Here is a 144,179-nt window from a genome sequence, read left to right as displayed (position 1 = left end):
TAGTTTATTCCCAGCTCTCTTGACTATTATTTACAGCTAAACTTGAGTATATACAGCTCTGTCTTCCTGTTGTCACTTCCAATACCAAGACAAATCCTGTCTGGTGTTCACTATCCCAGTATATTACAGTGCGGTTCAAGCCAGGATAGCAGCAGTTTAAGCTTGCTTAAGCTGCACATTTTTCTCCACTGGCAAAGGCCTTTAGTATTTCTCTCACTTTAGATCATGTCATAATGAATTCCTGTACTTTACCTCTCCTACATGCTACCACTTGCTATAAATTAGTATGAGAGCTCCTGGGTAGCGGTCAGCCTCCCTTTCCTTTTGTTTTTTCTTAAAGAGAAGATGAAAGCATTCTCCATAAACACTCCACAAAAGACATTTTGGTTATTATTTTACTTTAGTAGAAGCTCAGAAGATCAATGAAGGATGGGTGTTTTCTCTCATTAATAAGGTCTGCTCTATACTTGGAGCAGATCCTTGCATAAAATATTTGACTTCTTGATTTCAGTCCTTCTGCATGTACAATCACCTGTCTTAGATTTCCAAGCTAGAAGAAGAATTTTCTCCTTTAAAGACTGAGTTCTGAGTCTTATGTTCTTACTTTGGTTCTTATGAGGGTCTGAGCGTGCACGGCCTATCCAAAACCCTTTCCTTATCCATTAAAATCCAGCACATTTTGTGCTTGGAGGCCTCAAAGATGGAAAATGGATAAGACACATCCTGGGAGCTCTGCTTCCTCCCAGGATATCAATTTTACTTAGGGGAATTCTGCAGGAGCCTTTCTTTCACAGATCCTGGCCATCTACCTGGATAGAGCTACGGAAGGATCCTCCTGACAAAAGATACAGAACTTGGCTCGGGAAATGCTACTGAAGGGTGACTCATTACTATATTAATACCCTTTATGCTGGCCAAAATGTGTAAAAGAAATAGCTATGCATTATATGCTGACACTTAAAAACAATGAAAGGAGCTTATGAAATGCAGCATAAAAGTTGAGAAAGTAACTAGTGTTCTTGGGAGGTAACCTTTCTTAAGTATGCTATTTATCAAATGACTCAAGCCATCAAAGAAGAAAGATTATGTCAATTCCAAGGAAATTGTGCCTAAGCAAAAATGCAAATACGACATAGGCCTTCATGACTAACAGAGGCATATACTTCAAAGACTTTCAGAAGTACAAACCAGGAATGGAAAAAAGAGGAAAGGGTTGGGTGATATCATATACTGGCTCACAGGTGGGCTTAATGTACTGCAGAGAGACAGACTGACTTTGATTTCAGAAGATACTAAGAATGTAAACTCTTTTGTTCTCTGAACTGACTCAACCACTCTTGAGAGGCAAACCTTTTTTTGTTTTTTTTTTTGATTGTAGGCAGGAACTGGGTCTTTCAGGTCTTCCTGTATATCTGCCTACTATGAACAAATAATAAGTAAAAAACAGCTTATATGTTGATACAGTTCATTTTTAATTGCAATTCATTGAATCATCTCAGTTCTACTACTTACACAGCCAAACACCCAAAGGTCAGACCAAAATAGGAGGTGGGTATAGCTACAGTTGAGAGAAGATGACGTAGTTCTTGCCCCAGTTACAGTATGGAACTGGACTACAGTGATTTCAGTCCTCTGCATCCACTCAGAATCCACTGGCATCCCCTGCACAGAGATAAGAATTGCAGAGCGTGGCCTCAGAGAGATTCCAATGAATCTTGTTTGAACTGAGATAATGTAGGACTGACTGATTTTGGAAACTTGTTATGCACTTTCTTGGAGAGATAGCAACATTTTATTCTCTCTACAGAGGAACAAGACGGTATTAAGAACTGTAAATCTGCAACTCAGGTAGGCTGTTTACAGACCATAGTGCTGAAAAGAGTGAGCACACAAACTGAGGGCAATAGCGTTGGCTATAAGCAGCAGACTATAAAAAAGCACATCAGTTGCAATTAAATAAGAGCAGATCCACCTCACTGTGTCAAATTTAAGTGTATAGTCACATGTTCTAGTTTGGGTGTTTTGCTTTTTAAAATTTCTTCTGTGATGATTGGTAATTACAGCTTTGGTAGATGCAATGGCAGCTGGAATTCTGCTCAGGCTTGTTGAGTCTGAAAGGTAGTTTACTCCAGCTGCATATTAACATATGATCTCTCATTAAATTATACGAAAAAGGATAAACACTGATCAAAAACATCTGCCAACACTTAAAAGGTCCTATCTTTCCAACTTCATTTAGTATTCACTGTAATAACAGTAATCAAAATAAATTTGTGTGGTATTCATCATCTTTTATATAGGTGCTGCATTGTAATTTAGTGTTAATTAATGGACATGTTATTATAGAAATTCCATATTGCACTGAGATTCTATATGCTACAAACAGCTATGGGACAGTTGGTCTTCAGAGCTGGTTACTTATTACAGGAGCTATTGTAATATAAATAAATTCTTTAGGGGTCATAAAAAAAACCCTGAGTGCATGAATATGAATAACAGATGATTCAAATACCACAGCTTTCAGAATACAGCTGGAGAATGTGAATACACTACTTGTTTGACTCAGATGAGTTTTACCTAGGGAACGCAGAAACTTGTGGCTTTGGGACTGATGTAAGTGAATCAAGACAGCCGATAAGAAGAAATGGGAAAGATCCTAGGAGGATTTTGGAAGGATTCTCAGACTTATGGCACAGTTTATAGTGTTCATTTTGGAAGAAAAAGGAAAACTGTTTGGATTTCAAGGAAAGAAAAATGAATGAGATATTGCACACTGACATGTTCTACTGAAGTATGTTAGGCAGGAAGGTGAGTGTCTGATGTGTTAGAGCTTCTAAAGTCCAAATAAGACTACTCTAATCATTGTACTGGACTGAGTTAATTTTATTCAGTGTCATACAAGTGTCTGACTGGCTTTGAATTGCTGCTGGGAGCTGTGAAAATTGTTTTTAGGAGAAAGAGAAAATAAAAACAGGGTAATGGGAAAAGAAAAAATGCTCTAGGGTACTCCTTAGGTGGTGTGGCCTGACATGATGCCCATCCAATGGCTGCACATGTCAATGAACTAAACCTGAGGCACAATTTTTCTGTAGTCAGTAGGAAGTGGCATTTCCCAAATTCCAGGGTTTGTGCAACATTAGCTAAAGCCTCATGCTATAGTATCTTCCCTTCTCCTTTTTCAGGTTCATTAAATGTTTGCTGTTGCTTTTACAAGTTTAATGTTTCCAAATACAAATAAATATAATACATATGGGGACAGAGTTTCTGACTTCCCTTGCTGCCACTGAAAAATCTCTGCGTGAAAATGACTGTTGGAGGCACAGGCATATGTCTAGCAGAGAACTGAACCTGACATCAGAAGCTGATTTTCAGTAAATCTACAATACATAGGAGATCTTCAAGTAGCTTGGGGCTCAGCAGTTAGCTTTCTGAAGCTGTGGCGGATTATTAAGTAATAAAAGGACGCAAGTTTTCCAATCTAATGGAAGTCTTTTTTTTTTTCCAGTGAGTTCCTACAGCATTTTAGATATTGTCTCTGTTGTGATTCAGACAAAATCCTCTTTGTCCACCTACTCCCTTCTTTATTGAGCAAATAAGACTTTATTAACTTTTCAGCTCTTATCAGTACTTACCAAGTGCTCCTGCTTCATTCAGCCAGCACGCAGTGAGACATAACTGATGGTGTATTTGCAGATTATTATATAAATACAGAATAAACTGGATGCTTTTTTATCTTTTTCAACAAATAAATAGCAATTCCCATGCAAAATCATACATATGGTCAGCAGTTTTCAAACTATTACTACAGGCAGAAAGATTAGATAGTACAATCTTAATTTAATTCAATAACTGAGATCTACTGCCATTTAGCAATTGGCCAAGTTGGACTTCCCTGGTTTGTGGTATTTATTCAGTCTTTAAACTGAATTACAACCCCTTATTCCACTGAGAGCTATGTACTGAGTAAAAAAGTTGTCATTATTCCTGGGGAATAACAAAAAAAAAACCCTGGTTATATATCCAAATTTATTAAAACTTTGTTTCAAATAACATAGCATTTACAACCAAATAAAAATCTACAACAGATTGCATGTTTTATGGATCTGTAAAATGGTATTGTATGGCTCACAGAGAAATGTTGTGGAGTTCAGCTGGAAGCTTCACTTTTTCTGACCAACTCCCTTTCCTGAACCTTTTCTTCCCACATAATTACACCATCATCCATAACTGTGCTCATAAAGCATTATAATAACAACAGGACAGAAGAGTAGGCTCTCATAATCAGAATGATCTATTCAGATGATTAAAATAAAAACTTCTTGGACTGGAAGAAGGTTTATCATTGAAAATAATTTTGACAAAAATGAGATTCTCAGCAGACTTTTTTTTGGCATACAATACTTGCTTACTGTAAGAATTTGTATTTTTGTCAATTAGCTGGAAAATTTTACGTGAAATCCCTCAATGAATCTGATTTTTTAATGAAAAAAAAAAGAAGCTTCACATTAAGAGAAAAATACAACTGTATGACAGCCACAAAACACCCAGTTCTGCCTAGATATTCCAAATTTTGTACCTTGAGAAAGTCTCCAGTTCAAGCATCGCAAATGAGTACAGCCTGAGATACATAACTCAATGTGAGAGCTGATCTATCACTTTTGTGGATCCCGTGGCAGGTAGGGTTTATTAGCATGAAGACTAATGCTCTGTTGTGTTTCTCTGGGGCTAGGTCTTACAATGCTTTGGGAAGAATTTTCTGTATGATTTAGAGATTTTTTGGACACTGGGCTGGATGCTTATCCTGCATGCAGGGATTGTGGGCAAAGCTTGAACTGAAGAAGTGGGATAGGGAGACTGTAAAGTGTTGGACTTGCCAAAAGTAATCGTAATCTTTGCAGGAAGGCTTTTGGGCCACTGTAGAAACTTGTGAACAACAAAAATAAAGCTTTCCTGTGAACACAAGAGCCAAATTTAAACCTGGTATCAGACTGCAATTCTTTCTTTTGATATTACAAGCACTTATACTAGGTCTAAATTTCACCTGAAGTATTTGCACGTCATCCTGGTCACATCTTCCATATGCATTCATGGAAATGTATCTTCTTATTCTTTATATTTTTACTTGACTCTTTTACTTCTGGGAAATTAGACTTTATTTTCCTGACAGGTACAACAGACATATTGCAAACAGGGTGCATTTTTAGCTTTGTCTGTCTCTGTCTGAAATTGCTGAGATGGTGCTTTTGGTATATACTTCTCTCCAGAAGCTCTAATTTCAGGATGTCTGGCTGGACAGTTAACCTACTGTAAGACCAGACTGTGAGTTTGCAACATGTGAAATTTTAAGTTTGTGTCACTACAGTCTTGCTCTACAAATGACTTGCTTTTTTGTGTACACTGTACTTGTGAGAAAGATTTTTGCTAGATCTCAAAACTGTCACCAAGGAACAGTATTTTAAAACATCAATATTATATCAGAGGAAGCAGCTGTTTGTATTTGCCACAGTGTAGCAGCTAAGAGCTTTGGATTGTCATGGCTAATTTGTGAGTTCCACTGTATGAGATATAAGACTTATAGTGTCTTCTGGTATACATCAGTAGATATAATGGCTTTGTAACATATGTAGTGCTTCATGTAAGAGTTCAAAAGTGTTATGGTTCAGTGAGCTGCTGACCAGATGTACCAGTGTCATTATCTTTGGGATAATGTTATAACATAGCAGCTCCAATTTTGTTTTTCCATTAAAATGTCACAAATGTCATAGTTCTTCATAGTTTGGGGAACTCCATAGATATAAAGGGGGGATCTAGCAACAGCAGAAAGTAACTTCTTTCTTTCTGTAATTTCCAATTTTTGTGATGATTATTGCACCCCTATTTCATCCCTTTTCTCCTAGTTAATTACCAGTCTGATCCCCCCTCAAAACTTTATTGTTTTTGTTCACTGAGAGCCAGTGTCTTTGTTATTAAAATCCAGTATGTCTGTAGCTGAAATAAGTAAGAAAGTCATTTATCGATGGCATATAAACATTAAAAATGCTAAAACAATTGTTTTAAAATTTAAAGGAGTAATGATTCACTGAGATGCATTATTAATAAGCATAAATTATTGAGTTGGCTCAGTAGTGCAGCTACAGTTTAGAGACGGACTCATGGTCCCTTGAGAGTCTGTGGTCCCATGTAAAAGTGTACTCTGCCAGCTGGTCAAGCAGCAATATTGTGCCAGATGCAAGAGCAAATTTGCCTATGCCAGACTGTAGAATAGTTAGCAGGAGAAGGTAGACTGTGTGCTTGCAATGCTTGATGTACATGAGGAACAAAACAAATGGACAATGATGCTTATTTTTGAGAAACTGGAAGAAGAAAACCCAGTGACAGCAACTCCTTGGTAATGGAATGGACATAAAACAATTTTTCCTGTGTCTGGGCCTTTGTCTTTGCTTTGGTTCCCATATGTCTGTGTTTCCCCTCCTTTCTGTTCTCCAAATAGCTTTTGTATTATCTACTTACCTAACTCTGCTCATTTTGTTGATATAATTAGACACACTGAGAAATGTATTTTCTTATGTTTTTACATTGTTCTATGCATGAAACAAATGTAAACTGTGCTCCCCTCAGGCTGTTTCTCCTAAGAAATAGTTTAAGCTCTAAGGATGAAACTCTGCTCCAAATAAAGTCATTTGAATTGCTTGTTTTAACTGTGATGGTGCTGAGACTTCACCAAGAATTACTTCCTTCCAGTAGCAACAGTTGTTGAAATGGAATTTACAGATCATGATTTGTGAGATGAATGGGCCTGGTTTATATGTCATATTTAGACATAAACCCTTTAGAAGGCAATGGAAAATATGCTCAGCTAAGAATGAGATGGTCATTCAGAATTTAGAGCCATATCTTTGAAATTTCACTTGTACAAAGGTTACCATGCATTTTAGACCAAAGGTACATAGTATTCCTGACAAAAATTTGGACTCCTTTTGCTTTTAAAGAGAGAGAAAAAAAAGAAAAATTATGTAACTGAAGTGTACTTTCATTGATGCACCTAGAACGACTCCTGCAAAGTGTGCAGTTCTTTGAATGCAGTCCTTCATTTTGCCCGGTTGCCTATCACAGCATCTAAGAGCTGATCCCTGGAATGCAGAAAAAGTTGACTTTATCCATATCTCAAGTTCCATTGACTTTTCTGGAACTACTGGTATGAGTACAGTTTTACAACTGTTAATGAAAATGAACCAGCCTCATACTGTGAGGAAAATTCCATTCTCACTTGCAACAGCTTAAAGTTAACTTCCACTAACTTCTACTTAATCCTTCTTTTCATTGATGCAACTGAATTTGGCCTAAAAATTCACATCAGGTTTGTTGTAGTAAAACAGACATATCTTTTTTTTTCTTTTGAAAGGTTGCCTAAGAAGCTGGTACAGTTTTGATGATGGAAAGATTATTGTAATGATGCATTTTGCTACATCTTCTACACATTAAAGCAGAATATAACATGCAATAGACTATAAACCCATTCTTCGTATCGCTTAGCTATGCATCTAGTTGTATTGAAAGCAGAAAATATTGATTATAGGTTAAAGGCAATTAAAATAATGGACCTGTAGCTGGCAGAAACTGCCAAAGGGTTCTTGGCACTGACAGCATTTACCACATAAGCAATGACTGTCAAATTTAATGAGCAAACATATTTTCCAGGAATAAGCATTTAATATTCATTCAACTATATTTTACAGAATACAGGCTTTATTAAATTTGTGAGTGGATTATTTTTTAAAGGGGAAAAAGAAAGGATAACAAGAACTTTAATTACAGCTGCAAGTGGTTCACAGTGTAAAGGAATCACATAACCACTAAATTACAACATAGCATGAAAGAAGAGAGACAGTCTTAGGCTACCTGCAATGGAAAGTCCTTGCTTTCTGCAGAAGTCTCAGGATATTAGTGTACACAGCCGAGACAGCCTTTTTATTTTTGTTGTGTCTGTACTTAGACTAGCCCTATCAAACCCATGCCAAGGCTTTTAGCTGAGCTTGCTGCAAGCACAGCTAATTGCACAGTTAAAAGTGGCTTTGTCACAATCCTTTGTCTGGGTGGCACATAACTGAACTGCCTTGGCACAAGCTGGAAAGAAAGTTTCAGTTCCAAGAACCACAGTTTCTTCCCATTTTTCTTCTGATGCAAGGATGAACCCTCTGCCAGAGGTGTGCATTACTCAGCCTGCGTCCCCAGGTGTCAGTGAGGCCACACTGTCTATGCTAGCTGAAAAGTGAAATCAAGTCTTCGGTCCTTTTCAGTCTTCCTCCCTCTCCATTGAAGGTACATGGAGCAGGGGAAATTTGTGCTGTCCTCGATGGCTCTTTTTTACCCTGTATTGCAGTCAGACTATTGCCAGTCAGGAGCGAGAAGGAAAGGAATGGACTGCACATCATTGCACCTCCTGTACATCGTTGCAAGTGCCCAGAATAGGCCACCACTGGGTCTTTATGGGACTGGCCTACTTAAGTGATGACTTACAGTCATGACCCAAAAGCAGGTTCAAAGAGAGATAGGCAGATAGTCACACAATCTTGATTTTCCTCCTTTGATGACATGACCAATGACAAAGGGAAAATAGAAAGAACAACAGTTTGTGAGAAAGCATGTCATTGGCACAGAAGAAGGAAAACTGAGTGACTGTGAAAGACATGCACTCTTTTGGAGTCATATTTAAATGCATATACCTGCATAATTAATTCTGCTCTAGTAGTGTGGAGGGTCATACAGTCTTGTCCATTTCCCCTGTATTGTGTGAATACATGCGTGGTATCAGTTTAGACAATTGTTGGAGCCCTGCTTGAGGCTCAGTACAGCCCCAAGGTTTTACAACTTCCACTCAGGTACCCTAGAGGATACATCATGTTTCACCAGGATGCCATCTTTTCCCAGCCCCTCTCTCCATGTTTGCTTGCAAGACTAGTATCTCACTTTCAGACTCCTCTTGAAGACTGACAGCAGCAATGCTTCCTATAATGAAGCTAGTTAACACATGCATAATTCCTATTTGTCTGCCTGTAGAATTAGAAGAATTAGTAGAATTCTTCAGCCCCTCTTGAATGTCTGGAATGTATCTACTTCAGAATGGTGCCTACTCTGAGAAAACATTAAAAGATAATATTTTCCATTTGCTTTAAAGGAATATGATTTTACTGATGACACAATAACTGATGTTACCGTAGCTTTCTGAGCTGACTCCTGAGATTAGATTTAATAACAAATTCATTCAAGTCTTACTCCATAACTGGCCACGCAAAGCTACACAGGCTCTTTGCACAAAAGTACCTTTGGTTCTTGGGGACAAAAACAGGAGACTTTTTACTGAATCAGGCAAAAAAATGTTTCTATTTGCTATTCATTATTGTTTCATTTATTTATGTGAGAAACACTAAAAATGAGTTCATCTCTGCAGGAGCCAACAAAAATAAAATAAGATTATTGTCTAAAAAAACAGAAAGATGGAGATAGTTTATTCTGAATTCATAGCCATAAATGTTGATAAGAAGACTGTCTAAGGCAACATCATGGAAACCTATTTAAGCAGTCCTCCTCACGGTTTATTTTCATGCAAAAATATATTCATATGAGAGGTATATGTATTATAAAATGCCTTCTCAAACTGAAAGAAGTCCTGAAACATGATCTATTAATAAAGTGAACAGACTGATTATTTCCATTTAGTTTGAGCATATGGGAAGACCTTTCATACAAAATAAATAATTTTATTCAAAATACTACTGTCTCATAAAACCGTAGCTTCCTTGAATTACACTCTAAATAATAAGTTTGAATGGAACAAACAAGTTCTGGATTAAAACTCCATTGACCTCAATAGCTTTACCCTAAGGATACATTTTGACTGACATGTTTAGGAGATATTTGTTATATAGATACCAAAACATGAATGAGAGACTAATCTTTCTTACAGTGCTGTGATGAAATGTAAAAGGAATATTGTAATGAACCTTGCCATAACAAATATGTCTAGCATTATTAATAAAATATTGTTCATCTCATTTTTCTTTACTGTGCTGTTTAGACTTTATTTAAACAATAATTTTGTGTGTCTATGAAATGCAAATTATTAAATTATAAGATGCCTCATGAGCATTACAGTTGACAGGTAAAAGAAAGCAAAGAAAAGCTAAGCATACTAAATCAGATAATTTATAATTCAATTATAAATATCTTCAGGAACCATATACAGTATTCACAGTTTAATAAAAGATTTTATAAAAGGTTTTATTTTAAAGTAAAAATGCATTTGGTTCTCTGTGATATGGACACCAGAACTGGCATAATGTACCTTAAATTTTATGCTGCTTTATAAATGTGGGCAGCTCTACTAGGCTGATCTAGTAGAGAACAGCAGACAGTAGCCAACTGTTTTACTCCTGTAAGCTCAAGTTCCAGCAGCCACTCACAAGCAGTTCTAATTTAAGCAGTTGGATAAAGTAATCACTCTAATTGCCTGCTTTCCAGTCTTCATTACATTATCACAGATCTTTAGTATTTGGTGCTATCTTAAAGCCCCAGCTCCTGATTTTATTTGATCATCCAAGAATTTTAGCCTTCATCTGAAACTGCAAGGTAAGCTCCTGGCCTGCATGCTTTGATATAAAACTTTGAAAAGTATGAAGAGTTTGACCAATTAAGATGAATGTCTGACTGTATATCTTTTTAACCATGATTTTATTAACCCACTTCTATTTTTAAGCCAGACACCTGATTTCTGGTGACAGCAAAATAGGACCTTGTTATACTGTGTAAGATGCTATTGTAAATGATGCTGATCATTCATCTGGTGACACTTTTCAACCAACTCACTATCTTTAAAAGGGGACTAAGATTTTTAACCACAGCTGGTGGTTCATGTCATTTTACAAAGATGAAAAATTTCCACCTAGAAAGCCTACAAAAGGTAAACAAGTAATAAAGAATTCAAAATTCAATCACACGGAGGTACTATCAAGAGCAGTATGAATAGAGGAAAAAAGCAGAAAGAAGTTTAGATGAAAAAAAAATGATCAAACAGTATGCATTACTTGCTAGTCCACTGTAATGTGATCTATTTTTTTCCTCAACTCTTCTTGAGTCAATAATTCTGTGAGAAAATCAAGTTTTGTTTTGTTTTGTTTTTATTGAGAAAGACTGCTTAATGAAGAACCAACTGGTTTGCAAGATTTTGTAGTCTAATCACTGGTACAGTCCCATCCCTGATGTGAACATGTGCATCTTCTTATCAACATGTGTCAAGTTCCCCTTGCCCCCCTACTTCCAGTCTGATCATGACCAACACTGACAAGAGGGGTTCTGGCAATATTCCTGTTCCTAAAGTGGGGATGGGGCTATGGCTGGGAAATGTGTGATTTGGAGGCAGATGAGAATCACAGAATCACAGAATGGTTGAGGTTGGAAGGGACCTCTGGAGATCATCTAGTCCAACCCCCCTGCTCAAGCAGGGTCACCTAGAGCACATTGCACAGGATTGCATCCAGGCGCGTTTTGAATATCTCCAGAGAAGGAGACTCCACCACCTCTCTGGGCAACCTGTTCCAGTGCTCTGTCACCCTCACAGTGAAGAAGTTTTTTCTCACGTTCAGATGGAACTGCCTGTGTTTCAGTTTGTGCCCGTTGCCTCGCGTCCTGTTGCTGGGCACCACTGAAAAGAGTCTGGCTCCATCCTCTTGACGCCCCCCCTTAAGATACTTGTACACATTAATAAGATCCCCTCTCAGTCTTCTCCAGGCTAAACAGGCCCAGCTCTCTCCCAATAGATGAGAAGCTAAGTCCCTGGTAGTGTCCTAATAAATCCATGTCTTTTAAGTAACCTGTGGAAAAGTTGGAGAGAGACTAACCTGCTATTAGAAGTGAAGAACTTGAAGAAAGTGTCAGAAAGGTAAGTAAGTTCCGTCTAACACAGACTCCATGGCAGCTATCACTGCCTCAGGACATCTCAGCTGGATTTTCCCCAACACCTTCAATTTGGGCCGTGAATTTTCTCTCCCTGAAGGGCAAACTATCCATTAAGATCCTGTAATCTCATGTATGTTTTGAAATGCATTACAAAAATATTTTGTGTGTGTTGAAGAGGGAAAAGAATATTCTACTCATGTAACTTTTGCATGATTTCAAAGACACGAGGCTTTACCAGGGATCATTGAAGTGTCTTAGCATTTCTGTTACCGTCAGACCCTGTTAAATTAGCTGAAATATATTTAGCAACAAATTTCTGTCAAGATTCTTATTTAATTTGACACAGCCTGAAGAAACCTCTCTCAGATTATAGTTTACAAGAAGTAAATCTACTGAAATCATATGCAGGTGAGTCCTGCATATGATGACAGGATTTACTCTCTGCTCTAACACTATATGAGGGGGATTAGGGTAATATTACTCTATAGCTAGGACTTCCAAAATCTCATTTTATCTTAAAGAAAATATCCTTCATGCACAGCAAAATTTCCAGGACAGGCAAGTGTCATCTCTTATCTATGTTTCTTATTGTATGGACTGAGTATACTACTCTCTCTGCCAGTCTCACAAGTTTCTGGTTTTAATATCTTCCTGTATTAATGGAAGCAAATAGATATTTTACCTGTGATTTTAGCAGTTATTGAATTTGGCAATTAGTTCTCAACTGCTTACAAACTGGATGCTGATCTCACCTGTACAATTTATAGCACTGTAACTCCTAAAGTAAACAAATTTGCTTCAGATGTACGCTGGTGTAAATCAAATGTGAAATATGGCAAATTGCTGTGATCTATTGTTACATTTGTCCGCATTATAGTTCAGGGGTAGAAGTTAGAAGTATTTGTTTTAATGGCCTGGGGCATGTGGTATTTAGAATCATGCATTAATAAAAGCATGTGTATAATATGTTAAAATACAGTAACTAAAAGTGGGCTTGCACTGCTGTGAACAGGTGTTCTTCACCAACAACATCTCCAAACTTTTCCTTTATAGGCCTGCTTTTTACCTTTATTGTATGCTCAGACTCACTCTCTGATTGTAGAGGGATTTGGGAAAACATTATAGATGGCAAAATTTGCCTTGTTGCATTTTACTGAGACATTAAGCAATGCAGAATGTCCAGTGATGGGGCACATAGGGGCATACTAGAAGTATCAGGAGCAGGGCTGTCAGGTTTCCTACCTGGATGCCACACTGCTAGAGGACTGAAGGTATGGGGCAGGGGAGCTTCAGTATGTATGATCTGCAACCCACAGACTCTCAAGCCTAATGTTGGATTATATTGACTAAGAAAGAAAAATGCCCATTGTCCCAGAAATGGTGATGGTTTCAATCTATTGTACACATTTGAAATGGTGAGCTAGACATTACACAGCTGTAAGATGTACTGTACTCTCTCTAAGATTCAGGCAACTTTGCACCTCTGTCAGGAGTTGACTCTGTGGGTTTGTAGGAAGATCCTCCCTACTTTGGACTTCTTTGATTGCCAGGCAATGGGTGTAGGAAGAAGAACAAAAATAACCTTTCTAAAGGTTTTGATTTATATTCATGAACAATCCACTTTTTACCATAGATTTTCTTGGTAAAATCTTATATGGGGAGTAATATTGTTTTTTAAGGCCATATCTTGAGGCTCCCATTGACCTTCAGTAATATTTTAATACCCAAGTAGACCCAGTGAGTTTATTTGGCCAGAATATTACATACCTAGGTTGTAAAGTTACAGAAATTGTAGAATCATGGAAAAGTCTAGGTTGGAAGGGACCTCTGGATATCATCTGGTCCGACCTTTTATTGAAGACAGGGCCTTAGATGAGATTACCCAAGGCCCTATCAAGCTGTGTCCTGAATATTTCCAGTAAGGCAGATTCTACCTTTTCTTTGGGCAACCTATTCCAATGTTTTTTGTTCTCATAGTAAAGAAGGTTTTTTTCTTATATCCAGATGAAATTTTTTCCTGAAGCAACTTGTGCTTGTTGCCTCTCACCCTGTGTGACGGTGTGCTCCTTTCCCCCCTTGATGTGTTCTCTCCCCCTCAACCTGACCTCCCTGTAAACAGCACGTATGCAGGGGCTAATTGAGCATGTGCCAACTAAGGCCCATCTAGCATGCAAATATGACTATGAGTCAATAATCTCTCCCCCCATAAATAGGGGGCAGCCCAGAGCCCATTGAGCTCTCCTGCACGGCAGTGGGCTGCACTGCAGAACCTCCTCTTGAGCAGGGACGCCTCTCAAGGTTACTCCTCAAGGTTGAGAGATTCCTTACCTGCCACAGATCCTCGGTAAGTGATTAAAGCATGCCGAACTTTTGCGAACTTCAGGAAACTTTGCTGAGTCATATCTCTGACTGATTGTTCACATAATCCCTTAGGCATAAACTGTTGACCAAGTCTGGGACTAGGACTGGATCCAGCTGCACCCAGGCTCCTCTGAGGGGGAGTTTAGAAAGCAAGGGGGTCCTTTCCAAAACTCGTGACTCAACAGGAGGGTTCCCTTTGCACACACCCCTTTAGATACAAACCGTTGACCAAGTCTGGGACTAAGATTGGATCCAGCCACACCCAGGCTCCTCTCAGAAGGAGTTGAGAAAGCAAGGGGGTCCAGTCTGAACCTCATGACTCAACGGGAGGGTCTCCGTTGCACCCGCATCTGACTCTGTCCTTCATGCAGTAAATAACTGAGTGAACCTTGCCAATTGAACCTTGTTAAATCATTCTTATTTATGACTGAACTTTGTTAAGTCGCTATCTTACCGCAATAAACATAGTGCTGCTTCCCTCTTACGAGTGAAGTGCATCACTCCTCTGCGACACCCTGTCACCATGCAGCCTTGTGAAGAGAGTACCTCAGTCTTCTCTGTAACTACTTTTTAGGTGTTGGAAGACTGTGACTAGGTCCCACTTGAGACTTCTCTTCTCCAGACTGAACAAACCCAATTTCTTCAGCCTTTCTTCATATGCCAGGTTCTCCAACCCTCTAATTATCTTGGTGGCCCTCTGCTAGATCTTCTCCAACTTTTCAGTTTCTCTCTTGAACTGGCAGATCAAAACTGGACAGAGTATTCCAACTGTTGCCTAGCAATTGCCAATTAATGTGGAATAATCACATCACATCCTTTGATCTGCTGGCTCAGCTGTCTTGCCGATACAGCCCAGGGCATGGTTTGCCTTCACTGATGAAAGTTTCCTAAAGTCCTTATAGAGCTTTGATTCCATGACACCTGTGGAGCCCATGATGAATTTCTGGGCATACTGTACTGCAGATTGACATAGGTACATGGAATTACTTTGTTTAATTTGGTGCCAGGAAATTAAACTGAGACTCTATATCCAACCAATACATCTTAAAATAGCCTAAGTTTTTCAGAACTTACTTCTTTTGTTAAGGCCAGGTAACCCTGAAACAAAAAAATCTATCATATTTTTCATGGTCTAATATTTCCTAAATTTGCCTTTCTCTCACTTTTTCGTACATGCTACAGCTTGCTGACTAATTCACAGTTTCAGCACTCTTTCCTTATCTCCCGCTTGGTGATGAAGTGTTAGCTCTTCCAACAGGCTGTGAAAAACAATATCATGAGCATTATCTAAAAAGAAAACAGAATTAAGTACCTACAAATGTTTGTGCATGTCTGTGTCTGAGTGGTATTTGTGAATAATCACAAACAACTGACAGATCTGATTTGAATTATGTAGCTTGCATATTTGTAGGAGGACTTTGTGTTCAATCACAGAGCAAAACCAGAATGGAAAACAATTGACTGAATCAATTCAAATAATGAATACTTTTAAGAAAATACTGACCTGCTTAGAACTGTACTGAGAGCAGAAAAAGTGATTAAATATACTGAGTAAATTAATCACGTAAAACTATTTACTCAGCTTTAAAAGTCTCATTTTCAAAAGTCATGAAGGCTCTTAAAGGCATAAATCTGCTCACTTTCTTTGAGACATGGCTCCCAGAGCATATCCACAGCATAATACAATCTGCATTTCTATAGAGGGAAAGGGACTGAAACAAGCCAGGATATGAATTTACATGGCACTAGCTGTTCTGTCCTAACTTCCCATGAGGACACTCTTAGCAAGTGCAAAGTAGCCTACCCCATTCCAGAAGCTTCTCTGGTGTCTTCAGAGTGAATTTAACTAATTGTAGAACTGGAATGACCAAGAATGCACCCACAGGGGTTGTTAGCTATAAATAATGCACTCGTCTCATTCACTGTCATCTCTTGATCCAGGCAAGCTGATGTGTGATTGCTTCCTCTTCTCAGTAGGATGTTATTGCTATGAATTGTTTTCCTTTACAGTTTGTTTTGATTTTTCTTTGACCTAAAAGATGCCTGTGACCTTCAAATCTATTGTTTCTACCTCTGTGCAGCCTAAAGGCATCAGGCCTTCATTCTTTTACAGACTCACAGAATGCTTGAGGTTGGAAGGGACCTCTGGAGATCATTTAAGTCTAACCAAGAGCAGTTTCCTCCATGCTGCTTGGTGTATGGTGCCTTTAGGCTCTTCAAGAACTGGAAGGCCTCAGGCCTGCATCACCAGTCACCAACACGTTTATAGAAGATTCATCTACCATTCGGATGCAGCAATCCTCATCATCTCAAAGCTTCCTGTAAACTCACTAGCAAGCAGTCATATTCACCGTTTTCCTAATGCACAGCTGCTCAGCCCACCTGTTACAATATGGTTGGCCTTCCAGGGGAATGTCAGGGAATTACTACTCAAAAATCTACTCACTCTGCCAAGAGTAAGAGGCAGCATATAAAAATGTTAAAAGTCTTATGAGGAAATGCCAAAGTCATGATTTTCAAGCAAATGTTAACCACAATGCATTCCAACCATCTGTATGGTAAAAACCTTTACATGTTAATGTAAACAAACATTTTTGCACAACAATTTCTGTACTATGGTCTGTACAATATTTTCAAGGAAAAAAGTCCATTGATTTTTTTCCCCCCAATATTTTGTAGCAACACAGTTTTTATATGTTGAGAATACCTCCAGTGCATGAGGAAATTAGTTATTTTTGTTAGTAAAAGATCCTCAGAAAAGAAATCAATAGGCTGAGTTCATAATCTAAAGTGTTAATGATATTTCAGACACTAAACAGAAACTGATGCACCTTGAAGAACAAATCACTCACATCAGTCATATTAACTCTGCTAAATAAAGAGATGGTCGACAGAAATGAAGGCAGGTAAAATCGATGAGAAGATGAAGCTGAATCTGCAAAGAAGGATCTTAACTTACACTGTTCCAGGATCCCTGAAACAATTTCAGTCCTTTTTCCCATGCCCAGCATATGCAATTTTCCCTTAATTCCCATCTCTTCTTTCAGTCAAACCCAGGTCATTTTCCTAATTTCTCATCTCATAGCTCTCTCTTCCCTATCCCTGACCTCTTATGCCCCACTCATATTCTTGCCACGGTAGATTCTTCACCCAAATCTGCTTTTTCTCTTTGTGAGGTCTCAATATACAACTTCGCTCCTGCTCCTAGTGTCTTTTTTTTTTTTTTTCAGTGAGTCTCAGTTACCTTTTGAAAGCCTCAGTCTTTCTTCAGCCTCCAGAACTACTTGTCTACCCTTCACTAGGCTTCTTGTTCTGCCCCTGAACCCTAAATCTCACTCTTATTTCCTCTGTGTAGGAAACTGGGCCCATAACACATGGGTGCAAGGTCACTGAGGCCTCAGGAAGGAAGGTGCTTTACCATCACTCATCAGTTGTGAGAAAGGGAAGGCTTTGTCTTTCTCTGTACATTTATACTAGCAGTGGATTTGGCCCTCAGTATACATGTATTCACAGCGCTGGAAAACAGGACTCTCCGTCCCTCCAGAATCAGCTAATTTACATAGTTACTTTATTTTACCAGGAAAAAATCAGCATCTGAAGGATGGGGATGTGTTAATTCATCTTTGACATAATTTGTCCCTGTGTTATTTGTGAAAAACATGAATGCGCAGTGATTCTCTTAGGTACTCTAGGAACTTGGATATTTTGGAAAATGATGTTCTGAAAATACCCACAGGAGCCATGAATACTCTGTGCCCTTTCAGAGCAGGTTGCTGTGTCTGCATAAGCTGGTGGAAATGCCAACATTAACGTCTCTATACATCAGCGTTTGTCCATTTTGAAAATCAACATAATAAAAAATACCTCCCAAGGGGGTGGGGAGAATGGGTTCATACATGCAGAATAAATTATGATAAAAAAGAATAAAAGTAACAGTAAAAGCAAAACAAACTTTGTATAATGAATTTCACCTACAACTCCTCTGCGTTTTATAAATAAATCTTGTATTACCTGTATTTTAGATACAGGAGAACTTAGACATAAAGAAAATATCTGACATGTCATAAACCTAGCAGAAGAGTCAAGAACTGAACCCTGAGACTAAAGCCAACCCATAGGCTAGACAAAGTATTATTCTTGTACAGGCTTGTTTTACTGTGTTTACGTCAGAAATCTTCAACAGTAATTAAAGTAGAATAGTGGCTAGAGCAAAAGCTGCTGAGTTCCTGCTGTCTCCATTAGGGTGGTGGTAGTGCTGGTGTGGTAAATATGTTAATTAACATCAAAGACTGAAGCTAGTTCCACTTTAAATTTCTAGTACAATCATACTCTTATAAATTTAAAGATGGAATCCAATATGACTTTATCAAAGTTAGTGACAAACTGTAAAGCTGTTATGGGGAAGGATCAACATTTTCTTGTTTTATCTCTGACAAAAAAAAATGACTATTGTTCTGACAGAGTTTCTACATAAATATCAAATGAATTCTGCTTTCTGACCATGTTTTTGTGTTTGTGCTATTCGTTACCTCTGAACTGATTTTACAGCTTCTAAGCTGGATTCAGCCATGTAACAGGCAGCATAATGCAGTTAATTATCATGATTCAAAATTGAATGTAATTATTTGCTTTTCCTTCTGTGCAAATATATTAAACATAACAGTTTCAGCATAAAACAGATGAAGAAGTTCTGATGTTTCCAAGAGATAAGACTGCATATTTTTAAATATTCAAATGATAATATGATTTTCTTAATTCCTATTGTATTAGGATGTCTGTGCTTGTGGTAAGAAAAATATTCAGAATAGTAAAAATATTTTAGTGCCATAGAAAGTAGGAGGAGCATGTTAGCACACTACTGTATGAGGAAAGCTTTCTCATAGTAACACAGAAGTCATACAATACTAATGTGAAGAAAAGAAAGTCAATTTTAAATCCTCATTTTATAATAATAATAATTCAGTGCCCTGCTGCATGAAGTTATACAGAATTATACAAGAGAAAACTGAAGAATTATTTTGGAGGATGAGATTCAGGGGTATGAAAATACAGCTTCTTTTGCAGTGAGGAGTTTCAGTCTCTTCAGCAATAATTATTCCTGGACTTGCTCTGACTTGGGGTTGGTAACACTTGATAGAATGCAGTGTAATTCTCTTTCATGACTCACAGCAATAGTTGATGAGGTGATGAGGAAAAGTCCCTTCTTCATTTCTTTATTTCTCCTACTTGTCAAAGAAAGCTTCCCTCATAAGCATTTACTGTTTTTTAACTCAGTTTAATCAGGCTAAGAGCATTTTAGGGAATTTTATTATTCTCAAATATAAAACATTTCCCCTGCGTATCAGATTGCTGCTGCTTTTTAAAACTCCACCATAATTTGAATGATCTGGGAAAAACAAACAAACAAACAAACAAACAAACAAACAAACCCTTGATTTGTTAATTTGGTGGCAGACTTATGAGAAATACAGTGAGAGTTGCTCAATGGGTAAAATGTCAGATATAGTATCTTTCAGGATAACACTGATGGGAGCCACACTTCCTAAGTGTTCTCTTTACTCATCACTATAAACCATCACCTTCCAGATTTCTCCCTGAATACAGTGGAAATGAGATGAAACCTTGCAGAGGTACTGAGTAGAACATGCCTCTTAATAGACATAGTACTACCCCAGAATACTTATGGTGAGCCTATGACTACTTCTTCTAATGCTTAGTGAGGTGTACTTGTGGTGCATACAAAATGAAGCAAATCAAATATGTCTATCAAAATGTAACATTTTTTCTCAGTTTCAAAGATGGAGTGAAAATTATGATAATAAGGCTGGTTCGTAAATTCTCACAGGGATATATTGTCCCTGAAATTTGCTCTCTTGGCAAATCAAATATTACACAGAAATAGAATCATAAAATCACAGAATTACAGGATGATTTGGTTTGGAGGAGACCTCTAGAGGTCATCTAGTCCAACCTCACTCTCAAAGCAGGGTCTTCAGTCTGATCAGGTTGCTCAAGGCCATATCCAGATGAGTTCTGAAAATCTCTAAGGATGGAGACTCCACAGCCTCTCTGGGCAACCTGTTTCAGCCTTTCCCTTATATTCAGTTGGAGTTTTCCTCGTTGCGACTTGTGTTTGTCCTGTTGTCCTATTGCTGTACGCCTCTGACAAGTGTCTGGCTCTACTCTCTACAAACCCTCTCTAAGTAGCGGAAGACTGCAATTATGTTTCTCCTTAGCTTCCTCTTCTCCAGGCTGAATAAACTCACTCCCTGTGGCCTCTCCTCAAATGTCATAGGCTCCAGCTCCCTAATGATCTTAGTGGCCCTCCTCTGGATGCTCTCTAGTTCATTGATATAACTCTTGCATGAGGACACACACAAAATTAGACACATTATTCCATCTGTGGCCCCACGAGGGCTGAGCTAAGACTAATAATTGTTTCTCTTGATCTGCTGCCTATGCTTTCACTAATGTAGCCCAGTATACAGCACTGCTAGTATAAGCATGCTCTTTTGACTCATGCTTAACTTCCTGTCTGCTAGGACCTTCAGGTCTTTTTCTGTACAGATGCTTTCTAGCCATTCAGTCCCTCAGAGAGTCCCCCCAAGAGTGACCTCAGAGTCTTGTGCTTCTCTGCTTCCTGGGACTTCTAGATCTTGAGACAGCAAACTCACAAGCTGGTTCACTCCTACCTCTCAAAGAATTCACATAAAGTATCATTACTACTTTATTCCATTTGTGTTTGAAAGATGCATTTCTGAAAAACAAGAAGGATATAGAGAACTGAAATATATACAGAACATATAAAACAGATGTCAGAGCAAGTCATTATTACTCTATGTAGAATGCTTTTATGTGCTCTGGAAGGACATTATCAAGTAATTTTCCAAAATATACTTCACGTTTTACTGTTATTTTAGGCAACATAAAAAATTAACATAGAGCCACACAAAAGCTCTTAGATTCTAAACTGCAAGCATTACATTGCAAATGATAAATGAAAGATCTTTCCTTTCTTTTAAATTGCCTGTTATATTCTCTTAAAGCCTGAACTTCACTATCAACTCAACTCTCTTTGTCCCTGGTGAGCCTTGCCTTTATTTTTTTTTTTCACCTGGTAAATATTTGTTATCTAGTTTGTAATAAATCTTCTTCTTTTATGGCACTCACTATTCAGTACCAGCAACTTTTACAGCCTTTTACTTTAACACTCAAGTTATTCTACAGTTCATTGTCTAATTGACCTCTAAGGGGTCCACAATATCCTGTTTCATGCGCTGCTTCTTTGGTCAGCCTCTTATGACTGTAAAATCAATATGCAGTTAAAGCACTCATTTTTCTGAAGAATATGCATGCAGTGGTGTTGCCCACCCTCCTGAAACATGTTGTCGATTAGAGCAACTATGTTAGAGATCTCACTTTTTCATTTCTTTTCTTATCATAGAACATTTAAATATACAACCATCTAATTATATTCATTGCTGTGATGGATAGCACATTGACTCACTTGCTTGTGATTTACCAGCTCTCCATTCAATGTGTTAAGATATTGGCATATTTTTATTCCAGAAGATTGATGTTTACTTCTTAACTTGTTGTTCAAGGCCAAAAAGCCTTGAAGAGAAGTGTCGTCATCTCCATTTATTGATCCAAGGTATTTAAATTTCTTCAGTCTTCTAAACTCCCTTCAAATGGTCACTTCTGTGATGAACTGGCTCTCTTAATTATTATGGCCTTAGCCTTACAAAGATACCAAATAAAAGAGAATCAATAAGCAAGTTTGAGAACTGAAACTTGAATGTGCCACATTGCTTAATTCCTCAATGCTCTCACTGGATGTATTTTGAACCAGTCTTGCTACCTCTCTCTAAAACAAGCCCTAGGAATGGTCCTGGAGACAGTTAATTCCAGGAAGATGGTGCATGGATGAAACTGCACCAAGCTTGGGCCTCCTCACTGTGCACAGTCCTCCAACACAATCTCAGCAAGCTTTCTACCTTCAAGCACCCCAACAGACCTCCAGGCCATGCTCTGGGGTATGTTTTGCATACCTTCAGTTTCATATTATCAAATCAGTACTCTGGTGGGTTGCAACTCAGCTGTCAACTATGTCAGGTACTTTGGACTAAAAATCCCTTGAAATAATAATTATGTTTTAGTGGTACAGGACGTCCCATGAAGAGGACACCCAGAGCTAAATGCTACCTAATGTGGACATAGCTAGTCTGCTATCGTGGGGGTTAGCCCTTAGCAGCATGGACATGAGATAGGCTGTGCCATATGAATTGAGGCCAAAATCTCTTCCCTACTTTCTTTTATCTCATAGTCTAGATGCACAATCTAAGTACATTCTGTACATCCTCAGGGTTCATAGATGACTTACAGGTTATCACAGTCTTCCTCACATATCACAAAATCACTGTAGCAATAACAGTTTCAGCAATATTCTGGTTTATTACATCTGTGACAACTGCCTATAGAAACAGATTTTTTCCAAGACAGTTTATGGTAACTCACCTACCAAAGCCACATTTTGCTTAAGTTGTGGAGATGGATTCATTGTATATAACCTGATTTAGAAATATCTTTTTAGCATGTCTTTTCAAAGCAAACTTTAGCAAATTACTGTTTCATGCAGTTGTATGCCTGTTTCTGGGTCTTAACTTCTAAGTCCACTTCCCTTTTTTGCCTTTTTTCTTTGGTAAGATGGTTAGAGAAGCAAATAGTACAAGGTGTTCTGCTTCATGGCACGGAACTATATTGATCCTTCAAACCTCAGCAGTTCTGCAGATACTTTTCAGTGCTCTTATCTTGAAATTTTGGGGCATATTGTATCATGTTAATGGAACGTAACTGGTAATCACTGTGAAGTATATCCTTTTTTTTTTTTGAAGTTTAGAACAAGCTATCACAAGATGTCATTTATCTGGCATAACACTGAACAGAGTCAGACAGTATTATCTTTTTATATTCTACTAGTGTTCTGCAACCTCTTTCATCTATAGGTAATCAAATCAATCATGTTATTAATCAGTTCTCCATTTCCTGTCTAATACTAAGCTGTTCATATTCAAAATAAGTTGTTCTTTTTCCTTGGAGAGTCTGTAGATCTTCTCATTCTCTTGTCTTCTAAGTCAGTTATGAAGTTCGTTTGTCCTTGACTATCCTTTAGCCATGCACTACTTTTGACTTTCTTTTTTGTCTGCTTGTTTAACATTTGCTACTCTAATAGTTGCTGGTCTGATATTTCTTAATATTAGATAATAACAGCTGATTATTTCAGCTGAGAATGCCACTACCAGTTTCCGTTGTCATCTAACTGAGCACTCATTTGATTACTCCTAGGATGTGATACATCATTGTCAGAATAATTTATTTAAAAATTCTAATTGTTTTTATTGGGTACCTCCATACATCACATATTCAGAGGTTATATATTCAGAACCTGTGAATTGCTTCATGTTTGAGGGTTTCATCATAAACTCCTCTAAGTTTTTATTATTAACACTCTTCCTAATTATCAAGTTACTTAACAAATCTAAACCCCTTTGGTGGCTTTCAGATTCACAGATTTCATTCTGGTTACATAGAAACAAGGAAAAGGTCAAGAGAACTAGTGATATACTGTAAATGCAATGCCAATAAGCAGATTAATATACACTAAATTTATTATGGAGTACCTAATCAATTATAAATGCTTATTAAAAATTATTTAACAATTATATATATATAAATATTTAACAGCATATTATTATATGCTTATATCACTCCTCTGTCCAAAGTCCAAATACTCATTCATTATAGAAAAGAATAGATTTTAGGTAGGCCTTTTGAAAGTATAACTAGCTTCTGCTTGTAAACTTGTTATTGTAAAAAGTCTTAGTATAAACAAAAATACAAAGATAGAGTCAGAGGTCACTTAGTTCTAGAAGATCAGAAGTAGGCTTGGACCTGTAGCCACTGATTCTGACACAACTGGTGACTCTTGTTTGGATCCTGTAGCACAAACCTGCTTCCACTGATGACTCTTGCATCTCTGCTTCACAGTATTAGAAGTTTTTCTTCACCCTGCCATTCCTGAAAAGATGCAATTATGCAAGAACATCTTACTTTTATTTTTACATTCAGCCATAGAATACATCTCACTAAATCAGTAGGGTCAAAACCCTACTGAGCAATCTGCAAATAAATTCATGTTATTCTGATATATCTTGTGATTTCTATACCATTATCATTTTTGAGGCCTAATTCATGACTTAAATGCTCAGATTTGCCACACTAAGAACTGTCAGAGGTAACAGCAATAGCACATTCTTACTCTGGTTTAGCATTAAAATACTAAATAGTTGTTTTTATTATTTTTTTTTTTGGGGGGGGGGCGACGACACTCATGAGCACTGCAAGAAAAATATATCTAGTAGGGAAACCTATCAGGCAAGTGAAAACCTAGACCAAACATTAACTTTTTACTCCAAAATTTTTCTGTGAATACTCAGTAACAGGGAGTTTTAAAACATTATTTCCATTTTCAAAAGTTTTTGAACTTTCTGGTACCATCTGAAAAGACAGTTTAATTATCAAAGTAGGACTATGTAAACTTTCACAGCAATAGCTGAAGTTACTGAAGTTTGCTCATGCCATATTAGAATCCAGGTCAGGACTAGATCATTCCTCAATATTTGGCCTAACTTAAAGCTGGAAACATTCTGACAGTCAACAGTTTCTGAGCAGCAGCGGCAAGAGTGGTTTTTCTATTCAGATTTAACAATCCCTTAAAAAGGTTTTATTCTTCTCTTCTCTCAAGGAACATGTCTATGTGCAGATGATACAAGAGCTTAGTAACAAGGTCGTTTGGGAGTGGGGGTTGGGTAAAAAAAATGCAGGACTTTATATGGAATGTTTGCTGTCTCTGCAGCATGTTCGTATTTCCAATCTGTCAGTGAATCTTTTAAATAAAATTTTAAAAATTATCTGACTTTTTAAAACATTGAACTTTGCCTTGACTATAGTCTCTGATACTTATATATAATTCTTTTTTGGCCTTATGCAATGCTATTTTAAATCAGTGGACGTATTTCAGCATATGACAGTGGGAATTCCTTCAGGTCCATGTGGAAAATAATACACTTTTTCTTTTTCTTTTTCTTTTTCTTTTTCTTTTTCTTTTTCTTTTTCTTTTTCTTTTTTTTAATTTAGTGAGCTATATTGCTATTACCATGGACGAAACTTCTAGAATTGAATACTGTTTCTTAATGTTCCTTGGTCTACTTAAATGAAAAACATATTTAATAACTAAACTAGGATGCTGTCCACTAAGCCAGATCCGTATCACACAGAAGTCCAAGGACATTAATCATTAACTTAAATCAAGAGGTTTCAGCATGGGGATCTTTCAAAGAACACTGAAAAAACAGTATTGCATAATGCCACCTTGTGGATACTTCATATACCTATTAAGAAGGGGATAGAATAAGATTCAGAGAGAGCAGCAGCCTCCAGGTTGTTCAATTTGCAGGTCCCTTAAGGGTTTCCAAAGGATAAGAATAGCAAGTTTAAACAAATTTAAGCTTGATTTTGCCAAGACAGATCTCTCAAATAGTTCATCAGCTCTGTGGAGGTGCTGAAGATTGAGGAACAGAAAGTGAAAATTGTTAGTGTTTTCATATTCTTCAAAAAAGTTTGCAGTGTGTTTCAGTATTTCAGTATGAATGCTTGATAATAGCATTAAAAAAAAAACCTTGAAACCATTAAAATTCAAAACTTGCAGATTCTATAAGTTTGCTGCAAAGGGTTTGCCAAAAGCTACAGTTATAATGTTTTTGAAAGCACATTCAGTGAAGTCCTTGAGTTACCTCTATATGGAACAAGAGTCTCATTTTCAAAGGTCAGAGAGGACGCAACTGCAGAAGACAGCATGAACACAGTCTCTGAGTGTTTGGGAGACATGTAAACTAAAACAATTCCTTTCAAATATATTATTGAAAGGGAAAATGCTTTTACTTGAAAATAAATTTGTTTAAGCTTTTTGTGTGTTTGTGCACAGAAAAGCATCACTCACAAAAAATGTACATTTTTAACCAAAAAGGCTGTATTAAGGTACTGACAAAATACCTCCACTTATACAATATTTTCTGAATAAAATGTTCATTTTTTCCAATAAACTATTTTGTTTTGAAATGTAATTAACTGAACTGAAATTGAATTCACCCCAAAATTAGAGAAAAATAAATAGAAAAATTAAAGTGAAACAGGTGTTTTAAAATTACTAAGATTAAACATTTTAGCTAACCTAAAACAAATGCTAATTTCCTCTGTTTTTCCCATTTGCAGAAACTGTTGCTATGTGGGTTTTTGAATTTTTTTTGATCAGGAAGATCATTTCTCACTGACCTGTACGCTGTGACAACACTGTCAAGCTTGCAGTCTGTCTAAGCAGTCTAGACTAACTCACTGACCTGTGAATTCTTGGAGGATGTGTCTAGGCTACTTGATACAAAACTGCTCTCCTCTATACTGCCTTGGGTTGGAAGCAGATCTTGAAGCAAGGTCCCTCATCTTTACCTGGATTTTCTTACCAGGGAATGATTTGGTTCATCTGAGATTGAAATCTGCACATGAGGCAACTTGCATTCTCTGTTGATGACAGAGATCCCAGGGTTCTAGAGCTAAACAAGAAATCACTCAATCTCACAGCATAGATCCACCCTCACATTCTGCTGTATGGATTTTCTGTGGACTGTTTGGGGGTAGTTACAGTTGGATTCCTCTTACCAATTAGATCTAAAATCTAAATCTATCCGCTAAAATCAGATAATTACTGCTCAGCTTAATTTCTTATTTGAATATTTATAGAATTTAAACACAATAATATTTTAGAACTAAGCAGAAAAGCAAGGTTGATCCACTCAAGCAAACTCTCAGTCATGACAAAACATACAGAATAAATCTGAATCATAAATTAAATTGTGTACGAGGTTTTGTTGACAGTTACAACAGTGATGTCTTTTTGACTTTAATAAGTTACCGAGCATAAAAGGAGCAAGCAACTGGCCATATGCTTTAAGTAAGTCTGAAAATGAGAAAATGAACAAAAGTTAATTTCATTGAAAACTAAGATTAGAGACAATGTCTGTAACATTTTAAAGGATCTTTTTTAAGGATCTTTTAAGCATCTCCTAAGACAAATAAAAGAGTTTCCAGGCACCGTTAACTATCAGGTGTGAAAGTCTGTGGTCAACTCAGGGTTTTATAGAGTGGAGAATGTGCAACCTGATCACAGGACTGAAACAGGTATACATCCCTGACATACGGATGCAATACTGTATCTCAGAATGCTGTAGAAACCCTGATTTCTATTTGTGTTGGGACAATTTTAATCTAAGCAGAAAGCTATCTCATCAAATAAAACAATGTGTGCATATATTTATAAGGTAAAAGAAATACTGTGTATGAGTTACAGTGTATTTGAAAAGCGTACATGAGGTCAAGCATCTGGGGTACCTTACAGGAATTCAGGGAACAGATTCATTTGTGATCTGTACTGTAAAACCATATGGTGCCTTCGAGAAGTAGTTTATACTCTCAGCAACTCAGCTTCACATCTATAAAATGGGAATATTGGTCAAAGTGTATTGTGTTTGGAGATCTGCAGATGCAAAATATTATTTCAGTAACAAAAAATGTAAATGATACGTAATACTTAGGTATTGGGATTCTTCTAGTGGCCTATTAATTACTAGAAGTGTTACCTAACATAGTAGTAAAATAAATAATGTCTTTAACAATAAACAGATCTGATTCTTTAGGAAGTTATGTTGTTTCTTCAAAGCTTGAGTGTCATTTTTACATATAAGGACATAAGAGGAGCATTGCAGGAGGTGAAAGGTATCTCTTACAGATAAAAAACCTGAATTCATGTTTTGTTTACCTTATGTATTTGACTTAGAGGAAAAACAATGCTATCTTCTTCTCAGATGAGTGTCATGAAATTGTGTTAGACCTACACAGAGCAGGAAAAGAGATTCTCAGTTAGAATAGACACACACATTTTGTTCACAATAGACGTGAACAAAAAAAAATATGATAAATATACATGTGGCCTTAGAGATGTTGCGTTTAGAAAATGGCCCTATAAATTACCTAACTTTTCTGAATCATCCTTTATAGCAGGACTGAATTTAATACTGGTATTCGGGTCATGAAGGTTTGGGATTTTTGTAGTATACTTTATTATGTGGCATATGTTTAATCAGGTACCCATGAAATACCACATATATTTTTTCAGATTCCTAAATAGAAAAGGTAAGAAATTAACATTCATGGGTTAGGTTTGATCTTACTAGGAAGAAGCAAATGCACTAATGACCTTCTTCTTGGATAACATAACCTCTGTGGCTGAAGGCTTTCTTTTTATGAATGATGTTTCTGATATAATTATGCTGTAAAATTATATGTATTCATCAATAAGATTCTGTCCTTCATTTTCAGATAAATGGCTTGTCATTTGTGCCTGTCAGGGATTCTCAAGGCAAGGCTATTTAAGCTGTCAGCACCAGTGACATGATAAAATTATCATATCACATATAGGCAATCTTCCCATATGGATCTAGAAGAATAGTTTTCAAGTGTGTTAAAGGCTGAAAGGTTTCTATCATTTTCGATATTTTTTCATGTGCTCCTTCATCCATAACTGGTCACAAGGAATGCAACATTGGCTCCATTCTCAAAAAAATGGCATTGATGTGAACAGTTGACTTCAAAGTGCAGTGACATGTTCTACAACTGCAGATGTTGCTCTTTTAAGGCTGCTTATTTTTCAAGCACTCAGCCATGCCTTTCACTTTTCTCATTAAATTAAGTGACCTATATGGTGACTTATACATGATGGAGAGATTGGTAGTGTTCTGTTGCATATATCCACAAAGATTCAGAGAACTGTGAACTTTGGGGTGACTGTCTGACAAATGTGAGACTGCTACTACTCTGTTATTTGCTATGTTACAATATTCACTCATGAGGAAATGCTAACAGTCATTTATTGTACTGATCACTGCTTCCAGAAGAGCCATAATCTTAGTCTTGGTACTACTGGAAATGATTTTTCAATCCATGAAATACAGATTTTGACAATGCTGAAGCATCTTCCAGAAACAGTGCCTGTCAATGATAAAGGTTAACAGTTAACAAAATAACAAGTGTTGTACACGTAAATATAGCATTCTTATCTTTAGAAGTTCTCAAACTGCATTATAGACTATTCAACTTCACAACCATCTTCTAAGACAGACACCACAAATATTATTATATTCATCTTAAAGAGAAGAAGCATGAAGTACCTAGAGAATAAGGAAAATTGCCTCTGATCAAAAAGTACTTGAAATGAAAAGACAGAAATAGCATCTGAATATTGATATTTCAGCTTTCCACTTCAAGGACTTAACACTGCCGTCTATGAAAATGCTAAACTTTTGAGGAATCACTCCAGATTGTATACCTACTTGCAAACATTATTGTAACTATGCAAGGTGAGTATTACACAATTGTAAACCTAATGATGTGGAAACATAAAAAGGAGCTCAAAAAAAATTGTTTGAAATCAGTGTGAAAAAGTGGTCCTACAGTTTTTATGTAGTCTCTGTAACATTTGTCCTGGGAAACTGCTCGTCTGCATGAGATAAGTGAATGTGGTTGGAGCTGTCCAAACACACTTGATTCAGGAATTTTACTTAGTTTATTCCATGGATCACAGATAAGTATCTCTGCAAAGGAATAAACATCTCATGTATGTCAACAGAATAATTCAGTGTAATCTGGAAAATTTCAGAAGCTTTTCAAACACTGATTTTGATTACTATTTTTCTTTTGAAATGGAGACTTTTGACTTCTGGGGCAATTAAATTTGTGTTTCTTTCAGAGCAGCAGTACTACTGAAGGCAGCTGAACTAGACTCCATGTATATGGAGCAGCACATATAAAAAACTCACGTGGTTAGTGCTGCTCTTCTTTTTTTCATCCATTGTTGCACTTGTTTTCATTTTGAACCTTCCTTTTGTATAAGAGAGTTATGGAGTCAATTCAATGAACTAGGCTAGAAAAGCAGCATAGTCAGGCAATTCGTCCCTAAAAACACAGAACAATAAGCCTGAGAGTGAACTTACACAGATGACAGCCCTGGTTCAATTACTCTCATGTCAGTCCTGAATTCCTGTTCCTTCTTTGTCATTATAGTTAGACTGTTTTTTCTAACATCTGATTTAAGCATTTCCTGCTTTACATTTTTTTTCTCCTATCTTTCATGGATAAAGAGAACAGATTATTGCATTTGTAACATATTCTCCTACTGTCCTTTTTTTTGTAAATCAAATGACCCTAACTCTTTCATACTGCCCTGATGTATCACATCTTCTAAATGTCTTCTCTTACTTGTTACTTTCCTCCAGAGTCACTGGCTGATCTTCAACTTTCTTGAAGTTCAGTTTCTAAACAAATGAGGTTTTACTGGGGTTGTCCACAGCAACAGGACTAACCCACCTATCTTTTCACACAAAGTATTGGACATGAGCAGTCAAAATGAATTGTTGGCTTAGCTTCTGCTGGGCAAATAAAAAGAAAAAAGAAATTTCACAGCAAACAGAAGAGCAGCTCTTGGGCTACCATCTTGTGGAATTGGTACCGTCTAGTGGCCAAACTTTATCACTTCCTATTTATAGGAAATTTTGGAGCAGAGGAACAGATCTGAGACAAAAAAAATACATTTTTATAGAAGAATGGGAAAAACATACGGAGAAAAGATATATAAGAGCTCTTCCATACAAACAACAAAGAAAGAGATCTCTCCTCTTCCATGCACCAGAAGTGTTGATGCTTTCCATTATGGAGAAAAATTTGTAAAAAAACAAACTTAATGCACAGAGGGATCAATGATACTGCATAGAAGAATTCAGAAGGATTAGTTGCTTGTATAAGACAGATGAATCTAAGAATTATTAAAAATATGAATTCTTTCCTATTCCCTAGAACATTTTATATGACTCTCTAAAAATATTTAGGCTCAATTTTACAGCATTAAACAATATTGTGACATTAAATAAATCACATTGCTACTCCCTTACTCTGTCATGCTCAGAATTCATTTTAATGGCTCTCTAAAGCCTTCCTTCCCTGTAGCAACAGCAGAGAAAGTTGGAGCCTTTGAAAAGTTCTCAAAAACAAAAGATTTTGCTGTCTCCCACGTACCAAAGATTCTCTCTTTTTGGCAGTCAATAGCTTCAATTTCTGACCACTCAGTCCAAAGGGAAAAAAATGGATTAGTTAGAGGGCATGTCTTATTTGACCCTTCCTCTTACCATAATATCTATATAATGGCTTCTTTTAATTAAAAGAATCACCAACTTTCTTCCTTCTATTTTAAGGACTTAATGTATGTGGTAGAGGAAGTTATCTTAGAACATATTCTTAAACAGGGAGATTTCCAGTATTTGTGATTTGCATTTTTTCTTGAACTTTATTGATTTAGTTTACAGAGCTAACTTTTCACCCCACTCCCCTACCACCCAAGGATTCTGTGTATAGGGGCTATTTCAGTTTTGTTGTAGGTTTCCATGGGACTGGAAGATGAGCAGGCAGTAAAAATATATTTCTCAATTTTCAGTAACCAGAAGAAAAAAGGCAAAATGCAAAAAGATATTATACCAAATTATTTTTTTCTCATACATTTATAATAAGTTTAAAGAAGAATAATTGGGCTGGAATATTCTACAAGAAGGGAATGTGTGAATGGACTCAGAACAGAACCACATTCTGTACACTTAAACAAACCATAATGTTAAGACTAAGACAGTATTAAGAAAGAACCAGTATTAAAGCAATAAATTTATGCTTTTTATATGAACAAAATATATGACATTGAATTCCCTGGGAACTCTTACGGTTGGTGATGAAGTATTATTTCCCACAGCAAGAAGCTTTTGCTTTAGCTCATTAACATAGGTAAGGCAATATGTAGCAATCATATATATCAAAATTAAATTAACCTTTTATCTATTAAAATATCTTAAAATATACTTTAATCTTAACTAAAAATATCCACTTTTCTGTATCTTTTAGAAACCTTTTTAGAACACATAGCAGTGTATGATGATTTGCCATGAAAAGTCTTCATTGACTACTGCCTTCAAGATCTAATTTCTATTCCCTCAGGCTAGAGGAACAGAAAGAAGCACTTCCTAAAACACTTGTAAAAATAAGGGAAATGCCCATCACATTTCTGCTTGATCTGGATATCTGGGATGGCTGATTCATATGCAAACAATACACAAAGGGAAATTTTGCTTCAGAGAGCTCTCAGATATCATGGAACCAAAATTTGATGATCTGTGAAGCTAGTATTCACTGACTTTGGTTTTCTAAGTATGAGAAATTCCTGATCTGTTTCATCTAAAGGGTAATAAAGGTGTAGGGGATACTCTGAGAAATACTATTTGTATATTATTTTCTGCAATTTATTCACTGGGATTTTAGTTAAAATCTTTGAAAACATCCTAATTATGGTGTTTTGCTAGTTATCCAGAGTGAGCAAAATGAGACCTGACAGTGTATCATCCTTAACTAGATCCTCAGCCCCAAAAATTTAATCAATAGAATCCTTCCAATGTTGTTTTTAATCTCTGTTCCAAAATATAAGACACCTTTTTAAGTGGGATGCAGGGGGCTGCAAGTTTATTGTAAATAGGTATATTTTTTGATACAGAAAACCAGAAAGTTCAGAGAAATCTCCATTTGGGAATATGGAAACATTCTGATGTTCTTTCAATCTAAAATGTTGAGTAGCTGAATACACCATGTCCCTGGGAAATCTGAGGCACTTCAATTGATGAAAAATGGGAAAAGTACCTCAGCCGCAGAACCCAGTGAATAGGGAAGAAGGAAACAATACTTAAATCATCACATTTTTGATGCACAAATTAGGTAGTACCAAACTGGCCCAAAGTCACTCAAGCTGCCATACAAATCTATTTAGTTTTGTTATCAATATTGACTAGATCCTTTACAACTAAAAAGTCATCTTTTGAGGTACCACCACATGGGAACTGTTGCAGCACATACTGATTCTCTGAGGAGTCTTATTAGTTCTGCAAATGGTTGCATTAAGTAGCATTTGTTTCCCAGGAACTGAAAGGTATTATTATATTCTTACAGATGGCATTCAGAAACACAATTTGGCCCCCATTTTGAAGGTATTAGAAGTTATTGCAGGGGGTAACAAAAGAGACAGAATGCCTCTCACAGGTCTTCCATGCAAGGACCTAAATTCTTTAAGAAATAAAGCATCCTCACTAATCCACGTTCAACAGCATATGCTGTGCTAAATGTAGGTGCAGGAGTTTGAGGGAGGATGTTACACATTCATATCTTTGCTTGCATTCTTTTAAAACTGATCATTTGAGCTAACATGATGGATAGCTGGTTCCAGTGCCATTAAAGTAGCAGATATTTGTGGTAAAAATAGGCTTTGCAGGGCAGCTAGAATTAAAGTACTGTAAAACTGACCAAACCAAGAGAATAGCATTTGTAAGAAATTAACTTTTTCTTTTTTTAAAAAAAGGATAAGCCCATGAAACCAACGAAAAAGAAGGTCCCAGGTACATGTTGCATTGACTGGACAAAATCTTGTGAAAATATGAACAGTAAAATCCCAACCAATATTATATCTCTGTGGCTTGAAATGCACTTACTGCTCATTATTCACAGAGACCAGACAGACTTTATTAAAAACCAAAGCTCAGTCAGTGTCTGCAGATAAATTAGTTAATTTGCTTTGCTCTGAAATATAAAAATCTTACACTAATACTAACAGTGAATGCCAAGAAAACTTTTCATTTGATTGAGATTTAATGATTCCGTGTCTGAAGGTGTATGGTTTGAAAATGTTTTTTTATCAAAATGAGTGGGTTTTAGAACTATATATGTGGATTGTATAGATTTCAGACATCTATTTAAGGCCTGAAGCCCTGATTTTCATGAATTGCCTGACATTTTTTAGATCCTACTTTGCACTAAAGTTAGGCTTCCGATAAGGCTGGCTGATTTTGCTTCTTTGTCTAATCCCATAAGTGAATTTCTCACTGGAGGGGAAGAGCTGCCTGTCTCACTGTATGATTGTATGGGAAGACGTAATACTTGTTCCTCTGCATAGCTGGGGTATTACTGAGCCTTTCAAAGGTCATTTCCGCAGGAACATTGGTGACTGCCCTCTCTAGACCAGTGCCTGGGTGACCGTGGGTCATACACATTAAAATGAGTCATTTTTGCCTGTGACATTTCATTTTTTTTCAAAGAAAACAGACACGTATTGTACGAGCCCCACTTCCTGTGTGGTTTTAACTCAAAATTGCTCAGCTGATTTCCAATGTAATCTCCGAAAAGAAAAACGCTGAAGTCTGCAGCGATGCACGTCAGCGCAGATGCACGTCAGCGCAGTGCTGTCCCCTGCCTGTCCCTCCCCGCAGCTCCATGTCCAAGTGGCTGGTCCCTGCTGAGCAGCTCACTTCACTTCATTATTCGCTGCCACCACACCCACAGCCTCCTCTCTTCGCGTGGATGAATTGCTCACTAGTTTCTTGGGTCCATGAAACTTCTCTTCCTTAAGCCTTGTTACACACAGGAATATTTCAGACTGAATTTAAGTATAGCTTAAGAAAACCAGTGATATAACTAAAACACTGTGCTATCTTATGATGTAGAGGGATTTAAGTGCATAACAAGTCTTAAAGATTAGGAGCTTAAGTAGGAGGGAAGCTAACAGAGAATATAGACGGAAAGCAGAAAGCCAAGGTCAAAGTCCTGGGAAGCTGGCTGGACAGAAACTGAGTGGGAGTTTCCTGTAGGGTTATGGTAATTAACAGGGGACAGACTATTGCCTGCTCTCATTCTTATCCAGACATCCCATTTCAGATACTATTCCTCCATCAGGCAGAGTTCAGACTGTAAAATTTTCTGAAGATCCCTTGACTCAGATTGCTTTCTAGTAAACCACAAACTTAATTAGAAGAAGCAGCTACCTTTGTAATGGAATATCAATGTGCAGCTTGGTTTAATCTGCAACATTTCCCTCCTCTTCCCTCACCAAATGCAACCTATTTCTTTCTCCTCTTGACAGGGAAGGGGGAAAATGGATCTCTGCTTAACATTGCCCCCAAAAGCAAAGGTTATTAAAGTATCTCTGCTATAAAGATATCATCCTGTCTGGCTGGTGAGAGCATAAATATTCATCCAGTGGGTTTGGAATTCTACTTGAAATTTTTTACATTATGTGAAAATTGTGACAGACCCTTGTTGACTGGAGTGAGCAGGATGCTTGCAAGTCCTTCTTCTGGGCAACAGGATAGTGCGGGACAGAGTGAAAGCACAAAGAGTTAATTAAGAAAAAAAAATCAGTCCCAAAATGCCAGGAGCAGTTTAGTAATTCCACTGCTGTAGCTTTGTTGAACTGATATAATGACAAATAAGAAGAAATGACTCACTGGCGTTCAGGAGAAAACTTTTAAATTTGAGGTGCATGTGAAATGTTTTGAAACATGACATGTATGCATGCATTTACACGAGTTTGTAGTTTAGATTTTATGGCGTGCTTATGTTGAGGAACTCAAAAATATCTTAGAGAAAACTTATAAAAACATATAAGACATTAAGGGTTATTATAAGGCCGCTGCCTCTGGCAGGCTCCAGGACAGGGGCATCCTTCCTGTCTGGCCACTGGAGCCTCCGGTGCACCCAGAGACCCGGGGTCTCCCTGATCCAGGCCCACCGACACAGCTGCTGCTGTCCCGTTTGCAGGCTCAGCCAGGAGGGAGGCTGCGTGTGTACTCCAGACATACACACCAAATTAGGGGAAAATACCCACACCTCAGCCCCTGGTAGCTGAGCACTGCGGGCACTACGACCCCTGGTCCCGCTCCAGTGGCCAGCGCTGAGTCTCCCCAGTTGCGTCCCAATTGCTGGCACCACGGACACAGGGGCCACCATTGCCCAATGTCTGGCTCCCACTGCTGGCCCCAAACTCACTCGCCCATGTCTCTCCAGCTGCTGGCACCTAGTCCTTACAGCACTTACACACAGGATAGAGAGTGAGATTACACAGAAAGAGCATTAAGAGAGGACTTAATGAGAAGACAGGATGGACCACGGTGATGAGGCACAGGGCTCAGTCGGACGAGTGTACTGGCTGGCAGCTCCTCACAGGCAACTGGACCTTTTTACTCCCCTCCTCTGATTCCTCCCTCATCCCCTTCCCCCAACCATTCCTTAATAGATTTTGCATAGTCCCATAGGCCTCCCTCCAATATATGAAATCATCAAGTTTGCCTTCTTATCAGTTACAAAGTGCAGGTTGGCCCTCTGCAAAGCTGTGCCTGTAGTTCCTTAATGGCCCATCAACTGAGTTTTGCTCTTTGTCATCATCTCTGTTATCCCTTGTCTACCAGGTCTGTGACTCTGTGTGTTTTGTTTCTTGCTTCCCCCTTTACTTATTATGCCTTTTGAACTGAAAAGAGCCTTGATTAGCTAACCTTAATGAAGCAGATGCTCTCTTATTCTACATACCCTTACACATAATCCTTAGCTGTTTCCTCTTCAGTAAATATTTCACTGCATATCTATTATGGACAATCACTTGTCCACCAAAAAATCACTGCATGAAATTTGAAGTCTATATTCCATCATTAAGGTGTGAAATAGAAATAAACAGAATAAACTACATTTTATGCAATTCTAAACACAACTCTAACAGTGGAATTGCTACAGACACCTCTATAATTACTAAGTCATACAGCTACAATCTGCTTTGTTCATTTAAATAAGTGAAAAAAAGCTAAAAAGAGAATTTATTTTGTTAAATGTCTAGATTTAACTATCTCTTCATTCCATCCAGTAATCTCCCAATAGGTATTTAAAAACTGTAAGGGATGAAAAATCATTGTAAAAGCCTTGGTGGTCACATTCTAAAGTCAACTTTGTGAGGTAATCATCATTTCCAAAAAGGTTAAGTAAATCTGTTCCTGAAACCTGGGCACAGAAGCAAAATTGAGTGTTTGGCTTTCTTCACAACATAGGCAGTTGTCTGTATCCAGCTTTTCAGAGCACTTATGCATAAAGCTATTCATATCTGCAATGCGAGTTAGACAGTTCATCACTGAAACTTTGTTTAACAAACTAAATTCTCTCAGGCATAGTGTAACCATCTGGAATTATTCTCAATGTGAAAACTGCATACAACAATTAAATTAGTAGCTTTCTCTGTAATTTCATCGGCTTGCAAGAGGAAACTGGCAATTTTCCAATACCACAGGCTTAATAAGAGCTATTTCCATTTTGATATCACAGGAAGTACAGGGACAAATACTGGATAATAGTTTTAATAGTTTTTTATATATCTCTTTACTTCTATCTAATGTTTCAATCAATTCCCAGGTTTTTGAAGTTTGACAAACCTGTGTGTCAGCACAAGAAGATTGTGTTTGTATCACCTTTGTGGCTCTGTCACAAAGATACAGAGACCTTTCCCTGTGGTGTTTGGTTAAGATATAGCTTTTGAATCTGTATTATGGCTATAGATTAAGGTTATTCATCCATAGTCAGAGCTCCCAGCAATATCTTCTGTTCATTGTATTTCATTAGCTATACTGATGAAGGAGTTTGAATTAATGGAAATTTCTAGGAAGAAGTAACCATTGAATCATTGAAGTTTTCACTTCTTAGCTCTCAAGTCCTGCCATTGCTGAACATTTAGAAGTTAGGAGAAGTTAAAAAAGGGGCATATAGATTGCAGTGTTTTCTCTTTGCTTTCCTCCTCTAGAAACTGGCTGGGCTACCAAGACTCTGAAAAAGATGAGCAGAAACTGTGAAAGCTGCAGAATGGCCCTCAGAGAGGTCCTCTGAAGTTTCCTATTTGTTTGCCTTGAATTTAATATAAGACCTTTTGGGGAAACACAGCAGATTTCTCTCAATTCTAAATTATTTTATGTTTCAGGGATCATCCACGTAGGAATGATTTTGATTACAAGGAGAGTAAGTCTTACTGTCTTTTTCAAATAGTTCCTGCATATTCTCATTCACTGAAATTTAATAAGCAATTCTGTTCTCAGGAAGACTGGAAAAACAATTCTTTAAACAGAAACTGGACTACTGCCCTGCCAAACTACACCTCAAATTGAGGGGAGCAGGTCAAGGGGATATTAATCTGAGAACTAAGAGATCTCCCAGTAACTGCCTCATGTATTTCTGCGATGGGAATATTCTGAGGGCAAGTCACAGACACTTCTCTTTGTGTTTAAATTTGCCCCAGATCACCTAGCAGGGCTTAGCCCTGGGTTTATCGTTACATTTCTCAATACAGGAAAATTCTGTTGGATTATGAGATCATTATTTAATGATTCAAAAGAGTAGGATTCTCAACGGAGGAGGAAGTTAAGGATTGGCTGACCATTTTTTTTGTCAGTCGAAATGTTTACCATCTGCACTAGTTTATCTAGGCAGCCAGATTTGCAGCTGTTTTTACTTGGATAGTAAAGGTTTTTATCTTTTACTATCCAAGTAAAGGTTGGCAGGATTTTTATATAAAAAAATTTAAAATAATGTTGTAGAGTATAAAGCCTTCTTCTACATGCTGCCATCCTCTCCTGAACAATTTATTTTATTCCACAGGTTCTCTATTCACATTACTCTTATGCCATTAGGTTTAAATGTAAAATATATTCAGAATATTTTATTTTTTGTATTAATGTTGACCTATAGCTAAAACATCTATAAAATATAAATTTTAATTGATTTCCTTATTTTGTTCCCCAAAGCAAGTTAATTTTCCTGAATTTTTTCACTTGCTTTTTTAAAATTACCTTTTAACACACACATTCTCTTTCAAGGCATTTACTTGTGGCCAAGTATTTGCTGTAATAACAAGGTATACAACATTGAAAGTCATTAACAATCAGGATTCAGGTAAGTTGGAAGGAAGTAAGAAATGGAAATATCACTTTACACATTTGGAAGACTAAGCAGAAGGAAGCACTGTACTGTAACTTATTTGCAATATCATTTTAAAGCTTTTTTTTTTCCTCCTGAGAAGTAAGTGCGAGAAGGCCAGCATGTTCTACAAGTCATTGGAATTGTTCCCTGAAAACCAGTTTGCTGTCTTAATGAGTTCACAAGAGACCTAAGAGAAAGTGGGGCATCTCATTTTAGGACCAACAGTGATTTAGACCACTCATTATAAAGCTATCCAACACAAAATTATCTTTCATATATTTTAGGCTACTATATTTTAGACAAAAATTATATTTAGCTTGTCATCATTGAAGCCTTCTTCTGTCATTGTTTTACCCCGGGAAAAGGTGAAGAAGCCAGAAAAAAAGTGACTAGTATTTGAATGGTTGCCTATTTGAAATAGTTTTTTAGAAAAATCTTCATTATACCAAGAGAAGGCTGAGTTTCCTGTTTGAAGGGAAATCTGTCTTTTTAACATTTGTTAATTTCTGAGTTAATCAAAAAAATCTGTGCATTTCCAGTATGTTCAGTATACTAGTATATTGTAGGAGTATATATTATATACTCTTGGCGACAATTCTCCGAGTCTTTCACAAGAAGTAAATATTCAGACAAGGAGATATTTGTTTATTCAAAGGAAGAGATCTCCCAGCCGGAATTTTTGTTTCCAGGGGGATCCCAACAATGGCAACTTCTGTAAAACAAAGACAGCCAAGAGGGTTTCGCTGTTCTCAAGCCCTTTTCCACATCTGTCAGTGGTTAGCAACCAAGGAAAGTTCTCCTACAGAATTATTATTATTATTGCAGCTTTTTCATTAATGTTGCAGGACCAGATGTGTGCTTCCTCTTTATGTAACTGAAAAAGCACAAAGTGTAAGTTTATTCCACGGTTTGCTCCACACAGAGCTCTTGGTGAGGAGACAGCTCTTGGCCTCAGTGCTGCAAAGACCCAGATATCCCTCGCGCGTGGTTTCAGAAGCTACGACTGCTCTCACAACCGAAGAGCAGGGAAGAGCCAGGCTGAAGAGAGGTATCATACTCACAAGATAATGAAGCTGCAAAGACACATGTAGAACATATTTTCCCTTATTTTTCATATAAAAATGGCATAGCTGTCTTCTTTTTTGTAGCTGAACTGTGTTTTGAGATGGGATTTGACTGAGGATAGCTACAATCTGTGGCCTGGCTGGCTGACATCACTCTGTTGTAATCTCATTATGAAGGTGCTTTTACAAATTTTCTAGCCAATGTAATAAATTTACCAGTTCTGCTATAATCTGGACACTTCTAAAGGCTCAGCTCCTGACAAGCCCTTGGTTTCTTTTCCTGAGCCAGGTTATCTCACTGACAGAGGGAATGGACATCTCACCAATGACAAAAAACATCCCTTTACTTGCCACAGTGCTTATGGTGCATGCACAGCCAACAGACACCAAAGATGTTCCTCAGGAAAATGTAAACTGCTGCTGTGGTCAGGCAGAGACACCTCACCTATAGAAAGGTCTACATTCATGCCATGGATTTGCCTGGGCCAACTACGCTTATGTTAACAGTATTTACAGTATAGTAGTCTGGTAACAGAATCCAGAAGACTAATTTGACAAACGGAGAACTTGTAAGAAAGAAAACTTATAAAAAAAGAAAAAGCTGGAAGGTAGCTGAGGAGGAAAACCAAGGACAGAGAAGGTCTGACTTTTGGTACTATGCATATCAGAAAAATATTAGGCCTGTTAGGGTGGAATCACTTTGCACAGACGTGAGGTAGTGGCTCTCTCAAGACCTCATCTGGGACAGTCTTTGGGTTGATTGTCTCTGCTGGGTCCCATCCCAATGTCATATTTCTTCTGGAACCACCAGAAAAAAACATTTTATGAGAGTGCTTAAAACCTTGAGGAAGTGAAGGTGGGTGTAAAAGGTCAGGCTAACAGAGGTTTTGCATAGTGCAGCTGACCTGTTAGAAGAGCTGACTGAGAAAGATCACTTTAAAAGTTAACATTTTGTGGTGGGAGAGGGCTGTGAAGCCCAGGCACCAAAAAGGAAAAGATACATATGTGAAGGGACAGGGGTTTGGTTGTGAGACCACTGAGGAAAAAGAAATCTTGGCAGAATGAGAAATGATGAGATGAAGAGATAGGAAGAGATGGGATGCTGCAAAGGGTAAAAAAATAACACTTATATAAAAAGACTGAAGTGAGATTGCCAGATTAACCAGCACTGGTCCAGGGATGCCTGGTGTATTGCACTCACAAAGACAAGCATTAAGAATTACCAGAAATAAGGGTCTCAAACTTTCCTAACAAATGTCAAAATAAATTCTTGCTCAAGGCAGTGTGGTTCATGCTAAAATCAAGACCCCTGATTAATAATTTTTAATCTGGTATAATCTGAGGAACAATATGCTACACCGGTTTAACCCAGCTGAACAACTAGGAAAGTCCAGGGTCAGGGCAGTGATGTTCTAGTTGTTTGCACTTTTTATTTTAGGACTTATATCCAGTACTCTCTTATCTTCATTGAATCAAGCTTCGCACATTTGCCTCTGATTGGGAAACAGCTCTGCCCTGGCATTTAAATGGCAGACAATTTAGCTGGGAAGAAACAAAACTGTATTTCAGCTGAAGGCATAACTCTTCTCTGCTTTCTCCCCGCCACACCACCACTTAAAATTCCTTGATGCTCATTAATGTTCTCTGCTTTGAAGTAAGCTACTTGAAAATATACTAAATAATATATATTTTTTATATTAAGTAATTTACATTCACAATTTCCAGTAGGGCTGTAATGCCATGGTATTTTTCAAAAAAACTGAAGATACAAAATTCTGAAGTATTTGCAGAAAGTGATCTGAAGTAAATCATACCGTTCCTCAGTTTCTCTGCTTAATGTCAGAGAATGCCATTACCCAGAAAGGCAAGTTTTCTCAGTAGGGGATATGACAGAAACCCCAGATTTAAATCCATGCCATAGAATAGTCAGGGAACACTTTATCCAAACTAAAGCAATCCTTCGTATATACATCACATGTATAAAACATGACGATATGAAAAAAGTTGCTTATACTATGAATGGAAAAATGTGGATGTTAGAGATATAAAAAAACTTCAATTCCACATCTGAGTCTTTTAATATTTTAATAAAATTTTATGATGTCATTTTCTGATATCAGTCTTTGTCTTACATGATTTTTTTGTACCCATTTTCACAAGCTGACTTTTTTTTCCAGTAAAGTTTCATGTGTTTTTTCATGGACTGACTTCTGGGTTTGTCCAGATATTTTCTGCCTTTCCTGCCCTGGATACCTGGATATCTCGGGTAATATCTGCCAGGATACACAAACTAAGCAGTTCTTTATCTTTCACACCTACAGGACCAATCTGGCAGGGATGCTCAGCAGATAACAGTAATATTGGGACCCTCAACAAACAGTGCCAGAGAAAAAGGCTGTTTTTGTGCCCTTCCCCACATTCTCTGCCTTTTCTTTCCTAGCTTTATCACTTAACTAAGAAGTTAGGTATTTCTCCAAGATGTAAAAAAAATGCAGATTCAAATATTTCCAGTGTCATTGACTTCAGCAGGGGAAGGGCCCTAAAATCATTTAAATAAACAAACAAAAACACTTTAATATACTTCTTCTTTAATAAATCTAGTCAATAATACAAACCTTGGCACCTTATATGTGTTATTGTAATGTTCTTTTTGCCTTTCTTCCTGCATTTCTGTCCATTCTGTATTTTGTATGCCCAACCGTGAAAAATCATTTCTAAATTTGTTTGATCTGTATTAAGACTTCGTAAGGTCATGCTTGATTTAACACAATTTATTGTGACTCTTCCTGCTGACTTTAATCATAGCAAGATGCAGATTCCTTTCTGCTAGTGGTAAAATCCAGCTCCAGCACGATCAGATTTGTCCCAGGCTCTGCACATCTGCTTTGCTAACCTATATTCTGCAGAGTGACAAACTATGTTTGTCATACTTTTTGTTAGCGCCAATGAATATATGTGGTACACCGGAAGTATTGCATGACAGACAAAAGTGAAAGGAATTTTATAGTCTGAGATGGTGTTGGTTCTCTAATTATTTGTGTGCTAATGATCGCGACCTTCAGAAAACTTGAAAGGAATTGGAGAGATTTATCCAGATCCCTATGGGGCTAGACACAGAAAGCCAGATCCTCACTCTGGTTGTTTTATGTTAATCTGGCAGCAGTAAGAGGCAGAAAGGCTGTTAAACCAGACCTGTCAAGATTTGGTGGATGATGGCCCTGGGAACCAAAGCTGCTCAATAACATTTTGCAAAACTGTGGGACTTTGTTTAGATGCTGATGTTCATCAGACTAACATAGAGCCAGCCGCAGGAATCACACAGCGGCGGGGTGTTCAGATCGCAATGGGCATTGTTCAGAGCCTGAGCCAAATAGGCCACATTTCTTTTCAATTTTCTCCCTGGATTTGTTTCATGTCTGGTAAACTTTCTAGTTGGTAACATTCAGAGATATAGATGTCTTTCAGCTTCACATTGAATGAAATATTAAGAAGGGGTAAATTAGGTGTACTTTATCATGTGAACCATGAAAAATATCTGAGCTGGAAGCAAAAAAGTAAAAAGCACTCCATTTTTTTTCATCCAAATATGCAAAACTCTTTAGTAAATATAGCATTTATTTTTCTTTCTTAATTTTTTTTCTTGCTTGCTTACTTGTTTGCTTCATTATTATTCTTTAGGAGATTTGAATATTCATTTGACAATGTCAGTTTTATCAGGATGTCAGTCATCAGGAATGCAACCCTTATTAAAACATAAAAGACTTGTAATGTGGGATCCTTTTTAAGAATGATTTCAAAGTATACATCTGTCCCATTTCCTCAATAAACAGATAGTCACAAAGGATAACAAGGGTAGAATTATCACTGAAGCCTTTTTTATAGTTTGAGATGTCTCTTGTTACTATCATGGATCATACTAATATATGCAGCAGTACTGGCTAAATAAAACTGAATTATTTAGTTTAATTTATGAAATATCTGCACACTTTATAATCTTAATGAACACTGAGGACAGCTTACACATCCTTCTTGATTCCATCTACCTCTTTATTAATCCTCTTTACTTCCTGAACAGGTCTTATGGGCCTGAGGGTTTGTCAGATTAAAGATTAGCGGGTGTGTTTTATCTACAGGTTTTCTGTCAATGAATAATTAAAAGCAATATACTCTCATGAACACAGCTTTCAATTATTCCTTCATGCACACTATTCTTTCTTCTGGTTACTCCATGCAATCTCTCTTATCAGTTTTATGTGTAAGCCTAAGGGTAGTAAGTAACAATTTGTGTTTTTTCTCTTGTATTACCATCACCCATTAATTATCTACACACTTGCTGTTACACACAGTGTTCTCTCCTCCCACATATGCACAGAGATACTTGCTAAACTTCTTAAAACATCTTATTTCAACATTTCAATGACAGATGACTTTCATGTAATGCCCTCTGATCAGTGTCTTCCTCACAGCTACAAAACTGTTGTTTTTTTGGTTGAAAATTCTTATATAATACCTGCATTGTAGAATATGTTTCTTTAAAATACTAATCCTTTTAGTATAAAGGTAAATGGAACTAAAATGCCAGACATGGAAATATGTCCACAAAAGTATAATGAATAGTATATGTTTGTGAATAGGTAAAGGAAGATGCTGAGAGCATAACATGGACCAGCTGAAAAATGACAAATGACAAAAGAAAAATTTATCCATTTTTTTAAATATATATTAGCTAAACTGGTAAGGAAATTTTCCACCAATATTGCTTAAAGAGAATATGCACTTTCCATAGAGCTCAAAATTACCCCTGGTAACTCACGATTTTGCCAACATTGTTCTCTGTCATAAAATGAAAATACCGCATTTGAGGGGGTTCACACCCAAACAAAACAGCTTCATTTTCTTAAGTCAAATCACAACATCTCCTGTGAGTTCAGATGTAATTTGTTCTCAATTAATTAACTGCAGATCGCTAGTAGTTTGAGTGGCTCTCCCTGCTTGTAGCAGGTCTGGCCACATCGTTTACAATGTGGTTCATTATTCCCTTGCATTCAGCTGCTGTGATGCCACGAGTGATGCAGTTTTGCTGAAAAGCCTAGCCCAGGTGTCGCATCAAATGCTATGGACTTGATGGGAGAACAAATGCTGGGGAAACAGAAGAATTTAATGCCAAGCGAAGTTAAAACTATTTTGCTTAAATTCAGCCAACAAACTGAACAACCAAAATGATCATTTCAGTTCAGAAACAGCTGTGGTGAAAGAGTTAGTTTATACTGGAACTGTCAAAGTGAAATATTTCAGAGAATAATTTTTGGGAAACTTCCACATTTTTCATCATGATTTAGAATGAAAACAAATGTCAAAATATAAGAAATTTCCATGCAGTAAGGATTCCCATTTTCAGTATTCCCTGATGTTAATTGTTCCAACTATTTTGATCAGACATGTAAAAAGGAAAATATGAAATAGATCTATTTCTAAAATAAATTTTATTTGCTACCATTAATATGAAATATATTTATTTCACCAAAATATTTTGTGGCAATTTTTAAGAAAAAAGAAAAATTGGGACATATTTTTTAAGGAAAAACTTCTTTCCCATGAGGGTGACTGAGCACTGGAACAGGTTGCCCAGAGAGGTTGTGGAGTCTCCTTCCTTGGAGATGTTCAAAAGCCGTCTGGACACGATCCCAGGCAACGTGCTCTAGGTGACCCTGCTTGAGCAGGGGGTTTGGACTAGATGATCTCCAGAGGCCCCTTCCAGCCTCAACCTTTCTGTGATTCTGTGATTCTATTCTTTATCTTTGTGTAACATTTACAGTTAGGTGTGGAATATTTTTTTTTTGTATGTAAAATAGTACCTTTGAACCTGAAATGAAGGAAAATGAAAACAAATCTCTAAGAGAGCCCTGATGTAGATTTAGAATCTGCAGTATTATAATCATCTTGTATTTATTGCAAATATTCAGTTAATATTATTGATATTGAAAAAAAGAAAGAAAAGTTCAATACTGACTTCTCTCAGCTAATATAACCTATGTTAAAGTTTGCTTAAATGATTCTGAATGGAAATGCTGTCATAATTAGTCATTGCAAAACCTTATGTGGTCTATGGTTTAGTTCCATTTGACTCAACATCTAATTAATTTGCACTTACCAAAAAAAAAAGTCAGTAAGAAAGTCTTGCAAGGAATGTGTTTTTTTTTTTTTTCTGAAAGAGTTTGGATTGTTCTTAATTTTGTCTCTTTCAGAAATACCACAATAATCTTCTTAATCTGTGATAAAAACAAAAACAAAACAAAAAGAAACCATTAGTGAAGTTTCACATCTCTTTCAAATTTGGGGGAGGGAGATCCTTATTTGTTTGTTTGTTAGTTTGCTTGAAGTTGACCACATTCTTGTGAACCTGAAAAAAACTTTGAAGTTTATTTCAAGTTTATGTTTTGGGTACTGCTTTTAATCATTTTTATTTTCTTCCAAACCAGTCAATTTGCTGTTAGGAAATACTGTAGAAGATGCAAGACATTTGACTCCAGTTCAGTTTATCATAAATTGGAGAAAAACTTCTTTGTTTTAGCATTGAAATAGTGCTTTGTGCTTGCGACAGTAATATCTAGATTTATGGATTCACACTGAATAGAAGTATAATGAATTCTCACCAGCTCAAATGTACAAGCTATGAAACTCACACACTTAATTATACGAGTTTATTATATTTGGACAGTACATTTTTGAGCATTTCCATATGATAAGAATATTAGTCTTTCTCCCAGCAAATGTGTAACATACTCATTAAATTTTTTAATGTTAAGAAATTTTACACCTGAAGTCCACAAGTGTCATGTTGTCAAGGGAATAAGTTTCATCCATCCCATCTACCCCACATTTGAACAGAATTGTGCTCACCATTCGTAGCAGGTTCCTACAGAAACCATGGGAGTAAGGAGGCAGAGACTGAATTTGGTTCTAACTAGGTAAAATAAAATCTCTTCTGTCACGTGTATCTCTGGATATGACGTGGGAAATGAAATTCAGAGCTGGACAATCTTTTCAGAGGATTTGCTTCTGTGAATGGTATTCCTGTAACTACAGATATTTGTCATAACTACACTTTTTTGGAATTTCAGAATTTGTTGGGCATCCAGCTGCTCTCCTTGCTTCTAGCCCGACATCTTATGAATCTCAAGGAGCCCATAAAATGTGAGTTAGGCCATATAATCTCACACATATGTGAGCAATGCAAAACCCTCTGATCTAGATGGATCAAACTTGATGAAATTCCATGAGACATTTGTATCTAAGTGTCAGTTCTATATTAGAGGGGATCCAGATTTTCTTATACATAATGGAAAGAGCAGGTGGAGTATTGGGACCCACTGATAATAATGTACAAAGAAAGAACCTCAGCTGCTGTGAATTGACATAGATTTGTGGGAAGTGATTTACACGGCCACAGACTTTTCCTGGTGCTCTTGTTCAAGTAGTGTGCCCAATGCAAGTCTATGAGCCAGCCCTGATAAACATATTAATTGACATATTAAACATATAAACATATTAATTGAAATTAATTGACAAATAAAATCACCATAATTTCTTAGGTTTGTAGTGTAGAGAAAATGCAATGGAAATATGGACAGCAGCTCACTAGTGATCAGGAACACTGGACATAAGAAATTTGCTTGAAGCTAGAAGTTGTTTCACGACATGATACTGATTAGTGTTGTTGCATGCTCATATTTTGCTGTTTGACATTAAAACTGACTTCTGTTCTTGCAGTAGTAATGAGCCATGTTTCTACAAATCAATTTTGTTGCAGAACCTGTGAGATATGACTGAAAGAAAAAGTAGTATTTCACTACCAGAAAAAGTAGGAAAATATTTTTTTTGCTCTACAGTGATGTTTTAAAGCATGAAACATACATATTTGAAGAATAGGCTTTTACTGAATTAAGTTCATAAAGCAGTTTGTGTGACTTTGGTGACTATTTATCTGACATAAATTAATAATTTATCACAGACAAAAAAAGAGCAGCTGGCAAAGGCTGATATACCAATAGAAAATAAAATGGCCAGCTAAGTTATTAGTGGTATGAAGGTATTTTGTCCAATTCTGTGACCGCCTTGACCACTAACCAATAGAGTATTATATGTGCTGTTACAATGATATCACTTGTATAGGATGAAACTGAGAGATTTGTTAAGAAGCTGAACTGAAAATGTGTTGTTTAATGTTACCTGATACTTTTTTAATATCCACTGAAGAGCATAAATCCTCAATGGATTTCCTAAGTATTATAAGTGACACTTCATCCAACAAGGCAAAAAACCGTATTTGGCCTCATCTTGACTGAAACAGAGCAAGTGATCAGAAAGCTGAAAAAATAGTGTTAAGTTTGAGAGAGTCTTGCTTGCATTTCATATCTAGGGAGAGAAACAAATGTACTTTGTAAGGGTCCAGCGGGGGCGACGCCTGGACTCCCGGCAGGGACAGACACACAAACACAAGGCACACTAAGGTCGATGCTGAGCGTTTATGACCTCTGCGTCTGAGCGGGGGTTCCCGGCGATTTCCCGATCGAGGCAGTAATGGAGCGGGAGAGTCCCTGGCACTGCTGAGCATCGGTCCATGGCGAGGAACGCCGGGGGGGCACTATACGTGTTTTTTGTGTACTACACACATGCGCAGTGGGCACATGGAGCTCATCGCTAATCTCGAGTCAAAGCCCAGGTGCACACCACACTGGCACAGGCTCAGCCACGTGACTATGGGTCCACATGCCCCGTTGATGCTCCTTTCCCCATGGAACGGTCTGGCTAGCTTCCATTGCCTGTCTCCTCGACATTCTTCCACATTTTCCCGTACATACATACCTATTTATTCTTCACAGGAACATGCACATATTTGGTGTTTAAAAACATCAGTTTCACAAAACTGAAAACATTATGAGAAAGAGCATGGACGTAAAACAAGACTGGGCTAAAGTTCTATTTGACAGTGTGTGTTACATGTTTAGCTTCAATCCTGAATTGGAGAAGAAAAACCTCCACTGCTTAGAAAATATCGTTCCTTTGACAGGATGTTATAATAACTGTAGTAAAAACTAAACTAAATATAATAAATGGTGAAAAGTGAAAATTCATGTCATAAGAAGAAGCTGGTAAGAAAAAATCTATTTTGAAAATTAAGCATGATATGGAATAATTTTTGAAGTTCTGAAAAAAGTCCTAACAATTATATTTTTTCACTATAAAACCCAAATGATAGAAACATTAGAGGACTCAGCAGAATTACAGTATTTTCACATATGTATCTGATAACCGAGCCTATCCAAAAAAATTCTGCTTTGCAAACAAAAGTTCACATACCTGCAGCTCATTTGTGCATGTGAATTCTTATAGGGAGGAGGTTATACACCTGAATATATAGCTCAGGGCAGTAAGGAAAGTGCCAGCTTAGATGTATCTGGGGAAGGTTTCTCCTCATATTACCTATATGTACTTATAACATCTGTTTGGCAGCACAGTTTTGTTTTGTTTTGTTTTTTTTATATATAACTCTTAGTTAAATGTGCTAGTTTGCCAAAGACGAAGCTAAGGGGTGACTCAGACTCTGAAAGTACCTACTCAGGGAAGAAATATTTGACCACTAAAAGTTCCTCAGTCATTCAGAAAAAATACAGGCTCTGGTGGCTGGAAGGTGAAGAAAGACAAATTCAGAAACAAGGTACCCACTGTTGTTCTTTTTTTTAAGCAAAGTAATTAACCACTGGAACAACTCTCTGAAGCAATGCAGTGGGTGACCAAGTAGTAAAAACTTTTAAGCAAAACTGAATGCTTTTCCAAAGTGCATCTCATGTCAAGTGAGAATTAATTCAAATATGTGGTATGGTTTGCATTATACAGGAACTCAAAACAACAGTTCTTCCTGACTTTATAATCTCTGAATCTGTCCTGCCTTGCACATACCAGGGCAAACCTTTTCATCATCAATTTAGTATTTTCTACTTCTTCGTTGTCTTATCTTGTGTATTACAAAATAACAACAGCAAAAAGCAAATAATCTGAAAATAGGATGTCTTGTCATTTGTCAAGAGACATAATCTGATAATATAGCTATTTAGCACCTTTTGTTTCATTTTAAGATTTCAAACAGTAATGTAGCAATTCTTACAAAATAAAAGGTATGAAGCAGTATAGTTGCTGGTTAATTTGAAATATGTCATATGCATTATTCCAATTCATTCATGCAACGTGCTGTATTGTATGCAAGTTGGTGTATATTGTTTTGCTGTTATTATTCCTGTAATTTGTTTTGAAAATGAAGAATGTGTAAGTCTGCAGGGATTCATATTAAATTCCTATATAGCCAAACAAATGTCCAGCTCTAACACATTTCTCCTTTTTTTCCTAGGTTTGCCCAAGCTAAAAATTGAACAACAGCGGGTGGCTGGCTGTGAAATTAGATGAAACCTGGAATTGAATATGCTTTTATGAGGAGTACTGCAGAAGCAGAATACAATAGAGATTGCTTTGGTCAGTGTTTCTGCTCGGGTTAAATCTTGTTATCACAGCTTTTTCTCTTTTTAATCCATAGAATATCCTTCCCTAAGCAATGCAGACAGTAGGTTTTCTTGGTGATACCTCCTTTCCATGGTGGCAGACGCTCAACAATGACACCCATCATGGGACGCATTCTGGCTCCTCTTCCTGAAGGAACCATTTCCAAACATGGTCCAGACGTCAAATTTTGCAGGTGTCTGTTAACATATTTGCTCTTTTTTTCTGCAAAATACCCTCTGTCTAAAGGACTCAGCACCTTGAATTCAGCTACAGAGTTTGCTAATAACTCCCAACTCTATCAGATGTAGAAAGACTTTTGTATCTGGCTTGTCCATACCCAGAAGGACCTGTTAGCTTGGTGTGACACACTTGTTTTAAGGTCCACTGCAGACAGAATGTCTGCTCTTGCAGAGCTAACATACTTTTTATTACATTACATTTAAGCAGATTTTCTCTGCAGAGGAACTAAATACCTCCATGAATTCCTCCTGAAGAATATCTTCCTTTACACAGGAAGCAAAGGCATGTGTCTATTCCTTAGAAAGGACAGCTGCTTTCACCATTTCAAACTGTTCAGATGGTGAGGGACCGAGATTTTTTTTAGTTCTCTGCATATATGGAAAAATACAGAAATTAGAGATAACAGTCATTATGTAGGTATCTGTACTGTTGTTATTGCTGAGCAGGGTATTAAAAGCAGGAGGAAGCATGATGCAGAAAGCAGTAAAACCTTAATTTCTCACCCTTCTCACAGTCCTGCTCCCAGAGCCTTGATCTTCCAGGACTCACTGTGGTATCTAGAAACTAGGGAAAAACTATGGTAGATTTTTGCGTTCTCCAATACTTTTACTTTCTGTTGTTGTCCTTCAAGCAGCGTTAACTGACACATCAAGGCCAGTTTAAAGCATCAGTACACAGAGCAAGAATCTGTGATGGCATCTTAAAATGACTGAGATAGCCAGTTGCTACAGTGAAGCAGGTTTGGGTTTGGCTTTCTGTTCAACCTTGTGTAGTATTCTTGCACATAAGAAGTTGATTTTGTTATGTGACCATGCTGTGCCTGAGGCTCCCCAGGGAGTTAAGTTTGTAACACATGATGAAATTACAATCAACCAATGACGCATTGTCTGGGCAGTCTCCTTTCATGAAAACAATACTACAAATAGCATTATCATCTCAGCAGCAGGTCACAAGGGGCCTATTATTTTTTCCAAAAGACTTTAATTTTTAGGCAGTTAAAGAAAGACGTTTCAGCAGGAGGTTTGTTTCGGTTTTGGTTTTGAGTTGGGCTTTTTTCTTTTGGTGAGAAAAACAAGTTGATCTCATTTGTTTTGCTTAAATCATAATTTTTAGAAAAGAAAAAACAGAAGTCATATGGCTTTTCAAGGAGAATAACATTTTATTTTACTTGGAAATTATTAATGTAAATTTTCCATCTTGTCCTAAATAACCTCCTTTAAGATTATGAAGTTGGTTAACAATCTATCCAATGTAACCAAATTTTACAAGAAAGAAAAATAGATATGAACTGTACATTTTCAAAACTTTTTCTCCTAACAGATGTGAAGCAAACCCTTACAGAAGTCTGCTTTCTGTTCTTTTATTGCCTTTCCTTATTCACCTTGCTACGCCATAGCTCTCTTTTCTTGGCTAGTCTGACATCATTCCAGTCACCCCAAAAAGCCTGGCGAAAAAATCTGTGGGGAAGACTGGCATAGGCGTCTTCAAGAAAAGAAGCAAAATGCAATCAAAAAAAGAAATTAAATGAAGAGAGCAAAAGAGAAATGGTGCTGAGTAGATTAGGCACAAAAGTGGGTGGTGCACTCTATTTCCACCAGTAAATTATGAGTGAAATCCAGGAAGATGTGGCTGGAGATCAGAGGCTATATTTTCAGTTCTTTGTCAGTATCAGTGAGTGAAAGTACTGGAGAATAAATTCATGAATACAGCACCTTCTGTTTCTGATCTTTTCTGCCTTAAAATGAACTTAGGCACTATCATACATGAAACTTCTTTAATCTCAATTGACAGAGCTTCATGCTGGGCTGTTGCAGGGATGAGCCCTTTGAAAAATCTCTTTGTCTCTGGAGAACCATCACTGGAAGCCTTTTTTTCCACTTCATTTTTGCGCTGTGGTGTGAGGAGGAAATTATAGGAAAGTATGGTGAAATGCAGAGTGACTTTTCCTTATTGGCAGTTTTGCCATGCCATGACAAATAGGCAGCTGAAGAAAAAGAGATTTTTTTGGCGGTGTTCAGCCTCAAGCTGGTAAAAAAATTTTACTGTGTTAAAATCTTGAACCAAAAAAAATGTTTCTGAAATACTGTCCTGTTGTTACTAATAGTAATAACCTTGCTATTAGAAAAAATATCTTCCACATACAATTAGTTCAAAGTCATTTTTCTGATTCAGAAGTTAAACATACTAGTCCAATCCCATATTTGAATATATTCAGCCATCACCCATCTTTATTTGACAGGCCTTGCTAAACATGATTTTACGGTGGTATTGTATCATGATGATGAGAAATGAGCTCTCAAACACAGAAAAAAGTGTATAGCTAATATCCCAAGAGTTTTCTGGGGGTGGCAGAGAGAGGGATTGCTGGTCTGCCATGTACCACACACGGGCAACGACAATGTCCAAAAGTAGAAAAAAACTTGCAGAAAAATTCCAACTAAAAAAAGCCTTCAAGTATAAGCATCTTATATGTGTCCCTTGATGGCTAGAATGAAATTCATCCAAGATGAGGTAGGTGAAAAGGAAGTTATATTATCACTGCTGTGGGAAATAAACAGCTAGAGTAAATCTTTTTTTTAAAAATATATTTTGATATTTCCTAGCAAAAGGATAAAACAGCATGTAGAATATCAAAAATTCTCATGCAACAAGACTCTCCTGATTCTCAGGTGAGGTTAAGAAATCCAAAAGCAATGGGGAATTATGGCTACTTGCCTTGTTGCTTCTATCAAGCTGTATCACATGGCCATTAGAGGAGTAGTCTCTTAAAGCTGTCTTTGAAGGAGCAATGCATAAAACCCATTAAGGTCTACCAAGATCTGAGTTTGTACTCTACACTGTATTAAAAATGTTTTACTAAATGACTACAAATCCACACTGTGTCCATTGGGCCCAACATATGAAGTCAATACAATACTATGAAAGTAATAATGGTTTAATTCAAGGTGTATTGGTACAGTATATATTCCACTTGTTTAAACAGCTGATTATAATATAGTCTGTTTCATTTGAGCCAAACCTATAAAATACTAGGAAAGGTGTTAGACTGTAGCCTGGTCTTCAGTGTACAGATTTTGCTCTTACAGCTGTTCTTAAACACAATGAGACACACTGCTTCTCACCATACCTTTTTTCCATTTGCCCTCAACCAGGCTTTATTCATGGCAGTCCTTCAAAATAGGTCCAGCACTATAGAGAAATAATTGAAAATCTGTTTCAGAAAAAGAATCCATGATGTCAATCATCCTTATTTTAATAAGAAGTTAGTTTCCGAAGAGTGCAAAATAATGGTATATATGATCATTTGGTATAAACCAGCTGCCTTGAGTGAGTTAAATTCAGGTAAAAACTTTTTAGTTTTTTTGTACATTCCTAAATTGGGTTACAGTCAAATCACAATCTCAAATGAGTAGCAATGTCCCATTGACTCCTCCCTCCAAGACAAATACGGATTTTTAAAAAAATGTCATTTTGAATGATAGGAATTAAAGAAAGAAAATGAAAAAGAGTAACATTTGTCACAATATTATGTAATACCAATAACATGCCATAGGCCTAATTCATCTTTCATTTACTCCAATTTTATGTCAAAATAACTTAATTGAAGGACAAGCAAGATGTCTGGAGAGCCCTGTTTTTAAGGGCAAAGACTTTACTGAAACATTAAGCTGAAATATAAAGCTAATGGCAGACATACTCTATTGGTTTAGCTCAGATAAGATGTTGCCAAAGTCTCAGAAATGTCTAGGGTCAGACATTTGTGATTGAAATAGTTATTCAGGTTCATCCTGATGCACAGAATCAGTGAGGAGCTGAGGAAGACACTTTTAAAGGCAGATCCTACTGCAAGCTGCAGGGCTGAGATGGTCCTACCCACACACACATGTAAAATGCTACAGGCTGTCTCTCAGGAAATGAATAATTAAAATGGAAAACTTTTCTAAGTTCACCACATCAAGAGACAGGATTGTTAAATAACTATATTTGCTTTCAGTTCTTCAGAAGAGAAGGACTGGCAATACAGCTCATTTTTTAGACTAATCAGCTGTTAATTGCAGGGTAGTTAATATATCTTCATATACAGTAAATGACACTGTATAATTAACAGATCCTGAAGCAAATAAAGCACTCAGAATGGCAATTCCATTATTTTCTTGTCTATAATCAGTGGCTATTGTGGTTACTATTTTTGAAAAAAAACCCAGCATTTACTAACAATTACTTTACCACAGTATCTGTGATACCACAGTTATTTCCTATTCTAAGGATAGGGAAACATTATAGTATTTCAAATACCATGATTTAGTAAATGTTTCCAATGGCTGAGTTTTTGATAGCAATCACTATAATTCTCCCTTCTTCTTAAAAATACAAATAGCTATTAGAATTAAAAATTCAAACAATATAACGAATTGGGGGTAGCAAAATGAATCAGTTTAATCTTTTCCGGCTTGGAAGGCAGACTCAAACCCGCTGCAGATGCTGGCCCTTTGGAGGCTGTCCCTTTTGAACTCCTTCAGCTGACTGACTTGAGGCTGGAACTGCTCTTCTGAGTTATTCACCACAAGCTGCCAAAGACTTTTTTTTTGGCCTACACTGCCACTTTGCTTCCCAGGCTCGAAAAAGCCACTTCCATCAACTCTGACCAAGGTCTAGAAATACATACTCAAGCCAGTCTTTCAGACAACTTATTTCATATAACTGTTTTCTTCAATAGTCTTCCTCTTTTCACCCTTCCCTGTGCACCCGAATAACTGAGGATGTAGAGACTTGCCCTTAGCTAATGACTCTCAGCAAAGAGTAAAAATTGCTTGAAGGGATTTAACATAAGGCTGAAATGAATCAGAACTTGAGAACTTGGTCTGTGAAATGCAGTTTCTGAACTGGTTAGTTACACTTTAAAAGACAGACATTAATCATTGCTAATGGGTCTTTATAATCTCAATAGTCCATCTCTTAGAGGATTTCTCAACCTTTTTAAATTCAAGGGCCACTTAACCTTTCTGCAAAAAATCTGAGCACTGCTTTTTAGAGTGCTGCCACAACCATATATTCATTTACAACCTGTTAAATCATGTCCATTTATTCTTGTATTTATTTTTATCCTTTCCTTGCTTGTTTGCTAGTCTTTCTGTTTAGATTGCTGGTTTATGGCTTTTCTATGATTTTTTAAAATATTTTGCAATTATTTTGTAGGTCACCTTTTGCTAACATAAAGATCAAGAGTGGATCTCACGCTTAAAGTTCTCTGTCCTACAGAATATGGCCAATTCCCAATTAAAAGGGGAACTAATCTTGTTTAATTCTATTTTTGAATTTCACTCAAGAAATTAAACTATTTTGCAGAAAAAAAGCCAACATTTTCTATAGAAAAAAAAATTTGGCTGGTTTTATAAAAGGATAAAAATGTTTACATTTTACAAGTCCCACAGTGTACTGGAGAAAGATGGAAGCTAGTGCAAAAGAATATTTTTGGTACAGAATATACTCTATGAATGATGTTACGAAGTTTAGTTTCTAAGCAGATAAGTCAGCCCATCTGGATTTACAGATAACCTCTGCTACTCCAAACAGCTGATCTAAACTAGCTCTGTTACCTGTATACTGCACTGCAGTGTGGTATCCAGCTGTATATGAGGAGGTGTTTGCTTATATAGCAACTGCTGCTACCATCAAGCTATTAAAAAACAAGGAGCCAAAAGACTACAAAAACTGTGAATTGTTCCAAAATAGTTCCAAAAAAAAAAAAGACTGACAGACAATTGGCAGAAGCTGTGTTCATTATCTTTTTATAATTACAATTATAGTCTTCTACTAATGAATGAAATGTATTATCTCATTCAAGAGTCTTATCAGGCCTTGTCAGACAAGGACCTGGAAACACAAGCTTCGAAAGTTGAGGGGAAGATATATCTGTGCCCCATAAAACTGCCAACAGCTCTGTGGAAGAGTCAGTTACAAATGCAAATCAGCACCTGTATGGACCATACTGTAAACAACAGTATGTTACTAATATCCATTAATTTGTCACATTAGTACACAGACAAGGTTAGGGCCCCACCGAGCAAAATTTGTAGATACATACTGCAGGAAATATTCCTGCTCTGGCAGAGATTCAGTTCTAACCCCATGCAATGGACAAATATTCTGCTAGAACAGAGGTGTTATAACCATGGTTTTACAGAGGAATTAAAGAGCTTTCCCAACATTTTTAAAGATTTATCAGGACAGTTTGGGGGCGGCAGGAGCAGATGTCATGTGACTGGGCCAGTGCTCCCAGGGATGAGAGATGCTGGAGCCCTGCCTGTTTGCAGCAAGCCGCCCCTGTGCCAGGGGGCCAAAGCCCCTGTGCCAGTGACAAACCCATTCTCTGGCCCTGAGGCACGTGGCACATTTCAAATAGCTAAATGCTTCCTCCCAAAAAGGACAACGTATTTGGACCAACCTGGAGACCATGCTGTCCCCCAAACCATGTCCACTCATTGTGTGGGACCCACTTAGCTGGCCTGGGCCCAAACCCCAGCAAGAGCCACGCTAATGCTTGCACACTAAGGTTGCCCTTGTTCTGTCTAGTTTGCAAAGACATAGCCACAAAATTCGTGGCAGAGGTTGGAAATGAAGCAGCTCTCCTAAGGTCTCTAGACTCACATTTGCTTATGTCCATACAGTGGTGACTCATGTACACATCTACTGCGTGAACCGTGACTATTGCTATGGCTAGTGAGGTTCAGATCAACTGGTGGTCATATACAGACTGACGAGTTCATCCCAAATATTGAGTTACTGGATTGTGTCCAGCTCACCCTATTTAGAGGAGTCTCGTAAAGAAATAACTCTGATCCCAGACTGAGGAATCCAACAACCTCTTTGTGCAACAGGCATGAAATGGAGGACAGGATTAGTTTAGTTCTAAACAACAATAAATAAAAGTATGGGAAACAGCATGGGGATCTCAGGAAATCACTGTAGTTACAGAGAACTGTATCGAACAATATATTGAACTATTCCAATCACATTTCCACAGAATCAGAAGGTAAGATTTTCAAGTGTCCCATTTCACAAGTCCCATGGGAAAATTAACTGCAGGGTGAAATGATCTGCTCAAAACAATTATTTTGCATTTAATCCCTAGAAATCTTTTTGGGACTCAGAATAATGATTACCAAGTCATCTGACATGTGGCCAAAATCCATGAAAATATAACTCTAGAAAAGGAGTGTTTCCCCCTCATTATCCATCTTCAAAAGCTGTCAGAAACTTTTTGAAATCCCATTTCCAGAGCACAAACCATTTGCAGAAAGGACCTTCCAGACAGAAATTCTTTTTGCAGACATGAAAAGAAATGACACCCCTATGTGTCTTATGTCTGTTTTTCATATTTATATCTGCAAAGAAAAAGAAATGCTTCTGGCAGGGTTTCCTGACAAATAACAGATACATTATTGGGTAGCTGACATCCAAGTCCAGATTTTGGTGGGTAATTGAAGGATTGATTGTTCTAGAGAATAAGTAATTTCTATTACCTTCAGATGGTTCAGTGCAGCTCACTTTACAACCTGTGCATCCCTAATTGTGGCAGGTTTCATCCTGATGTGTATTTGTCAAATAATTTAAAATGAGGTTGGTGTGGGATTTTTCTCCCTAGTGTCTTCAAGTAGAAAGCCAGACTTAAAAATAGGTTAGCTCAGAGTGATATATGTTCAGGTTACATCCAGTGAAAGCTAATGAAGAATTAAATATTCTGGGCCTGATTCTTGTTTTATTAAATTGGTGTGAGTTTTTATGTATTGAAGTCAATTAAAATGACAATTCAAAACAGTGAAAGTTTGCTTTAAATATAAAACAGGAGTGAAGTAATTTATAAGAAGAACAAGAAGAAAGTATTACTGATAAAAAAAAAAATCTACTTTCCATCTCTCTGAGATCCACTGTTTGCCTTCCAGACAGATCTGACATGCTTTTTGATTAACATTCATAGTATACTTTTATTGAGTGTGATGAAAAGCTGATTTCCAAAATAGAGATTTTGGTGGATGTCAGAAATAGACATTTAGAACTAAATGCATATTTTTAAATGCTGTAATATTCTGCCTAACTGAAACCAGAAAATTTTAATTCCATCCTCACATACAAGTTGGAGCTGAGCCTATTTCTAACACTGACTGTAATTTACTAACAGGAGATCCTCCATCTTAAAGTAAAACAGCACAAAGACTGAAACAATTAAACTGAACTACCCTGAATGGCAATATCAATACTAAAGTAGCTTTTGGGTCATACAATATTTCTCCACATAAGAATTTTTCCATTGGAGATGAAATTGTGGCCTTAGTGAAATTAAGGTTGCAATGCCATTGATTCCAGCAGAGCTGCAGCTGTGGTTTCCATGAAAGACAAGGAATGTATTTTCTTTTTCTGTAAAAACTATGGCATGTTTTTACATTAAATGAAAGGGGCTAATTAGCAGTCTTGCAAATTAAAGTACTTTTCAAAAACACTAATTTTCTCAGTCTTTTGTTTTTACTTAGTCTCATTACAGAAAGATAAGTCCTACTCCCCAAAATGTAGGTGGCATTTTTGGATTTGCTCTCTGCTGAGTCTGCCAACAAGGATGAATGCTGTAACCAATAACTTGCAGCCTACAAACACCTTCTGTGCCAGTCACTGGCCTAATCAATGTTTGTTATTTAGTTTTTAAAGTTCATCATGGCACAGCTATCACAAAAGGGAATAAGAATGTCCTGCTGCAGAAGGGCCTGTAATAGAGACTAGGAGACAGGATTCCTGTCCCCAACCTGTGCCGGAAGGAAGGGAGCTTCAATTTCCCCCTTTCTGACCACTGATGTATTGGATTAAAAATAAAATAAATCAAAGGGCTTAACGGGGATGACAAAGATTTCTGCCTTTTGAAGCCTGCTCTGAGAGTGTGGCAGCATTGGGTGTGCTGGTGTGTAGGACTGACTCCTTGCCACGGGTACAAACACTTTCTCTGCAGGAGAGTGGCAGACCTGGGGCCAGCTCTCAGCATTGCGCTTTATTCTCAGTGAAGAAAAGGTTACTGCTGTAACACTGTGTTCTGGAGGAACGAGGAAATGTGAACTCATTTTTAAATTTCTCAACTTTTAAAAGTCTTTTTTAACATATTTTAAAATAACTTAAATACGCAAATTAGAAGATTTTTAAATACAGCAACATAGCCTTTTTTGAACACCCCCAAAAACATCTACCAATTATTTAATACACTGTTTCAGCAATGACTGTCAGTTGAAAGTAAATAAAATAATGCTAAACTTTGAACAGTCACATATTGCCTTCATTTCCACACTCAGCCACCTGCATTTGTTTTGTTTACACATATAGGACTATGTCTAAATGTAGGGAAAATGACTATGTCTAAATCTGCAGGGAAGGCATTACAGTCACTCACCAGTCTCATGACTGTGAGCGGTTTGCAGAATCCACAGGTTAATAAATACTGGTTTAGCAAATCAGACTTGCAGGCAAAGTGTGTGGAATATAGACACTTGAATCACAGAGAAACACTGGCACGCTCAGTGCAGGAAAGGTGGTAAAGATTGGCCCAGAACTGAACTGTAGCTGTCTGGAGGACTGTAATGTCAAAAACATAGGTGTCTCCTTTAGGACTTGGATGCAACTGAAAGGGGCTTTTCAAGATCTGAAATTTGCACACGTTACTCATGTGGCAGTTTGATGATTAAATCCTACTTGTGTACAGCATTTGAGCTGGTGATTTCCATTACGTACTAGCAATTCCTTTCTTATGGGAAAACAAGCAAATAGAAAACGTGGTGTAGCAATTATACATTCAAGTGGAGCATGAGCTGAATTCGTGTGCCTATGGGACAATTTGGATGTGATGCTCAAATCTCATTCCCTCTATATGAAAAGCAAACTAATTGAAGAAAAGTTGACATAAGGGTATGTTTTATACATGACAAATCTATCAAATTCACTGGTTTCACATTAAATATGAATTATCTGAAGAATCCTGCTTAATCGTTCAAGTTGCCATTGTTAAAGCGTGAGTTTATTACATTCTTACTGGGTTGCCTGCGTAGTTCTTTCCACGGGTTATTGTCTATAGTAAGGAAAAAAACAGAAAACATTCAGTTAGCATGGGAATTGTTACCAGTAACTTGCTTTGAAGGCATGAGAAATTTTACAATAGTCCTATTTTACTCTGCAGATAAAACAGCTCTATTGTGAAATATCAGCATGCAGAGGGAGGGTTTGAGCAGAATTTTATATAAAGAGAATTATTTTTTCTATTTCAGCATTTGCTGAAGTAAGGCTTCTGCATTTTGTCCCACATAATGTTAAGTTGGGATGTGGTATTATACCCTGATGTCCTCTGTTGCATCAATTTCCTTTTTCCTAGAGCTACTATGTCAAATCATATCTCTAACCACATGCACAAAACTTTCCTTAATATAAATGTTGACCTGTGCTATTAATATTTCATAAATCCTGCATACAGTTGCAGGTAAAATGTTGAAATTATTCTCCAGGAGAAGTGATAGGTTGAGCTGTGAGTAAAGAGGATGTAAATGATAATGTGTAAAATATATACAAAAGGAAACATTGCCTTACTGAGATGACCAAGATTCTTATCAGGCAAATGGATTTGAAAGGCACATTTCAAGGTGATTCACCTGGGAATCAGTCATTGCCATAGTACAGACCAGCTAACAGAGACTGTCCACTGATGGAACTTTATCTCTCTGAATTTTTCCTGGCCTCTTACAAGGTTAAAACGCTCTCTATTATTCATCAAACTGTGGAAAAATAGTCATTTGGAGCATGGATCCAAGCAAGGCTTATTAATAATGTTTTATTGCAGCTAAACACACAATGTTCATTTGGGTGTGTGCAGGGGGGAATGTTATTCAATCAAAACCACATCCAAACCCTGTTAAATTCAGTCACGAGATTCTCACTGATTTAAATGGACTTTGGAGTGGGCTCTTGCTGAGCTCTATAACAGTGTTTTCCCCTTTCTCAGGCTCAATTTAAGGAGGCCTTCCTTGCTGTGTATGCATCTGTGTTGGGATAATGCCATTTTTCATCTGTATCTATCTTCCAAACCACAATTACAGGATCAGTCACCAATCTCAATGTCAAGATATATCAACTGTTTCTTGTCTTTAATGTCCCCCTTCTTTCTTGCCCTTTATTTTTGTTTTAATCAGTCCACGTCTAGGGATTGATGGCTAATTAGTTTATTAGAATCTCAGCGTTATTGGCAGGAAAGCAAAACATAGCACACAGTAAGAACAAACGCTTGCCATCAGTTTTACTCAGTCTTCACTTCATTTTATTTTAATTTTCAAAATTCCAATGGCAGAATTAACTAAAAACCATAGAGAGGAATATCGCCTTTGAAACAAATTGAAAACTGTCTCCTTCAGCATTAAAATCTCTCTAGAAAATATCTTTTTCAGTAATGATCCACTAAGAAAGACCTATACCTAATATGATGGTTTTAGGTTATGCCAAGAATGAAATTGTTCCTTTAAATAGAAACAGAACATTGTTGTGTTCAATCCTAGAAATCTAAAGACAATGTATATTTAAAAAAATATAGTCTGATATTTTAGTAAGCCTGAACACTACAGAACTTATTCAGAAAAGCTAGTACATTATCAGCCTAAATTTCTACCTATTTGTACTGTTTTGCATTCTGAATTTAGACATTAATGCCAATTCTTTGGTTAGTTATACTAATATGTTAGCAGACTGGCTCTACAAAGAAACAGGCCAGCCCATGTCAAAATGAATGGGATAGCGTTCAGCTCCTTGGGAACTTGACATGGTGACTATATAGATGCTTTCCAGTTCTCTGCTCTCTGATATATGAATGTAATTTCTTTCCTTATAATAAGGGCTATAGGATAGAGCAAAGATGATACCTTGGTTCCACTAAGATCAATTAATTTTGCCAGTGATTTCAGTGGAGCCTGGTTTTGAAAGTATAATATCTTAGTGATTGCCCAGCTGGAATGTACTTTCCTCCAGTTCCACGCTAACTTTTGATACTGGATTAATCTTGTAAAACTTTTGCTTTAAAGACAATTTGAGATTTGCAGCCTGTGGAAGAATGGTTAAGTGAAAAGGGGCATGATCTCTTAGAAGTGAGCAATCCTGTCTTCACGATGGAAGAAGGGCCCCACATCTATGCGAGCAGTCCTTGAAGTGGCCTTGAGCACTACAAAAGAAGGCATTCACAAACTGTTAAACAAGTCAAAGCTGAACCAGCTTCCATAAATGTCGACAGACTTCTCCGCGTGAACAGCAATCCTGCACCAATCGTATATCCGCTTTAGGCGCGTGAACGGAGACTGTGAGCCAATCATATAGCTATCGCTAGCACATGTTCTTATTTCCTGTCTATATATACTCTGTAAGAACTTGAATAAAGAGAGAACAATCATACTCACATTGAGACTCATCGTTACTCCAGGTCCGTCTCCCACTCCGACAGCAGCCTATTTCAAAATGAACAGAATTTCACTAGCCTAGTTTGTAGACCACTTCTGGAACAAACATAGTTTTCTTCAGTGCTGGTTGTTGCTGTGTGTCATTTATAAAAATATATATTTTTGGAAGTTGCTTTTTTTTTAATTTAAATGTAAAAACAGATGTGTCCAAAAGTTCTCCTAAAGCTGAACTGAGATAACTTAAAAAAATCTGAATGACTTATAGCAATCCCACACACTAATAGGATACAGAATACATGACCTCCGTCTGAATTTCTCTGCTGGCATATTGAATTCATAATCACTCTTCTCTGGACTTGGAAATGGAGCTTCCTTCTTCCAAGTGTTGCAGGCTGATGGTATCAACAGATGCAGAAGAAATGCCAAGGCTGTGAGAAATCAAATGTATTTTAGCTTGTAAAGAATCACCTTTAGAAGACACTTAAACAGTGAGTAAACCCTAGGTATATATTGAGTGACTGAAATTTTAAGTATTCTTATTTTAAAAAGCGTTATGCATTTCATATTACCACATAGAAATTTTTAGATTTCTCAGAAGAAAAACTGACATTCATGCATAAGTAAAAATATTCAGGTACATCCGGCTACTAGTTTCTAAGTAATATCTTCTTTTTTCAATTTTATTTTAAAATGTTTTAAAGTCTTCTGAGAGTTAAGATCATTTCAGAAGGCTTTTTCATTTCCTTAATGGTTGTACATTTAGATTTAATTTGTAGAAGAAACTTCTAGGATAGCATCCAAAAGTTATCTGATATTTTCATAGCGTATCTGGAAAATTACTTACGTTTCTATTGTTACCTTTTAAATTACCTTTTTTTGGCAACTAATGTATTAATCCTGTATATGCCATCAAAGACCTATAGTTTCTAGAGAGTTTAAACTTGGAAAACAATAAATCTATTTAAGAACTTGAAGTTTCTGGAATTCTCATCAAGGTTACTTCCTGTACAATAAATAGCAGAAAATAAGGAATACAAAGTTGAAATATGAGATGAAAAAAAAAATCAGTCGAACTAAAAAATACTACAACCTTTAAATAAAGATTAACGAAGAACTCCTTTGCAAAAAGAGTCTTTATGACCTGAGAGATGTTCATCCTGTAAAGAAGTTTTGTTGGTTTGTTAAAGTAGATACTTTTAACCTTTATATATATAGTCTACAAGAAGCAGTTTAAATTGAGAGTAGTATGTAATTTAACTTAACTGCAGATTTTTAAAGATATATGGATGAGAGATAATAAGCAGAATTTGTTCATTCATCCTCCAGTCATTCATCCTTTTCTCACTATCATAAGATACCTCAAATATACCAGCAGAGGTCCAAACTCCAATGTTACACTACAAATCCTTATTCGGCCTTATACCTATGCTTCTCAATATCTCACGTGATGACATTAAAAATCAGTTTATGAAGGTCCAAGTTCACAATAATATAGAACAGGTACCAGAAAGGCTACAATGTAAATTGTACGTAATTTAAAAATTCTGCAGAGGCAGCTAAATGTAACATCAGAAATAGCAGCTGTGATTTCCAGGGTCCCCTTGTTTCCTGTGATTTTTTATTTTGATCAAAAGGCAGACTGAGAATTTATCCCTAAACCTGAGGGTTCAGTGCCACCATCTGCATGCTGACCTATATGCGTGTTCTTCTTCTCAGTGAAAATATTTATGCCCATATTCACCCATCTTTGGTATTTAAAAAAGCTGTAATGAACATTAAGTCTCTGAGGACAATGCATTCCACCCACTCAGAGCTCACACTAAACCCTGCAAGCACCTAAAGCTGTCGGACATCTATAATTACAAGTCCAAAAGTCTGTGCATCTGGGCTCTCGTGCATGTGTAGGAGGGCATCAACTGCTGTCTTCTGCCTTGTTTTCTCCTTTCCAGTTTACCTTGTTCCTTTTCAGTTTACCTTGTGAAGTAAGGTTTCCAAAGGCAGCTGGTAACATAATTAGGCTCATATCAGGATGAACTTTACCACCTAACTCAGAATTGAGGCTCCCAAACACATATAGAGGTGTGTCAAGCACTGTAAAAATTAGGATTCCTTTTCTGACCCTCCTGACCACTTTGTCAGAAAGGAAGAGGGCAAAAACAAGGGAAAAGCATGACAGAAAACAGGAGTATAGTCCAGACAAAAAAGACAGATTTGATAAGGAGAAGTTTAGATTATTGTTATGGCTTTGGGGAATGATTAAAGAGAAGAGAGGACTGCAGATAAAAGGAGCTGAGATAGCCAAGTATAGTGGCATCAGGGCTGAGAAGCTGGAGAGGATAATGATGAATGATGCTGGGTAGAGTCAGAAAGCGAAGCCAGAGGACTTGGTGGACACGCTACACTTGGAAATAGTTTCATGCGGATACTCTGTATTTGATAAAAGCTAAGGAAAGGGGCAAGGAGTAAGTAAAACAATATTATGAGTCCTGCACTTGTGTTCATGTGCTCCATTATGGTCTCAGTTTACTGCATGACCCACCACTGTCTCAATGTTTGGAATAATTGCTTATTTTATTACCCTTCCCCCAAATACTAAAAAAATGCTTTTTAGTTTTGTTTTTTTTTCCTTGGGAATGATCTCTCTGTTTCAATATTAACTAACCAGCAAGGCAGAGCAAGGGTATGTTAAATCCAAGTAGTCCCACAGTAGATCGACACATATCTGTCATGACTCCAAGTGCACCAAGAGACACTGCAGCCTCTTCCTCCTGCTCCCGAGGGGTTTGGCTGCCTGTGTTCGAGTCAGTGCTGAAACAGTGCGGCTGTGACACCCTTGGTCAGACTGCTGCGGGAAGAGCAGTGTGAGAAGGAGCTGTGAGGAACCTCCCCTGGTGCCTCCACCCCAGGAGCATCAGCTTTTTGACTAGAGCTGCATCTGAGCTCACCCCTCGCCCTGGGTCCCTCCTGAGCTGCTCGCAGGTTGCCTGTGCCTGACCCTGCACCTCCCTGGCCCTGATCCCGCATGGCTGGCTGGCTTCCTGGCTTGACCTCAAACCTGCCTCGCCACTGCAGATTTCTCTGGGGATTCCCAGGCTTCTGGTTACCACCACTGGACCTGCTCTGCTCTCCTTGTTTGAGTACTGGGGGACTCTGCTCTGTCAGTGGGAACACCATCCAGACAGCCTTGCCATCACCCTTGGCTCGTGGCTCCCCTTCCCTCGCAGAGCAGCCCACTCCTGCTGCTCCCTGATGGTATCAGCCAGCCCAGTGAAAGCAAGGAAATGAGCCACACAGGTACAAGAAGGGAAAGAAAGAGTGGAAAGAAATGTGTGAGTGAAAGGAAAGTCAACAACAGCCAGGCTGAATTGATGCAGGGGTACATGTGCATCAATATGGTACATAGACTTTAAATTCTTCTTCTTTTTTTTTTTTTGACAGTGCATGTTGGTTGGTTCTGGTATAGCAGAGTCATACTTTAAATGCAACTTTAAACACAATATAAGCACATATGTAGAATATTCAGGGCATGTACTGTAAAATATAGGTTCAAGATACTGTATTACAGTATAGCATAATTTCAGGACATATAATGGTTTACAGATGTTAAGTATTTCATTGCATAATAATAATAATAGCAGTAATAACAAACATAATAGTAACCACAGTATAACAACAGTGATGATTATTGTAGCACTTAATATTTATAAAGTATGTTGCAGAGAAGCCCCTGGCTACTATTTTGCTCAGCGTTATACAAACACAGGGAATGATGGGCCCTGCCATAAAGAGTTTGTGGTATAAAACAGTGGACAAACATGCGGGTCACATAAGGTGGCAGTGAAGATGTGGCAATATGTCATGAAGCTTGTGTAAGAGGCTTATTAGCAAGCTGGAGCTGGTAGTGAAACTTATATGGTAGGTGATAATACTTGGCAGTCATAGCTGTAGCTTTAAAAATCCCTCTGCAATATCTGCCAAATTAAGCTCCAAGCCTCCTAGTGAAGAAGATGTTACTTCCACAGTTTAAAAAGAAAGTGGAGCAAAATACTCAAAGGGGCAGCTCAGTAAAATACTTACAGAGACAAGTCAGAGTCTGAAACTAATTTTAGGCTTCGTCCTTCTTGGACCTAAGTAAATTTTGCAGCTATTTATTCTTCCCTTCCATGTTTATCGTAGGGCGTTTCTACTGGCTCAGGTAAGAGCCACCTTAACAACAGTCAAATCAGAGGAACAGGTTTAAATATTTGCCTATGTGCCACTTGTGTAGCATGCCTTTTCTCCAAGACAGGACATAAAGGGAATGACCTTCCCGCAGAAGCCTGTAGAGCTCACTGCTTAGGAAAAAAGCAAGTAAAAAGGGGAAAGTTTTGTACTGTGCTCTCAGTGTCAATGAACTGGGATTTCTGTTGGACTGAGCTGAGGAAAATACCACTCTGGGCAGTAATGTCTGCCTGACCATCAGGTGCATATTTCATGGTGAAATTCACACTCTTGTTCCAGATGGTCCTGGCTGCTAGTCTGAAGCAGGTCCAAAGCATAACAGGCTTTACAAAGTAAAGTTGATTCCTCGAACTTCATTTGGAAGCGAACTGGAAGCCAATTGAAGTGAACTGGAAACCAGAATAAGTGGATTCATTCTTATCACACCATAATATTAGCTACTTCCTGGATCCAAATTGTATTCTTGAGTAGATAACTGGAAAATATATAGCATTGCAATATGCAGTCATTGTACTGTATGGGGAATATTGGCACAGAATACTCTTCAGTCTTGACAGCAAGCACAAATAAATATATTTCTCTCTTTCCTCACATAGATATGCATGTGTTTGTTCTGTTACCTTCTCATATTTCTCCATCACTCCTGCTCTTTCCTATCAGTCCATTTCAGTAGCCATACAATCCTATTTTGGTCACAGTTTTCTCTGATTTTTCCTTTTGACTATTATTTTATTTGAGGCAGCCTGTCAGGTAAATCTTTATTGTCCACATGTTTCCACAAGACCTATGTCCAGTAGGTCATATAGGGGAACAGCTCATGTAAGGGATAAATGTGTAAACATCATTTATTTGTCTACTGCATTTGAAAAATAAACTATTAATGTGTCCACCACAACCCACCCCGCTCTTAGTTGAACAGCCACGTGAACAAATTTTTACAGTCAGTGTTCAATCTCCTACATGTGACTCTTTCTTTTATTACCCATTCATTACTCCTCATCAGAACTTAGTTTGTAAGTACTTTCAAAAGAGAATCACAATTTTTCCTTATCTTGCTCTCAGAAACTCACATGCACACAGGACTGACTTAAATCTTGAATCAAAATGAAATAATTAGTAGGTCACAGTAACATGGCACACCAGGAAATGATAAATAACATATGCAATTGAAACTGTACACAAAAATGTAAGTAGGCAGAATGCAATTATTTAGGCAAATTGAGAAGTGTCCAGGACACTAGAGCCAACAGGCAAACTAGTAGAAACCTTGCACAAAGGATAAGCCCATGAGTTATTGTGCTTAGTGTCCCTATCATATTTTCACCTTCAAAACACAAAGTAAATGAACTAGTCATTACAACTTTTCCTCAACTGTTCAATGCAATGATTTAATAACTGATCGCTTCCCAAAAGCTCTTTGAGCCCCCATCACTTCCCTCAAAAATTGATTGAATTCTGAAGCTTGTTAGATTTTATTTAAATCTTGCTGGAAACTGGAATTTTGTCTTTCAAATATCCTGAAATAGTCTGTGCTAGAATGAAAAACAGATATCTCAAATTCTCAAGCAAATTTTTCAGAAATTTTTCTTTCAAAATTATAATAATATTCCTTTCAGAACTAAAATTCCAGTTAGAAGCCCAAGTTCAAAAGTTCCTGGTTCAGTCTTTTTTCTCAGAATTTCTGAAATCGAGGAATGGACAAATTCTGGCAGTCACAGTTGAGACCAAAGTCCAGGTGACAAAAATATGTCACTAATACTGTTTATAATTCTGCTGAAACTCACCTCACCTTGAATTCTCTGTGCCAGCTGGTTCTGACTAAGGCGTAGTGCTTGGGCACAAGTGACTCTATCCCCCATCCTTTACGTCCAGAGTTCCCTATCGGAAGATCTAGCTGACTTACTCTAGATTCAAAAGCCAGATCGTGAGTCAGTCTGCAGGCAGTGTCAACAATCAGGGACAAAGGCCTCAAGGATGCACTTAGGGACCAAGCTAAAATAAAAGTATAAAATGCTCGGAGAATCAAGGGTTTGCAGATTTCTGGTTCCATGCTGAGAAACTTGGAAAGGTGTCTTTCCAGGCCCGGTCTTGGGCCAAGAGAAAGTTTGTTACATTTCAGGCTGTCCAGAGACCTATATACTGGGCAATCCAAAAGCCAGGAGCCCTGGATGCCCTTGAGCTCTGTCTCAAGGCTTTCTGTCCTCAGAGAATCTCAGCAGGAGAGCTGGATTGCACATCCAAAAATCTTCATTTCTGAGAGAGTAAACCACCCCGAAAATTTCTGACCAATTCTAGTTTTACTTGAGTTTCAGTACCATTGACACTTAACTCACAATACCATAAAAGTTGCATAGTCATGAGACGCCTCCTTCTAAGAGCTCTTGTCTAACTTCTACAGTAGAAGCTGTTTAAGGAGGAGTTTGTAAAGTGTATTATGCCTGTATGCACCTTTTTTAGCTGTAGAAATTGATCTCTAGAGCTTACCATAATCTGCTCAAATCAAAAAGACTAGAAGCATGAAAGAGTATATGGAGAATAAATAATATTAGTATCACTGTGATCTCTTTCAGTATCATGAAATAGTAAAGGAATAATATCAGTTTGTATTAGTTAGTTAATATTTATACAGTTCTTTGAATATAGAACATGCTGGAGCATAAGGATTAAATTATTACTAATAGTCTGTTGAATGTCTCTGGGTTGCACTGCTCCTGCCTGTTGGGTATTATGAAAATGAATGCATACCTGAGAGGATGAACACTAGATCAATCAAGACTACACGTTAATGAGCCTTTGCTGAATCTGTTTTGCAGATGGCAGTAATGCTTGTGGACCTGCTGCTAAAATACTCACTGAAATTCCTCCTTCCTGTTTCAGATTTTTTTTTTCCTTTAGTATGAATGGATCAGGACTGAGCTCATTACTTTTGTATATATACTGGTGCCATGCTACTATGTTGATGACATTATTATCTATTTGCACCCATATTTGCATTCTTTACCAACTCCTTCTTATTATTTCAAGTGCTGATTTTGTTGGAATGATAAGAGACCTTCATTCTAGCAGTAATTAAATGAGTATTAACAATTCATAGCTACTTAAAATTTGTGCTGATGTCCTGATTATACAGACTATGGTTGACCTTTTTCATACCAGCATCATATGAAAATAACATGGATTTGCCTTTTTATTGCATCTTTAAAGATTTACAAATACTGACTATAGGATCATTGAGTTAAATTTTATGTAGTATATAAAGTGCATATTGATAGATATAGTATACATATCAGTATAATGCTGATAATTCAGTATAATTACATTTTCAAAGTGATGTGATTACAGTCTTGCAGAATCAAGTGAGGCTCCTGTTGTAAAGCAATTAGTTAAAACAGTGTGAGACCCTATACAAATCACAGGGGCACAGGCAATGCCCTTTTCAGGCAGGCTGTTATTTCAGTATAGGTAAGTATATGAAAGAGAAAAAAAGTGAGACAAATCACAGCAACAGATACATAGAAGAAGGAGGAAGCCAGAAAAAAAGAGCCAATAAAAGCTCTTTTGAAAGAGCTGAGAGAGAATTTGAGTGGGAGCATTTTGAGCTGTGTTGACTGAAAAGACTAAAATGCTGGCAAAGAAACCATATTCTGTTGTTTGATTTCTTCTAGTACAGTGGGAAGCAATGTTTCCCATGCCTCATGTAAAAGAATAGGATCGTATCAAAGTAATCTGGCTTCATCATTAATTTTTCCTCCTAACTAAGATAACTCACAGGGCCACAAAATTTTACTGCCCAGTCAGGTTGAAAGAAATAACTGTATGTTTCTGCTTCTTTGAATTCTTACTTTTTTCTTGCAGAGTTCAGACTGCTACAATCATTTCCTCTATTTGGTCTCATTGAAGACTGCCAGAATAAAAGGTTATTTTTAGGTGGATGAGCTATTGGAAAAACTCAGTTTTGTTTTGCTCCCAGTAATGAAACATCTAGTAATTTAGAAAACAGTTGAGCTTCCTGGTTATTGTTAAGCAATAATATTTAGCAATAATATTTAGGGTTACAGTGCAACAGGAAAGCTGAAAGAAATCCAGTTGCTAAGGAAAAGCTCAAGCTTATCTCTACTGACTTCCTACCAGTGACAGACAAGGTTGACACCTTTACTCTTCACAAATGAATGAAATATTTCAGACTCCTCAGCAGCTAATGCCGTAGAAATGGATTCACATGCCCTGAGGGTATGAATCTACAGGATTAATTGTGTTACTTTTACAAAGCATAGACTTTTGCAAATAAGCCTAATTTTTAGAGTTTGTTCATTCCCTAAACTTGAAATTTCTGAGAAGTATCAGACCAGGAGCCTAGTGTCATGGAAGATTTTCTGATTTCCTTTTATTTATTTATTTATTTCTTCTGTTTACTGTCATCAAAGACAGAAACACCTGAACAGAACAAACACCTGCTGGTGTTGCTTTGAGCCTGCTTAGGCGAGACCTGCATCCAAGGAACAAGTGTTCATTGTCCCTGTCCCTGAAGTCTGTGGCCTGCCTGCCCTGACCAGGGCTGGCGGGAAACAGTGCTGTGGGCAATGATGGTTACACAGATGACTTTGTCTGATACAGTCTGATACAGACTGGACTTGGAACAGCTGTTGTGTAATTAATTTAAAAAAGATTTTTTGTTGAGGCCAGTGTACTCAGAGAAACATACACTCTATTCTTATCACTAGTAAACTAGTTCCTATGTATCATATGTATCATAACATTATTTTATATAGATTTATTAATTCTTTTTTGCCCTGATGATTATGGAACTCTCTATCGGCTTTCTGAGGATATTTTATAGCAGCAGATTCCAAATTCATGGCATTCATTTGCAGATGTCTGTTAACTATGTGAATCCATATCTGTATTCTATGATCACTGAAGAATCATTGAAACTTAAAAATTAGAAAAAGATTTTTTTTGCAGCTGGACTTACAATTTAGTTTTCCACTAGTCTTTAAAATATGTGGTATTCATGTTAAAATTAACTTCATGGTAAAATTAGACTGAAATTCCCAAACATCCATCTCCAACGGTTAGAAGAAACCAAGGAAACTAACTTGCTCAGATTCAGCACCTTATTTTTAGACAGTTACATTTGGGAGAGGTTAATCTCTCCTTCGGTCCATATTTGAATATCTGATGAAAGACAAAAACTCCACAGCATATTATAAACCTAGTCTTATTCCTATCTACCAGAATCTAAGAATCCTTCATGTAGCTCTTGAAACTTATTTCCTCTGGGCTTAAAGAGATTAAGAGCTGGCCTCATGTGACCTCTCAATAGCTAGAAAAATTTCAGTAATGCTGTATATACATTTTACTTATTGAAAGGAAAGGATATTAGCACTTGGTACTAATACTCTTTTAGAAGGACTGCAGCTGAGAGAATGCTGTAATGAGATTGGTGCTTTACATGAGAAATTGGTACTACTTTCCTAAAATGCACCAGTGGTCTTCAAGTTATATTTGTGCTTGAGAGATAAGCCAAATGCCATTACTCTGTCCTGCAGTAGTCTGTATTTTTAGAAAAGATGAAATAACCAACACTTGCATTTTTTACATCTGTGATATGAACCAATAACCCCATGAAATTGGATGAGCACTAACCTTCTGTGAAAAATGATTAGCCCTATGTTCTAAGATAAAAATAATAAAATATGAAAAATTTTTGAAGGACAAAAATTGCTCCTCCTGAGCTGGGAATTAGATTTCTTTGTGAAACTGTTTACATTGTCACATTTTTTTCCAGAAATGTACAGAGTAGCAAGTAACATTATTTATTAAGATTTAATGAAATACATTGAGAAGCTTGAACATAGGATACATTTCTCAAAAACAATGTGCTAGCTGAGATTGCTATTCATGCTTTTCATCTTGATATGGAAAAAATACTTTGAATGCATACAAGGCAGAATTTGCCAGTCGTGCTATCAGGGAGACATTAAGCATGAAAGTACCTGTACTGGGCTTAATGCTTTACCAGGTGTATGAGTTAGTTCATTTCAAGTCTTGTTGAACCCCAATTTAAAAGCTTGTTTTTAATACATTTTCAGTTATATTTTGGGCACAATGGAAAGTCTTTTTTTTTCCCCCAAAGAACAATAATACATATAGACTTCATTTGAATTTTCTAAGTAGAAGCTTGAAACATATCTTCAAATTCATCTTCTTGCTTATATTTTTTCAATTCTTTTTGATTCTTTATGGCATAAGTTCCTTGTTTTGCCATGTGTACTTCTAAAAATCAAAGAGAAAAACATTGATGCCTTGATTCTATTAATTTAGTTAGACTTAAATATACCCTCTTAAAGAAACTAAGGAATATACTTACAAGGAAAGTGGCTAGAAAGATACAAGGTAACATTTTAAAAAATAGATAATCATCTTTTTGACACGTCTTTTTGACCTTTTCAAAAATAATGTAGGAATTTGGATATTTACATCTCACTGAAAGTCAATGTAATTTAGGAATTAAGTGCTTATGCCACTTTTGATAATTTCACGTATGCTTTAAGAGAAAGAATAAATGACAGTATAAGAAAGATTCACTGATGTAGATTCATCAGATAATTGTTAGACTGACTTTTTGACTATTTTCAGGCATAAGGTTGCTGAATAACTTACAGGTTTTTAATATTTTGGAATATATGCATAGGGGATGTGGAAAGAAGAAACAGTAGTCAACCATCTTATAAATTACAAAAAATTTAAGCCTTGGGAGTAGAACTGATGTAAGGGGGAACGGCAAGACAGGAAGCCCCTCCTGGATCTTGCTAGTGCCATAAATCCAGAGAGCAACTCTGCAGCCCCCTGGGGGAGGACCTGACTTCCTTTGCTAGGAGCTCTCCCAGCAAAGCGCTCTCTCCCCTGCAGGGACCCAGGGTAGACAGGCACTGCCTGGTAGACCCCCTGAGCTTTTCCCTGTCTTGCCCTTATGAGGGAAAGTTTTCCTACATGCCTTTTGTTTTGAGTCAAGGGGAAAAAAAAATGACAGTATTCATCCCATCAGGATCTTTACAGAAGTGTGTGTTTGCATATGGTCCCAAATCCAAGATACTCCAGCATTCAGCTATCTCACTCTTTCCTTCAGCTGCACAGAATTCTTATCTCTACCTGAATACTTTTCTGATAAGCAAATTTTTTCCATATAGCCAATATTACCGGTACCATGACCCTGGAGAGAGTACTTGGAAATACCAATAAGATTAAATGCTAATTACAGAAGCTGGGGAATGAAAGAAAAAGGCTGCCATCCATCTACAAAACATAAAATTGTCTGAGGCTGGCAAAAGGGGAGTGCTTTGATAACAACCATCCATTAGGAATTTATTCAGATGTTTCCAATAGGGCTCTGTTTGCCCTTGAGTTTCAATTCTCTCAGGCTAGAAATAGGATAGAGAATACATTGCAGTGTTCCAAACTGAAGAAGATAATAGATGTTTTCATTCACATGGAGGATACAGATATAGGGAATGGGATAAAGTTCTTACACAGCTCCACAGGGTTCACCTTTAGAGCGAGTACAACTTTGTTTAATGACTGGTGTCTTTATATTCTCAAATGAAGTCAGGGATTTAACTCCCCCCAGGTCCAGATGGGAAAACTCTAAGTAACCTTAAGGTAGTAAAGGGAACCTACTTATTCATAGTTTACTTACTGGTAAAGAGATAATTTTCTCATGTTGTATTTCACAGTCTGCTTTGATTTGCTGCATGGCCTTTCTAAGTGCATAGGCTGTATAGTTGATCTATCTAGTGAACCTATGATTGCGTGGAACCGCGAAGAACCTACCAAGGCATCCAAGCCAACTGCCTCCGAGTCAACTTGGATTCCAGAGGAGGATAGTTTTGTTATTGCCATCCATACTCTGTCCATGGCAGTATACTATGTTCCTCTCATTAACTTCAATGGTGTCGTGCCCTAATGAAGCTGGACAGATTCTGGTATCTAAATGAGTATGCACATTCAGAGCTAGTTGGATGTGATGGGACACAGACATGGCCAAAGCTTTGAAGTGGATGTGCCTAGAACTCACCCATTTAGTGAGCTCCTCTAGAAGAGCTGTAAAACTGTCTTTTAAACTGGAAAAGTCATAAAATTTAAAAGAGAGAAATTTTGAAATGACTATGACTGTACAGCAATACAAAGTTTATAAGAAATTCTTCCTTGGATGAATGTCCTCGCTTACCGTCTTGGTTTGAATGAGCTCAGAGACTTTTTGGGCTGCAGCAAATTTTGCTTAGCTCTCTGTGGTCTGCCTGTCACCTTTGTGATCTGCCCCTTGTTCCATTCTGCCATCCCTCTCTCTCTCTCTCTACTCGCTGAAGGCTCTCAGGCCTTTGCTGTGATCCCCTTCTTGTTTTTTTCTCCCTTGTGTACCCTGCAGCCTGGAAAACTCTCCCTCAAACATGTGTGAAATAAGTCTCCTCTTCATCCTTGCAGGCAGGTCAACACTGGGGACATGAAATACAAACATCCATTGCACTTGTTTATACAAATAGTGTGGGGCACCCTGTTCAAGCACAACCTCTTACCTAACGCTGTCCCCTACACAGCCTCCACTTCATTTCATGAACTTGTTAGACATGCTCTGCTCCATTAATGTATGAAGCCCTCTTCAGGCTGCGCTGTCAGCAGAGAAGAAAAACTGGAGATCATTCTCCTAACTCCTCTGCCTCCCCAGTGCTGAGGTACACAGGGCCAGGCGGGACACAACGAGCCGTTACACAAGGGAAATGCAGAGCAAGGCTTAAATCTACTGTCACGAAAATCTTGTCTTTTTCTTCTTTTTCTCATCTTCTGATTGAGAAACCATTAGATCAGGCCATCAGAAGGATCGTGCTTACAGCACTGTTCTGGGTATCCTGGCACTTAACAAAGAGTATGTTAAATCTTGTGGTGTCAGAGATAGCTCAAATTTATTCAAAAATGTATTTTAGTTGGCCTATTGCCTCCCAACATGTCCAGGGCATGCGAGACTGTTCTTCTACAAGGGTTGCTGCCCATCAAGGGCTTGGAGAGTAAAATGGTAGCTGCATTTTTTTAATGGTCAGGCAGTGGAAAGAATGGAACAGGGATATAAAACAATAAAGAAACAGTCAGACATGTATTAACTCTTTTGTCAAAAGACTGGCAGATCTAGGTATTTCCCTAATCCCTGAACAACTTAAAGTGCCCTTTGTAGCAGAACTGCATACCTTGACCAAGAGGAGAACAAATGTACCTGCAATAACTAGTGATGAGAAGATGTTGCTTGTATCCATCAACATATTTTGGAAGTGAAGCCAGATCTTATTTGTTTACACTAATAGCTTGAATACAGTTTTGAAAGCACCTGTTTAACCAAAAATATTTATGTTTTTAGCATTGTGTTTGACATAATGGTTATGGAAGGAAAACATATTTCAGTTGATGTGGATGAATCAGAAGAGAACAGTAGAATGTATTTATACAATTTGATTGTAAGAACAAAATAAAACAAGTAATATTGCAGCCATTAATCAGAATCAAGTCCTTGCTGTACAAGGTACATTCCAAGTTGACATAGGAAATGTTATTACTTTACCATAGGGTAAAATTCATCTCTGCATAGAAAGTTTCAGATCTATATATCACCTAAAGCCCACATAAATCCACAGGTTTTATGTGGACTTTCTAAATATGGTAACATCTTTTTTCATAAAGAAAACAAGATTACACAAGAGAAAATTTACTTCTGCCTTCAGGCTGAATTTCACTTTTATTACTTACAAGACTTAGAACAAGTTTAAGAACTTAAGTGCTGTTTATGAAGTTCAATGTGGCAACAATAACTGAAATTTTATCACCTTAGCTATACTAAGGCACTCAAGATGAACACAGGTCATTTTTCTGAAAACCTGACAGTTTGTTCTGAAATAACTGTAGGGAACCATTTATGAGCTGGGATATATCTAAATCCTGACATTTGAATGAGTACACTACGTTAGTTAAAAAGCAAAATAGTACAAACAAGCAGCTAATATTTCAGCTTCCAACACAAACGGAACAAGAGGTTTGTAAAACATCTCATTTTAGATGTTTTCCTGCCGTAAAAAGAGTTTGATCTTCTACCATTAGGTTGTAAAATCAGTCATTCTGGATCCACTGCCTTCATAAAATTCATGACTTGAAAAATGGAAGACAGAATTAGCAGTTGGAGGATTTCTTGCAATATACCATTGTTATATAACTCTTACACATGAACTGAGTCTAAGAGCTGTGCCACAAAGTAAAGTAAAATATATAGACATGACTGACAACCACAGTTAAAATTACTATTTCTATTCCCATGCATATGTAACTCATATTTATATAGATACTAACATGAAAAAAATGAAAGTAGCAAATGGGTAACTTTCAAATATGATCTATGGCAAAGCTGAGGATATATAAGTATCCTCAGTTCAACTGCTTTTAAGTTACTGGCAAAAAGGAAATGTTCCTGAAACAAGTACTGTGTGCCCCAGACCCTTGGAAAGCTTGAGTTTGGGGCTAAGTTTAGGCAGAGAATTTTCACATTTGTTCAGGAAGTAGTTTATACAACGTTCTGCTTTAAAAGACAAAAATGGTAGCTGTTTGAAGCTTGTCAGAGCTGTGAAGTATTCCAAGTTTAACCTGAGAGGGACGAACTAGCAGAATGAAAATGAGGTGAGCAAAGAGAAATGAGGAATATACGTTCCACGTGACTTAGCAATTTGTCACCTCTATCTCACTGCCTTTTACCATTCATAGCTAGAGACTACAAGATAGCACTGTATATTGTAAAAATCTTACAAGCAGGAGTTTTGGAGTGGCAAAGCTACAAGCTGAGCAAGTCTTCCAAAAAAAAAAAGTGTCAGTAAAAACTTTACAGCTCTGTGCTTGTTTTCTGGGCATGCAGAACACGTACCTTTCAAATGTTTTATACATAGATACTTTTTGTTGGAACTCTCTTTTTTTTGTATTCTTTCAACTTTCTCTGTAATTTGTTTTATTTACCATAAGCCTAACTTCTTATAGCTTCAGAGGACCTCTAAAATGACTTAAAATGCTTTTGCATTAAACAACAACAGCAACTCATGACTTTAAAATTTTGAAATCTTGGTCCCTTCAAAAAGCAGGATGTTCTAAGTCTCAGTGGGAAGATGAGAGTGCAACTTCTGATTATATAAATGTCTGGACTTTTTCCCTGCAGCTCTGGAAGAGATAAGATTTTAAAGCTAGCAGATATGTTTGAATAGAAATACTATTTAAAAGGAAATTGCTACCCCTTTTAAAAGACATTATGCTGCAGTGGAGGCTAGTGAATAGTGATTGTCATAAAATGTTGTAATTATGATACATTTTCAGTAGAGTTAGTAAATAATGTTGCAGAATTCACAAATAACTTATTTTGGAAAATGTCTCTGATAAGCTAGTCCAGGTACATTATATCTGCTGTCTTGTGATGTTCAATCAGACAGATTAACCCAGGAGTCATCTGTGATGATAAAGCATTTCTCATAACATCTTCTGGAAGATGAATATGGAATACTGTTAATCACATGTCCAGAAGTCTTAGATCAAGGAACATAAACATCACATTTTAAAATTTAGAAGTCATAAGATTTCTTTAAAAATAGAGTACATAGGTGTTGCCTTTATTTGTATTCCAGGTTGTTAAATCTTACGTTTTCAAGCTTTTCTCTGAAACTTTGTTACTAATAAGTTTTTAGCACATCTATATCACTGGCTGGTAGGACTTGAATCAAGGAATAAACATTGTGAGGAGAGCTAAGGTTCTCTTGCAGAATATTGATTTGTGTAGGTGAGATTTTTGAAAAGCAGGAAATATGAAAACATAAAATAATGAATTCTCAAAGGTTCAAACATTCCACATTTTCAGAATGCAGTATGCAATGCTTTCCAAAGCACTAAATAAGTCACTAGATGTTACAGACAGAATTTTAAAAGATATTAGCAACACTACCTAAATAATTCTTTTTTTAAAAAAAAAATATAGTTTATTTTGAAGTGCTCATAAGAAAATAGAACATAAGAAATGGTAAGACAAGAACTTCGAACTATTTTGATGAAGCAAATGGAGAGATGTTGCTGGCAATTGATTGTAATTGAATATTAGCTATTGGTATCAATATTGTATGTCATAACCAGCCATTGTAAAAGGGGAGGTAAAATCTGTATAGAAACTTTTTTATATATGCTTTAAAAGGAAGAGTACATGGCAATCAGTTATCACCAAGCTGATGTGGTTCCTGGTAGACAGATCTACAGTAGCAGACAAACGAGCCATAAAAAGGGATATGGGATTAGAGAATGACTGGTCTTCAGGGTTGCAAGTGGTCAGTAAGCATCAGAGCAACCTTTTTGTTTAACAGTTTCAAGTTGCTTTCTTTTACCCTTGCTGTATATCTAAAACAAGGAACCAAACAGATATCTTTTCTCAGCATTAGTACATATTACATATTTATTGCTGACACAGCACATCTACATCTTGGTACATCTAAGCACTCTGTATTGTATGCATATTTATACATCAGTATACATCAGTATACATCAGTACTGTCATACAAAATAAAACATAATTTGATGAGATTTGAAGTGAGATGGTAGATTAATATATTTTTGTCAGGTTTGTGAATATTATTGTTTTGTTCCAAATTCATGACTTTTGAACTTGCAAACGTTCTGCAGTATTATCTTGCTAATGCAGTTTAAAGGATGCATGATGCATTTAGTGGCAGACCTTTAGACGGAGCTATAAGCAAGTGAACATTATTCACATAAATAATCTCCTGTCCTTCCCTTCAACCTCACAGAGTTTCTAGAGATAAAGCCGTTTTCAGGATATTCTTGGGTTCCACTTTTCCTGTCTCATTAATTGTGGGTTTGACAGTGCAGTGACGTTCCTGCCCTGGAAGGCAGGGTGTGAAGATGCTCCTGACATGCAGGAGGATGTGGCTACAGAGTCGAGGATAGATGGTTGTATAATCCAACTGCCCTCCACCATCCCCAGCAAGACACAGTCCAGCACTGGCTCCCACACTGGGCAGCGTTTGGTGTGGGGCTCTGGCTATATATCGGGGAGTCTTGACTTACGCTTGTGCTAACTCAGCTCCTCACTGTCAGTACCGGGGGCGCCCCTTGCTTCAGCAGAGCTGGTCTTATCTCAGGCCCTTCAGGGGCTCACAGATGGAGCTAGAGGATTATTTATAAAAGCAGAAGTCAGGTGTCCCAGTCTAGTTTCCTTAGGACTGTATAGTTAGCAGAGACTGACAGGCTTTTCTGGGGAATCATTCAAAGCAGGAACCTAATTATGATTTTCTAAATTACCTCCTGGAGACACCTCCCTGTTGCATAGTAACTTGCTTCCTGTGCAGTCATTTTTCAGGTAGGTAAGCCACTGTTAGAGCCACAGTTAGTTCAAAACACGCTCTCAGTTCTGGTCTAACAACATAGTCTTGCTACGAACAAGCCTGAAGATACTGTGAAAGATTTACATATTAAACACAGCACTTATCAGCCTTTAAATATCTGAGAAATCAACTTGCAGGAGGCACTATGACTAGCAGAGAAAATCAGCACGTTGCCTCACCAAGCAAAGGATCAGCAAAGCTCCTTCTCTTTCAGCGAGGTTCAAGGCCAGTGCTTCCACATTTCAGCTCTGTCTCCTCTTAAAATAAACTATTTTCTTTTTGGTGACTTAATTCACTGATTGCCAAAGATTTTTTACCGCTGTGGAGATACTACACTTGCATAATATAGTACATAATAGTCTACAGGCAGACATGCTTGCTCTGAGCTAATCAGGAATCCTCTGAGCAAAATTAGCAGGAATGCCAGCTTGAGTTAGTGGGAGTGAACCTCACTGTTTTTATTCTGCATCCATGGCACAATTAATTCACAACTCAGATGAACTTCCCAGAGATAACTGAGAGCTGGCGTTGTTAGCTCTCTCTGCTATATGTAGGTACGATTTAGAACTACAGAAGTTCAAATCAACATCTTCAGTTGCAACCCAGCAACCTGCTGATAGTCAGTGCAAATTACAGAGCACTGGCACGCGTGAGTGCTGTGTTACACGCCACTTAATATGCAAAGAACCACATTCTGCACTACCTTCATGATTAATCTTCCCAAATCTCCAGAGAGTATTCCAACACTCACTTGGGACTGTTTAACTCAAAGAGATATCTTGAAGGTAGGCTGTAAATGTGATAATTTATTGAAATGAGGCTGAAAGCCAAAGAATTACAGATAAAATATGGTAACAGTACTATGAGCTTGTATTTTAATGACTGACAAATTTTAATTGTTGAATTTTGGACCATTTGCACTCGATATTATTTAGTAAAAACATGATTCAGGCTGTTATAGTGACACAAAGAGTTACTATATGCATTAGTCAGAATCTGCACTGGAATAATCTTACAGATATATATAAGGCCCAATTAATTCACCTTGCTGCATCTAAGGGAATTTTGTGATGCCTATTTGTCATTTACGCTGACATTAAAATAGATGTAGTCATCACTAAGTCCATCGATATATCTATGCAGAAGATAAAATAAAGACTTAAATAGTGGAATTTTGTGTATGTAAAAATGAAATTTATACCAAAGAAAAACAGCTGTGTAAGAGCTTGCCCATCCCTTCATCTGCTCTTTTGAGGGTTTACAAGAGTCTTATGTCGCTGATAGATTTCTTTGGAGATGCTCAACCCTGTCATGAATTTCATTAATAGTAAAGAAATGTTCAGTTTAGTGTTATAAAAATTTGTTACACTGTAACACAAAAGGCCAACTGCCAAAATCCTTCCACAGCACCAATCTGCAGGTAGGTATGATACTTTACAAATGGGATTTAATAGAATTTGTACACTGAGGAATTTACCATCAAATCTGGACTGTTAGAGGAACTTCTAAAGAAAGAAGCACAAAAAATGGCATGGAGATAGGTAGGAGACTTGGGACTGAAGACTAAATAAAACAAAGGCATTAGAAAACTTGACTGGAAGTCAAAAAATAGCAATAGTCCAGTTCAAAGCTACTTTGGACTTTTAATGTGAACAAAGCTATGAATTCAAGATATGAAAGAGAAATTCAAAGGAGGATAAGAAAAGAAGAATGAGGGATAAATATTTAATGATGGAAAGTTAAATATTAAAGGTAAGCAGTCTGCATGGACCAACACTTCAAAAGGTAAAACCAAAAGAAAAAGAGATGTTTTAGAGATTGTATCAATTGATAAGGCCTGATGATCTCCCTTACAAAACTGGGGTCTTTCTATTCCTTTCAGTGGACTGGAGCTAAAGAAAAAACGTGAGAGAAGTAGAGAAATATCTGCAATGGGAATAGCACTGCTTTACTTTAATTAGCTATAAGCACTTTTGGTACAGTTTGGTCTTATCACATCAAAAGGACAAGCCAGTTTGGACCTTTGACCCACTATGTAATGTCTCCTGTTATAAGGTATCGATTAACAACTCACTTGTGAAAATCCGTTCATCTGTTTAGGAGGATTTTGCCAAAAGCACACATGGACAGATTATCTTTTTATAGGTATGTAAATGGATGCTACAGACTGAAAAGTCATGGGACTAGAATAATAAAGAAAGATAGATGCCAAGTTATATATGTCAGATATGAAGCATAGTAGAGAATAATAACAAGCAATGATTTATCCTAGACTGAGAATATCAGACATACTGTAACTTCTGTGACTGCATTTCATTTTTCCTGTTGAGACTCAGGGATAAGTGAGTAAGTACATTGATTGACTTACTGATGTTTCATTTGCTGGGTAGGCTTTCAGAGACAAAATAAAGCATGCCTGACATCTAACAAATGTCATGTAGGTTGATAATTGCTGTCTTTAATACATCAAAGTATGTTTTTCCTTTTCGAAAAAGCTTGGATAATTGTAATGCAGTGGCAAATAGGATTAGGTTGCACATTAAAAAATATTTTGATTTATTCTTAAGCAAGACAAAAATTATTTTATCTCTTGAGACAAAGTAATTAATGCATTCAGTGTTTATCCCTAGATCAATTGAAAGCAAATATATAGAACTATTATTATTCCAGTAATAAATGCTGTATTAGTGTCCCTCTAAACAATTTGCAAATCATATAATTACGACTTCAATATTTGTAACTCTCATATACATTTTTGTAATTTAATATACTTGTGAATAACTTTAACAGTAATATTATGAACAGAAAGAAGGACAAGAGAGGGTAATATTAAATGAAACCACCAATTTCAACAAACAAGGACAGTCTGCCATTTCTGTCTTTCTGTGAGAACTTTAAATATTTACTGTTTTCTTTTGTTAACTATATCATTCAGCAGTCTAATATGATCTCACATAAAATAGTAAGAGAGAGTAGAAGTACATTTATTTAATATGTTGTTTTGCTGAACAATTCCTTAGCATTATACAGACAAAGAGTATCTTGCAATTGAAAATGTGGTTCTGCGTTCAGCAAACCTCCTTTTAATCTTAGTTGGAAATATCTAGATTTATTTATATTTTTAGAATGATATCTGATATTGCTGTGAATGTGAAAATACTAGCATGAATAAATGTTTTAATAAGTACATCTCAAAATCCGGTAACATCAGTTCTGAGGAATCATAAAAGCTCAGGTTAGTCATATAGCACATTTCCCTATGTAAAACCAGGATTGTTTATAGCTATGCCATTTCTGAAAGATATTTTCGTACTCTATTCTTAAACGTATCCCAATAATAGGTATTCTACAACCCTCCAGGCCAATTTATTTCAGTATTCAACTATCTGTACTGTTAGAAATTATGTCTTGAACTGCAGTAAGAAAGATTTAAGTCCATGACATCATAACCTATCTATCATGGAAAACAGAACAGATTAGTCCTTTCTTCTTTCCACATCTTGAGAAGACTTTTTGCAAGACTCTTGTTAATATTCTTTTATTTTTTATTTTTAATTAACTACATACACTGCTTCATTTTTTTGTTGTGGTCATGTTTTCTGCACCCCAGTAATTTTCATTTATTCCTTCTATTCTTTCTCTATTTGGGTCACATCTTTCTTGAAATGCAGGGGCCAAAATTGACATACTTTCCTTAAATCTTGGTTTGCAGAACTGCGACCTAGCTAGGTATTACCGCATCTATTCTTTCTCCTGCCCAAGTGTTCTTCAGATGACTGAAGCAATGGGGGGAAAAAATAAACACCCCTATTTTGGAGGCTTAATTTTCTCTGAGTTCAACCCCTGAACTAACTCATCTTGCAACTCCATAATTTCTACATCTGATGCAAGGGAAGCGGTGGGAGCTGTAAGAGCACTCAGCCAAGGGCTGGAGAGGAAGATGCAGAGGAATAAGACTCAAATTGCTCCTTTAGGAGTAGCTTGTCGTTAGACCAACCTAGCAGCATTTATATCTGTTCTTCTGCTATTCTAGCTTGACATCTTACTCCTTCCATCTTGTTACTGATCTTAATTGTCAGCCATGTAACTGCAGCTGAGTTTTCAGTGAAGGATGGAGCAGAAATTTTGGATTCTGGGTGTTACTTGTTGACAGCTTTTCCATTTTTTTGAATAACTCACCAGCCCTTTCCTTAGTCATCCTCTAACAAATGCTTATTAATAGGATGATTTCTTGCTAAGTTTCTGGTTATCCCTATCTTGTTTGGGTTCATAGTCTGTGACTTTATGCATAAATGCTCATCTATTCTTTTATGCTAATCTGTAGTAATGTGCCCTGGTTTCTACTTTTTGCAGGTGGTACCTTTTGTAAAAGATAAAAATACTATTAAAATGAGCTGCAGAAAGACAGTCATTTTTAGTTGGAGGCTGTTATAGAGGGTTACCTAAACTGTAGGCATATATAGCTTCTCAGTCTTTGCAGAGATGACATAGAGAAGTCATCAATCCAATTACTTTGTAAACAAAAAGGTAGAGTGAAGACCTCGAAATAAGTTTGGCCTTAAAGTTTGGAGAGAACAATAAATTAGAGGTTTAAGTTAACTGGAACGTAACAATTTGTGCCCCAATCCATACATATGCCTACGTGCATCTATGTCTGCATGTGGGCAAGTATGTCCATGTTTCGGGAGGTAACTATGCCAGTAATATGGCATACTCTGTATTCACCAGCAGTCTATTTCCTGTTCCAAATTTCTCCCATTTTCTTCATCCCTTTTGCTCAGTGCCAGCTAGTGTGCAACTTCTTCAAGGTCCTGTGTTACCTAACATGTCCTTTAGTCCCCATTTTGTATCTGACCATTTTTTTCCCCCCACCTCCGTATTTATTCCCTTCTCTGTATATCATTGGTACCTATTCACTATATTTGTTTTTCTTTTTTACCTCCCTAATTCACCTCTGCTTCTACTCTTTCCTCATCTGGAACAATTGCAACTCTGCTGGCCTTCTGCCACTGTTATAGGTGACTGCTCTTCCCCAAGTGATGTGCAGGTCAGTGATGAAGCCAGTCAGAAAATGGGATTTTCTCTAGGCTGGACTGAAATTTTAGAAGAAACAGAGCTACTGTCATCATGTAAACTGGCTCTAGCTCTGCTTGGCATCTGTGGCTTCCAAAGGCCCATGCCACAAGGATCATGCATCCTTCCTTGAACCACCTTCACCCTTGCTGTTTTCTGTATTCCTAAGAATCTTATTTCCTTTGGTTCTCCATCTAACTCCTTCTCTCTTGCTTCCTCCCATAAATTTTAAAGCCCAATTTCCCACCCTGCCCAGTAATGTCTCCCTTCTAACAATATTTTCCTCTGGTTTTGTTCCTCTGTTTTTAGCTCTCCTGCCCAAGGAAGTGCTATTCATGACTCAGGTGGACTTTGGTGTACCTTCTCCTATTTCGTATTACTCAACAAGTGAGTTTGGAGCATCTATTGTTTTTAGCAAAGCTATAAGAACAGACCAAGCTGATGATAAATGGGTGCTTGTCATAGGAAAACCATTTTGGTGGTGGTTACAGACAAGTGGTAGAGAGCGGATTGCTGAGATCCCTGCAGCTTGTCATTCTAAAAACTGTATAACATAGAAACAGCTAGAAAAAAACAGCCATGTTGGTAATAAAACACAAGATTCTAAAGAGGAAAATGTTGGTCTTTCAGGTATTGATAAGCCATTCTTCCTTTGGCAAACAAAAATTTCTGATGATGCCAGTTGTTAAACTGAAAAAACTGCAAGATCCATTCCAACAGATACAAATATGCAAGGTAATATAATATAGGACACTATCTTTTTCACGGAGGATCTGTCATGGCTGAAGTCCTCACTGGCTGCTACAAGAGAGGTGGACTGCAAAAAAAATCAGGAATTATTCGTAAGCCTCATTTCAGTCATCGACACCCTGCTACTTCTCTGTGTCAGGGTTATCACAAGAATGCACTGTTCAAGTTGTGTTGACTTTAGTGGCATCAATACTACAGAATAGCTGTGTTACTGTACACTTTACAGTGAGAGAAGGAGAAATTCAAGATCACAGACTGTGACTCCAGACTGTGACAATGAAGTTTCATGCTTCCACTACTTCCACTATAGCAATTACTTTCTTATTATATGACAAATGCAGTTACCAGTTTCTGTTCTGTTCTCAGAAACTTAAGACATCTTTACACAGGAAATTACAGAGTAAGTAATCAAGACTTCCTAATCTTATACTAAAATATATTTTAATATTACATATTACAAATGTTGAGAAGCATTACATTAAGATAATTTTACAAATAGACTGTTGATGCTGGTGTTTAGCAGCTTCGATTTCTTTCAAAGTCACTGTTTCACCTTTGTATGTTGATTTTCCAACCTGTCCTTAATATAAAACAAACATAAAACCAAAGGCCTGCTGACTGCATCTGGTCCCCCTGCTGTTCTAAGCAACTATATGATATGAAGTTTTTTCTACCACTTATTTAACTCCATCTTGAAACTAGTGAAGTTTCTTACATGCACAATTCCTGTTGTAAGATTATTTTAGAATGTCATTCCTTTGATAGTTCTAGTTTTTAACTTACATCTAGTCTTGACTAGCTCATATCCGTGTTTACTGTTTTTTCCATTCTTGTAAATGAAGCATATTCCTTCTCAGCCTTCTTTTACTAAAGCGAACTTGTCAAATTCTTTTGGTCTTTTACTATAAGATAGGCTTGCTATCCACCCAGTTCCCTCCATTAGACCAGTTTAAATTGAGCTTTATTGAACATAAGTGACTTAGTTACACATGATATTCCAGGTAAGACCTTTCTTTCCTCTCTCAGAAATACCCCATGCTCTGTTTCCTAAAATTCTGTTTATTTTTTCACAGATACATTGTATAGTTGCTGGTAGTCTTTCTGTTCTTGATTAATCTAGCTACTTTTTTCTTTCTGCGTCATTCTCAACTGATAAGCCGCAATTCATAGGGCAGTCTTTTATCATTAGTCTGTAAGTGAATTACTTTGCACTTTGTACTACCATACTTTATCCCATTACTATTGCTCCAGCTTTCAAGGTCATCCAAGTCCTTTGTATCTCCCAAATTCTTCAAGCTCACCTTTGCGTCGACAAAGTCTAATAACTTTGTGTCATCAGAAAATTGTGTTAAAATGTTTGTGTGTGCCAAGATAATAAATGAAAATATTAAATCAGACCAGTCTCAAGATTGATCCATGAGGATCTCCTGTAGTAATCTTTCTCCAGCTTGGTAATTCCTCTTTAAATGTAACCCAATGTCTTTTCTCCACTTTTACCAATTTCTTGTACACCTTATATGCCTGCTCTAGCATAATAAATAAATTCCCATGCAGTATTATATCAAAGGCCTCTTGAAGTCCAGATAGATTAGTTCTGGTGCATGATCACTCTCTAAAAACAGAAAAATCCAGTATTTCACATACACAAAAAAAAAAGAAAGAAAGAAAAAAGAAAAAAAGAAAAGAAATCTAGCAACTATCATAACTAACTTTCAAAAAATTCATATTGTACTATATTCCTTTGTCCTTTTAATTCTATGCCTTTATTATCATCTCCAAAACCTGTTCCAAAGCCCTGAATATTACTGTGATAAGAGAAATGAGTCTTTAGTTTACTTGAACACATTTTTCTCTTTCCTAAACAAAAATATCACATTTGTTTTTGTCCAGTCAAGTGGTGTTGGTTTTGATTTGACAGATTGAAAAACTCTGTCAGTGGACTGGTAATTCTATCAGTAATCCAGAACAGCAGTAATCTCTGTTTTCCTCACTTTTGTTTAGATGTGCTAAGGTCCTCCTGACAGAGAACTGAGGAAACCAGATTTAAGTTATCCTTAATTATCTTTAATTACTATCCCATTCTCAATGTATAAATTCTCTATGACTTCTTTTCTTGCTCTCATGTGTTTTCATTTCCTTTTCAAGATCTAACTCAGAGTTTTGGCAGTTCTCACTTTACCCCTGCATTTTTGAACAAAATATAACTTTCTTTGCTGATCAGTGTCTGTTTCAGTTCATTCCAAGCTGTCTGTTTAGTTTTCTATGGAAATCATTCATACAAGGGTTTGTTGCTATTGTTGTTGTTTTTTTTAATTATAATTTTGGCTAAAGATGCAAATTCTGAATGATTTACACCTTTTATATAAATGATTTCTGAGCCTTCTGCACATTTTTTAAGCTTTAGTCCTTCCAGTGTCATAGACTAGCCCTTTTAACTGATATAATTAAGAACTGAATCTCAGTCTTAGATACTGCAGTCCTGCAATCCACTGTAACGTTCTGTTGGCTGAATCCTCCTGGCTTCTCCTTGTTATTCAGCCAGTGACTGCGCATGCTTCCTATGATTTAGGAAGTTTGTTGTGACTCAACTTACATTTAGCTTCCAGCTTGAGTGGTTGGAAAATTAAGATCTCCAAAGATCACTGAATGTAGAGGAGAGATGTTTCAGGGCCTTAGATAAAACACTGATACTGTGACATTATGTATATATGTGACGAAGTATCATTGTCATAATAAAAATCAGGGTGCTCTCTAGTCTCTCAAAACAGAAAGTATAGATCAATCTCCTTTTTCACCCCTAGATAGCTCTGCTGAGGAAGTGATATAAATACATTGCTCCATCTGACACATCTCCATGATCATTTTGCAGTTTTTAATCTTGTCTCCCTCTGCTCACTTTTCTCTCACCCCACAGCAACCTCTGGCTTCCCATCTGAAGCTACTGAGAACTTATGGCTTGCATACTGTTCACGATTCATTATATCCTAGGGGACATTTCTTTGAAACAGGAGACCCTTACAGCCTTAGCTTGCTACAGTTTTTTGTGTTGTAGCAGTAGAATTTTGAAGTGAGGTGTTCATGCTGTTCTTGGCACATTTTCTGTGCCCTTAAACGTGTGGGGGGGGCATTTTCCTGCCTCCTGTTTAGGACAGAATGTTCAGTTTGGGACAACAAACACGGTGCTCTCTCTGTCGTGTGAAGCTTGCGTATTTCTGTCTTATTTTCATGTTTTCCTTAATCTAAATGGAAGGGCATTCAGCTTAACAGAACATAGTATGCTGTGTTTATGGAAATCATAATACTTTCACAACCTGCAAAAATAATTTAGGTAAAAGTGGTAACTGTGGGGGTTTTGAAACAAGATAGGAGCTGAAATTATCTAAGGGCAGGGGGAGGTGGAAAGAAAAGTTAGGGGATAGGGAGTTAGGGGGATATGTATTGTCTTTTCTGTGAACCTACTTGTCTTTGATATTGCAGCATATTGTTACGATATACCTCCTGAACTACAGAATTTCAAAGTCAATCTATCTCATGTGTCACCACCAATTTGTATTTTCTTCTGAGTACATTTTTCACCAGCAGTTAGAGACATTTGGCTTGCTAAACTCCATGAAGTTTTGCTCCTATATGCTCTCCTCTAGATCCTACAGAGGACTAGCAGGGGCACACTCATGTTGAATGTCATTTAAATATGCACACACAGTATGTGTGCACTAATATCACATTTGGTCCAAAATCCTAAAACTTTGTTTTCTTGCTGCTCATCAGTGAGTCCTGTGGAGAACTGGAAATGAACATTGCTTCCTGTAGTCTACCATCTGTAGGCAAAGCAACTCTTGTTTCCATTGCTGTGGAGTTCGATCCCTGGCCAGCTGGAATTCATCCAGAACAGTTTGCTTGCATATCATTGGTATCAGCATTAATTGCTATTTTATTTGCTGTCCAGCCACATATATATGTGGAGGTTTCTTGCAGCAGCTGAAGAGACTCTGTAAGGGTCCGGTGGGGGCGACGCCTGGACTCCCGGCAGGGACAGACACACAAACACAAGGCACACTAAGGTCGATGCTGAGCGTTTATGACCTCTGCGTCTGAGCGGGGGTTCCCCAGCGATTTCCCGATCGAGGCAATAAAGGAGCGGGAGAGTCCCTGGCACCGCTGAGCGTCGGTCCATGGCGAGGAACGCCGGGGGGGCACTATACGTGTTTTTTGTGTACTACACACATGCGCAGTGGGCACATTGAGCTCATCGCTAATCTCGAGTAAAAGCCCAGGTGCAGCGCCACACTGGCACAGGCCCAGCTACATGGCTATGGGTCCACACGCCCTGTTGATGCTCCTTTTCCCACGGAACAGCCTGGCTAGCTTCCATCGGCTGTCTCCTCGACATTCTTCCACACTTTCCCATACAGACTCTAAATCTTGAAAGTGGCACAATATTTCATTGGGAGAGGCCAGGTTAAGTGAGACTCCAAAGCATGTTGTTGTGTACAACGTATTTAATTGGCTAATTGTAAATAACAGTAACTATCAGTTTGGAAAACAGCCGGAGTTCACCTAAATTGCTGCATTGACAACAGATTGCCCATGAAGGAATAGAGACATGTCTCACATGATGGAGCTATTTTGGGGTATCGAGTTATCATGTGCCAGCTGTTCCACAGCAGCTTCTGTGTCAGCTGGAGCTAGTGAAAATCCTCTGAATGCGTGTTTGAGAAATTCATCTGTCTTTAGAAAAGTTCGTCTATTTCATAAAATATGGCAAGTGATACCTGATGAGTGAGATTTTAGATCACATTTTTTGTGATAGCTGAAAAAAGTATTTTTAAAAATAAATTGTTAAATGTTAAATAGGCCATTTCATAACACAAAAATTTTCATATTTGACCTTCTGTACCCTTTCACACTGCTGATTGATGGTCACGTGCTTTTACTGCTTCACTAAATGTCAGAAATGGTCTGAAAATATTTTCAAGACAACTGCTCTGTTTAAGGTCCTGTTATTTACATTTAGAACTTGGTAGTCACAAAGAGAATGAAATAATCAAAGTTTCATAAAAGTTATTAATATGAAAACACTGCTATTGATATTCTGATATTCGTATTTCCTAATTATTCAAAGTACTTTCAAAAAAAATCACAAAGTTCAATGGACTTTAGATATTTGTCTACTGAAAGTTGAAAAGGGCATCAGTATTTGCATCCCCTTTCAAATTATATTTCTGAGGTACCATTTATTTTTATGTAGTATAATTGAAAAAAATATATAACAATATTATATCCAGAGTGAGTCATAAACTAGAAAAAGTGGAAGTCTTGAAGGCACAATCTAAAAGGAAGAAACAGCTAAGTATTTCAGAGAGAAATAGAAATTCAGATCCATGTCTGAAATGGAAGGGTGGAGGACTGGAGGCAGAAGAAGTGGAAGGTCAACCAGGAGATGGTTTGGAAGAGTGAAGTAAGTTTAAGACAGGGGACCAACTCTGCAAAATCTTGGTTGCTATTTTTTGGTTTAGGCAGGAAGAAGTTAAAATTGAGGATGAGAAAGTTAAAATAGTTCTGAAAGGGATAAATGAATGAATGAAGGTGGATTCATGTCATCAGCGAGTGTGGGATACTGGTCTATATGATTTGATCATCCCTGCCAGGGGTAAGCAGCAGGTGCAAAGGGTGATTTGCGGTCTAGTGTCCATGTTGGTGAGGCAATGCCCAGGGCAAGGCAGAGGTCTCACCACTTGACACTGCTCAACCCAAAACAACGCCTGGGGCAAGGCAGGAGACTTGCAGCTTGGTGTTGTTACTAAGGGCAAAAAAGGCCAGCAGCCAGTGATGCCCTCCACTGAGCTCGACAAGGACCAGTCATCCCACAGTGTTTGGCTCAGCCCCACCTCGCCAAGAGTATAAATTCAGCTCATGAACATTCCTCCATCTGGAGGACGAGAACACCAACCTACAGACGGGTCGGCAGGCCTGGACCTCTCTCCTCCCCAAACAGGGACGCCTCTTTGGTAAGATTTGCGCCTCCGACAATGTCAGACGTTACCCAGGAAAAATGCCATTGTTGAAAGCGTTTAATTATCAGTTTGAGCTCAAAAAAGTAGAACTTCTGCAGCAAGTGCATTTATCATCAGCAATCCTGAACCTGTTGGATCTGTCGCTTTAATAAATTGTTGACTCTTTTCTGCTTTGCAAAACTGACTCAGGGAAAGTCCTTTTGAGGAGGGCTTTGGCAGGCAAATGTTGATTACCAAATAGGAAGGCCCTTTCCACCTAATCATACCCTTTTCCTCCCTTCACGTGACAGCATGTCAAGAAAAAGAGGTCACAAAGACATCTTATATAACAGTCTTCATGAGTAAAACCTAACCAGAGCCTACCTGAGGGCAGGCAAAATATGCTGTCCCAGCAGCTGTGCATAACAGGTGTCCTCTGCAGACTTCACAGTTAGTTGCCTTGGCGGACACCAGGCGAGACAGACGTGTGATAGATTGTTTTCAGCCAAATTACTGTGGGCTTAAGAGGGGCTATACTGAATGTATTTTCATGTAGTGGTGGCTAAACAGATCCACTGAGCAATCAAAAACAGCTTTTATATCTAGAACATCTAACTGAGTGCACGTTTTCATTACAGAGAAAACTGGGGAGTGCTGCTGAAGAGGCAAATTATAGTAAAAATATTAAGTTAGGAGAAAGGGCCTCGGTAACTTGAGTGTAAAATCTTCACTAACTTGAAAAGTACTATGTCTAGCAGTATCTATTGTAACTGTGTGTACGATTAGCTAATATTCTGAATAAATAAAGACTATGCTGTCTGGAAAAGTATTAAATGTTAGTAGCCAGAATTGTACTTTTTCTCCAGCAAATAGTCACTTCCTGAAAGATATAAATTTGGGAGGGCATAGGAAAGTGACACAGACAAATCACAGGCTTGTGTTTCATGTGGAAAGCAGTTTTAGTCCAGAAAAAAGATGACTCCCCCCCCCCTTATTGTTTCCTTTGAGCATTTTTTAAACATAAGTTTTTGCTTAGCCTTGGAACCAAAAAACTCATTATTCTTGTAACTGTGCAGTTATGGTCAAATCTCCTTTATTTGACAGTACACAGTCCCATTAGTCAGTCAGGTGATGAGTATTCCTGGTTTCCTCATGCAGCAATAACCTCAATCAACATTTGCTGGTGAAGTCTAGCTTCATTTGGCAAATGAAGACCCGAAGTCAGTGATTCATGCTTTTGTGCCCTCATAGTTATACAAAGCAATACACAACACCATCAACAAAAGCTTTCAGAGCTTTAGGAGATCCTTAGTGATATATCAGTAGCATCAATTGCAGCAAATAAAAGAGGAACTTTTTTTCCCACTTCCAGTGCGTTTTGTTACAAGCAGTGACTGGCTAGAGCTGGAAATTTTCAGTCTCTAAACTCTGTAAGATTAGGGCTTTTTTAAAATACTTTCACTCCTTCCTAGAGAACTGGCTCTGCTAGCAGACATTTAAAATGCAGGGGTGATCAAGTGAGCTTTTCATGTTTGAAACATGTAACGGTTATGAAATAAATATATCAAGAAAATACCATACTAGCCTACTTTTTAAAATTTATTTTTAAATATCATGTATTTATTTCTCTGACAGCTGAAATTAAAAAAAAGTAAAATTGGATTTTTGTTTTACAAGCATTTACCTTTACTTCTATTAATTTCTTCATTTTGTGCTCATAACTGTATTCCAAAATGTCAATAGTCTGGTGACTCATTCATATATGATCTATATCATTTTTACCTTTCTGGTAATGGTATCAGTTCAGCAGACACAAGAAACACAGTGAAATCTGTCCATAAGCAAGTAGCTGGTAGCTTTTTTAACAGTCTCAACAAAGATCAAAAGATGAACAGCCTGTAGACTCAGTTATGCTTTTCTTAGAGGTGATTCAGAATATGCAAAAGGACATTGCTGCACAAATTTGCAATACTATTATAACAAGCAGTCTGATTCCTCCATAAATAGCAAAATTTTCTTTTACTCTGAGAACATTCAGATGGGAGAGAGGACTAGAGATTGTTCACCTGATTTATATCAGTGAATTGAGTTAAATCCATAAATTCAGGCTCTATCATTAAAAGTAATTGCTTACCTAAAGTTACTACGCTAGAGTCTATCATTTTAATCTAATCTTCAATTTTAATAATAATGTGTTTTATTTGTCAATAGAGGGTTTTGTGCTGAATCACATCATTCACATATCAGCATCTCAGTGGCTGCTGCATGCAAAACTGTTGTTAAAAGCTGCCTTTAACTGGAAACACTACTAAATTACAATTGTGTGTTTATTGTGTCCATTTTGTCTTTGACACTGACTATATAGTCAAAAAGGGAGCAAAGCATTTAAAGAACTGAAACATTACTCCCATTGCTTTTGCTTTTAAAAGCAGAAACACTTGCTGAAATGTATATGAAGCATATGTTATTGATCTAAGCTTTCGGAGGCCCAAATAAGGGATCAATGCCTAGATGCACTGGATGCACTTAGCGGAGGCCTGTTCCCAGAGCACTGCAGCCATGTGGAACCATATTGCTCAATATTTTGCCAAGAAGTGTATTGTGTCATCATTTCTGCAGCTACTTTTTCATGGAAGACAAAAGGAACGTTTTTCATATGTAAGAAAACTTGACTGTCACCTGATATTTTAGCACTGGAAAGAGTTGGATGCAGTGACAAATGCTTACTTTAAAGCCTTTAAGGCTGTCATACTGAACCATGGAGTAAGTTTATAACAGCTGATATCAGGGAACAGCTCTCCTCAGATTGCCAGGGCTTTGCATACCCATGGCAATATTGCAATGACATAATAGGGTGGATCACTAGATTCACAGCTGCAGCTTTAATTTTCTAAAAATATACAAGACATTCCTGTAGGTAAAAGAATAACACTGAAATGTGGTTAGACTGACGAAAATCAGGTGTCTCTTACCATATATTCTAGGCTTTGACTGTTACTCTATCATATTTGTTGTATGCTTACCTACAGTAAAACAGAAAAATAAAGTTACTTTAGGTAACATTTTTTATTAAATTTCTATAAGATTTACCCTCTAATGATACTAATGTTTCCCTATGACATATTGCAGAAATGAAACCTTATTGAAGATAAATAAAGGAAAATACTTAAAAGAACACTAGTACTGAGATGCAATGCAGATTTATTCAATCTTTCTAAAAGCAGGACTACAGGAATTTAAGTAGATTGTTCATTCTCACTAGACTATTATCTAAATTCTATAATTAACACTCGTCCTACCATGACTAAATCATAGAGAAAAACACAAAGGAACACCAGAAAAGCTCTTACTCAGAAAAAATAATGATGTCAGCTGTTATTTACTGCTTTATAATGAAATATCTTTAGTTCTTTCCGGTGTTCATTAACATGTCTTTGCACAGGCAATAGTAGTGTGTACCTGGATTACCTTTGCAAAGATGATTGTTGCTATTCAGGTAAGTAATGTATATTATACACAACTGTAAAAGCATAATTTTCAGGTATCTCAGAAACTTTTAACCATTAGTACTCAAGACACTTTATAAGGCAGATGTCTCTGACACTATCTGTAATTCTAGTACACAGAGAGGGGTAGTGCAAGACTTCAAAATATCACACATGATTTTTCCTTTTTTTTTTTTTTTTGAGCAAGCAAAATCTTCAGAAGATAATAATGAAAAAAAGAAAGAAAAAGAAAAAGGACCCAACTGATTTAGAGAAATAAGAAAGAGAACAAGTATGGTTGATGGAATTACTTTGCATTGTATTTTTGTATCCCAAACACCCACATTTGTTCATACGTACAAGGACTCTGCCTTTCAGGCTGCCCTTGCGAGTTTGTGGAGCTGCCCCATGAAGTTCTAACACGGGAGTTATTTGCTCAGACTAAGTTTGCTGCCATGGTTGTCTGCAAAGAGGACAAGCTGTTAGAGTAGCTCATCACACCTGAACTTAGCTCCATACCAAACATCCAAACTTTAACAGCCAGATCAGTCAGGCACAGGGGCCAGCTGCTCACTTGGTACAAAACAATGCGACTCCATTGATTCTAAAGGAGCTACATTCATTTATTCTAGCTAAATAATATGCCAGAAGGTGTTATATACTTCAGTTCTTCAGAAAGAGCCAACTGTGCTAGGAGAAGTCTTCGGTTGTACAAAATAAATGACAAGGTCAGTTTATTACCTGTCTCAGTTTTTCTGTGTAAAATGATTCTTCCAGGCAACGTTAACTCTCCCTCTTGACCACTCCAAACCCCTTAGAAATCTCTAGCAAAATAGTTCTTTAATGTATCTCATTCTCAATTTATACACCAAAAATAAAGATGAATGCCTGTTGTCTGTTCTCCCTGAAGTATTGAATAGGGCTGGACAGAAAACAAGATTTCCATCTCATGATAAATGTCAGAGTTCTAGCATTCGTTTTCAGTTCCTGATGTGGAACAGAACAGGCTTTCAAGCATTTTTGTGAAGAAAAGGGAGAGAGGGCTAGTTTCAGAGGAGCCAATACTTATAGTATGCATGGAAATATAGGGTCAAATCTGTGCCTGGGGAAAAAGGGACTTAGGATATAGAAGACCAGACTTAAGCGAAAGCTCTAAGCAGCAATTTGCTCTGGAGCAATATGTCTATGGACTTTTGCTCAGAGAATTTATCCCGGGTCCAAGAAATGTTCTCAGACAAATTTTAGTAGACATCAGTATAATTTTGAGAAATGTTTTCATTTGAATGTATCTGTGTTTTTTGATGAAAACAATTAAATAAAAAGTCTTTTGCCTCGCCCATCGATTGTGAGCCCTCAGAGCAGTACAGCCCCCAGCTCCTTCCAGTCCCAATGCGGTGTGGGTGCTCTGGGGCACAGCGATGGCACCAGCGGGCTGAGGCAGTATTGACGAGGGGACCGGGACCCCATTTCCCAACCTCAAGGGGAACAGCAGCCATGCCTTCTCCCTGGTTGTGATTAGGGTCATGACCTGCAATTATTAACGAGTGAATGAAGGTGAACAGGCTAAACCCTTCCTCAGGGAGTCATCCAGGCCTTCCACCCAAGACTTCCTGTGGTGGTCTCACTGCTGTGAATTTTCCTCTCTGTTTGAGCCATAAAAGATACTTGTATGGAGTTCAAGCTATAGAAGAATCAAGCCTCATTTCTCTCCACCAAAATCCCTAGTTCTGCTCTCACATTAGTCAAATGATGCTCTCACATTAGTCAAAGGAGTGACTGTGGCACACTCTACCTCTCTAGCAGTCAATGCTAGTTCGCTTTTGTTTCCTTTTACTTGTATGTTGTATGAACAAGTGTTAATCCAAATGAGGATTTCACCTATTCTGGTTAAAGAGCAGAATAAAAAGAAGATATTTTATAGGAGGTTATCATTTTCATATAAACCTTAAGAACAGTTTCAGCAAATGGCACTGTTAAAAGAAGCAATATTTCTGTAATATTTCATTTTGCTTTATTGGCTAATTTTAGACAAACATGATACTGAAATTTGGACTAACACACAGCTACTACTAAGTGATGTGAGGAAGTGGGTAAGAAAATGATTCCTTAACCTTTTCAAAACTTAGAAATAGGACACGCTTGGCCAAATGAAAAATAAAGAAAGTGGAGTTATTCTCTGAGGCCATATCGTAATTTTGATTCATTTAGACAAAGGAAGTATTTGGACATAGCTCAGTTCCCAATTATGCTTTTTACTAAAAAGAGTGCTAACAAAGAAAACCTTGATCACTTACTCTTTCTATTTACTTTGTAGAGAGCAAACTCATACAGGCCAAACTTTCAGTTCATGCGAAACCAAGGTCCTTGATAAAATATAAGACTGGTATTTTAGGTACACAACATTGTCTTCAACAATTTGATGAAATCTAAAGAAATGCCATAAATGATTTTGTTTCACTGAACCAGTGTTACTTCTGGGAAAATCATTTAGCTGAGAAAGATTTAGAGAAGCCCAACTACATACTCCCTGTAACAGAGGAATAGTAACAGGGAACTCTCAACTTATTTTATGATGTCCAGAAGGCAACACTTCAGAATCAAATTATTTCTGGATTTGTCTGAAAACCTGAAGTGTTTTTCAGTTTTCAGATGATTCAATTTTTCAGCAAAAATACTCAGTTTTCAATAGATACTATATATTTTTCCCATAAACCATAATACATTTAAAATGTTTTAAAGAAATTCTCAGTCACATTACATAACTAAAGAAAATCTCCCAAGGTTATTTACACTTCAGTTATTTACAGACAAGACAAAAGAACCATAAAAATTTATTATGAAAAATCAATCCCAAACTACTGGTAATATTTTACTTTCTGAGAATTTGCGAGAGGCTTCAAATAGACGATTATTGTTCCCTGTGGATCTCACTGAGAGGGCAAGATTATGGCCTTAATGATAAAATTTAGATGATACTTGTTCTCCTAAAGAAGATTTATTCCTAGGTGTCCTCCACTGGAGCAAAGCTGCATTTTGGTCAGCGTATCCTGGCATATACTCTGTGGAGAAGAAAATATCCTACCCTTGAAAGTCAGAACTGTTTGCCTGGTGTATTGAGCCCTTTCTTTTCTATAATTTCACAATATGAATTTAACGCCTCGTATATGACGCTACCTCGGGCAGACTGTGGTAAGTGCCAATTACACCATCTTTAGATCTTTCTGCTTTGCCTGAATCTTTAAAACCGCAAAGTTTCTGTGCAAGCTGATTCTTCTGGATTTTCCAAAAGGAGCAGCAACATCTGTTTGTCATCCCTCAATCACAGATTCCTGAAGGGTCATGGGAACATGGCCAAAAGAAAAGACTTTTTTTTTAGCATCTATGTGGATAGATCACAGTGCAAAGGAAGGAAACAACATTCAGCGCTTATTTAGTCCTGGGGAGTGGATTAACTGCATTACAGAAGGAGAGCCGACAACTGCTTCACCAAAGAGTAGAGCACATCTCTCAGCTTCTGCTGCTGCTACTTTACAAGTTGACCTCAACCCCAGCTCTTTTCGCAGCAGCAGGTTTGACAGATGAGCGATAATGAGAGTCCAGATAGTTCACAGAGCAGTCTGCTGCTCTAACAGCACAAAAGCTAGTGATCACATAACACTTGCCAGGCAGCTCGCAGAGGAGGTCGCACTTCCAGTCCTTTGATCATTTCCTTTTAACAGAGTAAGCAGAGTAAAGCTGGGACACTTTCAAAAGCATAAACTGTGGTGTACTACACTCTTTCCTCACTCTATTGTTCTTTGCAAGACAGAGTGCATATATTACACTTTGATAGAAGACAGATAAATCTTGCTGTTCACAGAATGACTGTAGAGTTAAGTTCACCTCCACAGCAATATCAAACTGTCAGATAATTTATCAACAGCAAAGTCATTGGAAATTTCATACAAACACATATACACACACACACACATATTAAAGACACATGCACCTAATTAGACAAAAGGTATTAATGTACTGTGTCTCTTGCTTATTCTCTAATGCCTTAGAGCTTTGACCCATTCTAGGCTTTCTAGAATCAGACCACATTTCACAGCATGGATAGGAAATATTCATGTTGTGCATGATTGCTTTGCCTTCTCTGGCAGACTGAACATGCTCACTTATCTTTTCCAAAGGGTGGGATCATTTTAATGCTTGATTCATTTTATGTAGGAGTTTGCATTTTGTAGCAGTGTGCAAACTTTAATCCTCCCAGTGCCCTCATGAGAATTGCAAGGAAATGTTATCTCTGTTTTCCAGATAGGGAAACAGGTTTTTCAACACACACCAATCAACCTGCAGTGGCTTAATAAATTATTGCCCATCAGCTGATCTCTGGTATATAATGTGAGTCCTGTTGTGCCTCTCATAATAACTTAAATCTCAGTGAAAGAGACATAAATTAAGCCGTCATTACTTTAGATATGACGTAAGTTAAAAGGACGGTACATACATGCAATTGCAAAGATTCAGCTGACATGTCAGTACGTCATCTCACGCATGCATTTTAGCAGAATGAAGTGTGCAACTGCTTTTCAACAGTATCTGTATTCAACAAAATCCAGCCATTTAGCTCAGCTCAATTCCAGGAACAGTCTAAACTAGATTGTTAGACTTTGCACAGAAGCTGTGGAACAGCTATGAAACTTCATGTCAGTCCTGCTGCAAGGGAAGTGAGCTCTGAAGAGAGGTGGTAACAAAAGTCTGGAGGCTTGCAGGTATCTTAAACTACTGCAGCAATTTGAGCCTAGACTCATAGTGATTCTAGAGTGATCCAGCTTTTCCCAGCACCATAAAATTGATTACTACTGAAGACAGAATCAGAGCTGACCAGTTGTGGCTTACTATTTCGCTGCACACACATCCTCCAGATGATTCTATATGACTGGACTGCACAAAGAGACAAAATACAAGCTTACTAGTGCGTTCCAGTAAATGAATAAAACTTTCAAAAAGTATAACTGAGATTTCTTCTCTACCCATTTATCTTGTGAAGAGGAATATAAATCCCCTTCATGAAATTACTTTATAATTTACACCGCTACCTTAAAGGTATTTTAAAAGGTTGGTACAGTCTTATTTCTGGAAATGACAACGAAGATACAAGTTTGTCCTTCTACACAGCGATTTGTTACATGAAGAAAAGAAAGTGACACTCTACAGAATTTTCATCAAAACGTAATTTTATATTGTAGATTCTCCAGCTTGCAGGCCTATCAATACAGAATTTTCACAGTAAGACATTGCCACCACAGCTTACATACGATATATAAAAACAATGGAGTGATTAAATAATTAAGTAAGGCAAGGTAGTATTGTATGGGAAAGCGCGGAAGAATGTCGAGGAGACAGGCGATGGAAGCTAGCCAGACCGTTCCATGGGGAAAGGAGCATCAACGGGGCATGTGGACCCATAGTCACGTGGCTGAGCCTGTGCCAGTGTGGTGTGCACCTGGGCTTTGACTCGAGATTAGCGATGAGCTCCATGTGCCCACTGCGCATGTGTGTAGTACACAAAAAACACGTATAGTGCCCCCCCGGCGTTCCTCGCCATGGACCGATGCTCAGCAGTGCCAGGGACTCTCCCGCTCCTTTATTGCCTCGATCGGGAAATCGCTGGGGAACCCCCGCTCAGACGCAGAGGTCATAAACGCTCAGCATCGACCTTAGTGTGCCTTGTGTTTGTGTGTCTGTCCCTGCTGGGAGTCCAGGCGTTGCCCCCCTGGACTCTTACAAGTATGAAGACTATATCTTACAAATATATGTTAAAATAAGAGAACAAGTACTGTGAATTCTTGGAACAAGCTGAAAGAGGGTGAGGGAAAGTGTCATGATTGCCTCTGCAAGTATGTATATTAGAAAATCAGGGACAAAATGAAACTTAATTTCTGACTTGCACAGAAATATAAAATGAATTGATCTATATTTATTACCTTGGAAAATGTAAGTAGTGCATAGAGAGCACTAAATAATTTAACAGTATAATAAGTAAAAATATAGGAGATCCAGGTATTGCTTTGCAGTGAAAGGCATTGAGTATGGATGTCATAAGGTATTTGCAGAATACCGCGTAAGAGGCAGAACATTTTTATACAACTGAAAGTTAAATGCCATCTAAAAGGACAGGACAGCCCTTCTGCAAATTGACCCTTGGAGAACTGCAACCAAAACATTACAGCTGATGAAATCAAGCCAACAGCAGAGTCAGCAAAGAAGCCAGTCATAGAGCCCAGCCATAGGCAGAAACATGCTTATGCTTGTTAATTTTTTTCTTTTTTCTCAAAATTACTTTCAAGGAAATAAAACTATGTATGCTGCATATAGTATATGTACTCAGTGATGGATTTTAATTTTCAAGAAGGAAATCAGGTGAAAATGGAAAGGTAAATAAAAAGAATACACTTAAAGCAATTCTTGACTTCATGTTATACAGCAGGAGGAGGAAGTGACAAATAAAATTGTGTTAGGTCTCAAATAAAATTGCTAGGGTTTAAAACAGTGGGAGTTTGGGGAAAATTTTTTCCAGCATAAGAGTGTTAAAGAATTAAATAAAATCTGAATTTACAGAAGGTAGATTGTGAAAGGCTAAACCAATACTATTGTGTATATGTGTATATTAAGATCAGAACTTGAAGTAGATCTCATATATTTGGAATTCATAAAGATTCTTTGGATAGGGCCATATTAGACATTATGGATTCATACAGATGAGATGAGGATTTGTTCAAGAATTTTACTGTGAGTGAGGAACCAGCTAAAAGTAACTTCTTTTACTTATTAATGGTTTTCATGAATGACCTTTACACAAAAGAGTAAGAAAGAGTCCACAGGAGCCACTAATAATGTGAAAGAGAATAAGGATATCATAGAAGAAGAAAAGGTGAATCTCAGAGACTGAAGTAATAGAAATGAAATAGTAATGGAAATAGTAATGGAAAGAAACCTGCTTGTAAAATGTACAAAGGCATGAGTTTAGGAATTAAGAATTTCTGTTAAAAGCTGAGAATCCATCCGTTGAAAGAGGAAAAAGAGGAAATCCTGTTGTATTTGTCAATATTATCTGTGAAAACGATGAATATGATTGTAGAAAGTGGCATGTAAGGTATTTGTAGTAGATATAGTGAAGTATTAATACCATTTCAGGGGACACTGATGTCATTCAGAATACTGAATATAAATTGAAGAGAATCTTTGTTGCTTCATTCATTAAACCTGCAAGAGGGGAAACAAAATTTTACGAGGCTGGTTGGCAGATTGGAGAACCAGTTATATAAGAGAAAACTAAAGACATTTACATATGTATAGGTTCAAATAAGCATATGTTTGCTTTGCCTGTAATGCATGGTGGGTGGATGTGAGTCAACTTCAGTCTGATGATCTGGTCAGCTTTAATTCTCCCTGTGTTTACTAGCACAGATTTCAAGTTTCTGCTGCATATTGCTCTTTCCACAGAACACCTGCCTCATCCAGGGCACACAGTGAATAGTGGCACAGAATGAGCAATTACAGTATTAAAAAATGCTTTTCATCCTCAGTCAGTGTGTATTTCCATGTATTATTTACGGCTTGCCGTTCAAGCTTCTGCACTAAATACAGAATTATTCATTTCCACCTGGGCTTCTCCATTGTATATTCATTCAAAGGAATGTTCCACAAAGATCAATTAATTTATCTTTTAGAAGATCCTATCAATGGATTTCATGTGTTTCAGAGGTTGAGTTGCAGGAAAATAAGGAACACACATCCATCAAGAAAATGCTGGTGTTTAGCATCCTGTTCCCAGAATACTTCTATAATCCCCAAATCTCCTGCTTCATGGATTACGTATTTTCCAGTTTTGTAACAAACAAGGCAAGAGTCCTTTGGCCAAAAACTTTAGCAGTCCCGAAGCCATGACTCGTTCCAAGCAGCAGTCCCCATTTTGCCTGAATGAGGCAGGGCTTCTGTGAGAGATTACGATCTGATTACATCATAAAGCACTATAGCGCATATGCAAAAGGAGGTTTCATTAAAACAAACAAACAAACAAAAATTGAACAACCAATCTTGTTCTACCCTTTCCTAAGTTAAGTTTTTCCCAAAGAAATGGAAAATTCATAATATATATGTATAAAATATCTGAATCTTAAGTGGAGTTCAGGTAAGCATTTTTGCTTTTCCCCCTAAGATAGATGAGGAAATTTTGCTTCTTCAAAATTCTTCCAGGAATATTTGATATTAGCACTATACCTAGAGTTTCTTATTAGTTGAGCATTGGTGGCTACATGCAACCTAGAGAAAGCATCTGAATTTTAAGCAAGCAGCAGGCAACACATCAAATACAAGATACATTAATAGTAGTTTGTCATCAGTTAACACTCAAAGTCCATAGTAATCCTTGCAGTGAAAACTCATTTCCATGGGGAAATTAGTTGAGTTCTGAGTACTAAGGATCAGTGAGCTTCAGAGCTACATAATGATATTAGTAAAGACACCAAATTCAGATACAGCTTTTTTCTTTCCAGATGCAGTCTGGCTCTGCTAGGTGACATGCTTACTTAGCATTCAGCATGAAAGAGGGACAAATGGGACTGATCAATAATGCTCTGTCAAAACTATTTCTCTGTGGATAATTGTTTTTTGACTAAATGCATTTTTTTTCCATGAAGTGTATGTTTTTTGTGGAAATTTTGAGGATTTCTTTTCTGACTGAACAAATTAATATATGAAATACTCAGATTTGGATGCCATGATACAATATATCATGGGAATAACAATTAGGTATACCTGAGGTCAATTTTTTAGTTTTGAGTCAGAGTCCAGAGTTCAGTTGGAAATTTCTGAAATTTTGTATTTGTTGAATAGAGAAAGAATATAGTAATGACTTTATAAAAAAGTTGAGAGAGAAAACTTCATGAAATGAAAGCTGCAGATGGATATTAGTGGTGTTCTTGCAGGGTATTCTCAATCCAGTATGAGTCTGCATCATATGAATAACTTACAGAAACATTGTTTTTTGTCCACTGAGAAATGTCTTAGTTTGAATGTACTGGTACAGTTAAGAAAAGGCATTCATCCACATGTTCAGTACCTTCACTGAAGTTTTCTGTGAGCCATTCCCCAACTGCCTAGATTCGTTTCATCAGTATACAGCTCAGATGCCCTATGGATGTCTGAAAACAGCAGGATAGATGTAGAGAGGAGTTTATTGTGCAGAAAAAGAAAGCTATTTGGCATGTCTGTGTTGAGTCAAAGTGGGCATCCTTCTGGTGAGAAAAAGAACTTGTTCAGGTAGAATGAATTAGCCTGCTATTGCAAGCACACTAGTCCTAGGAATTTTTCTTGGCGCAATCACAGAAATAATTGTGGATTTAACTGATGCTGCGCTTTTTTAACTAAGTTAAGCTCCTCATACAGAAGAACTTAACAGAGAAAAAGGAGATTCCCATAGCAAAAAAAAAAAAAAAGAGGAAAAACTTTGATTACTAGTTTAGTTTGAGCATAACTAGTTGGTTTCAGTTTGGATCTAGCCAAAATTTAGGGGCTAAGGAGGAGTACATTCTTTCCTGACCTTTTCTGGCTGCCAGCTACCTCTTATCCTAATCAATTTCTTTCTCCTCATGTCCCCACTGCAATCCTGTTATTGCTTCCTCTACTGCTTCTCTCAAAGCTTGGCTTCCATCTACAATGTTTTTAAAGACCAGTCTTTTCTCTGAACTAGTTTTAAGAAATCAATCTAATAATGAGGTCTACCAGGAGTGTCAACAGAAAAAACAACAACCCCAAACAACTGACCTATGGGTATTCCTCATTAAAAAGCCTACAGTTCATAAATTAAAATCAAGTCGTTGGCTTTTGGGAGGAAGAAGCTGTTGGTCTTGCAGTTTTTACAGTTTTGAGGAAGAATAAAAAGAGATGTCTTGTTAGTAAACTTTATATAACAGTGGGATGTAGAAGTGCAAAACAAGTGAAATCCTTTTCAAATTTAATAAACTAATAGAAAGAGAAGGGAGCAGATGCGGTTGCTATCTTTTCACTTCTGAAGACAGGAGATCTGGAAAAAAGAGAGCAGTACTTAATATTAAGATTTCATATAAGGAATTGAATGTCTCAATGCTATGTCTGATTGAAAGTCAGAAATCACTAAACAAAAGTTTAATAAAAAAAACAAAACCAGGACTCTGAAACCAACAAGGCCCTTTAAACTTTAAGAGGCAAAAATAGAAAATTCAGTATTCTCCAATTAAATTGAAGTGGCTTTAAGATAAGAATTGAAACCTAAATCATTTTGGAAAAGGAAAAAAACATTTGAAAAAAAGAAGATTTCCATATATCCAGATCTGAGTTTGGAAAATTGCAACAAAAACGAGAATGTAATACATTCAAAGAAAACAACATACCACTCTGATTAAACTGTTTTATATTTAATGGAAGAGTATTTTTCAGGGTTCCACAAGAACTTCAGGATCTATCTAGGTTAGTTCAAATGTAGTCTTAACTAATAATATATTTCTGAAGTTTTGCAGTTAGCCCTTTTCTTGTCACTGGCTAGACCAATATCTTAGTTGTCTGTACTGACAGTCCCTGGAAATTTTACAGTCTGGATCCTGATTGCAGGGATGTATCTTAGACTTTTTCCATTCAGAGCACCAAATTAGTAAACATAATCCAAAACAATTTTGAAATTGCAGCATTAACATCTCCCTGTTAATAATTGGGAAGACTGGGATTCACCTAACATAGAAAAGCTGAAGTTCCTTAGTTTATCTAAAATATAAAAAAGATTAATTTTTCCTGAACTATAAATACCTGGGAAGTAGTTTTGGACATCTGCAGTGTGCTGCATCGCTGCTGTTCAATGTTCTTTTAGGAACTGAAGAGAAACAGGAAGTTGCTTCTTTTTTGTTAGCATTTTGCTTTCATAGTTAGGTAAATTGATGTATACAATAAAATTTATGTTGTGAGAGGCAGTTATTTAAAATTTAATTAGAAATATTTTGATGTTTCAGCAACCAGCCTAGGAACAAATACAGAGTTGTATCAATAAATATTCATTCTAGTGGAAAAAAAAAATGGGTCAGAGGTTCTTTCTGGCCCTTGCAAATAGAAATATGGAGCTACACAACTTTCAGAAGACCAGTGATACATTGGGGAAATTGATCTTTAAAGTCACAAGACTATTTTGTTAGCATTGTGGCATTTTTTTTTCTGACAAAGGCTAACTAGTTTCCAAATCTGAGCCTTCAAAGAATAAAAATAATTCCATGAAGTTATGATTTTCCTTAAATACTTTCAGCTTAAAAAAGGGACTGGGTTCAGTTGCCAGGTTATCGTCTGTCCTTTCTGTTAACCAGGCTTACCCTCAGAGTTTACAGTCCTTGAGCAGAAACAGATGGGTGTCTGCTCAACACTATTACTTACTTGAGCTCCTGTGTTTCTAAGATTTCTGTGCCCCCTGGAGCATCTCAGGTTACATTTGACTAGACAGGTCTCCCAACCAACATCAAGTGAGAATACAAGATACCTTTCAAGCCAGAGGCACTGGACTAGCTCAGAAATGGTCTATTTGCTGTCGCATCTCAGCAGAGAATGTTTCAGGCTGTGGAGTGGGGGGAGTGAAAGAACTAATTTATTTTCATTTGCACTGAAGCAGGAGTGAAGCAGTATTTACAAACCAGGGAACTGTGTGAGTGCGTAAATCACAAGTGTTTCAAGATAACATGCTTTCCTTTCTCCCAAACTAGAGGATGCATGCTAACATAGCCAGCCACTGGATTCAGCTGAGAGGTGGCTGTTACTATCATTACCTCTCAGCTGTTATATCTGAGGTATCTGTGGCTCTGTAGCCCTTCTTCTACACTAGAAGCGGTTGGATATCTCACTCCATGTTAACAGTCCTTATGTGTGGCCTCAGGGGAAACCAGAATAGGGACCAGAAGATCTGACAATTTGAATTTTATGCAAGTTATGGAATTAAACTCTGACTTCAACCTATGTCTGATCAACATGAGTCCAACGACAGCAAGCCCTCAGTGAGACTCCCACCCTCCACTTGCGTCTATCTGACTAGTTTCAGCTCATGGCCTTATAACTTTATCTATGACAACTCATTGCCTGCCTGTGCCTGCCCAAATGGCATGCTTGGTGTCAACAGAGGAATTGGCACACAACGATCCAAAGAAGTTATTGTTCCTGAACTGACCATGGAAGAGAACTGCTGTTACCATGTGACTTTCATTTCACCCGTCCGGGATTCCTCACCCAGCCGTCCAGGAGCACTCACTGTTGGTTACAGCAGCATTTAGCAATCTTGACTTAGACTGAATTTTGACAAAAAAGCTGCACACTACCATGTAACTGAACTCTATGCAAAGTATGGCCCTTCAATTAATTTACCTTCAGGTTCCAGGAAATGTTGGCAGAATCTCCTGCCCCTTTGGGCCTGTCCCCACCTGGAATCTCCAGCAAGGCTGGAAGTCTCTTTTCGCTTTTGGCCAACAGGTGTCAAAAGCAAACTCCGTAAGTTTTTAGGACCCAGACCACGGATTTGCAATGTACCAGTTTTCTTAAGAGCTTATGACAGCTTTAATGTGTGCCTTCTGAAAGTTCAATAAAGAGCTGATCTGTAAACACAATGGACTTTCACTGAAAGCCAGGCAGACATAGCAGTAGTTTGCATTATGTACTTGTAAAAAGAGGTATTTTATTACTTTTATGGGGAGTATTAAACAATTAGGAATCATGACTGTATAATAACGGGGTTTGGCACCACGCTGGAGGTTATCCTGCACAGATACAATCTGACTTGAGTCTGCACAGAATTTGCACTGGGAGCCCCTGGCCCATGCGGCACCCTGACATTTGTGTGGAAAATGTGGAAAAACAATATGATAAAGATTAGCTATACATAGCTAGGTTAAATGCTGATTAAGGAAATGGGAACCTCAGAATTTAAGAGTTAAACACTAAGGAGTGAAGAATTCAGTGAGAAATATGGAGGTATAGCTAGAATGGAGACAAAACTAAGAGGACAAGAATTTTGACAAACAGTAAAGAAATAGTATGGAGTAGATTCTCACAGACATGCTGGAGAGAGACCACATTGCTTGTATCTCCAATCAGTGTAGAAAAGCTGCAGAATAAATACCACAGGGAAAACCTTTTCATTGGCAGAGAGATGGAGGTGACTGATCTAATAAAATGAAGAAAGAGAGAGGTGGGAATGAAATTGTTTTTCCTCTGGTCCCAGGTCAGGAGTCTTTGATGCTAGAACGTGAGCTCGCTAAGAAACATAATCACTTCTCTAGACTGAAAAGATACCTCGTTTTGTACAAGTATCTCTAATAATAGCCAGTATAACTTATTATATTCTTCTTCCAATTCAGTTTCCACATACAGATGTGGGATAAGACTTCTTTAGCCTTCTGGTAAAGTAATATAACAAGCTTTAAGCAATAGCCAATAAAGAGAAGTCATGTGTGACTGCTGAATATGAAATAGTCAAGGGCTCAACTGGCAAATCTAGTGGCTATTTTATATAAAGATATAAGACAGAAGATTAGCTAAGTCAAAGTTTATAACAATTTGGATCATCAGCATTAGATCGCTGTCTTCTCAATGGTCTGTTGATAAATGAAGACAAACCCTTCTTAGAAATCTGGAGGTTTAAACAAAACACTTTTAAAACATTCTCAGAAACCTGAACAGACAATGGAAAGTGCAGTATGGTTCATTAAGCAGCTGAGGCCCAAGTCACTGGACTGAATCTATTTCTCTGTCTTGGCTTATACTGAAAGTTCCCTTGGGACTTTCCGGGGGAGGCCTGTGAGTCAAAATAAGAGTGCAATGAGACATATCCAGTTCTGATAACTTCCTTGTAAGAGGAGATCCTCTCTAGGTAAAACTGAGAAGCCTGCATCAACACATGTGACCTATCAAAAACTGAGTGAAAGACAGTGGTGCTCTAAAAATTAGAATTATAAACCAGTTTCAGAAAGGGGAAAGTTGTTGAAAGAACACCCAGAGAAGGAGTACTCAAAACTGAAGATGCCTGAGGCAGTGAAGAATGCAAAGCCAAACCAAGGAATTAGCTTGCTATCCAAAGTAACACTACATCAGATAAATCTGGACAGAAGAGAGTGAAGAACCTGAGGAGAGTCACACCTGAAGGAAGAAGTAAGATGCCTGCTTGCTACTATTGTGCACAAAAGAAAATTTTTGATGAGTGAAATAGTAGAAATCCTTTTCTGGAAAAAATAAAGTGGGTGTGAACTCTTGAGAGATGAGTCTGAAATTGTAAACTTGAATAAGAAGCAACACTTTGCATGAGAGACAAATTCAGAAAAAAACATGAAATTTGAGAACCAAAATGCATGGGTGGCCATCCAAGCTGGTAAGTTCCCTTGGCTGGCTAGTATCCTTTGGAGCCAGCTAGATCAAAAACAGGTCCTCTAATTAGGCAGGGAATCTTTGAAGTCCTCCAGACAGGCACCTGGTAAAATGAGTAGCATGATGAATACAATGCTCATGAGCTCTGAGATCTCTAATTCCCTGTTGGGATGTGGAAGGAAGGGAAATGGCAGTCGGGAGCCTGGGAACAATTATCAAGCCTGCACCTAGCAGACAAGCTTTGAGAAAATTGGCAGCCCAGAGAGGTGAATTGTCTCCTATGGAAGTAAGTTTCCATTCAATCAATATTAATATTAGTCATGTCGATTCTGTTAAATCAGCATTTTCCCAGAACAAACTATTCTGTCAGAAAAATTATGAACAACTCCAAGAACAACTGAGGCTCTCTCTGCAATTTTATCTTCGTGGAATTTTTCCTGAGGGTCTTGTTAAAAAGGCCTTGTCATAGAGCATGGTAGGACTTTGAAGTATTAGAGAAATAGCCTAGGCATCAGTGAAATAAATAGTAAGCAAGTAAAAAGATGGGTTATTTGGAAACTGATGGGTGGGAGTGGAAATGAAATTAAACCCCAAATCTGCAGTACTCAGATCTTTTTTTAGCCTGGAGCCTTATTGATTGACATTGTTGGAGGGCTGAGCTGTTGGCAGTATGCTGCTTTTCTTTACAGCAAAAGAATTCACAGACTTCCTAGGTACTGAGCAGATTAAAGACACAGAGAAAGAAAACAATGTTTTCTGATGGATGTTTTTCCTTGCTACAGTTTTCACTTGCAACAACACAAAGAGCAGGGTGCACAAGGTTATATGGAAATAATGTTGGCTTAGTTCATACCAAGAAAGAGTAGAAAGAAAAGTGCCCTGCTATGACCATGCAAAGTTAAAAAATTGGCATCCACATTTGCACCAGTGAATGGATGAAGACATAAAGAATGTTTAAGTGAGGAAAACAACTCTTGATCTGCAAATCCTGTCCTTTGCAGATATTCTATCAAGAAGTCCATTTTGCACCAAGTTGCTTATGCATCAAGATGCTCAACTTGCCGACATGAACTTTTGCCATCTAGTATGTTCCATCAAACAGAAAGATGAAAATTAGGCAACGTTTTCTGAACCAAGTCTACCCAATGTTCAATGAAAAACCCATCTAAGGAATTTAAAAGCAGAAGAATTGCACCTAGGTTGAAGTAAAATGTTAAATGATGCTCTTTTTTCAGTCACAAAATGCTATATGGCTATTCCTGAACCGACAGTATATTGTAGCACATAGCAAGCAGAGCACAGCAGTGTGAATAGCTATCTTTCCATTAAAATACTGCTTAAAAACCTAAATGAATGTTAAACAAAAATTTAAAAAACCCTCTGACAAATCCTCAGACACCTGTGTACTAAGGAATCACAGTTTCACTTCACGACAGTACTTGTTACTTTGATAAATTATGCCACTTTCTGGATTTAAGCTGGATACAGGCAAGATTTTATAGGAGGCAGGAGAGAAACAAAGCAGGAAGCAGAGAAGAGACAAATGTGTTAAGTCAGAATATTTTTAAGTCAGTGTTCTCATTTTTTTCATGTATCAGTAGTTTCTGTGTTTCTTAAATGCAGGATTGAAGAGTCTATCTCAAGTATATCTAAATGTTATCATATGGATGAATGCTGTAAATTGAATTCTATCATTCATTACAATTTGCTTCATAATTCCAGATCCTTATGTGCAGAGCTATGTATACATCCCTGGACCGGTGTCTACATAGGCCTGTAGCTATAGGTTTCCTTAGATATGTTCACGCTGGAAATTTCATCCAGGAAAAAAAAAAGAGGACAATGACAACGTGTTTGGACTTCCAAATGTATAGCAGTCAAGGCAGGATTGTCTCCATGTGGGATGCCTGATGCCCATATTTCCCAGACAAATGACCACAGCTTATGCTCAGATCAGTTCTAAAGTGGGCATAGTATGTGCCCAGCACATTTGGGACATGTATGATGTACTGAGCACTTACAAACTGTCTACTCAAGGTACATTTATTCTATTTGCTCTGGTATATGGGATGCCCTGCCTGTGTGCTGCTTAGCACATGCACATATTTCTGCCAGGTATCTGTTATGCTGGATTTGCATCTTATGGGGTCCCATATTCATCAGGTCCCATATTCATCAACCTCACAGGCTTGGCTGAGAAAAGAAAGAAACTTTTTTGTGAAAAAAGAGTTCTGCTTTTCATGGATATTGACAATACTTTGATATTTGAGAAAATTCTGTCTTATATACTTTAAAACAAACAAATCCCACAAAACTTCCTGAATATTTGCCACTAAAATAAATAGATAGTCTCATCAGGGTTACAATGTAATATTTGATTCAAAACATTAATAACTGCTGAAAGCCTGTCCTAAACAGTGATTTTATTTTTGCTGCCATTAGTAAGAAATGTAGGGCATAAATGTCCAGTGGAAACAAGGTTTTTTATTTAAAAATATGTTAAAGAAGCAAAATCACTGGAAAGTAAGACACCTTTCTTTCCTTTCCCTCTTTAATTCAGCTTCTTTGCTTCACAGATTTTTTCCTTCAGTTTAATTCTCTCTCCTTCAGTCTGAGTCATGTCAAAATCCTTACTGTTATTATCTTTTCCCCTTCTCTTTTCTCCAGTTAAAATCTTCTTTATCTTCCAGACCCCTGCTGCTCATTCTGTTTTCTCCCAAACTTTCCTTGAAGAACATCCCTCTGTGATACAGGTCTCCTCTCCTCATTTTTCTCCCTGCCTAAAACCCCTTTGCTATCTATGCTACTCTGCAGTACCACTGCAGGCTGAGAAATTGTTGAATGAGGCAACTGCCTTCACCATTTCTTTCATGCTTATCTGTCCCTAGCTGAGGTGGAGTGAGAGGCACTGAGAGCACAAGCCAGATCTGGTGAGGGATAAGGAGAAGATGTAGCCTGTTCAGCACAGCAGCTATTAACTACCAGTGCTGAGGAGACGGGAGAAGAAACTGCAGCAAAAAAGCATTGCTTCCTGCCTAACAGTCCTGTTTCTTCACGAGATTTCAAGCAGCACCCTGAGACAGCCTGATGAGAGAAATGTAGGAGAAAAAAAGATTCATTTCAAATATATAATATGCAGCATTTTGGAAATTATTCTTTCATAATTAGCTTGAAGTTCACTGATTTTTTTTCAGAAGACTCTTGAAAGCTTGTTTATACTCCCAGATACAACCACAATAAATGTTGCTTTGATTCTCCGCAAACCTTGCCTCTCTCATTATTTCATTCCTTTTTTGTTCTGCTATTTGAGGCTGCCACAGTATGGTTAGCTGAGAGTGAACTAAGAGTTATACAATTATTGTCACCTGCTGGACCTTAAAAAAGTAACAGATTTTGAACATATTAAATGCAAACCAGTTCATTAAAAGATCAGTGGATCAATCTAGTGGCTTAGTAGCCATCATTTAGATATAATTCATCCAGTCCCACTTCGTGGGAGTGCTGGCACAGTTTATCTCCTCGGTAGAATAGATTACTGTAATGCTGGGGTGTGACGGAGACCCAGTGAGAGTCTCTTTCAGGTGTGTAGAATGAAGAAGTGGTAAGCGCACATTAAGGTCCAGAGCTAAACACCAGTAATACAAAAGAGAAATAAGAATTTGGAAAGTGTGGAAGCTGAAGGAAAGGCTGGGAACCTGGTTGAGGTTCCAGGCTTAACAAACCCTTTTTGCAACATATGCTATAAAAATACCTTTATATGATCACCCATGATTCAAAGACTCCCTTCAATTAGATAGAAAAATAGACAAAGTAAAGAAAAAATGCAATGGAATGAGAAGCACTTTAATTTGGTTGCTCACTAGTACAATTTAAAAGGAAAATTTTATAGCCTATTAATCTGATGCCAATTAGTATAAAATAAAAAATTGCATAAGGATGATAATACCATATAACTTGAGACTGTTACTTCTAATCATTAGCTTTTAGAGTTGCAGCGATGCACATAGTGATCCAGAATGTTTAGAAGAATAAACTGATAAACTATCATATAATGTAAATTTGTAAGACAGTTTTTTTTAACTCACAAATTAGTTTGTGAAATGTAGATTTGACAAATAGACCATTACAAAGCTCTTACCATGAATTTAGAAAATCAGGCACGTAAGAGACACTTTTTATTTGTAGCTGAAAAATAGCATCTGCCCAATTAGCCTCAGGAACAAATTTGTTCTAAAAGAAGAATGCAGCCCAAGATGCAAAAGCAAACTCAGTAGCTGTCTGATTCATAAAGCATCCGAGCAAACTGTTGTTTGCTGCACATAGGACATGAGTTCATTTTTCCTTCAGTTTCAAAAAACCATTTTTTATGATCTCTGCTACTGTAGACCCCAGGAGTTCCAGTCATGGGTTGACCCACTGTGCTGGGTGCTGTACACAAAACCAAAAGACCATTCCTACACCTGATTTATGAGAAGAAACTCAGGGGTACCGACAAGGCAATACAAAGCAGCAGTTTAGCAGCAGTGTGCAGCAGGGTAAGTAGTAGGGCAGAGCACTCTGAAGCATCAGTGGTGTGAAGAGGTTCTGCAGACCTCTCAGCCTCCTGCACAGGGGCGGAGAGGAGGGCAGCGTGTACCCACCTGAGCTCAAGAGCACAGTGGGAGAAAGCAGAAAGGTACAGTTTGAAAATCAAAGAAATGAGTGATGGAGGGTGTCACTGTGGGTTACACAAGCATAGGAGTCAGCCTCTCAGGATCTCAAACTGGAAGAAGAAGTAAGGCTTAAGGTGAAGTAAGATTGTAAAGAACCTTGAAAACAAAGGCAAATAACGTTTGATGTAATAAAGAAATGAGAAGTATAGAAAGATGAGGAAAGGGGTCATGCTCACAGCAATGGCTCAGCAAAAATTGCATTGCTTGCAACAGCATTTTGGAAAAATCAGTAAAACAAGAATGTGTTGTGAGGGACAGTGAAAGAAGATATTTCAGTCATTTAATAACAAGATAAGTAGAATCTTTGTTAGTGTTTTAGGTGGGGAAAGGTTGGGACTGTCTTTTAGATAAATTGTCCAGAAAAAGTCTGCAAGACTTGGACACAACCTAGATAAAAGAACTAAAGATGGTGTCCGGATTACAGACCTAGGGAAAGCCAAGGTGATGGTGTTTTCCACAGTGAAGGAGAAAGGACTCAGTGGAAAAGCTGTGTTGCAGACGAAAATTGAGAAGATCCAGAAACTTTTCATCACTGGTCATCCTTCTACGGGCATTTAGGTTACATTAAAATCTATAGTCTCTGTACTGATGAAATAAAATCTGACTTCATGAAGGTCTTGCTCAGGTCAGCTAAGTTACTTGTAAAGGAATTAGTTGGCTTGAATAAAGTTAGAAGAATCTGGCCTATGGTCAGAGAATATTTAGACCATAAAAATTTATTTAGAAATAAAACACCACAATTTCTAAGATGCAAGTCTGAAATGCCTTCTGACACAAGTTTAATCCTTTCTAAATTTCAGATAATTTTTACTCCCTAGCAATAGCAACAACACTGCTAGTGAAATCTTATTATGAAGGTTGAAAGACTTGACCTAATAACTGTAACCGTTCTATGGTCTGAGGTCACATAATATAGTCCTTCCAAGTACTTTATGGATGAAATGATGTAAGAGAGGAAAGTTCAATTATAGTCTTACCAGATGTTCAAACAGACATTCCCTACTTAAAACCAAATTATAAACAGACAGATTAAATTCTCAGGTCTGACAAATAACATCTCTTAAAATCCAAAAAATTTTTCTTCCCACGGGTACTTTAATTCTTCTGGTGAATATATGGTTGGACTTCCAGTTTGTTAAATTAGATTTCTGAGGACCTGTAAGGTCTCTTTTGTTAGAATGGGGAGCAGGATTAACTTTGCATATATATATTTGTATGTACGTATGTATATGTATGCATATATGCATTTTTACACACACATACCTAAATATAGAGACACATATACAGCATGGATATAGATATAAAGTATTTATTATAGAGATATAACCATAATCACATATGCATATTTCTGTATGTATATTGACAGAGCATTTTAAAATAACACATTTTGTATTAAAAAGCTTAAATTTGAGTTTGAACTTAGAGCTCCTCAAAGAAAACAGATCTGAACTATTTACTTCCTCAAGATTAGGATTTGAACCTAAGTTTACACAGCATTAAAAGACAAAATGAGGTTTATCTACAGCCAAAAAATGTTGAACATAGCAAGTCACTTTTCAATAGGTCTAAACTTATGTTTTATCTGAGAAGATACTGCCTGAAACTGTAATCATAACCAGTCCCTGAAGATAAGGCATTGAGAGAGCTGCAGAGTCACTTACAGAAAGTAGCCATAGTCTTTTCTGGTGTATACGATTAAAGAGTAGAATATGTCTGTCTTTTATCCAAAGTTTCATTTAATAGTCCATAAACTGTAAGTTTGTTTGTCATTTCAATATCAAGGCAGCAAGTGTAGTAAAAATGGATTAAAGACATAACCATAATGATTGCAAGGTTATGGTTGTGCTCAGCCAATATATGGTGGGTGTATGCACAGCACATATGAGAACATGAGTCAGAGCTGTCTAGCTCAACAGTTAGAAACAATTTGGCATAATAGATTTCTTTTTCACTTGTCATTTTTCACAGGAAACCCTTTGCCAAGTTTTCAAGATGTGATTAGGACCAGAAACAAAACAAAAGAATGAAACTACTGTGTTCTTGATTACTATACCATGGTCTGCAGTTCCACATACTTGACTGCGTTAGTCAAAGTGTATCTGTTTCCACATTATGATCGCTCTGTCTGTACCCGTCTCTAAAGCACTCACAGGCCTGCCTTCTCCTCCCTTGCCTTGTACGCACGGCCGCGGCGAGCGCGGGACAGGAAGGCTGATGGGGGAATAAACTGTGGCACATTTGCCTTCGGTTTCTCCTGCTCTGCAATGTCAAGGCATCCTCTGAATTTTAGAGCTTTTCCACCACCAAAACCTGTGGTTGCATTCTTTTATCTCTAAATTGCCAGGATCCCTGTGACTGCTGGAAGATCAGAAAACAGGAAAGCTGTCCAGGAGGCTCTTTGCTGCCTCATCTGCATCCCAAGCAACCTGGCTAATATGAGTCCTCCCGATCTAGACTTGGCATCTCTCTTGGAGTCAGCGTACATTGGGCTCTACCAAGGGAAGAGGAGACACTGCATTTTTCAAAGCAGCCCAAGTGTATAAGTATTAAAGTCCTGTCAACTAAGCACTTACCTCACACAGCTGCCTTTAAAATTATTATCCCTGCACTCCAGTTACATAAAACATCTATGAGAATATCAGAGACAAAAAATAAAGAAAAAAAGTTTTGTTTCATGGTTCTGACATTACCTAAGGACAGCTGGTCTACTAAGAGCTTTTGCTCCAGTATTTGTTACAGGCTCTGCTTAAAGAGGAAGAGGAGTGTTACCAGGCTGAGTAGATCCATTGTAGCTCCTTCTCCCCATTAGGAGCTTCTATTCTGTATTGAACATCCCCAATTTACCATTAGAGCTATACATCACAGTTAAAAGCACCAGTTCACACTTCTTGTTACTATCTACTAACCTCCACAATTTCTGTTGAATTAAGGAGGCATTTTAGGAGGACTGAAGCCGTTTGATAATATCGTTTATTTAAGAATCAAAAAATGGAATAACCACTAGGCACTGTTTTCTTTAAGGTGCAAACAAATGGATTGTTTGCAATAAGCTATCTAAAATGTGTAAACATAATCTTTACAACCAGCTCTTTTTATTTATTTATTTTTCTTTCTTACATGGTATTTTGAAATTAAAAACATTTTATAAATGTATGCTTTATAGACAAGTATTTTCCTTTACCTTGAGGGATTCCAGACAAGAGCAGCTGTCTACCAAACATGTTACCTGCATATTCTACTACCACATTTCAAATGCTAATAAGCACACCCAATTAGAATACAATATGTCAGAGTAAGAAAACAATTCCAGCATTTAATATCCACTTCTATAAATCTATTCATTATCTCTTCACTTCTACTAATTTTGATGTACTTTATCACACCTGAAAAATATAGAGCAAATGAATGATAATGTGTCCCTAAATAAGGGACATTGCTTAAAAATAAAGGAAAAAAAAGTAAATGTTCCTTTTTAAAATCAAAGTAATAATTTCAGCAACTGAACTCTTGCCTGAAGTCATTACAGATCTGATTAACAGTAACAAAACTAATATGAAAATGAGGAGCCCATCATCTGTCCTTTCTCACGATGTGAATTAATACAATTCCTACAGCAACAACAAAGGAAGAAAAGATTAGAAGGTTGGTACATAAATTATAATATCTTTCTTACTACTCCTTTCTGAATGCAGCCTTCTAAAGATATAATGATTTTTTTGAAAACTTTGACTTAGTAATATCGCCAGCAGTGCTCCCTAACAAATTTCCAGGAAAACAACTAGAAACTGCCAAAGCCCATGTCCTGTCCCTTCCCATTCCTAGTCCTGCATGTCTACTAGATGGTAACAGCCTGTTTCAGACACCAGCTAGAAAACTGTAGGTCAAGAGGCAAGAAACTTCTACAGTCACTAAAGTCCTGGTTGCAAATTCTTTTTAGATGCGAACAATGGAGCCTTTATATTATCACTGGCTAGTACTACTGAGTTAATAATCATATTGAATAATGTCATCCTTAATTATTCCAATTATATGCATGTCTTTTTCTAAAATGTCTGTGAGCAATTTATGCTTTTCCTAAATATTATTTATTTTAAGTTAGCCAGAAAATGATGCCTACAAAGAGTCCTTGGACTGTAACACTTACAAATATTTGATACTGAAATGCAAATGGAGCTCATCGGCTTTAACAAAGATGTACGCATGCAGCCCATACCTTATTTTGTTTCTAGGCTGCAGGACCAGCAGAGGCTCAGATTTTTGGTCTGACTGCATACTTCCTAGAGTTTAAAACTCAATTCCAGCTAATGCTTTAAAAAAAACAATTAAGATTCACTATTTTTTCAAGCTTTCTAGTTAACAAACTCATCAGAATCTTCCCAAAAGCCCATACAGGAAAGGACAGCTGCACAGTGAAGATCAGTTTGGAATTGCCTTTCTTTATCTGAACAAATATTCGTAGTGAATGTCTGGAGACATTTTTCTAGGCATGCTAGTGAAAGTGGGATTTGTTCTCTTTTCTTTAAATTCAACCTGTCTCCTTCCACAAGATTCTTGTTAAGCTAAAACAATGGATGAAATTACCCCTCCTTTTATACCTCCTATATGCAAACATACAGTTTTCTATTGCTTCTACTCCCCCTGTCTAGTGTAACATCTTGGTAACCAAACATGCAAGTTTATACAAAAAATCCACAGGCAAGTCTTGTCATTTAACAGGTCTGATAGTTTTTCTGCCTGTCAGTCGCTAGAGGGCATCATTTTTCACGCATTGGATGAGCCGGCTGCACATTTTACCCTCACTTCCTTCCACAGTCTGCTCACACAGTCTGCAGGTGAAAGGTAATGGTTATATCAGCTTACAGGGTTCAGATAAAATGCTTAGCTGGTATTTTACATCAGTAAAGCTGGTGCTATCACTTCCAATGAAAGGTACATACTTTTGGTCAGTTTTATCTCCTTATTTCTTTTCATTGGAATCACACCCCATTTCCCGGTCACTTTTTCAGACTCTCCTGTTTTTGTCAATCAGAGAGGAAAACAAAACACTATAAAGTGTGTGTGTGTGTGTTTTTGGTTTTTTTTATTACTGTGAAAGCAAAAGGAAAATAAAGAACATAACAGGGTGATGTTCACCAACATTCTGTTTGTTTTTCCATTATCCTATTGACACCATGGTCGTCTTCTCCAAATCTTCCTCTTGGCAGGGTGACCACTGCTGATCATGTCATTAAGACTCAGAATGACTAAGAACATATGTTCCAAAAAGCTGTATTATTCATCAACCTTTTGCCTCCTTCCCTACTATGAGACAGTTTTTCTCTTAAAGCAAAAAAAAAAAAAAAAAAAAGTGCTATTTGTCAAAGAGGCGAATTCCACTGATTTTCAAAAAAAAAGCCCACAACCTATAAATGGTTCCATCTTTTCTGAAAAAACAAGCTGCAACACTTACCCGTCAAACTGACTCTTTAGGGTCTACCTGGAAATTTTCATTATTGCACTTTGAAGAAACTTATCCTCAGTGAACTCAGATAAAACAGAAGCTGATTTGTTATTGTATATAGGGTGCCTCATAATACATCAGGCAAATCTTAATTTTACATCTAAAAATAGAAGCTAGCATGTCATGAAACATTAATTTGTTTTAAAATGTATGGGTGTGATCAACAGTTTGGTGTTGACACAGATCAGCTGAAATCAGTTTTGTCACAGTAAAGCAAGCTAAGGTTCTAAGTACCTTTGTTCTGAAAAAGTGGCTATCAATCACTAACAAATACTTAACTTTTGCTATACACAAAGTCATGTCTGTTTCCTTAAGCAATCATGATATATTCATATTTTTCTTTCTTTTTTATTCTTTTTTACATGGGAGAATGCACACAGAGATTGTATTCTGATTCCCATGTCATCAATAGAAATGTAACTACAATTTCTTTTGGTGAACCTTTAACATGAGCATTGTTGGAGCCAGAAAGCAGCAGCCTCATTTACAAATTTCAAGCTGAATTTCCAGGGCTGGCAGATGAAATAGACTTTTTAATTTTTAAGCTAAACATATTTGATCCAGGAACATAGAAAACATAATAAACACTGAACTTCAAATACCATTTTTGCACAGACATTTCATAATAGGCTCATGCTTTAATGTTGTTAATGTTCGCTTTCTCCATTTAGACTAACTTGCAGCGGCTGTAAACAGCTATAACTCACATTAATGACATTAAGAATGGGCATTTCATTGACCTGTCCAAATACTTTTTAGGGTTATCTACACAGGAAAGTTAGAGTGCCAGGTTGGGAATTTAGTGCACAGTAGCTGCTCTGTACAGCTGTTCTCCTCCGCTGCGAACATCTTAGCTGCATGTTAAGTAGGATTTTTGTGTGAAGTATTTTGTTCCTCTTTAGAAGCAGAGCTATCCACCTCACATTCAATGCTCCCTGCAAAATGTTGCCTGTTCTTCATGCTGATTGATAGCAAAACTATTTATAAAAACATTAAAGTATTGAAAATTATTTCCTCCTTACCAGTTTCACCTTTTGGCTTTCACCAATACAAAACAATACAATACATGTACATGGTAGCTAGATGGAAGTCAGGAAAATCTTCTCGTCTTTGCAAAAGTTCTCTTTGGAGGGGGGAGGAATTGCTGAGTGCTCACGTACAGTTGCTGCCTCAAGGAGCACACTTGGATCCAAACAACTACAGGTTCAGAAATGCTTCAAACATACTTGTGTTTAACTTCACCAGTACAGCTGGCTTCTACACTTGTAAGTAGGTCTTTGAAGGGAGTCTGACTTCTAAAAGTAAACATAAATTCTGCTCCTGACTCTAACTTCATCATGTTAGTTCTACCCAGGGATTTTGTTGTTTGAAGGATGTCATTTTTATTTCCTTAGCTACTCTGTTCTGATTGTGTCAATTTTTCTTCTAAAAGAAAATTAAGATCTTTGAAAACATGTACAAGTAAAATTAAATTTATAACATATAACAATTCAAGCCATGAATGTATTTAGAATTGTCTTCTACCAGTTAGTTAAGGACAATACACTTTTGTTTTGTACTTGTGAAATTTAATTAATGAGAAAGGTAAGAGACCAGCTGTCAGGGAGAACATCCCCATGCACTTTGATACAGAAGGCATAGAAACACTGAAGTGACACAATTCCTTTCATTGGCACTTGTGAATATGTAAGGACTCATTCCATAAATATATCGTCTTCTTGATACAGATCTCAATTCTGGTAAAAACAAATACATCCCAACATATATAGCACTCTGCTGTTGACAGGAATGGGGAGGAGGAGCAGGGAGAGAACTGAGAAACAAAGGAGGAGGGAATCCTACTTAAAGTATGCCCTGGAAGTTCTAAAAATAAAAGGTGGTGTGTGATCGTAGATAGATGAGCAGTAATGAGATGATATGAATGAAGCACAGCTTCTCTAAAATCATGTGTGTGTGGCTCCACAAGACAGCTGAGAAGCTGAAAATGTGTTTGTCGGGCAGATACTTCCATTTCCAAACGTGAAAAGCAAAGCATTAAGAAATAATTCAGTGCAATTCACTCTGAAGTCCTCCTAGGAGTAAGGTCTGGCCTATTTTATCCATTTATCCATCTGCCAAATCTACTTCTACTCTACTTTGAACTTTTGAACCACATTTCCTGATATGCAGTTCTCTGCTACTTCTCCTCCATCCCTGAAATAGCTTTGCTGTTTCATACTACTCTTCAGGATTAGGTTCCGCCCCAGAATATTTGCTCACTGGGCTCTAAATCTCACAGAATCACAGAATCACAGAACAGTTGAGGTTGGAAGGGACCTCTGCAGATCATCTAGTCCAGTCCCCCTGCTCAAGCAGGGTCACCTAGAACATGTTGCTCAGAATCGTGTCCGGATGACTTTTGAATATCTACAAGGAAGGGGAGTCCACAACCTCTCTGGGCAACCTGTTCCAGTGCTCTGTCACCCTCACAGGGAAGAAGTTTTTCTTCATGTTCAGATGGAACTGCCTGTGGTTCAGCTTGTGCCTGTTACCTCGTGTCCTGTCGCTGGGCACCACTGAAAAGAGTCTGGCCCCATCCTCTCGACACCCTCCCTTCAGATACTTATACACAATGATAAGGCCCCCTCTCAGCCTTCTCTTCTCCAGGCTAAACAGGCCCAGCTCTGTGGCGGATTGATGGCACGGACTCAGGAGGGTTTGCGTCCTGAGACCCTTATTGTTTATTCTAACACATATTTATACTAAAAAGTTAGCTACTTCAGCGATTTCACAGATACACTTTGCTAAGCCAATCATTATGCAGATTATGTCACAGGTAGCCAATCATTGCACCGATCACGCACGCAGCGGTCATGCCTTGTACTTTGCTGTTTGCTTCTTTGTTGGAGAAACGCTGTCTTGTTCTTAGCCTTGGTTCCCACTGGCTTCTGCTGGTTTATCTGTACTTTCTCAAGATGTATCATCCCCAGCTGCACCGGTGTCCTTGGGTATGTTTGTCTGAGGCTCCTGTTGAGACTCCTTCTTGTCCAAGCTGGTAACAGGTCCCCCATTCACCTTTTCCCACGGCTTGCTACTTGCAATTCCCCTCCAGCTTAACCCTGTCATGACCCTCCACACAGCTCTCTCAGCCTTTCCTCATAAGAGAGATGCTCCAGTCCCCTAATCATCTTTGTAGCCCTCCGCTGGACTCGCTCCAGTAGTGCCACATCCCTCTTGTACTGGGGAGCCCAGAACTGGATGCAGTACTCCAGATGCGGCCTCACCAGGGCTGAGCAGAGGGGAAGGATCACCTCCCTCGACCTGCTGGCAATACTCTGCCTAATGCACCCCAGGATACCATTGGCCTTCTTGGCCACAAGGGCACATTGCTGGCTCATGGTCAGCTTGGTGTCCACCAGCACTCCCAGGTCCTTCTTGGCAGAGCTGCTTTCCAGCAGGTCAACCCCCAACCTGTCCTGGTGCAGGGGGTTATTCCTCCCCAGGTGCAGGACCCTGCACTTGCCTTTGTTGAACTTCATGAGGTTCCTCTCTGCCCACCTCTCCAGCCTGTCCAGGTCTCTCTGAATGGCAGCACAGCCCTCTGGTGTATCATCAGACTTGCTGAGGGTGCACTCTGTCCTTTCATCCAGGTCATTGATGAAGAAGTTGAACAAGACTGGACCCAGTACTGACCCCTGGGGGACACCGCTAGCTACAGGCCTCCAACTAGACTGAGCCACTGAGCACAACCGTCTGAGCTCTGCCGTTCAGCCAGTTCTCAACCCACCTCACTGTCCACTCATCTAACCCACACTTCCTGAGCTTGTCTATGAGGATGTTATGGGAGACAGTGTTGAAAGCCTTGCTGAAGTCAAGGTAGACAACATCCACTGCTCTCCCCTCATCTACCCAGCCAGTCATTCCATCCTAGAAGGCTATCAGATTGGTTAAGCATGATTTCCCCTTTGTGAATCCATGCTGACTACTCCTGATCACCTTCTTTTCCTCCACATGCTTGGAGATGGCCTCCAGGATGAGCTGCTCCATCACCTTTCCAGGGATGGAGGTGAGACTGATCTCCTACAAAGATAGCATGTGAATTGCTTAGCTTTTTATTTAGGAGAGTATCATTGCTCAAGTTTGTCAGACTTACGATTCAGACTTGTTCAGCTAGTATTTAGAATAAAGAAAAAAAGCAAGTGCTCCTTTTTTCTTGGATAGCTTTTCAGCAGAATCTGCAACATCCATAATATAGTGTCAAGTAAGCACAGCAGAAATTTCAGTCTGGTAATTCAATGGAGTCTACAATTAACTGAAGGCCTACAGTCTACTAATTAAAATTGAGATCATCATCCTTAATGACAGCAGCCAGGGGTGCAATAAAAATTCAGGAAAGTGGTCCTGCTCCTCATGAGGAACGGGCAAATTCCTTGGTGTACATTCATTCCCAAAGCAACTCTGTGGAAGTACATCTGGGAGAAGTTGGGCCTTTTTGCTAATTTTATGCTGGTCGCAATAGTGAAAGGTAAATATTAGCCTGTGTGGGTTACATTTCACTTAAAGGGTGTACATTCCACTTCTGAGTCCAGAAAAAAGGAGCATTCAAAAATATAGGCAGTTAACTGCATCCAATTGCACCAGACTACTTTAGGGGGTTGTATTTTATTGGTGGCACATACAGTACAAGCTTCTCTTTTGCTGAAATCCATCATTTGTTTGGCTTTTTTCTCTCAGTTCAGTATGGTCATTCAAGTGTAAGTAATGGTTTGTGAGAACAGGCAAGTTTTGTGAACTTTAAAAAAACATACAAAATGGATTACAAAGACTGTCTGTTCCTAACAAAGGTACTCAGCAGCCTGTGAGTGATACTCAGCAGCCCTTCGTAGCTGAGGTCAGACCTCAGGCAACATAAAGGAAATGTCAGTAGCCAAACTTCCAGCATCTACCCAGGGACATCTATCCATGAACAATGTCATTTAACTATAAAGAAATTTTGCATGTATTCTGTTCCTCCTTGCATCTGCACAGGGCTGGACCCTACAGTGCTAGTAAGATCTGAGAATAACAGCTCCTCGGATATGCTCAGTACCTGGTAGGGTTGGGACCTAAATCCTAGTTTAACTTCACCGATATCAAGAAAATTACATTGGTGCAAAACTGAAGAAGTAAAGGAAAGTCAGTGCTATCTGCTATTATTCCGTAAACTGTACACTTACAATGGACTGAACAAGGTGGTCCAGCCTGCCCTGTTCTGTGTGCTGGATGCAGGGTTTGAGGGTGTTAGGTACATTCAAAGTCAAATGAAAGAGGTCTTTTTTTCTTATATTTATTTATATTGTCCTGTTGAACATGTGCCTGGGAACATAATTGTATTCTAGGAGATACCTGGCTGTATGAGGAGAGATGATGGGGAATTGTCTAGCAGCTCAGCGACTGCATCATTCTGGGTGTGATGAAAAACTGCACGGAGAACTGAGAACCTGTTCTTTCATTATATAATGAGGATTTTTGGCTTAGACACATATTGGAACATATGTTTAGGATAAAAGTGGAATCATCCATATGTCTATACGTCATTTGTGATTCACTGATCAAGTAATTTTTCCAAATCAAATATATTCATAGAGGATGTCAAATAATGAACCATAAAAAAAAAATAAAACGCAGCATTAGCCTTGGCCCACAAACTTTCACTTGTGCAAGTGATCTCACATCTTGTTTGTAGACCGTAATTGAATGATCTATTGCAGCTGATAAAGTAGGGAGCAAGTCACACTTTATCTTTTCTTAAATATCAATAGTAATATCTTCCTACAAAGTATCTTCCTGCCAAAACAGGATAGTCATGTGTTGGTGCATTCTGTTCTGTACCATATCTGTCATATTCCTTGATAAGTTTCAATATCCAGAACTTGGACAGTTGAGAGATTCCTGAGATCAATACTTTCCACAAGAAAGACTTTCAACTTTGGTCTGGTGGTGTCCACAGTTGTAATCAAACTTTTGTAGTAATCAGTAATTTTCTTAAGAAAAGGCTAATTCAGTCTGTTGTTAAAAATATAGCAGTTGATCTAAATGTAGAGAAGTCCTGGGAATCAAATGAAAAGCATGATACTATTTTCAGGTGCTGCACTCTCTGCAATTTAAGAATTAGTTTTCTTTGATACAAACTCCTCTTGCAGAATTCTTTTTCCTCTCAAAGAAATTCTGTTTTGTATTTAATGATTTCAAGGATCCTGTCTTTAACATTTTCTGTCATTGTACATTTTGCAGTTTTTGACTAAATTGAAATGATATTGTGCAAATTTAATTTTATATGCATAAGTACCACCACCATGTTTCAATTTAAATGGAACTGATTTGCAAGTCAAACAATAGAGCATTTCCTAGCACATAGATAAGACTTTGCTACATGCAAGTATGTTTGCAAATGTGTCTCATAATCTTGGATTCAAGTTTTAGAAACCTGCAGTCAAACCTCCTACCTACATCTGTGAACAAACACATATGCAACTGGAGGTCTGTTTAAAGTAAGCAGATGGATGGTCCTTGTATGAACAGATTGCAGGAGAAGCAGAGTGTGGGATGCAGCGCCACCCCCTTTGAACCGCAAACTAAAGCTGCCTGAGGAAAAGCAGCCTTTCTAGCACACAATTAAGACTCCACATCTTGCTTTTCTGGATGAAGGCAAATTCTCTCTCCTACCCCACCCCACTTCTACAAAGTCATTTTACTCTAGTGGATTAATTTTCACTTCCATTATGAGCAAATTACTTCCTAATATTTCCTGATCTGCAGGGCGTGCTGAAATACCCACACTTTGTGAAAGATAAAAATATGCTTAGGGCTTGTATCTGTGGAGAAGAGAGAGAGAGTCCTTGGATTTGATTTCTTTACAGCTGATCTTTTTTTTTCTGGCTTGGGGATGTGGAGATACTATTGCATTTCAGTCTGATTTAACTGTACTTCTCGCTTTTTGCAAAGGGCGCTGTAAGCTTAGGATAGAGGATTTTATGAGCAAACTTCAGCACTGTCTGAACTAATTTCACTAATGAAGTCAGAGAGGCAGGTAATAATGAAGTGTTCTCCCCTGCTTATGTTTGTGGGTCATTCTGGTGCTTCCTGTGAATCTCTCCACAGCTCCTCATGCACATTCATATAAAATTTTAGATTCTTCTGAAGATCTCCACCTAACGTGTCTTTGGGTTCATCAGAATTCTTACTGCTACTCTTCTGTCCATGGATGCTCTCACTGTTTCTCAGCTTCTCACAAAATTATCACAGCACCTCTTTATGCTGCATAATTCACTGTATGATCTCCCTGAACTTAACCTCAAAGACCTTGCTAAATACATACTAAAGGGACAATCATAGCAAAGAAGATCACAAGGAATGCAGTCTTTTGCTATATATCTAAATATGTCTGACTTGATATATTACAAGCCAATACAGCCTTGTTTCTAAGGCATTATTATGCTATATTGGGCATATGAATGAAAGTGGCTTCATTCCATTTCATCTAAGGGAAAAAACACTTGTTTAAATATTGTTCCATTCTTTACACTGAATAGATGAATAATTGAACTGACAAAAGCTCTTCAGTTTCGCATTCTTACTCTGTTTTTTGAATATTGAAATCCTATTGACTTATTCTGGCAGTGATATCAAGGGCAAAGGAAGAAATATATGTTCTAATAATTCATCAGTTCACTCAGTACCATCATTAATACCTCTGTTTGGGTCATTTGGGTATCTATAATGAAAACAAAGGCTGCTTTTTTATTTTATTTTATTTTTTTTTGCCTTACACTGATGGGATATGGATATAAAACCCTCCTACATGAAACTGACAGCATTTTTATGACTTTGTTGCATGATGCAATTATGCTTGATAAAGCGTAAAAGCAAAGGCAGAATAATTCCTGTATGTCCATTTGTTTCTTTAAAAGGGATGTATTAGATATATTATGTTTGGAGATTTTTTCCCCATCTTTATTACTATGTAAAGAACTGTGACGCCAAAATTTCCTTGTGCCTAGCAAGCACTTGTTGAAAAAAAGTAAATAATTTGAGCCATATTATACTGTGTATCTTAAATAATTAAATGTGCACACTTGTGAAGTCTTTCCTGACCTGAAAAAACAGTTATAATATTTTTTTTACCTGATAGTGGCAGTTTAATAGTAGTTAGGAACAGGAAAGACAAAGGGAATAGAAATGCAGGCTCACAGCCAAATTAAATAGAAACATTAGTCTTTTGCGACATTTTTATTTTTTTATGCAAACCTTTTTATTGTGTTTGTATTGTTTGATTCCCCTTATACCTATACTTATATCTATTCAGAAAATATTTGCACAAATGAGCTTCACAGATAATTCACAGAAAAGCTGAATGAAAAATTAAGCAGAATGACAAAAAAGATGTCAAAAGATAGTACAATAAGGGAACTCTTGAATCTCTTAATATTATAGCACACAAAGAGCACAGCAAAGCTGAACACTAGGAAAATTACTAATATTTTTTATGTTCCTGACACAAAACCAAATTCACAACAATAGTCTTTGAATTCCTCACATCTTTCCATTGCAAGACTTCCAGAATACCAGTTCAAAAAAAAAAAAAAAAAAGTTACAGATTCTTAAACCAAGTTTATCTCCTGCTCTGTAAATATTAATAGCGTGCACATGCGATTTTAATGGTCACAAAATGTGCTAGGCCAGCAGTCTGGCAGAGTGAAATCTGTTTATTATTCATTGATCTAGTTTAGAACTCGTAGGGAATGGTTCTCCGCTACCACTTACCGATGTTCTCTGCTCTCACCTGGCAGAAACATTTCCGGGAGGGGGTTATTTTTGGATCATTAACTCCCAAGGACGAGGAGTGTGTCTCTATTTGTTTTTCTGCATCTATTGCAGTGTGAAGCATAGCGTAGAGATTCAAATTATATGTAGCAATAATAATAGCAACAGTAATTAATGATATGATAAAGAGATGCTTATTCTTCCCGCTGTCCTTGTTATAATTGCCAAAAAGTTGGTAGTTATTTACAATTAATTACCCTTAGTTGTTTCAATTGCAGCTACCTAGGACTTTTTATTCAGGAGGGAGGGGTTTGGGTTGTCTCCTTGAAGTCAGAGGGGGGCATTACTATTTCTATCAACCACTTACATAACGTAGGCCATATATTTCCCCTAGGAATCTCTGAGGTGAAAAGAACTGTTCTCTCATTGTTTGTAGATGAACATTGTTACACCCAGTAACTCATGGCTGAACTATAATCTACTTTCTAAAAGAAACCCATCCTAAGGCAAAGATTCCTAGTACTGAAGAGTTTATTTCATGCTCTGACATAGTGTTCTATGGTTTAGTTATCCCCAATATTAAAAAAGTTGTATCTTATTTCTAATTTCATTTTTCCTGCTCTCAGCACATTTGTCTCCTCAGAACTTGAATCAAAACAACTCCCAGAGTCACTCCACATACACAGGTTTGATATTAATAGAATTATAAACATCTTGGTTGTCAGCTCTGTAAAGTGGAATGATGTGGGGGAAAAAAAGCAACCTCAGAGCTGAAATGTTACATTTTTGCCAGTTTTAGAAAATGAGAGAAGATGATAGGTTTTGTCTTGTGGTTTTGAAAGAGTTCTACCACAGTAAAACAGTTTAGTGATCTTTTTGGTCACTGTGAGAACATGGCCTTTTTAAACAGTGTTTTATTAATACATTCAGGATTTTGAGAGCTTCCCTGCTGTGTCATTAGACCCAGTCAAGGCACCATGGTGTTCCACTATATACATATTTCAGTGGTAGTATGAAGTTTCACATTCCTTACTCTCTGCTCTGGAAAGACTTCCACTGAAGTCAAAGGAAGGTTATTTTGCTGGGTAAATAAATACTGGTAAAATACTACAGAATTTCCCTTGATATTAGTAGAATTCTTTGCATATAGTCCTGATTTGCTCCTTAAACCTGAACAGGGTGCTTTGTCAAGGCTTAAGATGATTTGTTTCTACATGTTTCTCGTGGCTGATGTGTTAAAGTGAATCTGTACTTTGAGGAGGTGACCAAGTGCACTCTCATCAGTTTTGCAGATCACGCCAAATGGGGCAGGGGGAACACAAACCACATGGTTGCTGTGGTCAAGAGAAGTGCTGCCATCCAAGGAGACCTGGACAGGCTGGAGGAGGAGCCCTGTGCAATCCCACACGGACAGTCCCAAGTCCTGCACATGGGAGGGAAGGGCCCCAGCAATGACACGGGCTGGGGCAGATGGGCTGGGGAGCAGCTCTGCTGAGGAGGCCCTTGGGATCTGGGTGAGCAGCAAGCTCAGCATGGACAGCAGCATCCCTGCCTGGCTGCAAAGATAGTCAACCACATCCTAGGCTGTATAGGCAGTATATCGAGGGAAGTGGTTATCCCCTTCTACTCATGCAGTCATGAGACAGAATCTGGAATACTGAGGCCAGTTTTGGGCCCACCAGTATAAAAATGGATATTGAAAAAACTGAAGTGAGTTCAGCAGAGAGCCTCCAAGATGTTCAGGGCTGCAGTATATGCCCTGTGTGGAGAAGCAGAGGGAGCAGGGCTTGCTCAGCCTGGAGAAGAGATGGCTTTAGGGGACCTCACAGCAGCCCCCCAACACCTAGATGGAGGACTCCGAGGAGATGGAGCCAAGCTCTTTGCAGCAGTTGCATCACAGGAGTTCAGGAGACAACAGACATAAATAAAGCACAGGAGGCTCAGATTGGATATAAGGAGACACTTTTCCCCTGTGAGGACAGTGGGGCAGTGACACAAGTTGCCCAGAGAGGTTGTGTCATCTCCATCCTTGGTGGCTTTCAAGCCCTGGCTGCACAAAGCCCTCAGCAACCTGGTCTGACCTCAGAGCTGACCCTGCTTTGAGTAGGAGATTGGAATGGAGACCTCCGGAGGTTCCTCCCAACCTGAGTTATCCTATGTTCCTAAGATTCTGTGAATCTTTAGCTTGGTCACTGCTGTCTGCCTGGCATAGTAACTCCTACTTCTTCTTGCATTTCATTTTTTTCCAGTAAATCATTTTCTCCAATTGCTAAATTTTCATTAACAATCTAGAAGTTATTTTTTGGTTAAAGACTATCTGTGGTTGCTTTAGGATAGTTTGTCTTCTTTTAGGGAACGTAACCAAAAAACTTTCTTGTTAACCAAGAAATGTCTGTTTAAGAATAGACATTTTGGAACTTGCTTTCATGAAAAGGATTGTATGACTAGGCTTGCCCTCCTGAGGAATAATGGAAGAAAGTCATGTGACAGGACCACAAGATAAAAGGGAAGAAAGGGATGGAAAGAAATAATGGCTTTTTAGAGCTTTGAATGTTCTGCCACTCAGGGAAGGAGAGAGACGTCATGTTTTTTACCTTCTACATCAAATATTTCAAAGTATCATTAATTTAGATCTGACCTAAACAGTTGTTTCTGTGATTACTTTTGCTATACAGAACCTAATGAAGATAAAACTTTGAAAATTACAAATTGCTGAATCTTTGAAAAGATGCATGAGAATGAATAACGTGTTTTAAAGGTGGCAGGGTTTGCTTTTATTTACAACGTTACTTGTAACGTTACTTGTAACTTAAATTTGTTTTCCTTCTAGTATTAAAAAAATATACATTTAATTAACTATATCAGGCATTGTAGTAAGCCACTTGGGAAACAGAGTTTCATGTATGAACTGTCTGAGCAACATCTGTAAAAATTAGATGCTTGTGGGATAAACTACAGGTAGGAAGAAAGTAGAAGAATTTCAGTTAAGAGAGTATTATGAGTTCTGATTTGGACATAACCTATTTTGTTTAAAATGGTGTGCTTAAGTCAATGCTTTCACTGAGATTTTTTTTTTTTAACAGAAAGTAAGGACAGAAGGGATATTTGCCTCCTCTGAGCCACTTCTTTCAAAATTCATCTTGGATCAAAGCTTCATCTATTTTTGTATATGGTATGCTTCACAGGGAGACCACAGGAAAAACTACAGCTACCCAAGGGCCTTGGTGGAGTTGGGAATTGCCCACATTATTCTTGTAGAAAAACTGCCCATTTGGCGGAGAAGGAAAAAATTCTCTATTACATCTTCTAATATTTGTCATGGTGCTGCTGCTTCCTGACTCCAGACCAGCACAGTAAGCAGAATGCACTTAAAGACAGACCTTATAAAACATGGGAAATAAATGTGACCTGCCGCCAGCTGCAGCCCACTTCTGAACCCAGATTTCGGCATCATTGTTTTATAAAGTACCTCAGCTCATTCCTGCAAAAATTCATAAAAGGTGTTTACCAGTCTTGTAAAATGTTTCATTTTAACCCCATGCAACTACTTTGGTAAATACGATAAACTTTCCGGTACTGCAACAGTCAAGGGAATGGACGGCTTCTCTTGTTTAGTGGAGAAATCTATCTAACCCTTCTGCCTATCCTACACCACTGCCAAATTAAGTGCTGGAAAATCACACATTTTTTTCTCTTCATGATAAAGTTGGGTTTGCTCCAAGGGATTTGAATTGGATAAATTAGAGCTGGATGAAACTCAGAGCAAGACTGACACTTTGCTGCTGTACTTTCATGGAGTAATGAGCACTTCATTGTAAGGCTCCTCTTGTCTAGTTGCTTGGATTGCTTCAAATTGCACTTCTGCTAGGATCAAATGAAGCAATCCATAAATACAGAAGCTTTTCATTCTTTTGTTTCCAGACTAAAAGTTAGAAGCACATCAGATATTCAAGATGTGAACACTACCAGTAGAAAGATAAAAAAAAAAGAAAAGTAATTTAAAAGCTGATAAATAGCCCTTTTTAGCTGTTACTAAAAAAAATAATGTAAGAAAATCTTGGAGATGTCTTTTTATTACTTGTTGTTATGCATAATATTATGTTTTCCTCTCAAGTCTTGATGCGACCAGAATGCTTCAGTTCATATAAATTCTTGTAATATTTTACATTTTCTTTCTAGGTATAAAAGCACACTTTCTTTCTTTTATTGCAGAATACTGCAAAAATAAGATCCATAAATGATTCTGGCACTTGCCATGGACCAATATTTTCCATACACTGCTGAAGTGTTTCTCTCCTGCCCTTCATGTACTCCCCATACTTGGGTTATTACTATAGTGCTTCATCAGAAAGCAGTTCCAGCCGTGATATGTAGAACTTAACAATTAATTCAAAGATATATATATATATATATATATTTATAATGGTGAGTTTTTCCACAGTTCTCTAGCATCATTCTACACTACACTGAAGCTTTACAGTGCTTATGGTTTTGTTCCCTGTAGGCTTCAAGTCCTGCAACAGAGAAAACCACATATTCTGTATGAATAGGACACATTGCAGAACTCATAAATGACTGGCCATCATGTTACAAAGACTTTACTCTCTTAACTTAGCTAATAAATTTGTAAAGCAAGTGAAATGTGTATATAAAAATATATACTTTTATCTGAAGGCAGCTGGTTTGTTTATGCCTTTCTCTGATGCACTTCCGATATTAGTAATAAGACTATTGACTAGTTCTTGTATAGCACTGTAGTGCCCTACAGAAGATGTATCATTATATCCATTTTTTTTCAGTTAAGATAACTAAAGCACAGAGAGGCAAAAATGATTTTCTGAATATCTTAGGCAGTACTCACTAATCCTACCTTGAAGGTTACATTTCAATAGTAGCTTCTTTGAACTATTGGTATAACTTCTCTACCTAGATATGGGAATGATAATCAGACAAATTACAATAAATATGACAAAAAATAGCTGCCCAGTTTGTTTTCACGTTAACCAAAAAGATCCCATTATTTGGTCTCAGTGTTACCACTTTGGCTAATACACTACTAAAACAATATTTGTGAAATATTTGTGAAAGCTGAACTTTTCATGCAAGTGAAGAAAAATAATTTTAAAGGAAGAAGTGTTTCTATATCCTGTTGCATTATTTTGGCTAGTAGCAGTAAAAAACATGAGTAAAATTTTGCAAAAAGCATTTTTACCAAAACAAACAAAAAAAATCTAAGAGAACTCTAAACAGGAAGACAGAAATGCTAACAAGTTATTTTTATTTCATGTCTGGAACAAAGCAGGAGGTTGTATCCATTCCAAATGATGCTGTTGCACTAAAGGGTTTACCACCTGAATCAGAGGGCTAAAATTAAAGATTTTTCAGATGAACAAAACTTATTAACTCATACCCAAATCCTAAAGGAATAGCTGAAGACCTAACTAACAAATTATTTAATTTCAGATTTCACTATGAAAAGGTCCCTTCTCCACACTAATCTGAGAAAAATTCAAGTTCCAAAGGGAAAGAGAGTGTGTGAAGTGGAGCTGTACCTACAAGCTGAATAGCTAGCAAACATATTGCAAATTCAGAGTGTTGGGTTCAGTGTATAAAAGTCTTAAAAACATAAGTCATTTCTTTCAGAGTGAGAAATAAGATGAATTGTTTACACAGTCTCCAGAGTATCGAAATGCAGTGTTACAGGGTCCCCCCCGTTACGGATCTTGTAAAACGAGGTGCCCTTTGAGCCCATCACATTTTTCTGATGTCTTGGAACAGCAGGAGTGCTACTGAGCTCACAAATCACAGCTATCCAAAAATAGTTTTTCCCTCTGCTTCCCCTAATGATGATTAATTAGCAACAGCGCAGTCTCCCCAAGCAAGGAATACATGTGCACGAAATGGAACCTGAACAAGGTCTATACAGGTAGTTGAGCCAGAAATAAAAAGGAGATGTGAACCCTCAAAGACTTCCTCCTCTCTTGAGCAAAAAGTGCTATTACTGATGTAAGCGCCGTCAGAAATGCTGACTGTGTCAGCAAAAATGTAAGTTACTCATCATGTTAGGTGATGCTACAGAAAGGAGAGACTCAGGCAATTAAATTCTATTATCTATTAAACTAATTTAATAGGTGGCAATCTACCAGTGGAATGACATGCTGCTATGCCAGACATTAGCTGTTGGGATGATAACAGAAGACAGCCTGCAGAATCCTCCTGGATTTCCGGTCCTCTGGCAGTTTAGGGATCAGAGCACCAAGTGGAGGCTCAATGTAGCTTGAAGCGAAGAGATAATTTATGAAGCAAGTGTGTGATAGCAGAACCTCATCAAGAGTATAGGGTGCCGGTGCCAATGGTCCTATTTCCTTTTTATGTTATTTGAATGCAGGAAAAGTGTTAAGCTCACAGTTCTGGAGAACAGAACTCTGTGGGTTGTTTCTGTAAAACAAATGGAGCTCAGACAGCAGCAGATAAAGCTCCTCCTTGCTGCTTAACAATACACTTCAGCACCAGTTTGTTGAAATGCTTATTGTTAAAACATATTTTCAATGGAAAATTGCTTGCTCTTTTAAACTAAAACTTTCATAGAACTTGTTACTTAGGTAAAGCTTTTCATTTTCCCCCAGATAAAGTAGAATACAGAACTATTTTTTGCTGTGTTTTTTCTTTTGAAAACATAGAAACATTTTGAAAATTTTAAAATAAATCCCCTGAAATTTATTGAAAAGATTAGGATGCATTTATCAATGTGTTTTATGAATGTCTCTTCTAACAACAACAAAAAAAAGACAACTCCTGGCAATCAAGGCCACTTTTAGTTTAGTCACTACAAAAAAAAAAAAAGTAAAAGCAACAAGATGTGAAGTAAAATAAATAAAATCTGTTTAAACAGTTGAAAATAAATTATTAGCTTACAAAGAGATTCACATTCTTAATGGATGCAGAGCAGGAATGGATGTAGAGGACTTTGTGGAATTTCGTATAAGATGCACTAGATTTGGGGCTCTGGTTTATGCTATTGCCTGTACTATAATATCCTTGCATTTTTCTTTTAAATATATGAATAAAAGTAACATTTTAACCATTAATAGTTCTGTAGAGATTTATCATGTGTAGATTATATAGTGCTCACATTAAGCTATTTTTATTGTATTAGTAATGTAACTAATAGTAGCCACATAAAAATTAGTAACATTAGTATGAACATTGACATCTGTGTAAAATTAGGTAGATTGTAGTACCTATATAAATTTGTATAAATTTTATTTTTATTATATATTTTGGAAATGTTTGGTACAACTTTTAATGTAGAGCTCAGTGAGACAGCCCTTACAGACATGGTGCATGTCACCAGGTACCACAAATCAACACGGCTTTACATGGGCATGGACTGGAGTATTAAAGATGCAAAAATGATGCAAAGGATCTAACCATTTGAGTATTTCAGAGAAACTGCATGGAAGAGAAAGGGATGCCTGACTTTTTACATATCCTCTTAAGACAAAGGTATTAAGACAAAACAAACAACAACTCTTTATGCAGTCTTATTTTAGTAATTGAGTCCTACTGGATCTGAGAAAGCAGTTCAGTAGAAAGATGATATGTGCTTTTGTAAAATCTATGAGAAGGTGTGAAAAGAGGCTGCATATCAAAGTAGTATAGGAAATGCTCACTTTGGCTTCCTTAGAATTGCTCTGGGCAGAAAAATCTAGTAAAAACACTGAAAAGTTCTCTGAAAATCCAGGGATCCCTGCTTTGGCTAGGGTTTTGTTTTGTTTTGTTTTGTTCTCCTATTGATTAGAACCTCTAAATAGCTTACAATAATTGCTCTTTGGGGTAGTACATGTGTATTCCAGTCAGTAGGTTGAAGATGCTGAGGAATGGATTCTGTACTCACCACGTTCAATTTTGAGCAATATGAGATTTTCAGAGGCTTGTAACTTAGCCCTATTTAAATAGCTTTTTGTGCACAACCATTTATAGTCTCTCAGCTCTCAAGTAGTAGACTGAAAGAGTTATTTAAAAAAATGACTAAGCATGGAAAAACAATCTACATCCCCCACCATTGTTCTAAAGTTGATTTTTATTGATTTTTAAGAGGATATTTAGCCTGTGGCAGTCGTTCCACAATGACTGCTGTGGTGGAAACTTTGGCCAGGTGTTCTAGGTGACTGATATATTCTTTTTTATAATGGAAAATGTAAGGTACATCTTACTAAATGCAGTGCTACAGCTACCAGCCATAACTACATCAGTAGACAAACAGACATGTCACTTTCTTCAGAAGTTTCCAGCAATTAAGTCCTATAAATTCTGAACTGAAAATAAACCAAAAAACCTTGGTCTGGTCTGCCTGACTTAAAATCTTCACTTCCAAAAATGAGGCCTGCTCTATGATTGAAATTCATCTTGGAGTATGGATCCAGAAAAAGCCCCTGAGCCACTAAATTTTTAGTTATGCCTCACTGCTTCCTTTTTTTTTAAATAGGCCATGAGAGATGTGCTGACCTTAAATGAAAAGATTTAGAGAAATTATTTTGAAATGAAAACATCAATATTAACACTCTCAGACAAAGTTAGTTTTACCCTATAATAAAATGTAAGATATAGAACTATCTAAATGTCATACAAATCCTTTTTTCCCATCTTCTTCTGAGTTAATTTAATCAGGTAAATTGGTAGTATTATAGTTAATATCTATGTTTAGGATATTTGAGGTATTAACTTAGAACTGTAAGAGATTTTCTTCTGTCTGCACTTTGGAAAGACTGATAGGCAACAAGAGAGTCCTCTGTTATTAATCTTTTTGCTGTCGCGCACGTAAACAAAGGTTGAGTGAATCCTGTGGTAGGATCTGAAATAGTCTGTTGAAGTTCAGCATAGGATATTGCAGACTGACTCAAACTGGGATCCAGGCTACTCAGGTGTTGAAGGAGCACACGCATTTGCTGCAACAAATTCAGTTGTTTAGAGGCTAGGAGGAAAAAGGTGACTTGTACCGCTCATATCTGTAGGTCTTTTCTCTCCCCCAATTATTTTTCAAGTACACAAACTGAAAATGTTCGTGATGGGTTTCTTGGGAATGGGCTAACAGAAAGCAAGAGAGTACAGAATTTTCATAACAATCTTAAAGAGAAATTATTTAAAATAACTCTGTAGGATGGCTACTTCATCTTTACAGAGAATAAATTACCAGACTACCTGGAGTGAAGCTGAGAAAATATGTCATCCTAAGGATGCTGGCATCTATATTTGTAGAAGGCATTCTTCGTTACTAGCAATAATTATAATTGGTTTCCATGTCACAAAACTTTGAGTTCTAACTTGTATGACAGCGTCAGTGTTTCATTCATCCATAAAATAAAAGTAAATGAATATGATGGAATATATGGGAAGTAAACTAATGGCAGAAAAATATGGGAAGTTAAATTATGCAAAATAGAAAATATGGATTTCAAATGCTGGAATGCCTATTTCAGTGCAGAATAATTCCAGAATCCCTTCACTTATACATAGTTTTTATCTTTGATGGGAAGCATTTAACTTCTTTCCCTTTTGGGAAGGATTTAGCTGACATTGCATTTTGTGAATCCAATTTACTATGCAATTATGCTGAAATCACCAAAGTAAAACATTCTTGTGAATCAAAGCCTGTGTGTTCTCAGTATTTTAGCCATTATCATCCTTGTTGTCCTGACTATTGCTCCTTAATGACCTCCTTTGTTAGCCCTTCTAATCATCAGCTTCCTCCATAAAAGACCAGGAACCTAAACCTGATTTCTCTTTTTTGCTTTCAGGCTACTAATTTCATTTGAATCCATCTTATTTCTACCTGCTTTGTAGAATAATCAAATAAGTGTATTTTATATGCATATACATACACACACATATATACATTTATATAAGCATAAATTTACATTCATATACACATACAATATAAAATACACACACACACACACACACACACACACACATATGATCTATATTTTTTTTCATATCAGTCCTAAGAAGATCCCATGTTAACCTCTTTCTAGCCTCTCCATCAATTAGATTTTATTCTTTGTTGTTAATTTATGAATCAGATTTGTTTCCCCTCTTGATGTTCTTAGCAAGACAGCATCATCCAGCTTTTATGTTTCTGGACTGGACTCTGTTAGAAAGCCTTCAGCAAAGTTTAAATAAATTGCACTAACTTTATCAGATTTCTTCACCAAACGAGTAATTTTGTCAGAGGAAGATACTGCTTTAACATGATCTGTTCTTTATAAAGCTGTTTTACTTATCATCACACTTAATGTCATCAGTTAAGTGCTTGCATATTGATTCCTTTACCATGCATGCTAATAACTAATATAGTAGTAATAACCCCCAACTTTTTTACACTGTGACAAAAAACTGTTGTTTTATCAATCACTCTAATCAACCTAGAAAACTATCATTTTCAGAAGTGATTCCAGGACAAATAACCACCAGCAAATCTTGCTTTTTTATTTTTCTGTGGTTTTACCTATGTTTTTATGACTGTGTTGGATTTTTATATTATTGCTGTTATTAAACTAGGTGCTGTTATACTAAATTTTGTCCTGACAAAACGCGTCAGTATGGAACAGATTTCTGTTATCCCATGAAATAGGTGTTGTATGAATGAAAGGAGTTGACAACATTCTGCACTGTCTCAGCAATGGAAGATCTGCCCTGGGCATGAGAAAGCAGCCAAGGTCCTGGTCTATACATGAGGTCCATGGAAGGGGCTTACTGGTAGAGCAGCCACACCTTTGCCTTTCAGGGGCTGAATCTCCCACATAGGCATACAAAGTGAGAACTGCAAGGAAATGACCAGCCATTTACACCCGACTGAGTGCCTAATGTCTATCAGTTATGTATTGGAATGGGAGTTATAAATCAGTCTCATATTTAGATACCAGAAGTACTTATCTCCACATTACATGATACATTATAGAATAGGTCATTTTTTCATATAGGTTTCATTAAATTTATTAGTACTACTTATTTAATTCATTAGGTAGCAGCTATGAGATTAGAGGCATACAAGACCAGAGACAATTGCAGCTACGGGGAATTTAGAGTTGGTGGCTGCCATTTTGCAAGCTGCAAAATATCTCTCAAGAGGAGCTGAATCACTTCAAGTGTCTCTTCAACTACCATAATGATGTTGAGGATACTCAGCAATAAAAATCTGAATGTGGATGTTGAAAAGACAGGATGCAAGAAGCAATATAATTCTAACATAACTCTTCATGTTAGTTAAAGCTCTTTCTTGCTAAAGGAATTAAAATTGAATATGCCAGATCACAGCAGGTATAAATGAACATGGACATATAACTGATGTTTGCTTCCTTCTACCTGAATATCAGGGTTTGGACATCTGGTTCTCTCAAATGGCACCAGAAAGCAGAATTTCTCAACTGTGGAGTGTAAAGAATAGGAGAAATAGTAAAAGACTGTCTTGACCAAATTATGGGTCTTGCTTTGACATTACATATGAGATCGAGCTTACTGAATGTGGAAACTGACTCAAAATATGTACGAAAAATACAGAAAAAATATAACAAATCAGAACTGTGGGACATAATCAGAAAAAAAAATGTACAAAATGATCTGTACAATGTCTACAGACATCATTTAAATTGTAAGCAACAGAAAGGATAAAAATACATTATTAGTAGTAAAAGGAAGACCAAGGGAAGTATGGACTCCTTATCCAACAGAAAAGACAAAAAGCTGAAGTGTTTAATGCCTTCCCACCTCAGTCTTCCCCAAAAGGTGAGGTTCAATTAGATGGCCAACACAATTAACACGAGCTACAGACTACCATCGGGAAATAATATAGTTTACAAGAGGACTTTAAAAAAGGCTTTAAGAGAGATGAATAGAACTTCATGTTACTTGTAGAACTGGCAAAGAGACTTCAAAGATGGTCACAATTACTTTTGAGAATTCATGGAGGATGGGTGAGGTCCTGGAAGACTAGGAGACAGCAAATATAGGAGTATATGAATATATATTAGACAGTTAATTCAAGTGTCTAAATTAGGTATTTTTTTTCCTAGGTGACATATATAGCCACAGAAGAGAGATGTCATTTCCCAGGAGAGGATAATGCAGACAGCAAGCCTAATTTTAGGCTTCCTTAAGCTTTACTTGGGTCTGTTTTTTCCCATTGATTGCATATGAAGCTAACTCAGGCATCTAAACAAGATGTCTAAAATTATGAGATGTAGTCTGAATGTCTCCCATACCACCTGTCTTTAAAATAGGAAAGAAAAGAGAGAGATGACTGCAGATCTGTCAATTTAACTTGAATTCTTAAAAAAAAAAAAAAGAAAAAAAGCAGAACAGTCAAAATGTTTGTAAACACCAAGAATGAAGAAAAGTGAGGAACAGCCACTTGATTTGTCAAAATCAAATCATGTCAAACCAATTTCCATCACCGACAGGGTGAGGGGTCTTGTAGGTGGAAGAGAGAAAGTAGATGTCATGCATCTTGAATTTAGCAAGGCTGCAGACAGTACCTCACATTATATTCTCATAGATGTGCTAGGAAAACATGGTCTAAAGGAAATTACTGACATAAGTGCAATATTAGCTTTAAAATTTGTTCAGAGATTAATTATCAGTGCTTCATCCTCAAACTGAAAGAATACATCAAGATGACATCTGCTATCTAGTACGTATTTACATTAAAAACTTATGCAGAGTGGGTTTATTCAGTTATCAGTTGACCAAGGCCAGGAGGGGTTTCAGCCTTGTTCAGTCAGATTAAATTAAATTTAATTAGATTTGCCCAATTGAATATGGGTTGTCATTCAAACCAGAAAATGGTCACACAGTAATCACTATGGGGAGGTAGAAAGGGACAATGAGATACAGTAAATATTGATGTAGGATAAGCTCCAAAAAACACTCTATAAAATTATTTGAGTACTTTATCTGCCTATATCTTTTTTTTTTTTTTTGCAAAGACCTTGTTATTTAGTATATATTAACATATCTAAGTCTTACAGGTCATGCAGATTTATGAAGTGATTTGTATCAAATTTATGTTACCACATTTATATTATCATTACAACTTAACTTTATTCCTTACTATTACCTGAAAACAATTCTAACAATCAGCACAACCAATTAAAAATTAAAATAATGTAACTTCATTTTCCCTTCTAATTAACAAAAGAGAGTGAATTACTGATAAATCCTTTCTAGGAGGTGTGTAGCTTCGGCACACAACTCTAACATAGCTGTTTATGTCAAGCAAATTTCTCAGATCTAACTTTCCTCTGCTTGCATTTTGCAAAGCTGAAAATGTTAGCAGAGGACTAGTTCAGAATTCAAAAAAGTCTTCATAAAGTGGGGAAAAGGTCTTCAAAAAAAGAAGGTTGCAGTTCAGTGTGGGTAAATGCAAACATTCTCCATCTAGCCAGGAATGATCAATCACAGGCAAATGGGATGGGAAACAAGTAGGTAGGCAGCAATTCTACAAAATGACTTGAAGATTATAGTGCACCTAAGCAGAAGAGTGTCAAGATATCAGCATAGTCTGGCAAAAGATGATTACCATACTTGGTAAATAAAAAGGAATAGTTTCTCCAAAATACATGCAGTATCCTCCTCTCTCTACAAGAGCAATACTTGAATATTGTAATAAATAAAAATACTGACCAGATGAAGAGAGAATCCAAGGGACAACTTTGAAGATGACTAGAGGTCTAAAAAACATGACAAAGAATAAAGAACTGAATCTGCTAGGTTTAGAGAAATCAAAAGGAGAAACGGTAAGTCTTCATACTGATGTTATAAGAAACTGAAGATGAAAATACTCTGGTCTCAAATTTCGTAGTGGATAGGAAGAGAAATAATGAGTTTCACGAGTTATATTCAAGATATAAATTTGATCCTTGGGGAATGGGAAGGATAGTTAAGGAGAATTAAGGAATTGCTTACATAAGGAAATTGCAACATCCATATCATTGGGCATTTTTTAGAAGCAGGTTAAACAAATGTGTGTCAGGAATAGGCACACCTGATCCTTAGGCATATGATCATGAATATAGATTAGATAATCTCTGAAGGTCCACTTTTTGCTCTTTTTAATGATCTTGCAGTCTGGTGAAGTCTATCCTATCTATTTCGGAAC

This window comes from Apteryx mantelli, chromosome 2 (genome assembly GCF_036417845.1).
Source record: "Apteryx mantelli isolate bAptMan1 chromosome 2, bAptMan1.hap1, whole genome shotgun sequence".
Classification (NCBI taxonomy): Eukaryota; Metazoa; Chordata; class Aves; order Apterygiformes; family Apterygidae; genus Apteryx; species Apteryx mantelli.
The sequence above is the reverse complement of the archived record's forward strand: the minus strand, read 5'-3'. Positions refer to the sequence as shown.